The sequence below is a fragment of the Dendropsophus ebraccatus genome, chromosome 12 (genome assembly GCF_027789765.1).
Source record: "Dendropsophus ebraccatus isolate aDenEbr1 chromosome 12, aDenEbr1.pat, whole genome shotgun sequence".
In the NCBI taxonomy this organism is placed as follows: domain Eukaryota; kingdom Metazoa; phylum Chordata; class Amphibia; order Anura; family Hylidae; genus Dendropsophus; species Dendropsophus ebraccatus.
This window is the reverse complement of record NC_091465.1, coordinates 93,256,645-93,400,823: the sequence shown is the minus strand read 5'-3', so window position 1 is coordinate 93,400,823 and position 144,179 is coordinate 93,256,645. Positions and strand designations below refer to the sequence as shown.

At 49.8% G+C, this 144,179-nt stretch overlaps 1 protein-coding gene across 1 annotated transcript; it reads left to right on the top strand.

The window, feature by feature from the left end:
* Positions 1 to 39,399: 39,399 nt before the first annotated feature.
* HPN (hepsin) lies at positions 39,400 to 124,178 on the top strand. The gene is made up of 8 exons (XM_069946828.1): positions 39,400 to 39,467; positions 39,753 to 39,793; positions 41,434 to 41,599; positions 41,685 to 41,875; positions 50,322 to 50,417; positions 50,512 to 50,654; positions 50,729 to 50,893; positions 123,287 to 124,178. Exons 1-8 carry the CDS (start codon positions 39,400 to 39,402, stop codon positions 123,323 to 123,325), a joined length of 909 nt encoding a protein of 302 aa, XP_069802929.1. The 3' UTR covers positions 123,326 to 124,178.
* The last annotated feature ends 20,001 nt before the right edge of the window (positions 124,179 to 144,179 follow it).

Here is a 144,179-nt window from a genome sequence, read left to right as displayed (position 1 = left end):
TGCTTTCCTGTATATATTGGGTAGTTATAGCCCCCCCCATAATAATGAGTCAACTCTGCTTTCCTGTATATATTGGGTATAGCCCCCCCCCCATAAAATGAGGTCACTCTGCTTTCCTGTATATATTGGGGTAGTTATAGCCCCCCCCATAAGAATGAGGTCACTCTTCTTCCTGTATATATTGGGTAGTTATAGCCCCCCCCCAATAATAATGAGGTCACTCTGCGTTCCTGTATAATATTGGGGAGTTATAGTCCCCCCCCCCATAATAGAGGTCACTCTGCTGTCCGTATATATTGGGTAGTATATAGCCCCCCCCCATAATAATGAGGTCACTCTGCTTTCCTGTATATATTGGGTAGTTATAGCCCCCCCCCCATAATAATGAGGTCACTCTGCTTTCCTGTATATATTGGGTAGTTATAGCCCCCCCCATAATAATGAGGTCACTCTGCTTTCCTGTATATATTGGGTAGTTATAGCCCCCCCATAATAATGAGGTCACTCTGCTTTCCTGTATATATTGGGTAGTTATAGCCCCCCCCCCCATAATAATGAGGTCACTGCTTTCCTGTATATATGAGTAGTTATGGCCCCCCCCCCATAATAATGACATCACTCTGCTTTCCTGTATATATTGGGGTAGTTATAGCCCCCCCCCCCCATAATAATGAGGTCACTCTGCTTCCTGTATATATTGGAGTAGTTATGGCCCCCCCCCATAATAATGAGGTCACTCTGCTTTCCTGTATATATTGGGGTAGTTATAAGCCCCCCCCCCCCCATAATAATGACGGTCCCCCTGCTTTCCTGTATATATTGGGTAGTTATAGCCCCCCCCCCCCCCCCCATAATAATGAGGTCACTCTGCTTTCCTGTATATATTGGGTAGTTATAGCCCCCCCCATAATAATGATGTCACTCTGCTTTCCTGTATATATTGGGTATAGCCCCCCCCCATAAAAATGAGGTCACTCTGCTTTCCTGTATATATTGGGGTAGTTATAGCCCCCCCCATAATAATGAGGTCACTCTGCTTTCCTGTATATATTGGGGTAGTTATAGCCCCCCCCCATAATAATGAGGTCACTCTGCTTTCCTGTATATATTGGGTAGTTATAGTCCCCCCCCCATAATAATGAGGTCACTCTGCTTTCCTGTATATATTGGGTAGTTATAGCCCCCCCCCATAATAATGAGGTCACTCTGCTTTCCTGTATATATTGGGGTAGTTATAGCCCCCCCCCATAATAATGAGGTCACTCTGCTTTCCTGTATATATTGGGTAGTTATAGCCCCCCCCCATAATAATGAGGTCACTCTGCTTTCCTGTATATATTGGGTAGGTTATAGCCCCCCCCAATAATAATGAGGTCACTCTGCTTTCCTGTATATATTGGGTAGTTATAGCCCCCCCCCCATAATAATGAGGTCACTCTGCTTTCCTGTATATATTGGGTAGTTATAGCCCCCCCCCCATAATAATGAGGTCACTCTGCTTTCCTGTATATATTGGGTAGTTATAGCCCCCCCCCCATAATAATGAGGTCACTCTGCTTTCCTGTATATATTGAGTAGTTATGGCCCCCCCCCATAATAATGAGGTCACTCTGCTTTCCTGTATATATTGGGGTAGTTATAGCCCCCCCCCCATAATAATGAGGTCACTCTGCTTTCCTGTATATATTGGGGTAGTTATAGCCCCCCCATAATAATGAGGTCACTCTGCTTTCCTGTATATATTGGGTAGTTATAGCCCCCCCCCCCCATAATAATGAGGTCACTCTGCTTTCCTGTATATATTGGGGTAGTTATAGCCCCCCCCCCATAATAATGAGGTCACTCTGCTTTCCTGTATATATTGGGGTAGTTATAGCCCCCCCCCCCATAATAATGAGGTCACTCTGCTTTCCTGTATATATTGGGTAGTTATAGCCCCCACCCCATAATAATGAGGTCACTCTGCTTTCCTGTATATATTGGGGTAGTTATAGACCCCCCCCCCCATAATAATGAGGTCACTCTGCTTTCCTGTATATATTGGGGTATAGCCCCCCCCATAATAATGAGGTCACTCTGCTTTCCTGTATATATTTGGGTATAGCCCCCCCCCCCATAATAATGAGGTCACTCTGCTTTCCTGTATATATTGGGGTAGTTATAGTCCCCCCCCCATAATAATGAGGTCACTCTGCTTTCCTGTATATATTGGGGTAGTTATAGTCCCCCCCCCATAATAATGAGGTCAATCTGCTTTCCTGTATATATTGGGGTAGTTATAGCCCCCCCATAATAATGATGTCACTCTGCTTTCCTGTATATATTGGGGTAGTTATAGCCCCCCCCCATAATAATGAGGTCACTCTGCTTTCCTGTATATATTGGGGTAGTTATAGCCCCCCCCCATAATAATGAGGTCACTCTGCTTTCCTGTATATATTGGGTAGTTATAGCCCCCCCTCCCATAATAATGAGGTCACTCTGCTTTCCTGTATATATTGGGGTAGTTACAGCCCCCCCCATAATAATGAGGTCACTCTGCTTTCCTGTATATATTGGGGTAGTTATAGCCCCCCCCCCATAATAATGAGGTCACTCTGCTTTCCTGTATATATTGGGGTAGTAATAGCCCCCCCCCCCATAATAATGAGGTCACTCTGCTCTCCTGTATATATTGGGTAGTTATAGCCCCCCCCCCCCCTAATAATGAGGTCACTCTGCTTTCCTGTATATATTGGGTAGTTATAGCCCCCCCATAATAATGAGGTCACTCTGCTTTCCTGTATATATTGGGGTAGTTATAGCCCCCCCCCATAATAATGAGGTCACTCTGCTTTCCTGTATATATTGGGTAGTTATAGCCCCCCCCCCCCATAATAATGAGGTCACTCTGCTTTCCTGTATATATTGGGGTAGTTATAGCCCCCCCCATAATAATGAGGTCACTCTGCTTTCCTGTATATATTGGGTAGTTATAGCCCCCCCCCCATAATAATGAGGTCACTCTGCTTTCCTGTATATATTGGGTAGTTATAGCCCCCCCCATAATAATGAGGCCACTCTGCTTTCCTGTATATATTGGGTAGTTATAGCCCCCCCCCCCCACCATAATAATGAGGTCACTCTGCTTTCCTGTATATATTGGGGTAGTTATAGCCCCCCCATAATAATGAGGTTACTCTGCTTTCCTGTATATATTAGGTAGTTATAGCCCCCCCCATAATAATGAGGTCACTCTGCTTTCCTGTATATATTGAGTTTTTATGCCCCCCCCCCCCATAATATCGAGGTCACTCTGCTTTCCTGTATATATTGGAGTAGTTATGGCCCCCCCCATAATAATGAGGTCACTCTGCTTTCCTGTATATATTGGGTAGTTATAGCCCCCCCATAATAATGAGGTCACTCTGCTTTCCTGTATATTGGGTAGTTATAGCCCCCCCATAATAATGAGGTCACTCTGCTTTCCTGTATATATTAGGTAGTTATAGCCCCCCCCCATAATAATGAGGTCACTCTGCTTTCCTGTATATATTGGGTAGTTATAGCCCCCCCCATAATAATGAGGTCACTCTGCTTTCCTGTATATATTGGGGTAGTTATAGCCCCCCCCCCCATAATAATGGGGTCACTCTGCTTTCCTGTATATATTGGGTAGTTATAGCCCCCCCCCCCATAATAATGAGGTCACTCTGCTTTCCTGTATATATTGGGTAGTTATAGCCCCCCCCCCCATAATAATGAGGTCACTCTGCTTTCCTGTATATATTGGGGTAGTTATAGTCCCCCCCCCATAATAATGAGGTCACTCTGCTTTCCTGTATATATTAGGTAGTTATAGCCCCCCCCCCATAATAATGAGGTCACTCTGCTTTCCTGTATATATTGGGGTAGTTATAGCCCCCCCCCATAATAATGAGGTCACTCTGCTTTCCTGTATATATTGGGTAGTTATAGCCCCCCCCCCATAATAATGAGGTCACTCTGCTTTTCCTGTATATATTGGGTAGTTATAGCCCCCCCCCCCATAATAATGATGTCACTCTGCTTTCCTGTATATATTGGGTAGTTATAGCCCACCCCATAATAATGAGGTCACTCTGCTTACTGTATATATAGGGGTAGTTATAGCCCCCCCCCCCCATAATAATGAGGTCACTCCTGCTTTCCTGTATATATTGGGGTAGTTATAGCCCCCCCCCCCATAATAATGAGGTCACCTGCTTTCCTGTATATATTGGGTAGTTATAGCCCCCCCCATAATAATGAGGTCACTCTGCTTTCCTGTATATATTAGGTAGTTATAAGCCCCCCCCCATAATAATGAGGTCACTCTGCTTTCCTTGTATATTGGGGTAGTTATAGCCCCCCCCCATAATAATGAGGTCACTCTGCTTTCCTGTATAATGGGGTAGTTATAGCCCCCCCCCCATAATAATGAGGTCACTCTGCTTTCCTGTATATATTGGGGTATAGCCCCCCCCCATAATAATGAGGTCACTCTGCTTTCCTGTATATATTGGGGTATAGCCCCCCCCCCATAATAATGAGGTCACTCTGCTTTCCTGTATATATTGGGTAGTTATTGCCCCCCCCCCCCCCCGTAATAATGAGGTCACTCTGCTTTCCTGTATATATTGGGTAGTTATAGTCCCCCCCCCCCGTAATAATGAGGTCACTCTGCTTTCCTGTATATATTGGGGTAGTTATAGCCCCCCCCCCCCCGTAATAATGAGGTCACCCTGCTTTCCTGTATATATTGGGTAGTTATAGCCCCCCCATAATAATGATGTCACTCTGCTTTCCTGTATATATTGGGTAGTTATAGCCCCACCCCCCATAATAATGAGGGTCACTCTGCTTTCCTGTATATATTGGGGTAGTTATAGCCCCCCCCATAATAATGAGGTCACTCTGCTTTCCTGTATATATTGGGGTAGTTATAGCCCCCCCCATAATAATGACGTCCCACTGCTTTCCTGTATATATTTGGGTAGTTATAGCCCCCCCATAATAATGAGGTCACTCTGCTTTCCTGTATATATTGGGTAGTTATAGTCCCCCCCCCCATAATAATGAGGTCACTCTGCTTTCCTGTATATATTGGGGTATAGCCCCCCCCATAATAATGAGGTCACTCTGCTTTCCTGTATATATTGGGGTAGTTATAGTCCCCCCCCCCCCCCCCCCCGTAATAATGAGGTCACTCTGCTTTCCTGTATATATTGGGGTAGTTATATCCCCCCCCCCATAATAATGAGGTCACTCTGCTTTCCTGTATATATTGGGGTAGTTATAGCCCCCCCCCATAATAATGAGGTCACTCTGCTTTCCTGTATATATTGGGGTAGTTATAGCCCCCCCCCATAATAATGAGGTCACTCTGCTTTCCTGTATGAATTAGGTAGTTGTAGCCCCCCCCCATAATAATGAGGTCACTGCTTTCCTGTATATATTGGGGTATAGCCCCCCCCATAATAATGAGGTCACTCTGCTTTCCTGTATATATTGAGTAGTTATGGCCCCCCCCCCCATAATAATGACATCACTCTGCTTTCCTGTATATATTGGGGTAGTTATAGCCCCCCCCCCCCATAATAATGAGGTCACTCTGCTTTCCTGTATATATTGAGTAGTTATGGCCCCCCCCCATAATAATGAGGTCACTCTGCTTTCCTGTATATATTGGGGTAGTTATAGCCCCCCCCCATAATAATGACGTCCCCCTGCTTTCCTGTATATATTGGGTAGTTATAGCCCCCCCCATAATAATGATGTCACTCTGCTTTCCTGTATATATTGGGGTAGTTATAGTCCCCCCCCCCATAATAATGAGGTCACTCTGCTTTCCTGTATATATTGGGGTAGTTTTAGTCCCCCCCCCATAATAATGAGGTCACTCTGCTTTCCTGTATATATTGGGGTAGTTATAGCCCCCCCATAATAATGATGTCACTCTGCTTTCCTGTATATATTGGGGTAGTTATAGCCCCCCCCCCATAATAATGAGGTCACTCTGCTTTCCTGTATATATTGGGGTAGTTATAGCCCCCCCCCATAATAATGAGGTCACTCTGCTTTCCTGTATATATTGGGTAGTTATAGCCCCCCCTCCCATAATAATGAGGTCACTCTGCTTTCCTGTATATATTGGGGTAGTTACAGCCCCCCCATAATAATGATGTCACTCTGCTTTCCTGTATATATTGGGGTAGTTATAGCCCCCCCCCCCCATAATAATGAGGTCACTCTGCTTTCCTGTATATATTGGGGTAGTAATAGCCCCCCCCCCATAATAATGAGGTCACTCTGCTTTCCTGTATATATTGGGTAGTTATAGCCCCCCCCCCCCCAGTAATAATGAGGTCACTCTGCTTTCCTGTATATATTGGGTAGTTATAGTCCCCCCCCCCCCCCCTAATAATGTGGTCACTCTGCTTTCCTGTATATATTGGGGTAGTTATAGCCCCCCCCCATAATAATGAGGTCACTCTGCTTTCCTGTATATATTGGGTAGTTATAGCCCCCCCCCCCCCCATAATAATGAGGTCACTCTGCTTTCCTGTATATATTGGGTAGTTATAGCCCCCCCCCATAATAATGAGGTCACTCTGCTTTCCTGTATATATTGGGTAGTTATAGCCCCCCCCCCCCCGTAATAATGAGGTCACTCTGCTTTCCTGTATATATTGGGTAGTTATAGCCCCCCCCATAATAATGAGGTCACTCTGCTTTCCTGTATATATTGGGGTAGTTATAGCCCCCCCCCCCATAATAATGAGGTCACTCTGCTTTCCTGTATATATTGGGTAGTTATAGCCCCCCCCCCATAATAATGAGGTCACTCTGCTTTCCTGTATATATTGGGGTAGTTATAGCCCCCCCCATAATAATGAGGTCACTCTGCTTTCCTGTATATATTGGGGTAGTTATAGCCCCCCCCCCATAATAATGAGGTCACTCTGCTTTCCTGTATATATTGGGTAGTTATAGCCCCCCCCATAATAATGAGGCCACTCTGCTTTCCTGTATATATTGGGTAGTTATAGCCCCCCCCCCCACCATAATAATGAGGTCACTCTGCTTTCCTGTATATATTGGGGTAGTTATAGCCCCCCCCATAATATGAGGTTACTCTGCTTTCCTGTATATATTAGGTAGTTATAGCCCCCCCCATAATAATGAGGTCACTCTGCTTTCCTGTATATATTGAGTAGTTATGGCCCCCCCCCCCCATAATATCGAGGTCACTCTGCTTTCCTGTATATATTGAGTAGTTATGGCCCCCCCCCATAATAATGAGGTCACTCTGCTTTCCTGTATATATTGGGTAGTTATAGCCCCCCCCATAATAATGAGGTCACTCTGCTTTCCTGTATATTGGGTAGTTATAGCCCCCCCCCCCATAATAATGAGGTCACTCTGCTTTCCTGTATATATTAGGTAGTTATAGCCCCCCCCCCATAATAATGAAGGTCACTCTGCTTTCCTGTATATATTGGGTAGTTATAGCCCCCCCCCATAATAATGAGGTCACTCTGCTTTCCTGTATATATTGGGGTAGTTATAGCCCCCCCCCCATAATAATGAGGTCACTCTGCTTTCCTGTATATATTGGGTAGTTATAGCCCCCCCCCCCCCCATAATAATGAGGTCACTCTGCTTTCCTGTATATATTGGGTAGTTATAGCCCCCCCCCATAATAATGAGGTCACTCTGCTTTCCTGTATATATTGGGTAGTTATAGTCCCCCCCCATAATAATGAGGTCACTCTGCTTTCCTGTATATATTAGGTAGTTATAGCCCCCCCCCCCATAATAATGAGGTCACTCTGCTTTCCTGTATATATTGGGTAGTTATAGCCCCCCCCCCATAATAATGATGTCACTCTGCTTTCCTGTATATATTGGGTAGTTATAGCCCCCCCATAATAATGAGGTCACTCTGCTTTACTGTATATATTGGGTTAGTCATAGCCCCCCCCCCATAATAATGAGGTTCACTCTGCTTTCCTGTATATATTGGGGTAGTTATAGCCCCCCCCCCCATAATAATGAGGTCACTCTGCTTTCCTGTATATATTGGGTAGTTATAGCCCCCCCCCATAATAATGAGGTCACTCTGCTTTCCTGTATATATTAGGGTAGTATAGCCCCCCCCCATAATAATGAGGTCACTCTGCTTTCCTGTATATATTGGGGTAGTTATAGCCCCCCCCCCATAATAATGAGGTCACTCTGCTTTCCTGTATATATTGGGTAGTTATAGCCCCCCCCCATAATATGAGGTCACTCTGCTTTCCTGTATATATTGGGGTATAGCCCCCCCCCATATATGAGGTCACTCTGCTTTCCTGTATATATTGGGTAGTATAGCCCCCCCCCCCATAATAATGAGGTCACTCTGCTTTCCTGTATATATTGGGTAGTTATAGTCCCCCCCCCCCCCGTAATAATGAGGTCACTCTGCTTTCCTGTATATATTGGGGTAGTTATAGCCCCCCCCCCCCCGTAATAATGAGGTCACTCTGCTTTCCTGTATATATTGGGTAGTTATAGCCCCCCCATAATAATGAGGTCACTCTGCTTTCCTGTATATATTGGGTAGTTATAGCCCCCCCCCCCATAACTAATGAGGTCACTCTGCTTTCCTGTATATATTGGGTAGTTATAGCCCCCCCCCCCCATAATAATGAGGTCACTCTGCTTTCCTGTATATATTGGGTAGTTATAGCCCCCCCCATAATAATGAGGTCACTCTGCTTTCCTGTATATATTGGGTAGTTATAGCCCCCCCCCATAATAATGAGGTCACTCTGCTTTCCTGTATATATTGGGGTAGTTATAGCCCCCCCCCCATAATAATGATGTCACTCTGCTTTCCTGTATATATTGGGGTAGTTATAGCCCCCCCCCCATAATAATGAGGTCACTCTGCTTTCCTGTATATATTGGGGTAGTTATAAGCCCCCCCATAATAATGAGGTCACTCTGCTTTCCTGTATATATTGGGTAGTTATAGCCCCCCCCCCCATAATAATGAGGTCACTCTGCTTTCCTGTATATATTGGGTAGTTATAGCCCCCCCCCCCCATAATAATGAGGTCACTCTGCTTTCCTGTATATATTGGGTAGTTATAGCCCCCCCATAATAATGAGGTCACTCTGCTTTCCTGTATATATTGGGTAGTTATAGTCCCCCCCCCCATAATAATGAGGTCACTCTGCTTTCCTGTATATATTGGGGTATAGCCCCCTCCATAATAATGAGGTCACTCTGCTTTCCTGTATATATTGGGGTAGTTATAGTCCCCCCCCCACCCGTAATAATGAGGTCACTCTGCTTTCCTGTATATATTGGGGTAGTTATAGCCCCCCCCCATAATAATGAGGTTACTCTGCTTTCCTGTATATATTGGGGTAGTTATAGCCCCCCCCCCCATAATAATGAGGTCACTCTGCTTTCCTGTATATATTGGGGTAGTTATAGCCCCCCCCCCCATAATAATGAGGTCACTCTGCTTTCCTGTATATATTGAGTAGTTATGGCCCCCCCCCATAATAATGAGGTCACTCTGCTTTCCTGTATATATTGGGTAGTTATAGCCCCCCCATAATAATGAGGTCACTCTGCTTTCCTGTATATATTGGGGTAGTTATAGCCCCCCCCATAATAATGAGGTCACTCTGCTTTCCTGTATATATTGGGGTAGTTATAGCCCCCCCCCCATAATAATGATGTCACTCTGCTTTCCTGTATATATTGGGTAGTTATAGCCCCCCCCCCCCATAATAATGAGGTCACTCTGCTTTCCTGTATATATTGGGGTAGTTATAGCCCCCCCATAATAATGAGGTCACTCTGCTTTCCTGTATATATTGGGGTAGTTATAGCCCCCCCCCATAATAATGACGTCCCACTGCTTTCCTGTATATATTTGGGTAGTTATAGCCCCCCCCATAATAATGAGGTCACTCTGCTTTCCTGTATATATTGGGTAGTTATAGTCCCCCCCCCCCATAATAATGAGGTCACTCTGCTTTCCTGTATATATTGGGGTATAGCCCCCCCCCATAATAATGAGGTCACTCTGCTTTCCTGTATATATTGGGTTGTTATAGTCCCCCCCCCCCCCCCCCCGTAATAATGAGGTCACTCTGCTTTCCTGTATATATTGGGGTAGTTATAGCCCCCCCCCATAATAATGAGGTCACTCTGCTTTCCTGTATATATTGGGGTAGTTATAGCCCCCCCCCCCCCATAATAATGAGGTCACTCTGCTTTCCTGTATATATTGGGTAGTTATAGCCCCCCCCCCCCATAATAATGAGGTCACTCTGCTTTCCTGTATATATTAGGTAGTTATAGCCCCCCCCCATAATAATGAGGTCACTGCTTTCCTGTATATATTGAGTAGTTATGGCCCCCCCCCCCCATAATAATGACATCACTCTGCTTTCCTGTATATATTGGGGTAGTTATAGCCCCCCCCCCCCATAATAATGAGGTCACTCTGCTTTCCTGTATATATTGAGTAGTTATGGCCCCCCCCATAATAATGAGGTCACTCTGCTTTCCTGTATATATTGGGGTAGTTTTAGCCCCCCCCCCCATAATAATGACGTCCCCCTGCTTTCCTGTATATATTGGGTAGTTATAGCCCCCCCCCCCATAATAATGAGGTCACTCTGCTTTCCTGTATATATTGGGTAGTTATAGCCCCCCCCATAATAATGATGTCACTCTGCTTTCCTGTATATATTGGGGTATAGCCCCCCCCCCATAAAAATGAGGTCACTCTGCTTTCCTGTATATATTGGGGTAGTTATAGCCCCCCCCATAATAATGAGGTCACTCTGCTTTCCTGTATATATTGGGGTAGTTATAGCCCCCCCCCATAATAATGAGGTCACTCTGCTTTCCTGTATATATTGGGTAGTTATAGTCCCCCCCCCCCATAATAATGAGGTCACTCTGCTTTCCTGTATATATTGGGTAGTTATAGCCCCCCCCCATAATAATGAGGTCACTCTGCTTTCCTGTATATATTGGGGTAGTTATAGCCCCCCCCCCCCATAATAATGAGGTCACTCTGCTTTCCTGTATATATTGGGTAGTTATAGCCCCCCCATAATAATGAGGTCACTCTGCTTTCCTGTATATATTGGGTAGTTATAGCCCCCCATAATAATGAGGTCACTCTGCTTTCCTGTATATATTGGGTAGTTATAGCCCCCCCCCCATAATAATGAGGTCACTCTGCTTTCCTGTATATATTGGGTAGTTATAGCCCCCCCCCCCCATAATAATGAGGTCACTCTGCTTTCCTGTATATATTGGGTAGTTATAGCCCCCCCATAATAATGAGGTCACTCTGCTTTACTGTATATATTGGGGTAGTCAAGCCCCCCCCCCCATAATAATGAGGTCACTCTGCTTTCCTGTATATATTGGGTAGTTATAGCCCCCCCCCCCCCATAATAATGAGGTCACTCTGCTTTCCTGTATATATTGGGTAGTTATAGCCCCCCCATAATAATGAGGTCACTCTGCTTTACTGTATATATTGGGGTAGTCAAGCCCCCCCCCCATAATAATGAGGTCACTCTGCTTTCCTGTATATATTGGGTAGTTATAGCCCCCCCCCCATAATAATGATGTCACTCTGCTTTCCTGTATATATTGGGGTAGTTATAGCCCCCCCCCATAATAATGAGGTCACTCTGCTTTCCTGTATATATTGGGGTAGTTATAGCCCCCCCCCATAATAATGAGGTCACTCTGCTTTCCTGTATATATTGGGTAGTTATAGCCCCCCTCCCATAATAATGAGGTCACTCTGCTTTCCTGTATATATTGGGGTAGTTACAGCCCCCCCATAATAATGATGTCACTCTGCTTTCCTGTATATATTGGGGTTGTTATCGCCCCCCCCCCCATAATAATGAGGTCACTCTGCTTTCCTGTATATATTGGGGTAGTAATAGCCCCCCCCCCCATAATAATGAGGTCACTCTGCTCTCCTGTATATATTGGGTAGTTATAGCCCCCCCCCCCCCCGTAATAATGAGGTCACTCTGCTTTCCTGTATATATTGGGTAGTTATAGCCCCCCCATAATAATGAGGTCACTCTGCTTTCCTGTATATATTGGGGTAGTTATAGCCCCCCCCCATAATAATGAGGTCACTCTGCTTTCCTGTATATATTGGGTAGTTATAGCCCCCCCCCCCCATAATAATGAGGTCACTCTGCTTTCCTGTATATATTGGGGTAGTTATAGCCCCCCCATAATAATGAGGTCACTCTGCTTTCCTGTATATATTGGGTAGTTATAGCCCCCCCCCATAATAATGAGGTCACTCTGCTTTCCTGTATATATTGGGGTAGTTATAGCCCCCCCCATAATAATGAGGCCACTCTGCTTTCCTGTATATATTGGGTAGTTATAGCCCCCCCCCACCATAATAATGAGGTCACTCTGCTTTCCTGTATATATTGGGGTAGTTATAGCCCCCCCCATAATAATGAGGTTACTCTGCTTTCCTGTATATATTAGGTAGTTATAGCCCCCCCCCATAATAATGAGGTCACTCTGCTTTCCTGTATATATTGAGTAGTTATGCCCCCCCCCCCATAATATCGAGGTCACTCTGCTTTCCTGTATATATTGAGTAGTTATGGCCCCCCCCCATAATAATGAGGTCACTCTGCTTTCCTGTATATATTGGGTAGTTATAGCCCCCCCCATAATAATGAGGTCACTCTGCTTTCCTGTATATTGGGTAGTTATAGCCCCCCCCATAATAATGAGGTCACTCTGCTTTCCTGTATATATTAGGTAGTTATAGCCCCCCCCCCCATAATAATGAGGTCACTCTGCTTTCCTGTATATATTGGGTAGTTATAGCCCCCCCCCCATAATAATGAGGTCACTCTGCTTTCCTGTATATATTGGGGTAGTTATAGCCCCCCCCCCATAATAATGGGGTCACTCTGCTTTCCTGTATATATTGGGTAGTTATAGCCCCCCCCCCCATAATAATGAGGTCACTCTGCTTTCCTGTATATATTGGGTAGTTATAGCCCCCCCCCCATAATAATGAGGTCACTCTGCTTTCCTGTATATATTGGGTAGTTATAGTCCCCCCCCCCATAATAATGAGGTCACTCTGCTTTCCTGTATATATTAGGTAGTTATAGCCCCCCCCCCCATAATAATGAGGTCACTCTGCTTTCCTGTATATATTGGGGTAGTTATAGCCCCCCCCCCATAATAATGAGGTCACTCTGCTTTCCTGTATATATTGGGTAGTTATAGCCCCCCCCCCATAATAATGAGGTCACTCTGCTTTCCTGTATATATTGGGTAGTTATAGCCCCCCCCCCATAATAATGATGTCACTCTGCTTTCCTGTATATATTGGGTAGTTATAGCCCCCCCATAATAATGAGGTCACTCTGCTTTACTGTATATATTGGGGTAGTTATAGCCCCCCCCCCATAATAATGAGGTCACTCTGCTTTCCTGTATATATTGGGGTAGTTATAGCCCCCCCCCCATAATAATGAGGTCACTCTGCTTTCCTGTATATATTGGGTAGTTATAGCCCCCCCCCATAATAATGAGGTCACTCTGCTTTCCTGTATATATTAGGTAGTTATAGCCCCCCCCCATAATAATGAGGTCACTCTGCTTTCCTGTATATATTGGGGTAGTTATAGCCCCCCCCCATAATAATGAGGTCACTCTGCTTTCCTGTATATATTGGGGTAGTTATAGCCCCCCCCCCATAATAATGAGGTCACTCTGCTTTCCTGTATATATTGGGGTATAGCCCCCCCCCATAATAATGAGGTCACTGTGCTTTCCTGTATATATTGGGGTATAGCCCCCCCCCATAATAATGAGGTCACTCTGCTTTCCTGTATATATTGGGTAGTTATAGCCCCCCCCCCCCCCCCGTAATAATGAGGTCACTCTGCTTTCCTGTATATATTGGGTAGTTATAGTCCCCCCCCCCCCGTAATAATGAGGTCACTCTGCTTTCCTGTATATATTGGGGTAGTTATAGCCCCCCCCCCCCCGTAATAATGAGGTCACTCTGCTTTCCTGTATATATTGGGTAGTTATAGCCCCCCCCATAATAATGAGGTCACTCTGCTTTCCTGTATATATTGGGTAGTTATAGCCCCCACCCCCCATAATAATGAGGTCACTCTGCTTTCCTGTATATATTGGGGTAGTTATAGCCCCCCCCATAATAATGAGGTCACTCTGCTTTCCTGTATATATTGGGGTAGTTATAGCCCCCCCCCATAATAATGACGTCCCACTGCTTTCCTGTATATATTTGGGTAGTTATAGCCCCCCCATAATAATGAGGTCACTCTGCTTTCCTGTATATATTGGGTAGTTATAGTCCCCCCCCCCATAATAATGAGGTCACTCTGCTTTCCTGTATATATTGGGGTATAGCCCCCCCCCCATAATAATGAGGTCACTCTGCTTTCCTGTATATATTGGGGTAGTTATAGTCCCCGTCCCCCCCCCGTAATAATGAGGTCACTCTGCTTTCCTGTATATATTGGGGTAGTTATAGCCCCCCCCCCATAATAATGAGGTCACTCTGCTTTCCTGTATATATTGGGGTAGTTTATAGCCCCCCCCATAATAATGAGGTCACTCTGCTTTCCTGTATATATTGGGGTAGTTATAGCCCCCCCCCATAATAATGAGGTCACTCTGCTTTCCTGTATGAATTAGGTAGTTATAGCCCCCCCCCCATAATAATGAGGTCACTGCTTTCCTGTATATATTGGGGTATAGCCCCCCCCATAATAATGAGGTCACTCTGCTTTCCTGTATATATTGAGTAGTTATGGCCCCCCCCCCCCATAATAATGACATCACTCTGCTTTCCTGTATATATTGGGGTAGTTATAGCCCCCCCCCCCCATAATAATGAGGTCACTCTGCTTTCCTGTATATATTGAGTAGTTATGGCCCCCCCCATAATAATGAGGTCACTCTGCTTTCCTGTATATATTGGGGTAGTTATAGCCCCCCCCCCATAATAATGACGTCCCCCTGCTTTCCTGTATATATTGGGTAGTTATAGCCCCCCCCATAATAATGATGTCACTCTGCTTTCCTGTATATATTGGGGTAGTTATAGTCCCCCCCCCATAATAATGAGGTCACTCTGCTTTCCTGTATATATTGGGGTAGTTTTAGTCCCCCCCCCATAATAATGAGGTCACTCTGCTTTCCTGTATATATTGGGGTAGTTATAGCCCCCCATAATAATGATGTCACTCTGCTTTCCTGTATATATTGGGGTAGTTATAGCCCCCCCCCCATAATAATGAGGTCACTCTGCTTTCCTGTATATATTGGGGTAGTTATAGCCCCCCCCCATAATAATGAGGTCACTCTGCTTTCCTGTATATATTGGGTAGTTATAGCCCCCCCCCCCATAATAATGAGGTCACTCTGCTTTCCTGTATATATTGGGGTAGTTACAGCCCCCCCATAATAATGATGTCACTCTGCTTTCCTGTATATATTGGGGTAGTTATAGCCCCCCCCCCCCCATAATAATGAGGTCACTCTGCTTTCCTGTATATAGTGGGGTAGTAATAGCCCCCCCCCCCATAATAATGTGGTCACTCTGCTTTCCTGTATATATTGGGTTGTTTATAGCCCCCCCCCCCCCCCTTAATAATGAGGTCACTCTGCTTTCCTGTATATATTGGGTAGTTATAGTCCCCCCCCCCCCCGTAATAATGAGGTCACTCTGCTTTCCTGTATATATTGGGGTAGTTATAGCCCCCCCCCCATAATAATGAGGTCACTCTGCTTTCCTGTATATATTGGGTAGTTATAGCCCCCCCCCCCCCATAATAATGAGGTCACTCTGCTTTCCTGTATATATTGGGTAGTTATAGCCCCCCCCCATAATAATGAGGTCACTCTGCTTTCCTGTATATATTGGGTAGTTATAGCCCCCCCCCCCCCGTAATAATGAGGTCACTCTGCTTTCCTGTATATATTGGGTAGTTATAGCCCCCCCCATAATAATGAGGTCACTCTGCTTTCCTGTATATATTGGGGTAGTTATAGCCCCCCCCCCCATAATAATGAGGTCACTCTGCTTTCCTGTATATATTGGGTAGTTATAGCCCCCCCCCCCCATAATAATGAGGTCACTCTGCTTTCCTGTATATATTGGGGTAGTTATAGCCCCCCCATAATAATGAGGTCACTCTGCTTTCCTGTATATATTGGGTAGTTATAGCCCCCCCCCCCCATAATAATGAGGTCACTCTGCTTTCCTGTATATATTGGGGTAGTTATAGCCCCCCCCATAATAATGAGGCCACTCTGCTTTCCTGTATATATTGGGTAGTTATAGCCCCCCCCCCCACCATAATAATGAGGTCACTCTGCTTTCCTGTATATATTGGGGTAGTTATAGCCCCCCCCATAATAATGAGGTTACTCTGCTTTCCTGTATATATTAGGTAGTTATAGCCCCCCCCATAATAATGAGGTCACTCTGCTTTCCTGTATATATTGAGTAGTTATGGCCCCCCCCCCCCCCCATAATATCGAGGTCACTCTGCTTTCCTGTATATATTGAGTAGTTATGGCCCCCCCCCCCCATAATAATGAGGTCACTCTGCTTTCCTGTATATATTGGGGTAGTTATAGCCCCCCCCCCCCATAATAATGAGGTCACTCTGCTTTCCTGTATATATTGGGTAGTTATAGCCCCCCCCCCCCCATAATAATGAGGTCACTCTGCTTTCCTGTATATATTGGGTAGTTATAGCCCCCCCCCATAATAATGAGGTCACTCTGCTTTCCTGTATATATTGGGGTAGTTATAGTCCCCCCCCATAATAATGAGGTCACTCTGCTTTCCTGTATATATTAGGTAGTTATAGCCCCCCCCCCCATAATAATGAGGTCACTCTGCTTTCCTGTATATATTGGGTAGTTATAGCCCCCCCCCCCATAATAATGATGTCACTCTGCTTTCCTGTATATATTGGGTAGTTATAGCCCCCCCATAATAATGAGGTCACTCTGCTTTACTGTATATATTGGGGTAGTCAAGCCCCCCCCCCCATAATAATGAGGTCACTCTGCTTTCCTGTATATATTGGGGTAGTTATAGCCCCCCCCCCCATAATAATGAGGTCACTCTGCTTTCCTGTATATATTGGGTAGTTATAGCCCCCCCCCATAATAATGAGGTCACTCTGCTTTCCTGTATATATTAGGTAGTTATAGCCCCCCCCCCATAATAATGAGGTCACTCTGCTTTCCTGTATATATTGGGGTAGTTATAGCCCCCCCCCCATAATAATGAGGTCACTCTGCTTTCCTGTATATATTGGGGTAGTTATAGCCCCCCCCCCCATAATAATGAGGTCACTCTGCTTTCCTGTATATATTGGGGTAGTTATAGCCCCCCCCCCCCATAATAATGAGGTCACTCTGCTTTCCTGTATATATTAGGTAGTTATAGCCCCCCCACCATAATAATGAGGTCACTCTGCTTTCCTGTATATATTGGGGTAGTTATAGCCCCCCCCCCATAATAATGAGGTCACTCTGCTTTCCTGTATATATTAGGTAGTTATAGCCCCCCCCCCATAATAATGAGGTCACTCTGCTTTCCTGTATATATTGGGGTAGTTATAGCCCCCCCCCCATAATAATGAGGTCACTCTGCTTTCCTGTATATATTGGGGTAGTTATAGCCCCCCCCCCATAATAATGAGGTCACTCTGCTTTCCTGTATATATTGGGGTATAGCCCCCCCCCATAATAATGAGGTCACTCTGCTTTCCTGTATATATTGGGGTATAGCCCCCCCCCCCATAATAATGAGGTCACTCTGCTTTCCTGTATATATTGGGTAGTTATAGTCCCCCCCCCCCCCGTAATAATGAGGTCACTCTGCTTTCCTGTATATATTGGGGCAGTTATAGCCCCCCCCCCCCCCGTAATAATGAGGTCACTCTGCTTTCCTGTATATATTGGGTAGTTATAGCCCCCCATAATAATGAGGTCACTCTGCGTTCCTGTATATATTGGGTAGTTATAGCCCCCCCCCCCCATAACAATGAGGTCACTCTGCTTTCCTGTATATATTGGGTAGTTATAGCCCCCCCCCCCCATAATAATGAGGTCACTCTGCTTTCCTGTATATATTGGGTAGTTATAGCCCCCCCCATAATAATGAGGTCACTCTGCTTTCCTGTATATATTGGGTAGTTATAGCCCCCCCCATAATAATGAGGTCACTCTGCTTTCCTGTATATATTGGGGTAGTTATAGCCCCCCCCCCCCCATAATAATGATGTCACTCTGCTTTCCTGTATATATTGGGGTAGTTATAGCCCCCCCCCCCATAATAATGAGGTCACTCTGCTTTCCTGTATATATTGGGGTAGTTATAGCCCCCCATAATAATGAGGTCACTCTGCTTTCCTGTATATATTGGGTAGTTATAGCCCCCCCCCCCATAATAATGAGGTCACTCTGCTTTCCTGTATATATTGGGTAGTTATAGCCCCCCCCCCCATAATAATGAGGTCACTCTGCTTTCCTGTATATATTTGGGTAGTTATAGCCCCCCCATAATAATGAGGTCACTCTGCTTTCCTGTATATATTGGGTAGTTATAGTCCCCCCCCCCCCATAATAATGAGGTCACTCTGCTTTCCTGTATATATTGGGGTATAGCCCCCCCCATAATAATGAGGTCACTCTGCTTTCCTGTATATATTGGGGTAGTTATAGTCCCCCCCCCACCCTTAATAATGAGGTCACTCTGCTTTCCTGTATATATTGGGGTAGTTATAGCCCCCCCCCCATAATAATGAGGTTACTCTGCTTTCCTGTATATATTGGGGTAGTTATAGCCCCCCCCCCATAATAATGAGGTCACTCTGCTTTCCTGTATATATTGGGGTAGTTATAGCCCCCCCCCATAATAATGAGGTCACTCTGCTTTCCTGTATATATTAGGTAGTTATAGCCCCCCCCCCATAATAATGAGGTCACTGCTTTCCTGTATATATTGAGTAGTTATGGCCCCCCCCCCCATAATAATGACATCACTCTGCTTTCCTGTATATATTGGGTAGTTATAGCCCCCCCATAATAATGAGGTCACTCTGCTTTCCTGTATATATTGAGTAGTTATGGCCCCCCCCATAATAATGAGGTCACTCTGCTTTCCTGTATATATTGGGGTAGTTATAGCCCCCCCCCCCCCATAATAATGACGTCCCCCTGCTTTCCTGTATATATTGGGTAGTTATAGCCCCCCCCCATAATAATGAGGTCACTCTGCTTTCCTGTATATATTGGGGTATAGCCCCCCCCCCATAATAATGAGGTCACTCTGCTTTCCTGTATATATTGGGTAGTTATAGCCCCCCCCCCCATAATAATGAGGTCACTCTGCTTTCCTGTATATATTGGGTAGTTATAGCCCCCCCCCATAATAATGAGGTCACTCTGCTTTCCTGTATATATTAGGTAGTTATAGCCCCCCCCCCCATAATAATGAGGTCACTCTGCTTTCTTGTATATATTGGGGTAGTTATAGCCCCCCCCCCCCCCATAATAATGAGGTCACTCTGCTTTCCTGTATATATTGGGTAGTTATAGCCCCCCCCCCATAATAATGAGGTCACTCTGCTTTCCTGTATATATTGGGTAGTTATAGCCCCCCCCCCATAATAATGATGTCACTCTGCTTTCCTGTATATATTGGGTAGTTATAGCCCCCCCCCCATAATAATGAGGTCACTCTGCTTTCCTGTATATATTGGGTAGTTATAGCCCCCCCCCATAATAATGATGTCACTCTGCTTTCCTGTATATATTGGGTAGTTATAGCCCCCCCATAATAATGAGGTCACTCTGCTTTACTGTATATATTGGGGTAGTTATAGCCCCCCCCCCCCCATAATAATGAGGTCACTCTGCTTTCCTGTATATATTGGGGTAGTTATAGCCCCCCCCCATAATAATGAGGTCACTCTGCTTTCCTGTATATATTAGGTAGTTATAGCCCCCCCCCCCATAATAATGAGGTCACTCTGCTTTCTTGTATATATTGGGTAGTTATAGCCCCCCCCCCCCCATAATAATGAGGTCACTCTGCTTTCCTGTATATATTGGGTAGTTATAGCCCCCCCATAATAATGAGGTCACTCTGCTTTCCTGTATATATTGGGTAGTTATAGCCCCCCCCCATAATAATGAGGTCACTCTGCTTTCCTGTATATATTGGGGTAGTTATAGCCCCCCCCCATAATAATGAGGTCACTCTGCTTTCCTGTATATATTGGGGTATAGCCCCCCCCATAATAATGAGGTCACTCTGCTTTCCTTTATTTTTTGGGGTATAGCCCCCCCCCCATAATAATGAGGTCACTCTGCTTTCCTGTATATTTTGGGTTGTTATAGCCCCCCCCCCCCCCCCCGTAATAATGAGGTCACTCTGCTTTCCTGTATATATTGGGTAGTTATAGTCCCCCCCCCCCATAATAATGAGGTCACTCTGCTTTCCTGTATATATTGGGGTTGTTATACCCCCCCCCCCCCCCGTAATAATGAGGTCACTCTGCTTTCCTGTATATATTGGGTAGTTATAGCCCCCCCATAATAATGAGGTCACTCTGCTTTCCTGTATATTTTGGGTAGTTATAGCCCCCCCCCATAACAATGAGGTCACTCTGCTTTCCTGTATATATTGGGTAGTTATAGCCCCCCCCCCATAATAATGAGGTCACTCTGCTTTCCTGTATATATTGGGTAGTTATAGCCCCCCCCCATAATAATGAGGTCACTCTGCTTTCCTGTATATATTGGGTAGTTATAGCCCCCCCCCCCATAATAATGAGGTCACTCTGCTTTCCTGTATATATTGGGTAGTTATAGCCCCCCCCCCCCATAATAATGAGGTCACTCTGCTTTCCTGTATATATTGGGTAGTTATAGCCCCCCCCCATAATAATGAGGTCACTCTGCTTTCCTGTATATATTGGGTAGTTATAGCCCCCCCCCCACCATAATAATGAGGTCACTCTGCTTTCCTGTATATATTGGGGTAGTTATAGCCCCCCCCCCCATAATAATGAGGTCACTCTGCTTTCCTGTATATATTGGGTAGTTATAGCCCCCCCCCCCCCATAATAATGAGGTCACTCTGCTTTCCTGTATATATTGGGTAGTTATAGCCCCCCCCCCATAATAATGATGTCACTCTGCTTTCCTGTATATATTGGGTAGTTATAGCCCCCCCATAATAATGAGGTCACTCTGCTTTACTGTATATATTGGGGTAGTCAAGCCCCCCCCCCCATAATAATGAGGTCACTCTGCTTTCCTGTATATATTGGGGTAGTTATAGCCCCCCCCCCCCCATAATAATGAGGTCACTCTGCTTTCCTGTATATATTGGGTAGTTATAGCCCCCCCCCATAATAATGAGGTCACTCTGCTTTCCTGTATATATTAGGTAGTTATAGCCCCCCCCCCATAATAATGAGGTCACTCTGCTTTCCTGTATATATTGGGGTAGTTATAGCCCCCCCCCATAATAATGAGGTCACTCTGCTTTCCTGTATATATTGGGGTAGTTATAGCCCCCCCCCCATAATAATGAGGTCACTCTGCTTTCCTGTATATATTGGGGTATAGCCCCCCCCATAATAATGAGGTCACTCTGCTTTCCTGTATATATTGGGGTATAGCCCCCCCCCCATAATAATGAGGTCACTCTGCTTTCCTGTATATATTGGGTAGTTATAGTCCCCCCCCCCCCCCGTAATAATGAGGTCACTCTGCTTTCCTGTATATATTGGGGTAGTTATAGCCCCCCCCCCCGTAATAATGAGGTCACTCTGCTTTCCTGTATATATTGGGTAGTTATAGCCCCCCCATAATAATGAGGTCACTCTGCTTTCCTGTATATATTGGGTAGTTATAGCCCCCCCCCATAACAATGAGGTCACTCTGCTTTCCTGTATATATTGGGTAGTTATAGCCCCCCCCCCCATAATAATGAGGTCACTCTGCTTTCCTGTATATATTGGGTAGTTATAGCCCCCCCCATAATAATGAGGTCACTCTGCTTTCCTGTATATATTGGGTAGTTATAGCCCCCCCCATAATAATGAGGTCACTCTGCTTTCCTGTATATATTGGGGTAGTTATAGCCCCCCCCCCCATAATAATGATGTCACTCTGCTTTCCTGTATATATTGGGGTAGTTATAGCCCCCCCCCCCATAATAATGAGGTCACTCTGCTTTCCTGTATATATTGGGGTAGTTATAGCCCCCCCATAATAATGAGGTCACTCTGCTTTCCTGTATATATTGGGTAGTTATAGCCCCCCCCCCATAATAATGAGGTCACTCTGCTTTCCTGTATATATTGGGTAGTTATAGCCCCCCCCCCATAATAATGAGGTCACTCTGCTTTCCTGTATATATTTGGGTAGTTATAGCCCCCCCATAATAATGAGGTCACTCTGCTTTCCTGTATATATTGGGGTATAGCCCCCCCCATAATAATGAGGTCACTCTGCTTTCCTGTATATATTGGGGTAGTTATAGTCCCCCCCCCACCCGTAATAATGAGGTCACTCTGCTTTCCTGTATATATTGGGGTAGTTATAGCCCCCCCCCCCATAATAATGAGGTTACTCTGCTTTCCTGTATATATTGGGGTAGTTATAGCCCCCCCCCCATAATAATGAGGTCACTCTGCTTTCCTGTATATATTGGGGTAGTTATAGCCCCCCCCCCATAATAATGAGGTCAATCTGCTTTCCTGTATATATTAGGTAGTTATAGCCCCCCCCCCATAATAATGAGGTCACTGCTTTCCTGTATATATTGAGTAGTTATGGCCCCCCCCCCATAATAATGACATCACTCTGCTTTCCTGTATATATTGGGGTAGTTATAGCCCCCCCCCCCATAATAATGAGGTCACTCTGCTTTCCTGTATATATTGAGTAGTTATGGCCCCCCCCATAATAATGAGGTCACTCTGCTTTCCTGTATATATTGGGGTAGTTATAGCCCCCCCCCCCATAATAATGACGTCCCCCTGCTTTCCTGTATATATTGGGTAGTTATAGCCCCCCCCCATAATAATGAGGTCACTCTGCTTTCCTGTATATATTGGGGTATAGCCCCCCCCCCCATAATAATGAGGTCACTCTGCTTTCCTGTATATATTGGGTAGTTATAGCCCCCCCCCCCATAATAATGAGGTCACTCTGCTTTCCTGTATATATTGGGTAGTTATAGCCCCCCCCCATAATAATGAGGTCACTCTGCTTTCCTGTATATATTAGGTAGTTATAGCCCCCCCCCCTTAATAATGAGGTCACTCTGCTTTCTTGTATATATTGGGGTTGTTATAGCCCCCCCCCCCATAATAATGAGGTCACTCTGCTTTCCTGTATATATTGGGTAGTTATAGCCCCCCCCCCCCCATAATAATGAGGTCACTCTGCTTTCCTGTATATATTGGGTAGTTATAGCCCCCCCCCATAATAATGATGTCACTCTGCTTTCCTGTATATATTGGGTAGTTATAGCCCCCCCCCCCATAATAATGAGGTCACTCTGCTTTCCTGTATATATTGGGTAGTTATAGCCCCCCCCCATAATAATGATGTCACTCTGCTTTCCTGTATATATTGGGTAGTTATAGCCCCCCCATAATAATGAGGTCACTCTGCTTTACTGTATATATTGGGGTAGTTATAGCCCCCCCCCCCATAATAATGAGGTCACTCTGCTTTCCTGTATATATTGGGGTAGTTATAGCCCCCCCCATAATAATGAGGTCACTCTGCTTTCCTGTATATATTAGGTAGTTATAGCCCCCCCCCCCCCCCCCCATAATAATGAGGTCACTCTGCTTTCCTGTATATATTAGGTAGTTATAGCCCCCCCCCATAATAATGAGGTCACTCTGCTTTCTTGTATATATTGGGTAGTTATAGCCCCCCCCCCCCCCCCCCCATAATAATGATGTCACTCTGCTTTCCTGTATATATTGGGTAGTTATAGCCCCCCCATAATAATGAGGTCACTCTGCTTTACTGTATATATTGGGGTAGTTATAGCCCCCCCCCCCATAATAATGAGGTCACTCTGCTTTCCTGTATATATTGGGGTAGTTATAGCCCCCCCCATAATAATGAGGTCACTCTGCTTTCCTGTATATATTAGGTAGTTATAGCCCCCCCCCCCCATAATAATGAGGTCACTCTGCTTTCCTGTATATATTAGGTAGTTATAGCCCCCCCCATAATAATGAGGTCACTCTGCTTTCTTGTATATATTGGGTTGTTATTGCCCCCCCCCCCCCCATAATAATGAGGTCACTCTGCTTTCCTGTATATATTGGGTAGTTATAGCCCCCCCCCATAATAATGAGGTCACTCTGCTTTCCTGTATATATTGGGTAGTTATAGCCCCCCCCCATAATAATGAGGTCACTCTGCTTTCCTGTATATATTGGGGTAGTTATAGCCCCCCCCCATAATAATGAGGTCACTCTGCTTTCCTGTATATATTGGGGTATAGCCCCCCCCATAATAATGTGGTCTCTCTGCTTTCCTTTATATATTGGGGTATCGCCCCCCCCCCATAATAATGCGGTCACTCTGCTTTCCTGTATATATTGGGTAGTTATAGCCCCCCCCCCCCCCCCGTAATAATGAGGTCACTCTGCTTTCCTGTATATATTGGGTAGTTATAGTCCCCCCCCCCCGTAATAATGAGGTCACTCTGCTTTCCTGTATATATTGGGGTAGTTATAGCCCCCCCCCCCCCGTAATAATGAGGTCACTCTGCTTTCCTGTATATATTGGGTAGTTATAGCCCCCCCATAATAATGAGGTCACTCTGCTTTCCTGTATATATTGGGTAGTTATAGCCCCCCCCCCCCATAACAATGAGGTCACTCTGCTTTCCTGTATATATTGGGTAGTTATAGCCCCCCCCCCATAATAATGAGGTCACTCTGCTTTCCTGTATATATTGGGTAGTTATAGCCCCCCCCCATAATAATGAGGTCACTCTGCTTTCCTGTATATATTGGGTAGTTATAGCCCCCCCCCCCCATAATAATGAGGTCACTCTGCTTTCCTGTATATATTGGGGTAGTTATAGCCCCCCCCCCATAATAATGAGGTCACTCTGCTTTCCTGTATATATTGGGGTAGTTATAGCCCCCCCCCCATAATAATGAGGTCACTCTGCTTTCCTGTATATATTGGGGTAGTTATAGCCCCCCCCCCATAATAATGATGTCACTCTGCTTTCCTGTATATATTGGGTAGTTATAGCCCCCCCCCCCATAATAATGAGGTCACTCTGCTTTCCTGTATATATTGGGGTAGTTATAGCCCCCCCCATAATAATGAGGTCACTCTGCTTTCCTGTATATATTGGGGTAGTTATAGCCCCCCCCCATAATAATGACGTCCCACTGCTTTCCTGTATATATTTGGGTAGTTATAGCCCCCCATAATAATGAGGTCACTCTGCTTTCCTGTATATATTGGGTAGTTATAGTCCCCCCCCCCCCATAATAATGAGGTCACTCTGCTTTCCTGTATATATTGGGGTATAGCCCCCCCCCATAATAATGAGGTCACTCTGCTTTCCTGTATATATTGGGGTAGTTATAGTCCCCCCCCCCCCCGTAATAATGAGGTCACTCTGCTTTCCTGTATATATTGGGTAGTTATAGCCCCCCCCCCATAATAATGAGGTCACTCTGCTTTCCTGTATATATTGGGGTAGTTATATAGCCCCCCCCCATAATAATGAGGTCACTCTGCTTTCCTGTATATATTAGGTAGTTATAGCCCCCCCCCCCATAATAATGAGGTCACTGCTTTCCTGTATATATTGGGGTAGTTATAGCCCCCCCCCCCCATAATAATGAGGTCACTCTGCTTTCCTGTATATATTGAGTAGTTATGGCCCCCCCCATAATAATGAGGTCACTCTGCTTTCCTGTATATATTGGGGTAGTTATAGCCCCCCCCCCATAATAATGAGGTCCCCCTGCTTTCCTGTATATATTAGGTAGTTATAGCCCCCCCCCCCATAATAATGAGGTCACTGCTTTCCTGTATATATTGAGTAGTTATGGCCCCCCCCCCCATAATAATGACATCACTCTGCTTTCCTGTATATATTGGGGTAGTTATAGCCCCCCCCCCCCATAATAATGAGGTCACTCTGCTTTCCTGTATATATTGAGTAGTTATGGCCCCCCCCATAATAATGAGGTCACTCTGCTTTCCTGTATATATTGGGGTAGTTATAGCCCCCCCCCCATAATAATGAGGTCCCCCTGCTTTCCTGTATATATTGGGTAGTTATAGCCCCCCCCCATAATAATGAGGTCACTCTGCTTTCCTGTATATATTGGGTAGTTATAGCCCCCCCCCCCCATAATAATGAGGTCACTCTGCTTTCCTGTATATATTGGGGTAGTTATAGCCCCCCCCCATAATAATGAGGTCACTCTGCTTTCCTGTATATATTGGGGTAGTTATAGCCCCCCCCCCATAATAATGACGTCCCCCTGCTTTCCTGTATATATTGGGTAGTTATAGCCCCCCCCCCCATAATAATGAGGTCACTCTGCTTTCCTGTATATATTGGGTAGTTATAGCCCCCCCCATAATAATGAGGTCACTCTGCTTTCCTTTATATTTTGGGTAGTTATAGCCCCCCCCCCCCATAATAATGATGTCACTCTGCTTTCCTGTATATATTGGGGTATAGCCCCCCCCCCATAATAATGAGGTCACTCTGCTTTCCTGTATATATTGGGGTAGTTATAGCCCCCCCCCATAATAATGAGGTCACTCTGCTTTCCTGTATATATTGGGGTAGTTATAGCCCCCCCCCATAATAATGAGGTCACTCTGCTTTCCTGTATATATTGGGGTAGTTATAGCCCCCCCCCCCATAATAATGAGGTCACTCTGCTTTCCTGTATATATTGGGTAGTTATAGTCCCCCCCCCCCCATAATAATGAGGTCACTCTGCTTTCCTGTATATATTGGGTAGTTATAGCCCCCCCCCATAATAATGAGGTCACTCTGCTTTCCTGTATATATTGGGGTAGTTATAGCCCCCCCCCCCCCATAATAATGAGGTCACTCTGCTTTCCTGTATATATTGGGTAGTTATAGCCCCCCCATAATAATGAGGTCACTCTGCTTTCCTGTATATATTGGGTAGTTATAGCCCCCCCCCCCCCATAATAATGAGGTCACTCTGCTTTCCTGTATATATTGGGGTAGTTATAGCCCCCCCCCCATAATAATGAGGTCACTCTGCTTTCCTGTATATATTGGGTAGTTATAGCCCCCCCATAATAATGAGGTCACTCTGCTTTCCTGTATATTTTGGGTAGTTATAGCCCCCCCCCCCATAATAATGAGGTCACTCTGCTTTCCTGTATATATTGGGTAGTTATAGCCCCCCCCCCATAATAATGAGGTCACTCTGCTTTCCTGTATATATTGGGTAGTTATAGCCCCCCCCATAATAATGAGGTCACTCTGCTTTCCTGTATATATTGGGGTAGTTATAGCCCCCCCCCCATAATAATGAGGTCACTCTGCTTTCCTGTATATATTGGGGTAGTTATAGCCCCCCCATAATAATGATGTCACTCTTCCCTGGTGTGGCCCCCCCTCCTCTGGTGTACCCCCCCCTTTGGTGTGCCCCCCCCTTCCCTGGTGTGCCCCCCCTCTTGGTGTGGCCCCCCCTTCCCTGGTGTGCCCCCCCTCTTGGTGTGGCCCCCCCTCCCCTGGTGTGCCCCCCTTCTTGGTGTGGCCCCCCCTCCCCTGGTGTGCCCCCCCTCTTGGTGTGCCCCCCCTCTTGGTGTGCCCCCCCCCTCCCCTGGTGTGCCCCCCCTCTTGGTGTGGCCCCCCCTCCCCTGGTGTGCCCCCCCCTCTTGGTGTGCCCCCCCTTCTTGGTGTGCCCCCCCCCCTCCTCCTCCTCCCCCCCCCCCTGGTGTGCCCCCCCTCTTGGTGTGCCCCCCCCCCTCCCCTGGTGTGCCCCCCCTTGTGTGCCCCCCCCTCCCCTGTTGTGCTCCCCCCTTGTGTGCCCCCCCTCCCCTGGTGTGCCCCCCCTCCTCCTCCTCCCCCCTCCCCTGGTGTGCCCTCACTATTAAAGGAGAAGTCCGGCCAAAACTATTTTTTAATATGTTATTACTTACGGAAAGTTAGACAAATTTCTAATGTACATTAATTACCATTGACTTCTATATATAGTGCGCCCCTGCTGGACACTCCATTGTAATTACAATGGATGTGTATGTGTATGTAATACAGTATACAGTGTTTTTGATTGAATACATTTATGGAATACTTTGGGGAGCAAGTGTCAGTACATAGCAGTAACCCGCCGAACCGCTGCCTGCCTGCCGAACCCGCCGAACCGCCTATGTGATGGCTGACTCCCCGTCCGGCCAACGCTCTCCGATAACACATGCCGGCTCCCGGTGCTTCCTGGTGTCCCCGGCCGGCATGTGTTATCGGAGAGCGGCGCCGGACGGGGAGTCAGCCATCACATAGTCGGTGTAAAGTTTGGCCGGAGGAGGAGGGGGGAGCGTAGGGGGATGATAGCTGCACAGTGAGCGTCTCCCCTGCGCATGAGCGGCTGCGACGATATAACCCAGCTACTACTCTCCCATCACCATGAGAGTAGTAGTTGAGTCTAGTCCAGAGCGGCGGTCGTTCGGCAGCGGCGGACGTTCGGTAGCGGCGGACGTTCGGCGGGCAGCGGTTTGGCAGGTTACTGTTATGTACTGATTGATTACATTTATGGAATACTTTGGGGAGCAAGGACACTTGCTCCCCAAAGTATTCCATAAATGTATTCAATCAAAAACACTGTATACTGTATTACATTTACATACACATCCATTGTAATTACAATGGAGTGTCCAGCAGGGGCGCACTATATAAAGAAGTCAATGAGTACCATTGACTTCTATATATAGTGCGCCCCTGCTGGACACTCCATTGTAATTACACCCCCGGTTTGTGACGTCATCTCTTTTTAGAGAATCTGAAGTCTCCCTGATCTACTAAATTAAGGAAAATAGCCCTATATGTGCATTTCCCATAATTAATGTACATTAGAAATTTGTCTAACTTTCCGTAAGTAATAACATATTAAAAAATAGTTTTGGCCGGAGTTGTCCTTTAATCCTACTAATAGCTTGGACCCACATCTTGTCCCTGTCTGAAAAGTTACTTGTGGTTTTGCCATTCAAGCAGACTGAGTCTCCATAACTAACAGAATACGGACTCCTCTTTGCCTCAGTGTGTCCCTCCTGTATGTTTATTGGACAAAGCCTCTGGTAATCTGTTGTACTCTTCACATTCTCTGCTTTTGGCCACCTACCTGGAAGCTACTGACTTTCCTGCTTGAGGAGCCATTTCCCCTAACCTTACTAAGCATCTGATCCCATCTCCCCTCCCTGTGTAGCCTTGTCCTCAGGGATCTGAGCTGTCTGGCTGAATTGAGTCTGAAAAGACTCTGTAATTGTTCTCTCTTCGGTTTCACCATTCGGCCTCCTAGTCGGATTAGCTCAGAACTTTTTTCCCTTGATGAACTATTTAGTCTGTTGCTTCTTTGGAGTCTTCTAGGCGCTTGTGTGAATTAACTATATTCATCTGATTGCATGTTTTTTGCTGGTCACTGTCTGTTGGTGGTTGTAATACCTGAAAAATTGTCCAAATAGGGTATAAGTACATACTAGACACTACGACCTGTCCATTAGTCTGCAAGGAATTGGCTATTGGGACTTACTCTTCTCACGATTGCTATAATCGTTCCTTCTAATATTATTACACAGTATAAGAGCTTCTTGTACTGATACTGTTTCTGGATAGGGAAAAGGAAAGGGTTAAGCTGAAAGGTGGCAGGAGAAAAAGGAAAGGGAAAGAATCAGTAGTGAGGTGCTCCTCTGGAGAAGAGACATCTAGCCCTGAGAAGATGACAGTCAAGAAGGCAGTCAGTCCCAATAAAGACAGTTCAAAGGGATCTGGGCAGATGGATAAATACCTTGCCTCGCCAGCAATTAGCAAAAAAAGGTGGCAAACCCCTCTGGCCACACCCACGAGAGGAGGGCGGACCAAAGTGGTGGCTCGGACGTGAGTGAAGGTCCCTCTCTATCGGCCATCTTTGATGCTATTAATATATGTGTCTCTTCGGTGGAAGGGCTGTCTACTCGGATTGAGGGGGTGGGGGTGGAGGTTTCCCTGATTAGGGAAGACTTAAGGAAAGTCGGACAGATGTTCCGAAGCAGAATCCCGTATTTCTTCTACAGAAGACGAACCTGCAAAAATGAGGAAAGAGCTAGACGAACTACTGATCAGTAACAAAAGCCTAAACGATAAGGTGACTGATATGGAGGACAGGGCTAGAAGGTCCAATCTCCCACTGATCGGATTCCCCGAGGGGGTTGAGGGCCGAGACACAGGGAGGTTTATCCAGGAGTGGTCGGGAAAAGCAGTGGGCAATGGGAAACTGTCGTCATTCTATTGTGTTGAGCGTGCCCACCGGATCCCAATGAGGATACCCCCAATGAGGTAGGCCTAGAGCTATCATTCTGGAGCTTATGTGCTCACGGGACAGAGAAGTAATTCTTAGATCCGCGAGGGAAAGTGGTAAAGATGAAAGCTGGACATGTATGGGATCGAGAATTTCAGCCTATCCTGACTATGCCATAGAGATACAAAAGAAAAGGTCGAGTTTTTACGGTGTAAAAAAGAGACTTCAGGTCAATGGTGTCAAATACTCCTTGTTGTTCCCGGCCAAACCAGGGTAATATACCAAGATAAATCCCACTTCTTTGTTAAAACTGAGGAAGCATCTGAGTGGATGGATTCACAGGGCTTCATGGCATGATCAGTTAGCTGACCCCAGCGCTCACACATGATAATTTTGTTTAGTGGTGCCGGCAGGTGATGGGTGGTAAGCCAGGTTAACCCCTCCAACTCCACCCCCCATCCCGAACCCCCGAATAACACGCTCCACCCAACTGCCCCCCCCAACCCACTCTGTGACCCATTCCACGTAATGGGTCACAGAGTGGGTTGGGGTGGGGGGGGGGGTTGGGTGGAGCATGTTACACGGGGGTTCGGGATGGGGGGGTGGAATTGAAGGGGGGGGGGGTTGGGCCGTCGCTGCAGGGTCTGTTGTTTTTTTTGTTTTTTCTCTTTCTCCACATAGATGATGGAGCTTAGAATAATAACATGGAATCTGAGGGGGATGGGGGACCCAACTAAAAGGTGTGCCATCTTTGACCGAATAAGAAGGTATCTCCATGCGATAGTTTGTTGGAATCTCATAGCACGCCTGATACTGTGTCAAGAATTACTCGCTCTTGGGCTCCACAATCCTTCCACTCTAGTCTCTCTTCCTATTCATCTGGGGTCTCGGTATATATTCACAGGCAGGTCAACTATGAAATTAGGGGAAAAAAGATAGATGACCGGGGGCGATATGTCTTTCTTTATGGCCGCCTGGAGGGTGCAGATATTGTCACTGCCTTTGTCTATATACCGCCACCATTCTCATATGAAGTATTAGTAGCGTTGGTTAAGTTTATGCAAGATAAGGCTGGTATCCCGCTTATAGTCAATGGTGACTTTAATATGGTAATGAATCCTGTTTTGGACAGAGAATAAAGTCAGGGGCCATCGGTCGTCCAGACATCCCCCCCCCCCCGGCTAAATTTGCCCGGGAGGTCGGCTGGAATGACATTTGGAGGTACCTGTATGGTGATAGACGAGAATTCTCCTGCTTTAGTACTACACACCATACTGCATCTCACATAGATCTTTCTCTCTGTAATTCTTTTGCCTTGAGGATGGTTACTAAAATGTCTTATGAAGTAAAAACTCTGATCATTCTCCTATGGTAGTTGCAATTCGAGTACGAGAGGGAAGAATCCCGGGGGGGGTTTATATTTCGGTTGAATCCTCACTGGCTTTCAATAATAGATGATGACAGGAAAATAGACCGTGAAATACAGTTCTTCTGGCAAGTAAATAAGAACTCCGCGGGTATCCAGGTGGTTTGGGATTCGCTCAAGGCCTTTATTCGGGGTTTGTTGTGTAAGGAGATCTCCAGTAGTAAACGTAATTTTAGGTGTAAGGAGCAGGAACTCGAGCGTAGCGCACAACATTTAGCGCAGGCATATCAGGACAATCCTACAGACAAGATATTGGGCGACCTTAAGGCCGCTCAGGACAGTCTCTCTCAGCATATGTTGGAAAAGGCCCAGCAAAAATTATTTTTCTGTAGTCAAAGACGTTAGCAGATGTGGTTAAAGCACAGGGAAACAAGAGTAGTATTGATGAGATTAGGAAGGATAGCGGTGATCACACCACGGATAAACAGGAAATTAATAAAGCTTTTCTTCAATATTACGCAGAACTATATACTTCAACTGCTGGAGATTCTGAGGACTGCATAGACCTTTTTTTTGCTGATCTGGAGCATCCGACTCTTTCCCCGGATCTTTCGGAACAGCTAGATAGGGATATTTCCCTTGCTGAGCTACAGAAGGCCCTGGGTGAATCTGCGAATGGCTCTGCACCAGGCCCTGGTCCCTTTTGAATTCTTTAAAAAATACGCCAGTGTGGTTCTACCAATTTTTTTAGAAGTTATTAATGAATCCTGTGCCTCGGGTAAACTTCCAGACTTAATGAGAGAGGCAACTATAGTTACATTTCCAAAGAAGGCAAAAGATCCCCGCGAGATGGGTTCTTATCGCCCGATATCTTTGTTGAATTCCGATAGTAAGATTTTTTCCAAGGTTCTGGCGATAAGGCTAAAGGAGGTAATTAAGAAGCATATAACAATACCTGCAAAGTGCCTGCCGTCCTGACTTCCTTGCATTCTATGTTTGTGTCCAGCTATCATCTGCAGGTCATGGGGTCAATGAAGTGAGTAGTGTATAGTAGACAGTATAATTTATGGCCACTCCATAAAATCTGCCACCCCTACAAACAACTACAAAGCTGCCGCCCTGAGCAATGAACTCATCTCGCCTCATGGCAGAAGCGGCCCTGGTAGTTGCCCTTTCCTAGTCTCCTCCAACTCTTAGCAACTTCTCCCCCAGCACAGCTGCCCCCTCCCCATTGAGATGCAGCCAGTCCCTACCGTAGATCTGGTAACCGACAGAGAAGTCGTCCCAGTTCTCCATGAACCCAAAAACCTCTATCTTACACCAGCTCCTGAGCCACTTACTTACCTACCTAATCTCCCGCTGTCTCTCAGGTGTGGTTCGTGGTACAGGTAATATGGAGAATATAACCTTGGAGGTCTTTGTCTTAAGCTTTCTGCCTAATGCTGGGTTTACACGGAGCGATCGTTTGATTAACGATTTCTAAGTAACAATTTTTCTTTTACAACGATCAGCGTTTAGATAAAACAATATATATCGCACAGAAAATTCATTTTGCGATCGCTTAAGCCTATCTCGCACATAGGTAAAATCAGTGAACGACTGTTTACACGGAACGATCGGCAAATTTTTTGCGAACGGCGATTTAAGAACATGTTAAAACATCAAAATGAACGATTTCTCGCTCGTCGTTCGATTGTTTGCTGCGTTTACACATACGATTATCATTCAAATTCGATCGTTATCGTGCAAATTCGTACGATAATCGTTCCGTGTAAACCCAGCTTTAGGGTCCATTTACACAGAAAGATTATCTGACAAATTATCTGCCAAAGATTTGAAGCCCAGGAATGGATTTAAAAATTTGAGGAATCTCAGGCTTTCCTTTATGACCGTATCTCTGCTTATAGTCTGTTCCTGGCTTTGGCTTCAAATCTTTGGCAGATAATCTGTCAGGTAATCTTTCTGTGTAAATTGACCGTTAGTCCCTAAAATCGTTTTTAAGGACCCACCACCTACCTCTAACTTTATCATTGGTGCCAACGTGCACCATGACTGCTGGTCCTCACCAGCCCCTCCCAGTAACAAACTTTAATGTTACTGTTACTGTTAATGTTACAAACTTGAGTGCCAGATTGCCCTGTCTGTACCCTACTACCAGTACCTGTCTGTCCCCCTAATAACTGAGTCCCCCACTACCAGTACCTGCCTGGCCTGCCCTGCACTCCTATTTCCCACCTTACTCGAACAGACACCCCCCTGGTTTTCAGAGGCAGTGTCCTGCTGCAGCAATGCCCCCCTAAATCTACATCCCCCTCATCCGCCAACTTGGCAAGCTGGTTGGGGTGTGCCAGATCAGGACTGGCCTACCTTACAATCTTCTCTCTACCCCATTTTCGAACTGTCCCCAAACTAGCTGTCTCTTCCTCCTGCACCTCCATGCTATCACCCCATCCCCCATCTACCCCTTTGAGCGCTTGCTCAGTGAGCAGCAGACCCCTTTCTAGTTTGCTAATGCATCTCAATCTTTGCAGCCGCTCATTTACATCCAGAATCTGTGCTTCCAAACCAGCAACATGCACACATCTCACACGGTAGGCACCCTCACCCTCCATACATCTCCCACGGTAGGCACCATCACCCTCCATACATCTCACACGGTAGGCACCCTCACCCTCCATACATCTCACACGGTAGGCACCCTCACCCTCCATACATCTCACACGGTAGGCACCCTCACCCTCCATACATCTCACACAATGGTATGCACCCTCACCCCTCCATACATCTCTCACAATGGTATATACCTCCCCCCCATACATCTCCCACAATGGTATGCACCCTCACCCCCCCATACATCTCTTACAATGGTATATACCTCCCCCCCCATACATCTCCCACAATGGTATGCACCCTCATCCTCCATACATCTCTCACAACGATATCCACTCTCGATTCGTGGATCAAGGATTGCAAACATCATACAAGATGTACATTGGACCGCATTATCAAACATAGAACTCATATTTCAATGGGAATATAAGATAATAGCACACAACAAAAGCAAACAAATAAACAATGTGTTCTTTGCTAAAAAAACAGAATTTAATATCCCACACTTGAGATAAAAACTCGCTCACAAATAGCAATATAAAGATCTTAGCTGCTCTGTTTGCTGCTAGTGTCTCCTCTCTTGTGTATTATTGGTATACATGGATTATTTGTCTATCATATCTTCCTCCATAGAGTGGCCACCTCTATGGGTTTGGATAGGGTAGACAATCCCTCTTGATAACCAGGCTCCGGTGATAACCAATATAACATAATGATCCCTCTTCAGATAAGACAATGAACAATATACACAATCAATGAGGAAAGAGGCATCAGTGGTTTTCTTTATTCTTATACAGTGCAGAGTAGGGAGGGCGGTGGTACGGTGGGCGCGCACTACCTGCTCATGCCTGTTTTCTCATTGTATATCTTGTCTTCACTTTCTGCATTGGAGCACCCCTTCTGGTTATCCATCCACCTGCCATATCTTGTCTTCATTGCTGAATGCTTACCAACTTTGTCTCCTACTGCACATACAATGAACAATATACTGGGTATTTGTGATACAAACAAGATGACCCAGCACAAATAAGAAGATGCCAGAGTTAAGGGATAACAATGAACAATATCTTAAAACTTTGATAACAAACAGATACAAGGTCCCAAGTCAATATCAAAATGTTTGCTAAATAACTAGATACCAATCTATAGGTATAGCTCAATCTCTAAGTTAAATAACAAAGCTCTGGTGCCAACCGTGACCTATAAAGAGACACATGTAAACACAGCAGTGAAGCAACAGTAATACAAAATGGTTTCCAAGGTATAAGCTTCAAGTAGCCACAAATTAGTCCTAGCATTACCTTGGGGAGTGATCATTTGTGTGCCTCGCCCCCTTTATCTGCCCATAACACATTAATGTTCCCACCTTGCAAGCTACAAACCCCCAATTTCACTAGAATAAATAAACAGAGTTCCGTTTTTCTCTCTCTAAATATACACTTTGGTTTGGCGGGGATAACATCTAGTAATGTACACTAGTGTAAAAGAAAAGAAAAGGGCACCAAAACACCCACCCAGTTCCCCCCTCCCCCCCCAATAATAAAAATGTATTACATTCCCTATAAACCGTTACATAAAACAGACCAAAAACACAAATCCTATACATGTTTTGTATCGCCACGTCCACAACGACCCAGTCTATAAAACTATATCTTTAATTATACCGCACGACACACGCTGTAAAAAAATAATTAAAAAACAGTACCAGAATAGCTGTGTTTTATCAATCCCCTTTAGAAAATATGTTATAAAAGAGATCAAAAAGTCATATACATATAAAACTTGGTATCAATAGAAACTACAGATCTTACCACAAAAAATAAGCCCCAAACCAGCTCTGTCGCGCAAAAGATAAGAACGCTATGGATCTTGCAATGTGGCAAAAGTTTTTGTAGGTTTTTGATAGGAAGATAGTTTCTATTGCACCAAAGTGGTAATAGTTAAAAAAAAACCTACACAAATGTGGTATCGCCGTAACCGTAGTGACCCAGAGAATACATGTATTATGCTATTAGTGACCGCCCATACGGATTATTACGGCGATCACTAATGGGCTCTATTCTGCTGCCATCAGCTCTTTATGGCGATGGTGCAGAATAGTGCAGCGGCGCTGGTAAGAGCCGCAGCCCCCTCCTCTCAGCTACCGGAGGTCACTGAGGGACTGGGGCAGAATGTGGGGTCAGTCCCGGCCAGTCCCCGCACCAGCAATCACCGTTATTAACAGTATCCACAAGTGAGAGGAGATGAAAACATGTCCCCCCCCCCCCTGCCCCCCGGTTTAACCCTAGTGACCTGGTCACTGACCCTCCCCTCCCTGGGCGGCCATCTGATCCAAGATGGCCGCCACCATCACTGTGAACAGACTCGGTTCCCGTGCACGGCGCCGTTCTATGCACCGGAACCGGCCGGTGCTTAAGCACTGGAGGTAGGCTGGGCCGCCCCCAGTGGGAGGGAATTCCCTCCCCTGTATGATGCGGCTTCCGGTGCATAGAACGGCGCCGTGCGCGAGAACCGGGCCACGGTCCGAAAAACGGACCGTGGCACCGGCTTCCACGTGATGGCGCCGTTCGATCCGTCGTCTCAGATTAAAGAGGATGTACCTGGTGGTACATCCTCTTTAAGGTGTGTAGTTTCCAAAATGGGGTCATTTATGGAGGTTTCCAGTATACAAGCCTCCTAAATTTCCTAAAAAAAAAGAACTGATCCCCTGATCCCTAAAAAAAAATAAATTAGTTTTTGAAAATTTCATGAAAATGTGATAATTTGCTGATACATTTCTAAGCCCCGTAACAGCCTAAAAAAGTAAAATATATTTACAAAATGAAGCCAGAATCAAGAGGACACATTGTAAATGTGACTTAGTAACTCGTTTATGGGATATGACTTTCTTTTTTTAAAAGCAGAGAATTTCAAAGGTCGTAAAGTGCAAATTTTTCATATTTTGATTTTTTTCACAAAAAACACACAGTGACCAAATGTTTCCACTCACATAAAGTAACATATGTTACGAAAATACAATCTCAGAATCGCTAGCATACGTTAAAGCATCACTGAGCGCATAAAGTGGGATTTTGGAAAATGAGCCTGGTCATTAAGGTCCAAATAGGCTTGGTCACTAATGGGTTAAAAAGGCGTCACTCTTCAGGATATCCCAGTTATAATCAGCCCATCTTGTGCCTTTTATTTGTATGTTAAATTCAGATTTGCCACAGCTCTATGCCTTGCTATATGTACCAGGGTTTTTGGATAATTCTTAGGAATCTTTTGCTAACCTTTCCTATCCACAATTCCTATTAGAACTACAATTTCTTCTAATTCTTTTCTTCTGGCTAAATAGGATGTTGCCCCCATCCTTTCTGATTCCCCCTGTAACGATTAGCGTCTACTTCTAAGTTACATTACTAAGTGGTCCGTCCTAAATATTTTAAGCCAGATAGATGATCTCGTTTCTTCACCAGCCAGATCTATAGATTGAGTTTTGTGTGTTATACTTATGAAGCACTTACACCCTTGTTTACTGCATCTATAGACTCCTGCTGGTAATGCTGAGATTTTTTGTTTTGGGATTTTTTGGCGTTGTGGGATGGAAGGCGCAATTACATTTTTAAGAATTCTATTTTTTCATTTCCAGTCCAGACACTGAGTGACACACACAGAACTTACAGCTCAGTCTTCTCTCTTTTCCTCTCTGCCGGCCGATCTCCGCACTGTAATTAGGTTGAGGACCTTCCAATCATGATTGGTCCATCATTCCTCTCTCTGCAGGACACTGGCAGGTCCTGCTCTTTCTCTTGTTGTTCAGCACTTACCCTGCACTACAGTGAGCAGGCTGAACATCACAACATCAGGCTCCCCTCTCTCTCTGGGCCCCTGGGGCCTTGGCACTTGCCCGGGTAAGCCCAGTGCTGACACGGGGCCTGACTACTCTTATAACTCACATGGTAGCACAGGGTAATGTGTAAACCGGTCACCTGAGAAGCTGGTCCTTTACTGTAATAGCTATAAATGTGTAAACTAGTCACCCGGGGAGCTGGTTCTTTACTGTAACAGCTGTAAATGTGTAAGGTAATCATCCGATGAGCTGGTTCTTTACTGTAAGAGCTATAAATGTGTAAAGTAGTCACCTGGGGATCTGGTTCTTTACTGTAAGAGCTATATATGTGTACAATAGTCACCTGGGGTTCTTCACTGTAAAAGCTATAAATGTGTATGGGTCTCCAAACTGCAGCCCTCCAGCTGTTGCAAAACTAAAACTCCCATCATGCCTGGACAGCTAAAGCTTTGGATTTGGCTGTCCAGGCATGATGGGAAATGTAGTTTTGCAACAGCTGGAGGGCCGCAGTTTGGAGACCCATGGTATAAAGAGTAAGTAAGGGTAAGAGAAGAAACAGGTGAGGGTGTCACAAATGCTTTAGCTAATCTTGAATGTTGATTCTGTCAGATTGTTATTCAGATTAAGACAGACTGGTTTGATGGGCTTGTTGCCTTACTCAGGATCCACATAGGGAAATTACATTCTAAAGTTAGCCCCGCCCCCTCTCTTCACACCGCACCCCTTTTATTCACAACCCCTTCCCGCCCCCGTTCATTAGTAAACTTGGACATTTGTCTTCTGTACAAGGTAACATGAATATTAGAATTCTGGTTGCCTGCAGTGTCCACCAGGGTGGGCTCTCAGCATATGGACCTGTGAGGCTGGTAATAAAGGGGGTTCTGGGGCCACAGATCTAGGGAGGGGGGTTGGGGCCCTGCTTGGGGTCAGCATGTCGCACACTCAGATGGAAGTGAGTGGAGTCATGGTGGAGAAACAAGCACTACAGCACTCCCAGAGGTAGGGGCAGGATTTTCTCCCAATGTGTGCACAGGCGGCTGTTTCTCCATAGATGTTAAGGTAGCACATTATTAGATTCAGTATGTGGCTGCACGGTATACCTATTTTACTGTCGTAGTTTGTTTGTAGTGCATGAAAAAAAAATGAAATGAAAAATATCTATCTATCTACAGACAGTCAGCAGAGGTGCTGAGGACCCCTGACGAGGGTCCCATAATGGTCATATAGACTACAGAATGGATGATGCATAACAAGTGATGACACCTCTTTTCTTTTCCCCCACAGTGAGTGCCCCAGTGGTCAATTTCTCTCTGTTCAGTGTCAAGGTAAAGTCAGACAAGTTCCCTATATGTCAGTCTGTTCTTATATTCCTCTTATTACACTGCTACTAGATGATTGATGAAAGATTGCACCACTGTACCCAGCAGACCTCAGGGCACTGCACTAACCACACTATACGCAGGTGCACTTGTTATCTTACCGACACAAAAACTTAAGGCCCTATTACACAAAACGATTATCGGCCAATAATCATCATGTGTTATAAAAGACAACGATGTCAGCTGATCACAGTTCAACTCCCACAGCGACCAATCACAGCTCAGCTCTAACAGCAACCAATCACAGTTCAGCTCTCACAGCAACCAATCACAGCTCAGCTCCCACAGCAGCCAATCACAGCTCATCTCCCACAACAACCAATGGCAGCCCCGCTCCCACAGCAACCAATCACTGCCCCACTCCCACAGCAGCCAATCACAGCCCCACTCCCACAGCAGCCAATCACAGCCCCACTCCCACAGCAGCCAATCACAGCCCCACTCCCACAGCAGCCAATCACAGCTCATCTCCCACAACAACCAATGGCAGCCCCGCTCCCACAGCAACCAATCACTGCCCCACTCCCACAGCAGCCAATCACAGCCCCACTCCCACAGCAGCCAATCACAGCCCCACTCCCACAGCAACCAATCACTGCCCCACTCCCACAGCAGCCAATCACAGCCCCACTCCCACAGCAGCCAATCACAGCCCCGCTCCCACAGCAGCCAATGGCAGCCCCGCTCCCACAGCAACCAATCACTGCCCCACTCCCACAGCAGCCAATCACAGCCCCACTCCCACAGCAACCAATCACTGCCCCACTCCCACAGCAGCCAATCACAGCTCATCTCCCACAACAACCAATGGCAGCCCCGCTCCCACAGCAACCAATCACTGCCCCACTCCCACAGCAGCCAATCACAGCTCTCCGCTCTAGTAAAATGATAGAGGAGCTGTGATTGGCTGCTGTGGGCCTTAGTGTAGAGTTGGGCGCACAATAGTAAATACTTCTATTATTGGGTGTCCATGGCTTCTTGATGTGATGCAGGGAGAGGGAGCATGGCGGCAGCGTTTCCCACCATTTCCTCTGGCTGTGCAGCTGATGTCAGAAGTAATGGACGCTGAATCAAAGAAGTAATTATACACAACTATCGGCGAGTACTCCTCCCTTTTGCACACTGTTTGGATATGACTGATGAGCTATCCATAGGGTTATTACTGATGGGTGGAGAACCAACGCCAGCACCCCCACAATCATCTGTCCAGCCCCTGCGTTACATAGTGACCAATGCGGTAAGAACAGCTCCAGTCATTGCATAGTGGTGGTGCTGGGTAACTGCAGCTCACATAGGCGGCTCACTGTGTAGCCCAGGCAGCTGATGGTGTCAGCACCCCACGATCAGTGATTGATGGCCGATCCTGTACGTAGGCCATCAGTCATATAGTTCCAGAGAGTGTGAAAGTGATGACAAATTAAAACACTAAATATATTAGAAATGTGCAGGATAGTAGATAAGAAGTCATTTTCCAATATTAGTTGATTATCGGGGCCATTGTGTGGTGATCAGGGGGCTCTAATCCCATGGCAATGGCTACAGTCCCATGTGTGATCTGTGACCTGCTCTCTCATCTGCTTCCACAGACTGCGGACGGAGAAAGATGGCCGTGGACAGAATTGTGGGGGGACAAGATGCAGCCCTAGGTCAGTGGCCGTGGCAGGTCAGCCTCAGATATGATGGCACCCACCTTTGTGGGGGCTCCTTGATATCCAGTGAGTGGGTCCTCACTGCAGCACACTGCTTTCCAGAGTAAGTGAATAGACTGCAAAGAGGAGAGTGGAGACATGTGCACTGGGTGCGGTATATCATTCTGCTACTCTTGCTTCATCCTCAGGAGAAATCGTGTGGTGAGTCAATGGAGAGTGTATGCAGGGGGCGCATCACATCTCTCATCCCGAGAATATATGCACAGTGTGAAGAGTGTTATATATCACGCTGGATACTTACCCTTTCTATACACGGACAGTGAAGAAAACAGCAATGACATTGCCCTGGTGCATCTGCTCAGCCCGCTCACACTCACAGGTAGAGAACCTACACAAGTCTATCCATGTAACAAGAAATAACAGAGAAGTTGTAGAATTTTAGTGGCTATGGACACCGGCCACCAACGTATTGTTACTTGTTTCCTGCCTGCAAAATGAAGTAACTTCCTAAAACCTTCCAATTAAGAGATCTATACAGACGGCCTTAAAGTGTCACCATGGTTATAACTTTCAAGATCTAAATCAGCAGTAGATGTGAAATAAAGCAAGTTTGTAATATACATTCATTATTTTTTTTTGCTGTTATCATGCTGTATAACAAAGCTGAACTTACCAGAAATCCAGGTCCAGTTTCCTGAAGGCTGCTATATAACAGCTATACTTACTGTATCCAGGTCCTGTCTCCTGCTATATAACAGCTATACTTACTGTATCCAGGTCCTGTCTCCTGCTATATAACAGCTATACTTACTGTATCCAGGTCCAGTCTCCTGCTATATAACAGCTATACTTACTGTATCCAGGTCCTGTCTCCTGCTATATAACAGCTATACTTACTGTATCCAGGTCCAGTCTCCTGAAGGCAGCTATATAACAGCAGTACTTACTGTATCCAGGTCCAGTCTCCTGAAGGCTGCTATATAGCAGCTATACGTACTGTATCCAGGTCCAGTCTCCTGAAGGCAGCTATATACCAGCTATACTTACTGTATCCAGGTCCAGTCTCCTGAAGGCTGCTATATACCAGCTATACTTACTGTATCCAGGTCCAGTCTCCTGAAGGCAGCTATATAACAGCTATACTTACTGTATCCAGGTCCTGTCTCCTGCTATATAACAGCTATGCTTACTGTATCCAGGTCCAGTCTCCTGAAGGCTTCTATATACCAGCTATACTTACTGTATCCAGGTCCAGTCTCCTGAAGGCAGCTATATAACAGCTATACTTACTGTATCCAGGTCCAGTCTCCTGAAGGCAGCTATATAACAGCTATACTTACTGTATCCAGGTCCAGTCTCCTAAAAGCAGCTATATAACAGCTATACTTACTGTATCCAGGTCCAGTCTCCTGAAGGCAGCTATATAACAGCTATACTTACTGTATCCAGGTCCAGTCTCCTGAAGGCAGCTATATAACAGCTATGCTTACTGTATCCAGGTCCAGTCTCCTGAAGGCTGCTATATACCAGCTATACTTACTGTATCCAGGTCCAGTCTCCTGAAGGCGGCAACAGCTATACTTACTGTATCCAGGTCCAGTCTCCTGAAGGCAGCTATATAACAGCTATACTTACTGTATCCAGGTCCAGTCTCCTGAAGGCAGCTATATAACAGCTATACTTACTGTATCCAGGTCCAGTCTCCTAAAGGCAGCTATATAACAGCTATACTTACTGTATCCAGGTCCAGTCTCCTGAAGGCTGCTATATAACAGCTATACTTACTGTATCCAGGTCCAGTATCCTGAAGGCAGCTATAAAACAGCAGTACTTACTGTATCCATGTCAAGTCTCCTGAAGGCTGCTATATACCAGCTATACTTACTGTATCCAGGTCCTGTCTCCTGCTATATAACAGCTATACTTACTGTATCCAGGTCCAGTCTCCTGAAGGCGGCAACAGCTATACTTACTGTATCCAGGTCCAGTCTCCTGAAGGCAGCTATATAACAGCTATACTTACTGTATCCAGGTCCAGTCTCCTGAAGGCAGCTATATAACAGCTATACTTACTGTATCCAGGTCCAGTCTCCTAAAGGCAGCTATATAACAGCTATACTTACTGTATCCAGGTCCAGTCTCCTGAAGGCTGCTATATAACAGCTATACTTACTGTATCCAGGTCCAGTATCCTGAAGGCAGCTATAAAACAGCAGTACTTACTGTATCCAGGTCAAGTCTCCTGAAGGCTGCTATATACCAGCTATACTTACTGTATCCAGGTCCTGTCTCCTGCTATATAACAGCTATACTTACTGTATCCAGGTCCAGTCTCCTGAAGACAGCTATATAACAGCAGTACTTACTGTATCCAGGTCAAGTCTCCTGAAGGCTGCTATATAACAGCTATACTTACTGTATCCAGGTCCAGTCTCCTGAAGACAGCTATATAACAACTATACTTACTGTATCCATGTCCTGTCTCCTTCTATATAAGAGCTATACTTACTGTATCCAGGTCCAGTCTCCTGAAGGCTGCTCTATACCAGCTATACTTACTGTATCCAGGTCCAGTCTCTTGAAGGCGGCAACAGCTATACTTACTGTATCCAGCTCCAGTCTCCTGAAGGCAGCTATATAACAGCTATACTTACTGTATCCAGGTCCAGTCTCCTGAAGGCAGCTATATAACAGCTATACTTACTGTATCCAGGTCCAGTCTCCTGAAGGCAGCTATATATCAGCTATACTTACTGTATCCAGGTCCAGTCTCCTGAAGGCGGCAACAGCTATACTTACTGTATCCAGGTCCAGTCTCCTGAAGGCTGCTATATATCAGCTATACTTACTGTATCCAGGTCCAGTCTCCTGAAGGCTGCTATATAACAGCTATACTTACTGTATCCAGGTCCAGTCTCCTGAAGACAGCTATATAACAGCAGTACTTACTGTATCCAGGTCAAGTCTCCTGAAGGCTGCTATATAACAGCTATACTTACTGTATCCAGGTCCAGTCTCCTGAAGACAGCTATATAACAACTATACTTACTGTATCCATGTCCTGTCTCCTTCTATATAACAGCTATACTTACTGTATCCAGGTCCAGTCTCCTGAAGGCTGCTATATACCATCTATACTTACTGTATCCAGGTCCAGTCTCTTGAAGGCGGCAACAGCTATACTTACTGTATCCAGCTCCAGTCTCCTGAAGGCTGCTATATAACAGCTATATTTACTGTATCCAGGTGTAGTCTCCTGAAGGCTGCTATATAACAGCTATACTTACTGTATCCAGGTCCAGTCTCCTGAAGGCGGCAACAGCTATACTTACTGTATCCAGGTCCAGTCTCCTGAAGGCTGCTATATAACAGCTATACTTACTGTATCCAGGTCCAGTCTCCTGAAGGCTGCTATATAACAGCTATACTTACTGTATCCAGGTCCAGTCTCCTGATGCCAGATTTTCTGACTTTTGCTGGTTGAAAAAAACCAGCTATACTTACTGTATCCAGGTCCTGTCTCCTGCTATATAACAGCTATACTTACTGTATCCAGGGCCAGTTTCCTGAAGGCTGCTATATAACAGCTATACTTACTGTATCCAGGTCCAGTCTCCTGAAGGCTGCTATATAACAGCTATACTTACTGTATCCAGGTCCAGTCTCCTGAAGGCTGCTATATAACAGCTATACTTACTGTATCCAGGTCCAGTCTCCTGAAGGCTGCTATATAACAGCTATACTTACTGTATCCAGGTCCAGTCTCCTGAAGGCAGCTATATAACAGCTATACTTACTGTATCCAGGTCCAGTCTCCTGAAGGCTGCTATATAACAGCTATACTTACTGTATCCAGGTCAAGTCTCCTGAAGGCTGCTATATAACAGCTATACTTACTGTATCCAGGTCCAGTCTCCTGAAGACAGCTATATAACAACTATACTTACTGTATCCAGGTCCTGTCTCCTGCTATATAACAGCTATACTTACTGTATCCAGGTCAGTCTCCTGAAGGCTGCTATATACCAGCTATACTTACTGTATCCAGGTCCAGTTTTTTGAAGGCGGCAACAGCTATACTTACTGTATCCAGGTCCAGTCTCTTGAAGGCGGCAACAGCTATACTTACTGTATCCAGCTCCAGTCTCCTGAAAGCAGCCATATAACAGCTATACTTACTGTATCCAGGTCCAGTCTTCTGAAGGCAGCTATATAACAGCTATACTTACTGTATCCAGGTCCAGTCTCCTGAAGGCAGCTATATATCAGCTATACTTACTGTATCCAGGTCCAGTCTCCTGCTATATAACAGCTATACTTACTGTATCCAGGTCCAGTCTCCTGAAGGCAGCTATATAACAGCTATACTTACTGTATCCAGGTCCAGTCTCCTGAAGGCAGCTATATATCAGCTATACTTACTGTATCCAGGTCCAGTCTCTTGAAGGCGGCAACAGCTATACTTACTGTATCCAGGTCCAGTCTCCTGATGGCAGCTATATAACAGCTATACTTACTGTATCCAGGTCCAGTCTCCTGACTGCTATATAACAGCTATACTTACTGTATCCAGGTCCAGTCTCCTGATGGCAGCTATATAACAGCTATACTTACTGTATCCAGGTCCAGTCTCCTGAAGGCTGCTATATAACAGCTATACTTACTGTATCCAGGTCCAGTCTCCTGAAGGCAGCTATATAACAGCTATACTTATTGTATCCAGGTCCAGTCTCCTGAAGGCAGCTATATAACAGCTATACTTACTGTATCCAGCTCCAGTCTCCTGAAGGCAGCTATATAACAGCTATACTTACTGCATCCAGGTCCAGTCTCCTGAAGGCAGCTATTAACCGCTATACTTACTGTAACCAGGTCCAGTCTCCTGAAGGCAGCTATATAACAGCTATACTTACTGTATCCAGGTCCAGTCTCCTGAAGGCAGCTATATAACAGCTATACTTACTGTATCCAGGTCCAGTCTCCTGAAGGCAGCTATATAACAGCTATACTTACTGTATCCAGGTCCAGTCTCCTGAAGGCTGCTATATACCAGCTATACTTACTGTATCCAGGTCCATTCTCCTGAAGGCAGCTATATAACAGCTATACTTACTGTATCCAGGTCCAGTCTCCTGAAGGCAGCTACTAACCGCTATACTTACTGTATCCAGGTCCAGTATCCTGAAGGCGGCTATATAACAGCTATACTTACTGTATCCAGGTCCAGTCTCCTGGTGGCTGATATATAACAGCTATACTTACTGTATCCAGGTCCAGTCTCCTGAAGGCAGCTATATATCAGCTATACTTACTGTATCCAGGTCCAGTCTCCTGAAGGCGGCAACAGCTATACTTACTGTATCCAGGTCCAGTCTCCTGAAGGCTGCTATATATCAGCTATACTTACTGTATCCAGGTCCAGTCTCCTGAAGGCTGCTATATAACAGCTATACTTACTGTATCCAGGTCCAGTCTCCTGAAGACAGCTATATAACAGCAGTACTTACTGTATCCAGGTCAAGTCTCCTGAAGGCTGCTATATAACAGCTATACTTACTGTATCCAGGTCCAGTCTCCTGAAGACAGCTATATAACAACTATACTTACTGTATCCATGTCCTGTCTCCTTCTATATAACAGCTATATTTACTGTATCCAGGTCCAGTCTCCTGAAGGCTGCTATATACCATCTATACTTACTGTATCCAGGTCCAGTCTCTTGAAGGCGGCAACAGCTATACTTACTGTATCCAGCTCCAGTCTCCTGAAGGCAGCTATATAACAGCTATATTTACTGTATCCAGGTGTAGTCTCCTGAAGGCTGCTATATAACAGCTATACTTACTGTATCCAGGTTCAGTCTCCTGAAGGCGGCAACAGCTATACTTACTGTATCCAGGTCCAGTCTCCTGAAGGCTGCTATATATCAGCTATACTTACTGTATCCAGGTCCAGTCTCCTGAAGGCTGCTATATAACAGCTATACTTACTGTATCCAGGTCCAGTCTCCTGAAGGCTGCTATATAACAGCTATACTTACTGTATCCAGGTCCAGTCTCCTGATGCCAGATTTTCTGACTTTTGCTGGTTGAAAAAAACCAGCTATACTTACTGTATCCAGGTCCTGTCTCCTGCTATATAACAGCTATACTTACTGTATCCAGGGCCAGTTTCCTGAAGGCTGCTATATAACAGCTATACTTACTGTATCCAGGTCCAGTCTCCTGAAGGCTGCTATATAACAGCTATACTTACTGTATCCAGGTCCAGTCTCCTGAAGGCTGCTATATAACAGCTATACTTACTGTATCCAGGTCCAGTCTCCTGAAGGCTGCTATATAACAGCTATACTTACTGTATCCAGGTCCAGTCTCCTGAAGGCAGCTATATAACAGCTATACTTACTGTATCCAGGTCCAGTCTCCTGAAGGCTGCTATATAACAGCTATACTTACTGTATCCAGGTCAAGTCTCCTGAAGGCTGCTATATAACAGCTATACTTACTGTATCCAGGTCCAGTCTTCTGAAGACAGCTATATAACAGCAGTACTTACTGTATCCAGGTCAAGTCTCCTGAAGGCTGCTATATAACAGCTATACTTACTGTATCCAGGTCCAGTCTCCTGAAGACAGCTATATAACAACTATACTTACTGTATCCAGGTCCTGTCTCCTGCTATATAACAGCTATACTTACTGTATCCAGGTCAGTCTCCTGAAGGCTGCTATATACCAGCTATACTTACTGTATCCAGGTCCAGTTTTTTGAAGGCGGCAACAGCTATACTTACTGTATCCAGGTCCAGTCTCTTGAAGGCGGCAACAGCTATACTTACTGTATCCAGCCCCAGTCTCCTGAAAGCAGCCATATAACAGCTATACTTACTGTATCCAGGTCCAGTCTTCTGAAGGCAGCTATATAACAGCTATACTTACTGTATCCAGGTCCAGTCTCCTGAAGGCAGCTATATATCAGCTATACTTACTGTATCCAGGTCCAGTCTCCTGCTATATAACAGCTATACTTACTGTATCCAGGTCCAGTCTTCTGAAGGCTGCTATACACCAGCTATACTTACTGTATCCAGTTCCAGTCTCTTGAAGGCAGCAACAGCTATACTTACTGTATCCAGGTCCAGTCTCTTGAAGGCGGCTATATAACAGCTATACTTACTGTATCCAGCTCCAGTCTCCTGAAAGCAGCTATATAACAGCTATACTTACTGTATCCAGGTCCAGTCTTCTGAAGGCAGCTATATAACAGCTATACTTACTGTATCCAGGTCCAGTCTCCTGAAGGCAGCTATATAACAGCTATACTTACTGTATCCAGGTCCAGTCTCCTGAAGGCAGCTATATATCAGCTATACTTACTGTATCCAGGTCCAGTCTCTTGAAGGCGGCAACAGCTATACTTACTGTATCCAGGTCCAGTCTCCTGATGGCAGCTATATAACAGCTATACTTACTGTATCCAGGTCCAGTCTCCTGAAGGCTGCTATATAACAGCTATACTTACTGTATCCAGGTCCAGTCTCCTGAAGGCAGCTATATAACAGCTATACTTACTGTATCCAGGTCCAGTCTCCTGAAGGCTGCTATATACCAGCTATACTTACTGTATCCAGGTCCATTCTCCTGAAGGCAGCTATATAACAGCTATACTTACTGTATCCAGGTCCAGTCTCCTGAAGGCAGCTACTAACCGCTATACTTACTGTATCCAGGTCCAGTATCCTGAAGGCGGCTATATAACAGCTATACTTACTGTATCCAGGTCCAGTCTCCTGGTGGCTGATATATAACAGCTATACTTACTGTATCCAGGTCCAGTCTCGTGGTGGCAGATTTTCTGACTTGTGCTGGTTGAAAAAAAACAGACTAAACATAGGAGTTCCGGCCAGTACAGAGAGTCCTGGCTCAATGTGTCCGTCAATCATGACTGCCTTCTCTCTGCGAGCGCTCAGATGGCCTGGGATACCTAGGACTTCTCTTTTCTGACGGTTTCCTGTTTTTTTAGTAAAAAAAAGAGTCAGAAAAGAGGAATTGCCGTGTTTTCCATGATAACGAAAAAATAATAACGAATGTAAATAACAAACTTGCTTAATATCACATCTACTGCTGATTTAGATTTTGAAAGTTAAAATGACAGTGACACTTTAATAGGTTCCCCATGAGGAGGGGGAAGCAGACAGCTCTGGTGCTAATGTATCCCTCTGGGAACAAAGTGGTCGGGCACTAAGAATCCATCCTGCCCAATCTCCGATATTATTTATAGCTGGGGAGTCGGGAGGCCCCCACCCCCACCACCACAACTTTATACTGACAGCTGAAGGTGCTGCCATCAAATGTATGCAGCTCTTTAGAAATTTCCATTAGCTGTAGCTGCTACTCAAAAGAATGATTAGGAAACAGAGGAGAGGAGGTTTAAGAAAGTCTACTAGGAGGATCATATAGACTCACAACTGTAGAAACATAGGAGAGCAGATACAAGGCAGTCTACTAGAAGTATCATATATAGACTATGCACAAGAGTAGAGAGAGGAGATCAGGAGAGTATAATACAGAATGTATCTCAGGATCAGCAATGTAATTTTATGTACACAGTGACTCCACCAGCAGAATAGTGAGTGCAGCTCTGGAGTATAATACAGCATGTAACTTAGGGTCAGTACAGGATAAGTAATGTAATGTTTGTACATTGTGATTCCACTTTATGTACATGTTTTCTATATATAAATGATAAAATGGCAGTGTAGACTGTAGGGGACCCTTAGACACGTTACTTGCCATGTATAATGTTGTACCTTTGTGTATCTCCTAGAATATGTGCAGCCGGTTTGTCTCCCAGCACTGGGGCAGCAGATTGTAGATGGAAAGGTGTGCACAGTCACCGGCTGGGGTAATACCCAGTACTTTGGTGAGTTACATTTTGCCTATAAAGATCTGTTGCTGAGTTTTTAGTATCATATAGACTGTGGACTATGGAGTCAATGATTCACCTTTCTGTTCAGGTCAGCAGTCAGACATCCTGCAGGAAGCCTCGGTGCCTATAATAAGCAATGCTGTGTGTAATCAACCAGACTATTATAACAACCAGATCACAGGAAAGATGTTCTGCGCTGGCTACGCCGATGGGGGCATTGATGCTTGCCAGGTAGGAGACTTTCCAATTAGTCAAAGCAATAGATGATGATATGAATAGTAATATCCTGTACACATTGCACACAGGGGGACAGCGGAGGACCCTTTGTTTGTGAGGACACCATCTCCCGCATTTCCAGATGGCGCCTATGTGGAATTGTTAGTTGGGGAATAGGCTGTGCATTGCCAAACAAACCTGGAGTATATGCCAAAGTGGATCAATACCAAAGTTGGATTTACAGAGCCATGAAGGTGAGAAACCTGAGAGAGGAAAGAAGGGTTTAGTGATGAGAGAACAAATCATATTCTGTATGAAGTTTGTAATCAACTTGGAATCATTTTAATCCAAAGTTTTTGAGATTTGCTTCAAGTGAATAAACAGGAGCGAAGACAGGAGTCCTGGACTTCCTAAGCAATGAGGATCCTGAGAATGCACCCCCATTACTGTACACCCTGCACCCCCCTATTACTGTACACCCTGCACCTCCCATTACTGTACACCCTGCACCCCCATTACTGTGCACCCTGCACCCCCCATTACTGTACACCCTGCACCCCCCATTACTGTACACCCTGCACCCCCCATTACTGTGCACCCTGCACCCCCCATTACTGTACACCCTGCACCCCCCAATTACTGTACACCCTGCACCCCCCCCATTACTGTGCACCCTGCACCCCCCATTACTGTACACCCTGTACCCCCCATTACTGTGCACCCTGTACCCCCCCATTACTGTGCACCCTGTACCCCCCCCATTACTGTACACCCTGTACCCCCCCATTACTGTGCACCCTGTACCCCCCCATTACTGTACACCCTGCACCCCCCATTACTGTACACCCTGCACCCCCCATTACTGTGCACCCTGTACCCCCCCATTACTGTACACCCTGCACCCCCCCCCCATTACTGTACACCCTGCACCCCCCCATTACTGTGCACCCTGCACCCCCCATTACTGTACACCCTGCACCCACCATTACTGTACACCCTGTACCCCCCATTACTGTACACTCTGCACCCCCCATTACTGTGCACCCTGTACCCCCCCATTACTGTACACCCTGTACCCCCCATTACTGTGCACCCTGTACCCCCCCCATTACTGTACACCCTGCACCCACCATTACTGTACACCCTGTACCCCCCCATTACTGTACACTCTGCACCCCCCATTACTGTGCACCCTGTACCCCCCATTACTGTACACTCTGCACCCCCCATTACTGTGCACCCTGCACCCCCCATTACTGTACACCCTGCACCCCCCCCATTACTGTACAACCTGCACCCCCCCATTACTGTGCACCCTGCACCCCCCATTACTGTACACCCTGCACCCACCATTACTGTACACCCTGTACCCCCCATTACTGTACACTCTGCACCCCCCATTACTGTGCACCCTGTACCCCCCCATTACTGTGCACCCTGTACCCCCCCCATTACTGTACACCCTGCACCCCCCCATTACTGTGCACCCTGCACCCACCATTACTGTACACCCTGTACCCCCCATTACTGTACACTCTGCACCCCCCATTACTGTGCACCCTGTACCCCCCCATTACTGTGCACCCTGTACCCCCCCATTACTGTACACCCTGCACCCACCATTACTGTACACCCTGTACCCCCCCCATTACTGTACACTCTGCACCCCCCATTACTGTGCACCCTGTACCCCCCCATTACTGTACACTCTGCACCCCCCATTACTGTGCACCCTGCACCCCCCATTACTGTACACCCTGCACCACCATTACTGTACACTCTGCACCCCCATTACTGTACACCCTGCACCCCCCATTACTGTGCACCCTGCACCCCCCATTACTGTACACCCTGCACCCCCCATTACTGTGCACCCTGCACCCCCCATTACTGTACACCCTGCACCCCCCATTACTGTGCACCCTGCACCCCCCATTACTGTACACTCTGCACCCCCCATTACTGTGCACCCTGTACCCCCCCATTACTGTACACTCTGCACCCCCCATTACTGTGCACCCTGCACCCCCCATTACTGTACACCCTGCACCACCATTACTGTACACTCTGCACCCCCATTACTGTACACCCTGCACCCCCCATTACTGTGCACCCTGCACCCCCCATTACTGTACACCCTGCACCCCCCATTACTGTACACCCTGCACCCCCCATTACTGTACACCCTGCACCCCCATTACTGTACACCCTGCACCCCCCATTACTGTACACCCTGCACCCCCCATTACTGTGCACCCTGCACCCCCCCCCATTACTGTACACCCTGCACCCCCCATTACTGTGCATCCTGCACCCCCCATTACTGTAGACCCTGCACACCCCCCATTACTGTACACCCTGCACCCCCCATTACTGTGCAACCTGCACCCCCATTACTGTACACCCTGCACCCCCCATTACTGTACACCCTGCACCCCCCATTACTGTGCAACCTGCACCCCCATTACTGTACACCCTGCACCCCCCATTACTGTACACCCTGCACCCCCCATTACTGTGCAACCTGCACCCCCATTACTGTACACCCTGCACCCCCCATTACTGTACACTCTGCACCCCCCATTACTGTAGACCCTGCACACCCCCCATTACTGTACACCCTGTACCCCACCATTACTGTACACTCTGCACCCCCATTACTGTACACCCTGCACCCCCCATTACTGTACACCCTGCACCCCCCATTACTGTGCTCCCTGCACCCCCCATTACTCAGTAGTGAGTAGAAGTCGGTCAGGAACGGTCACAGAGTTGATGGGAAGCTGCTGCTTAGTTATTTAGCTCTGTGCTTAGGGTCACTGTCTGGTTGGAAGATGAAGCTTCGGCCCAGTCTGAGGTCCAGAGCTCTGGGAGAGTTTTTCATCTAGGAGATCCCTGTACTTGGCCGCATTCATCTTTACTTTGGTGAGAGAGGTAAAGAAGAACCCCGAGATCAGTGTGGCGGAGCTCCAGAGATGCAGGAGGGAGATGGGAGAAAGATCCACAACTATCACTGCAGCCTCCAGCAGTCGGGGCTTTATGGCAGAGTGACGAAAGCCGCCCCTCAGTGCAAGACAGAGAAAGCCGCAGCCACACATGGACGACGCCCAGACTGTGAGGAAGAAGAGTCTCTGGTCTGATGTGCGGGGAAACCAGACACTGCTCATCACCCGCCCAATACAATACCAACAGTGAGACATAGTGGTGGTGGCATCCTGCTATGGTGGAGACAGACAGTGAGACATGGTGGTGGTAGCATCCTGCTATGGGGGAGACAGACAGTGACACATGGTGGTGGCGGCATCCTGCTATGGGGAAGACAGTGACACATGGTAGTGGTAGCATCCTGCTATGGGGGAGACAGACAGTGAGACATGGTGGTGGCAGCATCCTGCTATGGGGGAGACAGACAGTGACACATGGTGGTTGCAGCATCCTGCTATGGGGGAGACAGACAGTGACACATGATGGTGGCAGCATCCTGCTATGGGGGAGACAGACAGTGACACATGGTGGTGGCAGCATCCTGCTATGGGGGAGACAGACAGTGAGACATGGTGGTGGTAGCATCCTGCTATGGGGGAGACAGACAGTGAGACATGGTGGTGGCAGCATCCTGCTATGGGGGAGACAGAGAGTGAGACATGGTGGTGGCAGCATCCTGCTATGGGGGAGACAGACAGTGAGACATGGTGGTCGCAGCATCCTGCTATGGGGGAGACAGACAGTGAGACATGGTGGTGGCAGCATCCTGCTATGGGGGAGACAGACAGTGAGACATGGTGGTCGCAGCATCCTGCTATGGGGGAGACAGACAGTGAGACATGGTGGTGGCAGCATCCTGCTATGGGGGAGACAGACAGTGACACATGGTGGTCGCAGCATCCTGCTATGGGGGAGACAGACAGTGACACATGGTGGTGGCAGCATCCTGCTATGGGGGAGACAGACAGTGAGACATGGTGGTGGCAGCATCCTGCTATGGGGAAGACAGACAGTGAGACATGGTGGTGGTAGCATCCTGCTATGGGGGAGACAGACAGTGAGACATAGTGGTGGTAGCATCCTGCTATGGAGGAGACAGACAGTGACACATGGTGGTGGCAGCATTCTGCTATGAGGGGGACAGACAGTGACACATGGTGGTGGCAGCATCCTGCTATGGGGGAGACAGACAGTGAGACATGGTGGTGGCAGCATCCTGCTATGGGGGAGACAGATAGCGACACATGGTGGTGGCAGCATCCTGCTATGGGGGAGACAGATAGCGACACATGGTGGTGGCAGCATCCTGCTATGGGGGAGACAGACAGTGAGACGTAGTGGTGGCGGCATCCTGCTATGGGGGAGACAGACAGTGAGACATGGTGGTGGTGGCAGCATCCGGCTATGGGGGAGACAGACAGTGACACATGGTGGTGGCAGCATCCTGCTATGGGGGAGACAGACAGTGACACATGGTGGTGGTGGTAGCATCCTGCTATGGGGGAGACAGACAGTGACACATGGTGGTGGTAGAATCCTGCTATGGGGGAGACAGACAGTGAGACATGGTGGTGGTGGCATCCTGCTATGGGGGAGACAGACAGTAAGACATGGTGGTGGCAGCATCCTGCTATGGGGGAGACAGATAGCGACACATGGTGGTGGTAGCATCCTGCTATGGGGGAGACAGACAGTGACACATGGTGGTGGTAGCATCCTGCTATGGGGGAGACAGACAGTGACACATTGTGGTTGCAGCATCCTGCTATGGGGGAGACAGACAGTGACACATGGTGGTGGCAGCATCCTGCTATCGGGGAGACAGATAGTTAGACATGGTGGTGGTAGCATCCTGCTATGGGGGAGACAGACAGTGAGACATGGTGGTGGTGGCAGCATCCGGCTATGGGGGAGACAGATAGCGACACATGGTGGTGGCATCATCCTGCTATGAGGGAGACAGACAGTGAGACATGGTGGTGGCAGCATCCTGCTATGGGGGAGACAGACAGCGACACATGGTGGTGGTAGCATCCTGCTATGGGGGAGACAGACAGTGAGACATGGTGGTGGTAGCATCCTGCTATGGGGGAGACAGATAGCGACACATGGTGGTGGCAGCATCCTGCTATGGGGGAGACAGACAGTGACACATGGTGGTGGCAGCATCCTGCTATGGGGGAGACAGACAGTGACACATGGTGGTGGCAGCATCCTGCTATGGGGAGGACAGACAGTGAGACATGGTGGTGGCAGCATCCTGCTATAAGGGGAGACAGACAGTGACACATGGTGGTGGTGGCAGCATCCTGCTATGGGGGAGACAGACAGTGACACATGGTGGTTGCAGCATCCTGCTATGGGGGAGACAGACAGTGACACATGGTGGTGGCAGCATCCTGCTATGGGGGAGACAGACAGTGAGACATGGTGGTGGTAGCATCCTGCTATGGGGGAGACAGACAGTGAGACATGGTGGTGGTAGCATCCTGCTATGGGGGGAGACAGACAGTGAGACATGGTGGTGGTAGCATCCTGCTATGGGGGAGACAGACAGCGACACATGGTGGTGGCAGCATCCTGCTATGAGGGAGACAGACAGTGAGACATGGTGGTGGCAGCATCCTGCTATGGGGGAGACAGACAGTGAGACATGGTGGTGGCAGCATCCTGCTATGGGGGAGACAGACAGCGACACATGGTGGTGGCAGCATCCTGCTATGGGGGAGACAGACAGTGAGACATGGTGGTGGTAGCATCCTGCTATGGGGGAGACAGACAGCGACACATGGTGGTGGCAGCATCCTGCTATGAGGGAGACAGACAGTGAGACATGGTGGTGGCAGCATCCTGCTATGGGGGAGACAGACAGTGAGACATGGTGGTGGCAGCATCCTGCTATGGGGGAGACAGACAGCGACACATGGTGGTGGCAGCATCCTGCTATGGGGAAGACAGACAGTGAGACATGGTGGTGGTAGCATCCTGCTATGGGGGAGACAGACAGTGACACATGGTGGTGGCAGCATCCTGCTATGGGGGAGACAGATAGCGACACATGGTGGTGGCAGCATCCTGCTATGGGGGAGACAGACAGTGACACATGGTGGTGGCAGCATCCTGCTATGGGGGAGACAGATAGCGACACATGGTGGTGGCAGCATCCTGCTATGGGGGAGACAGACAGTGACACATGGTGGTGGCAGCATCCTGCTATGGGGGAGACAGATAGCGACACATGGTGGTGGCAGCATCCTGCTATGGGGGAGACAGACTGACACATGGTGGTGGCAGCATCCTGCTATGGGGGAGACAGACAGTGAGACATGGTGGTGGTAGCATCCTGCTATGGGGGGAGACAGACAGTGAGACATGGTGGTAGGATCCTGCTATGGGGGAGACAGATAGCGACACATTGTGGTGGCAGCATCCTGCTATGGGGGAGACAGACAGTGAGACATGGTGGTGGCAGCATCCTGCTATGGGGAGACAGACAGTGACACATGGTGGTGGCAGCATCCTACTATGGGGGGAGACAGACAGTGAGACATGGTGGTGGTAGCATCCTGCTATGGGGGAGACAGACAGTGAGCACATGGTGGTGGTAGCATCCTGCTATGGGGGAGACAGATAGTGACGACATGGTGGTGGCAGCATCCTGCTATGGGGGAGACAGACAGTGACAGCATGGTAGTGGTAGCATCCTGCTATGGGGGGGAGAGAGACAGTGACACATGGTGGTGGCAGCATCCTGCTATGGGGGAGACAGACAGTGAGACATGGTGGTGGCAGCATCCTGCTATGGGGGAGACAGACAGTGACACATGGTAGTGGTAGCATCCTGCTATGGGGGGGAGAGAGACAGTGACACATGGTGGTGGCAGCATCCTGCTATGGGGGAGACAGACAGTGAGACATGGTGGTGGCAGCATCCTGCTATGGGGGAGACAGACAGTGAGACATGGTGGTGGCAGCATCCTGCTATGGGGGAGACAGACAGTGAGACATGGTGGTGGCAGCATCCTGCTATGGGGGAGACAGACAGTGACACATGGTGGTGGCAGCATCCTGCTATGGGGGAGACAGACAGTGACACATGGTGGTGGCAGCATCCTGCTATGGAGGAGACAGATAGCGACACATGGTGGTGGTGGCAGCATCCTGCTATGGGGGAGACAGACAGTGAGACATGGTGGTGGCAGCATCCTGCTATGGGGGAGACAGACAGTGACACATGGTGGTGGCAGCATCCTGCTATGGGGGAGACAGATAGCGACACATTGTGGTGGCAGCATCCTGCTATGGGGGAGACAGACAGTGAGACATGGTGGTGGCAGCATCCTGCTATGGGGAGACAGATAGTGAGACATGGTGGTGGTAGCATCCTGCTATGGGGGAGACAGACAGTGAGACATGGTGGTGGTAGCATCCTGCTATGGGGGGGAGAGAGACAGTGACACATGGTGGTGGCAGCATCCTGCTATGGGGGAGACAGACAGTGAGACATGGTGGTGGCAGCATCCTGCTATGGGGGAGACAGACAGTGAGACATGGTGGTGGCAGCATCCTGCTATGGGGGAGACAGACAGTGAGACATGGTGGTGGCAGCATCCTGCTATAGGGGAGACAGACAGTGACACATGGTGGTGGTAGCATCCTGCTATGGGGGGAGACAGACAGTGAGACATGGTGGTGGTAGCATCCTGCTATGGGGGAGACAGATAGCGACACATGGTGGTGGCAGCATCCTGCTATGGGGGAGACAGACAGTGAGACATGGTGGTGGCAGCATCCTGCTATAAGGGGAGACAGACAGTGACACATGGTGGTGGTGGCAGCATCCTGCTATGGGGGAGACAGACAGTGACACATGGTGGTTGCAGCATCCTGCTATGGGGGAGACAGACAGTGACACATGGTGGTGGCAGCATCCTGCTATGGGGGAGACAGACAGTGAGACATGGTGGTGGTAGCATCCTGCTATGGGGGAGACAGACAGTGAGACATGGTGGTGGTAGCATCCTGCTATGGGGGGAGACAGACAGTGAGACATGGTGGTGGTAGCATCCTGCTATGGGGGAGACAGACAGCGACACATGGTGGTGGCAGCATCCTGCTATGAGGGAGACAGACAGTGAGACATGGTGGTGGCAGCATCCTGCTATGGGGGAGACAGACAGTGAGACATGGTGGTGGCAGCATCCTGCTATGGGGGAGACAGATAGCGACACATGGTGGTGGCAGCATCCTGCTATGGGGGAGACAGACAGTGAGACATGGTGGTGGTAGCATCCTGCTATGGGGGAGACAGACAGTGACACATTGTGGTGGCAGCATCCTGCTATGAGGAGACAGACAGTGACACATGGTGGTGGCAGCATCCGCTATGGGAGACAGACAGTGAGACACATGGTGGTGGCAGCATCCTGCTATGGGGGAGACAGATAGCGACACATGGTGGTGGCTAGCATCCTGCTAGGGGGAGACAGACAGTGAGACATGGTGTTGGTAGCATCCGCTATGGGGGAGACAGACAGTGACACATGGTGGTGGCAGGCATCCCTGCTATGGGGGAGACAGACAGTGAGACATGGTGGTGGCAGCATCCTGCTATGGGGGAGACAGACAGTGAGACATGGTGGTGGCAGCATCCTGCTATGGGGGAGACAGACAGTGACACATGGTGGTGGCAGCATCCTGCTATGGGGAGACAGACAGTGACACATGGTGGTGGCAGCATCCTACTATGGGGAGACAGACTAGCGACACATGGTGGTGGCAGCATCCTGCTATGGGGGGAGACAGGACAGTGACACATGGTGGTGGCAGCATCCTGCTATGGGGGAGACAGACAGTGAGACATGGTGGTGGTAGCATCCTGCTATGGGGGGAGACAGACAGTGAGACATGGTGGTGGTAGCATCCTGCTATGGGGGAGACAGACAGTGACACATGGTGGTTGCAGCATCCTGCTATGGGGGAGACAGACAGTGACACATGGTGGTGGCAGCATCCTGCTATGGGGGAGACAGACAGTGAGACATGGTGGTGGTAGCATCCTGCTATGGGGGGAGACAGACAGTGAGACATGGTGGTGGTAGCATCCTGCTATGGGGGAGACAGACAGTGACACATGGTGGTGGCGGCATCCTGCTATGGGGGGAGACAGACAGTGACACATGGTGGTGGCAGCATCCTGCTATGGGGGGAGACAGACAGTGACACATGGTGGTGGCAGCATCCTGCTATGGGGGAGACAGATAGCGACACATGGTGGTGGCAGCATCCTGCTATGGGGGAGACAGACAGTGAGACGTAGTGGTGGCAGCATCCTACTATGGGGGAGACAGACAGTGAGACATGGTGGTGGCAGCATCCTGCTATGGGGAGACAGACAGTGACACATGGTGGTGGCAGCATCCTGCTATAGGGGAGACAGACAGTGACACATGGTGGTGGCAGCATCCTGCTATGGGGGAGACAGACAGTGAGACATGGTGGTGGCAGCATCCTGCTATGGGGGAGACAGACAGTGACACATGGTGGTGGCAGCATCCTGCTATGGGGGAGACAGACAGTGACACATGGTGGTGGTAGCATCCTGCTATGGGGGAGACATACAGTGAGACATGGTGGTGGTAGCATCCTGCTATGGGGGAGACAGACAGCGACACATGGTGGTGGCAGCATCCTGCTATGGGGGAGACAGACAGTGAGACATGGTGGTGGCGGCATCCTGCTATGGGGGAGACAGACAGTGACACATGGTGGTGGCAGCATTCTGCTATGGGGGAGACAGACAGTGAGACATGGTGGTGGCAGCATCCTGCTATGGGGGAGACAGAGAGTGAGACATGGTGGTGGCAGCATCCTGCTATGGGGGAGACAGACAGTGACACATGGTGGTGGCAGCATCCTGCTATGGGGGAGACAGACAGTGACACATGGTGGTGGCAGCATCCTGCTATGGGGGAGACAGACAGTGAGACATGGTGGTGGCAGCATCCTGCTATGGGGGAGACAGACAGTGAGACATGGTGGTGGTGGTAGCATCCTGCTATGGGGGAGACAGACAGTGACACATGGTGGTGGCAGCATCCTGCTATGGGGGAGACAGATAGCGACACATGGTGGTGGCAGCATCCTGCTATGGGGGAGACAGACAGTGAGACATGGTGGTGGTAGCATCCTGCTATGGGGGGAGACAGACAGTGAGACATGGTGGTGGTGGCAGCATCCTGCTATGGGGGAGACAGATAGCGACACATGGTGGTGGCAGCATCCTGCTATGGGGGAGACAGATAGCGACACATGGTGGTGGCAGCATCCTGCTATGGGGGAGACAGACAGTGAGACATGGTGGTGGTGGCAGCATCCTGCTATGGGGGAGACAGATAGCGACACATGGTGGTGGCGGCATCCTGCTATGGGGGAGACAGACAGTGAGACATGGTGGTGGTGGCAGCATCCTGCTATGGGGGAGACAGACAGTGAGACATGGTGGTGGCAGCATCCTGCTATGGGGGAGACAGACAGTGAGACATGGTGGTGGTAGCATCCTGCTATGGGGGAGACAGACAGTGACACATGCTGGTGGCAGCATCCTGCTATGGGGGAGACAGATAGCGACACATGGTAGTGGTAGCATCCTGCTATGGGGGAGACAGACAGTGAGACATGGTGGTGGCAGCATCCTGCTATGGGGGAGACAGACAGTGAGACATGGTGGTGGCAGCATCCTGCTATGGGGGAAGACAGACAGTGAGACATAGTGGTGGCAGCATCCTGCTATGGGGGAGACAGACAGTAAGACATGGTGGTGGCAGCATCCTGCTATGGGGGAGACAGACAGTGAGACATGGTGGTGGTGGCAGCATCCTGCTATGGGGGAGACAGACAGTGACACATGGTGGTGGCAGCATCCTGCTATGGGGGAGACAGACAGTGAGGACATGGTGGTGGTAGCATCCTGCTATGGGGGAGACAGACATGGAGACATGTGGTGGCAGCATCCTGCTATGGGGAGACAGACATTGAGACATGGTGAGTGGTCAGCATCCTGCTATGGGGGGAGACAGACAGTGACACATGGTGGTGGCAGCATCCTGCTATGGGGGAGACAGGACAGGCGACACATGGTGGTGGCAGCATCCTGCTATGGGGGAGACAGACAGTGAGACATGGTGGTGGTAGCATCCTGCTATGGGGGAGACAGACAGCGGGACACATTGGTGGTGGCATGCATCCTGCTATGGGGAGGACAGACAGTGACACATGGTGGTGGCAGCATCGCTGACTTATGGGGGAGACAGACAGTGAGACATGGTGGTGTAGCATCCTGCTATGGGGGAGACAGACAGTGACACATGGTGGTGGCAGCATCCTGCTATGGGGAGACAGACAGTGACGACATGGTGGTGGCAGCATCCTGCTATGGGGGAGACAGACAGTGAGACACATGGTGGTGGCAGCATCCTGCTATGGGGGAGACAAGACAGTGACACATGGTGGTGGCAGCATCCTGCTATGGGGGAGACAGACAGTGACACATGGTGGTGCAGCATCCTGCTATGGGGGAGACAGATAGTGACACATGGTGGTGGCAGCATCCTGCTATGGGGGAGACAGACAGTGACACATGGTGGTGGCAGCATCCTGCTATGGGGGGAGACAGACAGTGAGACATGGTGGTGGCAGCATCCTGCTATGGGGGAGACAGACAGTGAGACATGGTGGTGGCAGCATCCTGCTATGGGGGAGACAGACAGTGAGACATGGTGGTGGTAGCATCCTGCTATGGGGGAGACAGACAGTGAGACATAGTGGTGGCAGCATCCTGCTATGGGGGAGACAGACAGTGACACATGGTGGTGGCAGCATCCTGCTATGGGGGGGACAGACAGTGAGACATGGTGGTGGTAGCATCCTGCTATGGGGGAGACAGACAGTGACACATGGTGGTGGCAGCATCCTGCTATGGGGGAGACAGACAGTGACACATGGTGGTGGCAGCATCCTGCTATGGGGGAGACAGACAGTGAGACATAGTGGTGGTGGCAGCATCCTGCTATGGGGGAGACAGAGAGTGAGACATGGTGGTGGCAGCATCCTGCTATGGGGGAGACAGAGAGTGAGACATAGTGGTGGCAGCATACTGCTATGGGGGAGACAGATAGTGAGACATGGTGGTGGTAGCATCCTACTATGGGGGAGACAGTGACACATAGTGGTGGCAGCATCCTGCTATGGGGGAGACAGACAGTGACACATGGTGGTGGTAGCATCCTGCTATGGGGGAGACAGACAGTGAGACATGGTGGTGGCAGCATCCTGCTATGGGGGAGACAGACAGTGAGACATGGTGGTGGCAGCATCCTGCTATGGGGAGACAGACAGTGAACATGGTGGTGGCAGCATCTGCTATGGGGAGACAGACAGTGACACATGGTTGGTGGCAGCATCCTGCTATGGGGGAGACAGACAGTGACACATGGTGGTGGCAGCATCCTGCTATGGGGGAGACAGACAGTGAACAATGGTGGTTGGCAGCATCCTGCTATGGGGGAGACAGACAGTGAGACATGGTGGTGGTTGCAGCATCTGCTATGGGGGAGACAGACAGTGACACATGGTAGGTGGCAGCATCCTGCTATGGGGGAGACAGACAGTGAGACATGGTGGTGGCAGCATCCTGCTATGGGGGAGACAGACAGTGAGACATGGTGGTGGCAGCATCCTGCTATGGGGGAGACAGACAGTGACACATGGTGGTGGCAGCATCCTGCTATGGGGAGACAGACAGTGGACACTAGTGGTGGCAGCATCCTGCTATGGGGGAGACAGACAGTGAGACATGGTGGTGGCAGCATCCTGGCTATGGGGGAGACAGACAGTGAGACATGGTGGTGGTAGCATCCTGCTATGGGGGAGGACAGACAGGGACACATAGGGTGGCAGCATCCTACTATGGGGGAGACAGACCGTGAGACATGGTGGTGGCAGCATCTACTATGGGGGAGGACAGACAGTGGAACATGGTGGTGGCAGCATCTGCTATGGGGGAGGACAGACAGTGAGACATGGTGGTGGCAGCATCCTGCTGTGGGGGAGGACAGACACGTGACACATGGTGGTGGCAGCATATGCTATGGGGGAGACAGACAGTGAGACATGGTGGTGGCAGCATCATGCTATGGGGGAGACAGACAGTGGACATGGTGGTGGCAGCATCCTGTATGGGGGGAGACAGACAGTGAGACATGGTGGTGGCAGCATCCTACTATGGGGGAGACAGACAGTGAGACATGGTGGTGGCAGCATCCTGCTATGGGGGAGACAGACAGTGAGACATGGTGGTGGCAGCATCCTGCTATGGGGGAGACAGATAGCGACACATGGTGGTGGCAGCATCCTGCTATGGAGGAGACAGACAGTGAGACATGGTGGTGGCGGAATTCTGCTATGGGGGAGACAGATAGCGACACATGGTGGTGGCAGCATCCTGCTATGGGGGGAGACAGACAGTGACACATGGTGGTGGCAGCATCCTGCTATGGGGGGAGACAGACAGTGACACATGGTGGTGGCAGCATCCTGCTATGGGGGAGACAGACAGTGACACATGGTGGTGGCAGCATCCTGCTATGGGGGAGACAGATAGCGACACATGGTGGTGGCAGCATCCTGCTATGGGGGAGACAGACAGTGAGACATGGTGGTGGTAGCATCCTGCTATGGGGGAGACAGACAGTGACACATGGTGGTGGCAGCATCCTGCTATGGGGGAGACAGACAGTGAGACATGGTGGTGGCAGCATCCTGCTATGGGGGAGACAGACAGTGAGACGTAGTGGTGGCAGCATCCTGCTATGGGGGAGACAGACAGTGACACATGGTGGTGGCAGCATCCTGCTATGGGGGAGACAGACAGTGACACATGGTGGTGGCAGCATCCTGCTATGGGGGAGACAGACAGTGACACATGGTGGTGGCAGCATCCTGCTATGGGGGAGACAGATAGCGACACATGGTGGTGGCAGCATCCTGCTATGGGGGAGACAGACAGTGAGACGTAGTGGTGGCAGCATCCTACTATGGGGGAGACAGACAGTGAGACATGGTGGTTGCAGCATCCTGCTATGGGGGGGACAGACAGTGACACATGGTGGTGGTAGCATCCTGCTATGGGGGAGACAGACAGTGACACATGGTGGTGGCAGCATCCTGCTATGGGGGGAGACAGACAGTGAGACATGGTGGTGGCAGCATCCTGCTATGGGGGAGACAGACAGTGAGACATGGTGGTGGTGGCAGCATCCTGCTATGGGGGAGACAGACAGTGAGACATGGTGGTGGCAGCATCCTGCTATGGGGGAGACAGACAGTGACACATGGTGGTGGCAGCATCCTGCTATGGGGGAGACAGATAGCGACACATTGTGGTGGCAGCATCCTGCTATGGGGGAGACAGACAGTGAGACATGGTGGTGGCAGCATCCTGCTATGGGGAGACAGATAGTGAGACATGGTGGTGGTAGCATCCTGCTATGGGGGAGACAGACAGTGAGACATGGTGGTGGTAGCATCCTGCTATGGGGGGGAGAGAGACAGTGACACATGGTGGTGGCAGCATCCTGCTATGGGGGAGACAGACAGTGAGACATGGTGGTGGCAGCATCCTGCTATGGGGGAGACAGACAGTGAGACATGGTGGTGGCAGCATCCTGCTATGGGGGAGACAGACAGTGACACATGGTGGTGGCAGCATCCTGCTATGGGGGAGACAGACAGTGACACATGGTGGTGGCAGCATCCTACTATGGGGGAGACAGACAGTGAGACATGGTGGTGGTAGCATCCTGCTATGGGGGAGACAGACAGTGAGGACATGGTGGTGGTAGCATCCTGCTATGGGGGAGACAGATAGTGAGACATGGTGGTGGCAGCATCCTGCTATGGGGGAGACAGACAGTGACACATGGTGGTGGCAGCATCCTGCTATGGGGGAGACAGACTAGTGACACATGGTGGTGGCAGCATCCTGCTATGGGGAGACAGACAGTGAGACATGGTGGTGGCTAGCATCCTGCTATGGGGGAGACAGACAGTGACACATGGTAGGTGGCAGCATCCTGCTATGGGGGGGAGACAGACAGTGACACATGGTGGTGGGCAGCATCCTGCTATGGGGGAGACAGACAGTGACACATGGTGGTGGCAGCATCCTGCTATGGGGGAGACAGACAGTGAGACATGGTGGTGGCAGCATCCTGCTATGGGGGAGACAGACAGTGAGACATGGTGGTGGCAGCATCCTGCTATGGGGGAGACAGACAGTGACGCACATGGTGGTGGCTAGCATCCTGCTATGGGGGAGACAGACAGTGACACATGTGGTGCAGATCCTGCTATGTGGGAGACAGACCAGTGACACATGGTCCGGTTGCTAGCATCCTGCTATGGGGGAGACAGACAGTGAGACATGGTGGTGGCAGCATCCTGCTATGGGGGAGACAGACAGTGAGACATGGTGGTGGTGGCAGCATCTGCTATGGGGGAGACAGACACAGTGAGACAGTGGTGGTGGCAGCATCCTGCTATGGGGGAGACAGACAGTGACACATGGTGGTGGCAGCATCCTGCTATGGGGGAGACAGATAGCGACACATTGTGGTGGCAGCATCCTGCTATGGGGGAGACAGCAGTGAGACATGGTGGTGGCGCATCCTGCTATGGGGAGACAGACAGTGAGACATGGTGGTGGTAGCATCCTGCTATGGGGGAGACAGACAGTGAGACATGGTGGTGTAGCATCCTGCTATGGGGGGGAGACAGACAGTGAGCACATGTGGTGGCAGCATCCTGCTATGGGGGAGACAGGACAGTGAGACATGGTGGTGGCAGCATCCTGCTATGGGGGAGACAGACAGTGAGACATGGTGGTGGCAGCATCCTGCTATGGGGGAGACAGACAGTGAGACATGGTGGTGGCAGCATCCTGCTATAGGGGAGACAGACAGTGACACATGGTGGTGGTAGCATCCTGCTATGGGGGGAGACAGACAGTGAGACATGGTGGTGGTAGCATCCTGCTATGGGGGAGACAGATAGTGAGACATGGTGGTGGCAGCATCCTGCTATGGGGGAGACAGACAGTGAGACATGGTAGTGGTAGCATCCTGCTATGGGGGGGAGAGAGACAGTGACACATGGTGGTGGCAGCATCCTGCTATGGGGGAGACAGACAGTGAGACATGGTGGTGGCAGCATCCTGCTATGGGGGAGACAGACAGTGAGACATGGTGGTGGCAGCATCCTGCTATGGGGGAGACAGACAGTGAGACATGGTGGTGGCAGCATCCTGCTATGGGGGAGACAGACAGTGACACATGGTGGTGGCAGCATCCTACTATGGGGGAGACAGACAGTGAGACATGGTGGTGGTAGCATCCTGCTATGGGGGGAGACAGACAGTGAGACATGGTGGTGGTAGCATCCTGCTATGGGGGAGACAGATAGTGAGACATGGTGGTGGCAGCATCCTGCTATGGGGGAGACAGACAGTGAGACATGGTAGTGGTAGCGTCCTGCTATGGAGGAGACAGATAGCGACACATGGTGGTGGCAGCATCCTGCTATGGGGGAGACAGACAGTGAGACATAGTGGTGGCAGCATCCTGCTATGGGGGAGACAGACAGTGACACATGGTGGTGGCAGCATCCTGCTATGGGGGAGACAGACAGTGACACATGGTGGTGGTGGCATCCTGCTATGGGGGAGACAGACAGTGAGACATGGTGGTGGCAGCATCCTGCTATGGGGGAGACAGACAGTGAGACATGGTGGTGGCGGCATCCTGCTATGGGGGGAGACAGACAGTGAGACATGGTGGTGGTGGCATCCTGCTATGGGGGAGACAGACAGTGAGACATGGTGGTGGCAGCATCCTGCTATGGGGGAGACAGACAGTGACACATGGTGGTGGCAGCATCCTGCTATGGGGGAGACAGACAGTGAGACATGGTGGTGGTAGCATCCTGCTATGGGGGAGACAGACAGTGAGACGTAGTGGTGGCAGCATCCTGCTATGGGGGAGACAGACAGTGAGACATGGTGGTGGCAGCATCCTGCTATGGGGGAGACAGACAGTGAGACATGGTGGTGGCAGCATCCTGCTATGGGGGAGACAGATAGTGAGACATGGTGGTGGCAGCATCCTGCTATGGGGGAGACATGGTGGTGGCAGCATCCTGCTATGGGGGAGACAGATAGCGACACATGGTGGTGGTGGTAATATCCTGCTATGGGGGAGACAGACAGTGACACATGGTGGTGGCAGCATCCTGCTATGGGGAAGACAGACAGTGACACATGGTGGTGGTAGCATTCTGCTATGGGGGAGACAGATAGTTAGACATGGTGGTGGTAGCATCCTGCTATGGGGGAGACAGACAGTGAGACATGGTGGTGGCAGCATCCTGCTATGGGGAAGACAGACAGTGAGACATGGGGGTGGTAGCATCCTGCTATGGGGGAGACAAACAGTGACACATGGTGGTGGCAGCATCCTGCTATGGGGGAGACAAACAGCGACACATGGTGGTGGTAGCATCCTGCTATGGGGGAGACAGACAGTGAGACATAGTGGTGGTGGTCGCAGCATCCTGCTATGGGGGAGACAGACAGTGAGACATGGTGGTGGTGGCAGCATCCTGCTATGGGGGAGACAGACAGTGACACATGGTGGTGGCAGCATCCTGCTATGGGGGAGACAGACAGTGAGGCATGGTGGTGGTAGCATCCTGCTATGGGGGAGACAGACAGTGAGACATGGTGGTGGCAGCATCCTGCTATGGGGTAGACAGACAGTGACACATGGTGGTGGTAGCATCCTGCTGTGGGGGAGACAGACAGTGACACATGGTGGTGGTAGCATCCTGCTATGGGGGAGACAGACAGTGACACATGGTGGTGGCAGCATCCTGCTATGGGGGAGACAGATAGCGACACATGGTGGTGGCAGCATCCTGCTATGGGGGAGACAGACAGTGAGACATGGTGGTGGTAGCATCCTGCTATGGGGGAGACAGACAGTGAGACGTAGTGGTGGCAGCATCCTGCTATGGGGGAGACAGACAGCGACACATGGTGGTGGCAGCATCCTGCTATGGGGGAGACAGATAGCGACACATTGTGGTGGCAGCATCCTGCTATGGGGGAGACAGACAGTGAGACATGGTGGTGGCGGCATCCTGCTATGGGGAGACAGACAGTGAGACATGGTGGTGGTAGCATCCTGCTATGGGGGAGACAGACAGTGAGACATGGTGGTGGTAGCATCCTGCTATGGGGGGGAGAGAGACAGTGACACATGGTGGTGGCAGCATCCTGCTATGGGGGAGACAGACAGTGAGACATGGTGGTGGCAGCATCCTGCTATGGGGGAGACAGACAGTGACACATGGTGGTGGCAGCATCCTGCTATGGGGGAGACAGATAGCGACACATGGTGGTGGTAGCATCCTGCTATGGGGGAGACAGACAGTGACACATGGTGGTGGCAGCATCCTGCTATGGGGGAGACAGACAGTGAGACATGGTGGTGGCAGCATCCTGCTATGGGGGAGACAGACAGTGACACATGGTGGTGGCAGCATCCTGCTATGGGGGAGACAGACAGTGACACATGGTGGTAGTAGCATCCTGCTATGGGGGAGACAGACAGTGACACATGGTGGTGGCCGCTCTGCTATGGGGGAGACAAACAGTGACACATGGTGGTGGCAGCATCCTGCTATGGGGGAGACAGACAGTGAGACATGGTGGTGGCGGCATCCTGCTATGGGGAGACAGATAGTGAGACATGGTGGTGGTAGCATCCTGCTATGGGGGAGACAGACAGTGAGACATGGTGGTGGTAGCATCCTGCTATGGGGGGGAGAGAGACAGTGACACATGGTGGTGGCAGCATCCTGCTATGGGGGAGACAGACAGTGAGACATAGTGGTGGCAGCATCCTGCTATGGGGGAGACAGACAGTGAGACGTGGTGGTAGCATCCTGCTATGGGGGAGACAGACAGTGAGACATGGTGGTGGCAGCATCCTGCTATGGGGGAGACAGACAGTGACACATGGTGGTGGCAGCATCCTGCTATAGGGGAGACAGACAGTGACACATGGTGGTGGCAGCATCCTGCTATGGGGGAGACAGACAGTGAGACATGGTGGTGGCAGCATCCTGCTATGGGGGAGACAGACAGTGAGACATGGTGGTGGCAGCATCCTGCTATGGGGGAGACAGACAGTGACACATGGTGGTGGCAGCATCCTGCTATAGGGGAGACAGACAGTGACACATGGTGGTGGCAGCATCCTGCTATGGGGGAGACAGACAGTGAGACATGGTGGTGGCAGCATCCTGCTATGGGGGAGACAGACAGTGACACATGGTGGTGGCAGCATCCTGCTATGGGGGAGACAGACAGTGACACATGGTGGTGGCAGCATCCTGCTATGGGGGAGACAGACAGTGACACATGGTGGTGGCAGCATCCTGCTATGGGGAGACAGACAGTGAGACATGGTGGTGGTGGCAGCATCCTACTATGGGGGAGACAGACAGTGAGACATGGTGGTGGTAGCATCCTGCTATAGGGGAGACAGACAGTGAGACATGGTGGTGGCAGCATCCTGCTATGGGGGAGACAGACAGTGACACATGGTGGTCGCAGCATCCTGCTATAGGGGAGACAGACAGTGACACATGGTGGTGGCAGCATCCTGCTATGGGGGAGACAGACAGTGAGACATGGTGGTGGCAGCATCCTGCTATGGGGGAGACAGACAGTGACACATGGTGGTGGCAGCATCCTGCTATGGGGGAGACAGACAGTGACACATGGTGGTGGTAGCATCCTGCTATGGGGGAGACAGACAGTGACACATGGTGGTGGCAGCATCCTGCTATGGGGGAGACAGACAGTGACACATGGTGGTGGTGGTATCCTGCTATGGGGGAGACAGACAGTGACACATGGTGGTGGCCGCTCTGCTATGGGGGAGACAAACAGTGACACATGGTGGTGGCAGCATCCTGCTATGGGGGAGACAGACAGTGAGACATGGTGGTGGCGGCATCCTGCTATGGGGAGACAGATAGTGAGACATGGTGGTGGTAGCATCCTGCTATGGGGGAGACAGACAGTGACACATGGTGGTGGCCGCTCTGCTATGGGGGAGACAAACAGTGACACATGGTGGTGGCAGCATCCTGCTATGGGGGAAAGGACAATTGGTTGCAATTGAAGTAAAGATGAATGCGGCCAAGTACAGGGATCTCCTAGATGAAAAACTCTCCCAGAGCTCTGGACCTCAGACTGGGCCGAAGCTTCATCTTCCAACCAGACAGTGACCCTAAGCACAGAGCTAAATAACTAAGCAGCAGCTTCCCATCAACTCTGTGACCTTTCCTGACCGGCCCAGCCAGAGCCGACCTAAACCCAATGCAGCATCTCTGAAGAGATCTGAAAATGGCGTCCACCAACGTCCACCATCCAACCTGAGGGAACTGGAGAGAATCTGCCAGGAAGAATGGTGGAGGACCCCCAAATCCACGAGGGAAACACTTCATTCCCAAGAAGACTCCTGGCTGTAGTAGCTCCAAAGGGAGGAGGGGGCTTCTACTCACTACTGACTATAGGGAAGAGGGGGCTTCTACTCACTACTGAGCACAGGGAGGAGGGGGCTTCTACTCACTACTGACTACAGGGAGGAGGGGGCTTCTACTCACTACTGACCACAGGGAGGAGGGGGCTTCTACTCACTACTGACTACAGGGAGGAGGGGGCTTCTACTCACTACTGACCACAGGGAGGAGGGGGCTTCTACTCACTACTGACCACAGGGAGGAGGGGGCTTCTACTCACTACTGACTACAGGGAGGAGGGGGCTTCTACTCACTACTGAGCACAGGGAGGAGGGGGCTTCTACTCACTACCGACCACAGGGAGGAGGGGGCTTCTACTCACTACTGAGCACAGGGAGGAGGGGGCTTCTACTCACTACCGACCACAGGGAGGAGGGGGCTTCTACTCACTACTGAACACAGGGAGGAGGGGGCTTCTACTCACTACTGACCACAGGGAGGAGGGGGCTTCTACTCACTACCGACCACAGGGAGGAGGGGGCTTCTACTCACTACTGAACACAGGGAGGAGGGGGCTTCTACTCACTACTGACCACAGGGAGGAGGGGGCTTCTACTGAATACTGACCACAGGGAGGAGGGGGCTTCTACTCACTACTGACCACAGGGAGGAGGGGGCTTCTACTCACTACTGAGCACAGGGAGGAGGGGGCTTCTACTCACTACTGAGCACAGGGAGGAGGGGGCTTCTACTCACTACTGAGAACAGGGAGGAGGGGGCTTCTACTCACTACTGATTACAGGGAGGAGGGGGCTTCTACTCACTACTGAGCACAGGGAGGAGGGGGCTTCTACTCACTACTGACTACAGGGAGGAGGGGGCTTCTACTCACTACTGACTACAGGGAGGAGGGGGCTTCTACTCACTACTGAGCACAGGGAGGAGGGGGCTTCTACTCACTACTGAGCACAGGGAGGAGGGGGCTTCTACTCACTACTGAGCACAGGGAGGAGGGGGCTTCTACTCACTACTGACCATAGGGAAGAGGGGGCTTCTACTCACTACTGACCACAGGGAGGAGGGGGCTTCTACTCACTACTGACCATAGGGAGGAGGGGGCTTCTACTCACTACTGAGCACAGGGAGGAGGGGGCTTCTACTCACTACTGAGCACAGGGAGGAGGGGGCTTCTACTCACTACCGACCACAGGGAGGAGGGGGCTTCTACTCACTACCGACCACAGGGAGGAGGGGGCTTCTACTCACTACCGACCACAGGGAGGAGGGGGCTTCTACTCACTACTGACTACAGGGAGGAGGGGGCTTCTACTCACTACCGACCACAGGGAGGAGGGGGCTTCTACTCACTACCGACCACAGGGAGGAGGGGGCTTCTACTCACTACCGACCACAGGGAGGAGGGGGCTTCTACTCACTACCGACCACAGGGAGGAGGGGGCTTCTACTCACTACCGACCACAGGGAGGAGGGGGCTTCTACTCACTACCGACCACAGGGAGGAGGGGGCTTCTACTCACTACTGACCATAGGGAGGAGGGGGCTTCTACTCACTACCGAGCACAGGGAGGAGGGGGCTTCTACTCACTACTGAGCACAGGGAGGAGGGGGCTTCTACTCACTACTGACCACAGGGAGGAGGGGGCTTCTACTCACTACTGACCACAGGGAGGAGGGGGCTTCTACTCACTACTGACCACAGGGAGGAGGGGGCTACTACTGAATACTGATCATCAGGGGAAATTTCAGGTTTATTCGTTAAAAATAAATAAATAATAATAATAATTTTTATTTATATGGCGCCAACAGATTCCGCAGCGCTGTACAATTCTGGGGGTACATACATAGACAGAAATCAGACATTACAGAGATACATATAATTATCCAACCATGAGGAGTGAGGTCCCTGCTCGCATGCATCAGCTTACACACTATCAGGAGGGGGGGGGCAGTACAGCAGAGGGGCAAAGGGCATCATTGTTCTTATGGTCCGGCCATCTTTATAAATAGGGCAGTGCAGGTAAGGGGGGTAAACCTGTCACCAGCCAATGCCTGCATGCACAGGTCTAAGTGCTTAAATGCTTGGTGTGTGTATATGTATGTGTCTGTGTGTGTGTGGTGGAGGTGTCTGTGTGTATATGTATGTGTCTGTGTGTGTGTGTATGTGTGTGTATGTGTGTGTGGTGGAGGTGTCTGTGTGTGGGGGGGGGGGGGGATTTGGGGTTTTAGGGTAGCAGTCAAAATTAGGGACCCTGGTAAGCTGCTTGAACAGGTGAGTTTTGAGGGCCCGTTTGGAGACGGGAGTGAGAGGTGCGGATCAAGGTGGATGTTAGTCTCAAGTCATTAGAGGAGCGTAGGGCACGGGTAGGAGGGTAGACGGAGATGAGGGAGGAGATGTAGGGAGGTGCAGCACTGTGGAGAGCCTTGTGGGTGAGCAGGAGGAGTTTGTATTGTATCCTGTGTTTAATAGGGAGCCAATGTAGTGACTGGTACAGGGGGGAGGCATCTGTATAGTGACTGGCACAGAGGGGGGAGGCATCTGTATAGTGACTGGCACAGAGGGGGGAGGCATCTGTATAGTGACTGGCACAGAGGGGGGAGGCATCTGTATAGTGACTGGTACAGGGGGAGGTATCTGTATAGTGACTGGCACAGAGGGGGGAGGCATCTGTATAGTGACTGGCACAGAGGGGGGAGGCATCTGTATAGTGACTGGCACAGGGGGGAGGCATCTGTATAGTGACTGGTACAGAGGGGGGAGGCATCTGTATAGTGACTGGCACAGAGGGGGGAGGCATCTGTATAGTGACTGGCACAGAGGGGGGAGGCATCTGTATAGTGACTGGCACAGGGGGGAGGTATCTGTATAGTGACTGGCACAGAGGGGGGAGGCATCTGTATAGTGAATGGCACAGGGGGGAGGCATCTGTATAGTGACTGGCATAGGGGGAGGAATCTGTATAGTGACTGGTACAGAGGGGGGAGGCATCTGTATAGTGACTGGCACAGAGGGGGGAGGCATCTGTATAGTGACTGGCAGAGGGGGAGGAATCTGTATAGTGACTGGTACAGAGGGGGGAGGCATCTGTATAGTGACTGGCACAGGAGGGAGGCATCTGTATAGTGACTGGCACAGAGGGGGGGAGGCATCTGTATAGTGACTGGTACAGGGGGGAGGCATCTGTATAGTGACTGGCACAGGGGGAGGCATCTGTATAGTGACTGGCACAGAGGGGGGAGGCATCTGTATAGTGACTGACACAGAGGGGGGAGGCATCTGTGTAGTGACTGGCACAGGGGGGAGGCATCTGTATAGTGACTGGCACAGAGGGGGGGAGGCATCTGTATAGTGACTGGCACAGAGGGGGGAGGCATCTGTGTAGTGACTGGCACAGGAGGGAGGCATCTGTATAGTGACTGGTACAGGGGGAGGCATCTGTATAGTGACTGGCACAGAGGGGGGAGGCATCTGTATAGTGACTGGCACAGAGGGGGGAGGCATCTGTATAGTGACTGGCACAGGGGGGAGGCATCTGTATAGTGACTGGCACAGAGGGGGGGGAGGCATCTGTATAGTGACTGGCACAGAGGGGGGAGGCATCTGTGTAGTGACTGGCACAGGAGGGAGGCATCTGTATAGTGACTGGTACAGGGGGAGGCATCTGTATAGTGAATGTCACAGAGGGGGGAGGCATCTGTATAGTGACTGGCACAGGGGGGGGAGGCATCTGTATAGTGACTGGTACAGAGGGGGGAGGCATCTGTATAGTGACTGGTACAGAGGGGGGAGGCATCTGTATAGTGACTGGTACAGAGGGGGGAGGCATCTGTATAGTGACTGGCACAGGGGGGGAGGCATCTGTATAGTGACTGGCACAGAGGGGGGAGGCATCTGTATAGTGACTGGCACAGAGGGGGGAGGCATCTGTATAGTGACTGGCACAGAGGGGGGAGGCATCTGTATAGTGACTGGCACAGAGGGGGGAGGCATCTGTATAGTGACTGGTACAGAGGGGGGAGGCATCTGTATAGTGACTGGTACAGAGGGGGGAGGCATCTGTATAGTGACTGGCACAGGGGGAGGCATCTGTATAGTGACTGGCATAGGGGGGAGGCGTCGGGTGTAGTGACTGGCACAGGGGGGGGGAGGCATCTGTATAGTGACTGGCACAGGGGGGGGAGGCATCTGTATAGTGACTGGTACAGGGGGAGGCATCTGTATAGTGACTGGCACAGAGGGGGGAGGCATCTGTATAGTGACTGGCACAGAGGGGGGAGGCATCTGTATAGTGACTGGCAGAGAGGGGGGAGGCATCTGTATAGTGACTGGCACAGAGGGGGGAGGCATCTGTATAGTGACTGGTACAGAGGGGGGAGGCATCTGTATAGTGACTGGCACAGAGGGGGGAGGCATCTGTATAGTGACTGGCACAGAGGGGGGAGGCATCTGTATAGTGACTGGTACAGAGGGGGGAGGCATCTGTATAGTGACTGGTACAGAGGGGGGAGGCATCTGTATAGTGACTGGTACAGGGGGGAGGCATCTGTATAGTGACTGGCACAGGGGGGAGGCGTCGGGTGTAGTGACTGGCACAGGGGGGGGGCATCTGTATAGTGACTGGCACAGGGGGGAGGCATCTGTATAGTGACTAGCACAGGGGGGAGGCATCTGTATAGTGACTGGCACAGGGGGGAGGCATCTGTATAGTGACTGGCACAGGGGGGGGAGGCATCTGTATAGTGACTGGTACAGGGGGAGGCATCTGTATAGTGACTGGCACAGGGGGGAGGCATCTGTATAGTGACTGGTACAGGGGGAGGCATCTGTATAGTGACTGGTACAGAGGGGGGAGGCATCTGTATAGTGACTGGCACAGGGGGGGGAGGCATCTGTATAGTGACTGGCACAGGAGGGAGGCATCTGTATAGTGACTGACACAGGGGGGGAGGCATCTGTATAGTGACTGGTACAGAGGGGGGAGGCATCTGTATAGTGACTGGCACAGGGGGGGAGGCATCTGTATAGTGACTGGTACAGGGGGAGGCATCTGTATAGTGACTGGCACAGGGGGGAGGCATCTGTATAGTGACTGGCACAGGGGGGAGGCATCTGTATAGTGACTGGCACAGAGGGGGGAGGCATCTGTATAGTGACTGGTACAGGGGGAGGCATCTGTATAGTGACTGGCACAGGGGGGAGGCATCTGTATAGTGACTGGTACAGGGGGAGGCATCTGTATAGTGACTGGTACAGAGGGGGGAGGCATCTGTATAGTGACTGGCACAGGGGGGGGAGGCATCTGTATAGTGACTGGCACAGGAGGGAGGCATCTGTATAGTGACTGACACAGGGGGGGAGGCATCTGTATAGTGACTGGTACAGAGGGGGGAGGCATCTGTATAGTGACTGGCACAGGGGGGGGAGGCATCTGTATAGTGACTGGTACAGGGGGAGGCATCTGTATAGTGACTGGCACAGGGGGGGAGGCATCTGTATAGTGACTGGTACAGAGGGGGGAGGCATCTGTATAGTGACTGGCACAGGGGGGGGAGGCATCTGTATAGTGACTGGCACAGGGGGGAGGCATCTGTATAGTGACTGGTACAGGGGGAGGCATCTGTATAGTGACTGGCACAGGGGGGAGGCATCGGTATAGTGACTGGCACAGGGGGGGGAGGCATCTGTATAGTGACTGGTACAGAGGGGGGAGGCATCTGTATAGTGACTGGCACAGGGGGGAGGCATCTGTATAGTGACTGGTACAGGGGGAGGCATCTGTATAGTTACTGGCACAGGGGGGAGACATCTGTATAGTTACTGGCACAGGGGGGAGGCATCTGTATAGTGACTGGCACAGAGGGGGGAGGCATCTGTATAGTGACTGGCACAGAGGGGGGAGGCATCTGTATAGTGACTGGCACAGAGGGGGGAGGCATCTGTATAGTGACTGGCACAGAGGGGGGAGGCATCTGTATAGTGACTGGCACAGGGGGGAGGCATCGGTATAGTGACTGGCACAGGGGGGAGGCATCTGTATAGTGACTGGCATAGGGGGGAGGCATAGGTATAGTGACTGGTACAGGGGGGAGGTATCTGTATAGTGACTGGCACAGGGGGGAGACATCTGTATAGTTACTGGCACAGAGGGGGGAGGCATCTGTATAGTGACTGGTACAGGGGGGAGGCATCTGTATAGTGACTGGCACAGGGGGGAGGCATCTGTATAGTGACTGGCACAGAGGGGGGAGGCATCTGTATAGTGAATGGCATAGGGGGGAGGCGTCAGGTGTAGTGACTGGCATAGGGGGGAGGTATCTGTATAGTGACTGGCATAGGGGGGAGGCATCAGTATAGTGACTGGCACAGGGGGGAGGCATCTGTATAGTGACTGGCACAGAGGGGGGAGGCATCTGTATAGTGACTGGTACAGAGGGGGGAGGCATCGGTATAGTGACTGGCACAGAGGGGGGAGGCATCTGTATAGTGAATGGCATAGGGGGGAGGCATCTGTATAGTGACTGGCACAGAGGGGGGAGGCATCTGTATAGTGAATGGCACAGGGGGGAGGCGTCGGGTGTAGTGACTGGCATAGGGGGGAGGCATCTGTATAGTGACTGGCACAGAGGGGGGAGGCATCTGTATAGTGACTGGCATAGGGGGGAGGCATCTGTATAGTGACTAGCACAGGGGGGAGGCATCTGTATAGTGACTGGCACAGAGGGGGGAGGCATCTGTATAGTGACTGGCACAGAGGGGGGAGGCATCTGTATAGTGACTGGCACAGAGGGGGGAGGCATCTGTATAGTGACTGGCACAGGGGGGAGGCATCTGTATAGTGACTGGCACAGGGGGGAGGCATCTGTATAGTGACTGGCACAGAGGGGGGAGGCATCTGTATAGTGACTGGCACAGAGGGGGGAGGCATCTGTATAGTGAATGGCATAGGGGGGAGGCGTCGGGTGTAGTGACTGGCATAGGGGGGAGGCATCTGTATAGTGACTGGCATAGGGGGGAGGCATCGGTATAGTGACTGGCATAGGGGGGAGGCATCTGTATAGTGACTGGCACAGAGGGGGGAGGCATCTGTATAGTGAATGGCATAGGGGGGAGGCGTCGGGTGTAGTGACTGGCATAGGGGGGAGGCATCTGTATAGTGACTGGCATAGGGGGGAGGCATCTGTATAGTGACTGGCACAAAGGGGGGAGGCATCTGTATAGTGAATGGCATAGGGGGGAGGCGTCGGGTGTAGTGACTGGCATAGGGGGGAGGCATCTGTATAGTGACTGGCATAGGGGGGAGGCATCGGTATAGTGACTAGCACAGAGGGGGGAGGCATCTGTATAGTGACTGGCACAGGGGGGAGGTATCTGTATAGTGACTGGCACAGAGGGGGGAGGCATCAGTATAGTGACTGGCACAGAGGGGGAGGCATCTGTATAGTGACTGGCACAGGGGGAGGCATCTGTATAGTGACTGGCACAGGGGGGAGGCATCTGTATAGTGACTGGCACAGAGGGGGGAGGCATGTGTATAGTGACTGGCACAGAGGGGGGAGGCATCTGTATAGTGACTGGCACAGAGGGGGGAGGCATCTGTATAGTGACTGGCACAGGGGGGGAGGCATCTGTATAGTGACTGGCACAGAGGGGGGAGGCATCTGTATAGTGACTGGCATAGGGGGGAGGCATCTGTATAGTGACTGGCACAGAGGGGGGAGGCATCTGTATAGTGACTAGCACAGAGGGGGGAGGCATCTGTATAGTGACTGGCACAGAGGGCGGAAGAAAGCGGCAACACGCACAAAAAAGAACAAAAGTGGGGAGCGATCAACTTCAAAACCAGCTCTATTATGCAATCAAAAGGAAAGGTGAAGATAAACCAATGTTCACTCACTTCTCGGAGGGGAGATCGACCTACTCCCCTCCGTTGCCCAGGTAGCTTGTATTAGGAATGGCAGTATTCTGCTGCTTGAAGTCCTCCCGGAGTCTTCAATTGCGGCCTGTGTGTAACGGATGCCTGTAGTGATCCTCCCGGGTGAGTTCTCCCTACACCCGGATTAATGCTCACCGTGCTTGGAAATGAACTGTGAGTATTACTATAACAATTATGAAATTTTTATTCTGTCCGACGCGTATCAGAACTACAGGTTCCTTCCTCAGGGATGATAATACATATACTACACACACACATTTAAATATAGGAGGATGGTGTTAGGGGGCGAGGCCTGGCTGCCTGTCTGCATGGACACATAACCCCTCTGCTCCTGCCTGAACACTGCTAAAGCGACGAAAATAGCAACCACCGGACCCTCTCCCACACCTTACCGACTGCCTACAGCTTCCTAATGAGGTCAAGGAGAAGGAGACATACGGAGAGACCCGAGAAACTGATCCAGCTGCAATTCCCAGGAGAAGCTCCAGTCCTGCAAGATGGCGCTGACTCTGACCTGATGGAGGAGACTCCACTAACACAGCCCTCACATCACAGCTCTCCCTATCTGTCACCCACCAGCCTGCAGCGCTCCTGCTCTGACTCAGCTCTCAACAGATCCTCTCAGGAGACACCCGATCTTACTGGAGGTCTTTCTCCTCTCTCATGTCCTCAGGCACACGCCGTAATCAGGCAGCTGCTAGCTCACATGTTAGATCGTTATCTCCCAGTTCCTCCTCTCCCTCCAGCAGCCCAGTCATTATTTCCCAGTTCCTCCTCTCCCTCCAGCAGCCCAGTCATTATCTCCCAGTTCCTCCTCTCCCTCCAGCAGCCCAGTCAGATCGCTATCTCCCAGTTCCTCCTCTCCCTCCAGCAGCCCAGTCATTATCTCCCAGTTCCTCCTCTCCCTCCAGCAGCCCAGTCATTATCTCCCAGTTCCTCCTCTCCCTCCAGCAGCCCAGTCATTATTTCCCAGTTCCTCCTCTCCCTCCAGCAGCCCAGTCATTATCTCCCAGTTCCTCCTCTCCCTCCAGCAGCCCAGTCATTATCTCCCAGTTCCTCCTCTCCCTCCAGCAGCCCAGTCATTATCTCCCAGTTCCTCCTCTCCCTCCAGCAGCCCAGTCATTATCTCCCAGTTCCTCCTCTCCCTCCAGCAGCCCAGTCAGATCGCTATCTCCCAGTTCCTCCTCTCCCTCCAGCAGCCCAGTCATTATCTCCCTGTTCCTCCTCTCCCTCCAGCAGCCCAGTCATTATCTCCCAGTTCCTCCTCTCCCTCCAGCAGCCCAGTCATTATCTCCCAGTTCCTCCTCTCCCTCCAGCAGCCCAGTCAGATCGCTAGCTCCCAGTTCCTCCTCTCCCTCCAGCAGCCCAGTCATTATCTCCCTGTTCCTCCTCTCCCTCCAGCAGCCCAGTCATTATCTCCCAGTTCCTCCTCTCCCTCCAGCAGCCCAGTCATTATCTCCCAGTTCCTCCTCTCCCTCCAGCAGCCCAGTCATTATCTCCCAGTTCCTCCTCTCCCTCCAGCAGCCCAGTCATTATCTCCCAGTTCCTCCTCTCCCTCCAGCAGCCCAGTCATTATCTCCCAGTTCCTCCTCTCCCTCCAGCAGCCCAGTCAGACAGAAACAAAAACTCACTTCCTCAGGAGACAGGAGAGATCACAGATAACAACACAGACTCCTCAGCCTGACATGTTTGCTGCACAAACAAATCATTATCTGAGGCCACCATGAAGGAGATGTTAATGGCCCTGCGCCAATCCTGGCATGCTGACATGGCATCCTATATTGCTCCTGTTCAAACTGCAGTAGATGAACTAGGTGAGAAAATGGATCACTGTGAGACAAAAATAAGCACTCTTACCAAGTCACGCCATTCCCTAATAGATGCTCATAATGACCTTGAAAATGAGGTCAAAGCTTTGCGCACCAAGATGGCGGATATGGAAGACCGCAATAGAAGGAACAATGTAAAAGTTCGAGGAGTGCCCGAGTCAATCCCCCCGGCTGAACTATCTGCCTATGTTCAGTCTCTAATTAAAGCTGTACTACCCAATTGTTCCACTAGGGACTTGGAGATAGACAGAGCACATTGTGTGCCCAAACCCCAAAACTTGGGAGAGGACATTCCAAGAGATGTATTAGTAAGAGTACACTTTTACACTGTCAAAGAACGCCTCATGGACTTCTCCAGAAAAAATGCTACCTTACCATCCCCATTTCAGAAGATTAAACTCTTCACCGACCTCTCAGCAGCTACGCAGACAGCTTCTGCCTATCACTACAGCCCTGAGACAATACAAAATCCTTTACAGATGGGGTTTCCCTGTGAAAATACTTATCAGACGCAACAACTCCACCCATCTAATTGCCAACCTGGAAGATGGCTATTGTTTACTGCAAAAATGGAATATCCAACTTCCTTCGGCAGAGACAGCCTCCTCTCCTCGTCCATCCACAGTTCCGCAAGAATGGGAGAGAATCCCCAAGAAACCATGATCAAAGCGGTGTTCGTGCTAACACTACCTACCAACTCTGTAACAGGTTTTGGGTATGAACATTCCCCCCTCCACACCTAGTTGGCATCTGATTCTTTCTGCCAACACATTTCTTTTCTTAGTTTCCACATATGTGGTATCTGTGTTAATTTCTGTTTCTCTGTTACTCCTTTATTTGGTTGTTAAGTATGCACAAGATTCTAACTACAATTCTCCCTGGTGCCATATGAGGTTGGAATGCCCTCGCTGGGAGGCAACTCCACCCAACTACTATAACTATAACTACCTACTATACTTTTTCATCTTTATTTTTGAAACTTGATGGTTATTAAGTTTGTTAGTATGAATGTGAGAGGTCTTAACAGTCCCCACAAAAGGACATACTTATGGGATGAGGCTAGATCCTTGGCTTGTGATGTGTTATGCGCACAAGAGACTCATCTACTTGACAAGGATATCCCAAGAATACATCATCATTCATTTCCTAACATTTTTCACTCCACTAATAGCAAAAAAACTAGGGGAGTGATGATCGCAATTAAAAATACAGTTACATTTATACAACAAAAAATTATAGCCGATCCCAATGGCCGCTATATCATTTTATTGTGCTCACTAAAGGAAATGAAAGTCACTCTAGTAGCACTATATGCCCCCAACCAAAGGCAAATTAGCTTTGTAAACAAAATTGTACAAAAAGCTAAAAAGCTAAAATATGGCAACCTACTCCTCTGCGGAGACTTTAATTTAACTTCTAATCCTGAGGTTGATACCTCTTCCGCAGCCCGCTCCCACACCTCTTTGGGAGATACATGGCACAAAGAGGAGCTCTTTGATATCTGGAGAATACATCATTCTATGGAAAAAGATTTCTCATACCATTCAACTGTTCATAACTCATACTCCAGAATCGACATGTTTATAGTAGACAGGCGACTTCTCTCGCTCTCTAGAGCAACCTCCATTGAATTCATTAAGTGGTCGGATCACGCCCCTATTTCACTCACTATAGCTGAATCTTCTGCAGATGACCAGACTTTTCTCTGGCGCTGCAGCCCATTTTTACTATCTCGCCCCCAATATCATTCCGCCCTGCAAAAGGATCTAGAGGAATTCTTTAAAATAAACTCCCCCTCTACCACTGATCCTGCTTTGTTGTGGAATACACACAAGGCATACATCAGAGGATCGTTTATCAAATACGGTGCTCAAGCAAAGAGAGCGAGGGAAGCTGTGGTCACAAAAATTTTACAGGATATAGAGATATTAGAGAATGAAAATAAATCCTCACCTACTCAAGCCTTAGCTGAAAGGATAAGAAACCTAAGAATAGATTTTAGAAACGCTATGTTACTATCATACGAAAAACGCTTCCGAAAATTAAAAGCTACTTACTACTCACAGAGTAACAAATCAGGCAAACTAATGGCCGCACGAGTTAAAGCTCGCCACACTAGATCTCGTATCCCACACATCAAACAATCACATTCCAATGCCCTTCTTTATTCCCCTCTAGACATAGCTAATAGATTTAAGGACTACTATTCCTCATTATATAACCTTGAACAAGACCCATCTCTACCCCCCCCTTCAGAGAAAGCAATTCAACAATTCTTATCTAACTTACACCTCCCCTCACTTAGTCAACAACATCTCCAAACCCTAAATGCTTCTATTACCTCCACCGAAATTCTAAAAATTATTCACTCTCTCCCTCACGACAAGGCTCCAGGCCCAGATGGGTTCACCAATAGTTATTATAAGAAATTTTGCATTCTCTTAACTCCCTATCTAACCAACTTCTTCCAACAGGTGATGCAGTTGGGCCACTTCCCAGATGAAAACCTAAATGCCTTAATAGTCACAATACCAAAGCCAGGGAAACCCTCAGATATCCCACAAAACTTCCGACCAATTTCCCTTCTTAATTCAGATCTTAAAATATACTCAAAATTATTAGCATCCCGCCTAGCCCCAATCCTTCCAACATTAATTAATACTGACCAAGTAGGTTTCATTCAGGGCAGACAGGCATACGATAACTCCCGAAGAATTCTTAATATCATCTCTCATATAGAAAATTCCAAGCTCCCAGCCGTGGCGGTCTCCCTAGATGCCGAGAAGGCGTTCGACCGTGTGAACTGGTCCTACGCCTTCTCGGCTCTCAAAAAGTTTGGTTTTGCTGGTCCAATTTTTTCAGCCATCACTGCCCTATACTCATCTCCCTCAGCCCGGATATTCGCAAACGGTTCCCTCTCCGAATCAATTGGGATTTCCAACGGAACTCGCCAGGGCTGTCCCCTTTCCCCTCTAATTTTTGTTCTCTCAATCGAACCCCTAGCCCAAACACTGCGTAGCGACCCAACCATTTCTGGAATCCCCATAGGTAAAGCCTCTCACGTAATTTCACTCTACGCAGACGACATAATATTAACACTAACCAACCCAATCCCATCCCTAAGTAGATCAATGGAAATCATAGAACATTTCAGCTCAATCTCTTATTACCACCTTAACACACAAAAATCCCAACTACTACCCCTTAACATCCCCCCCATCTCCGAAACAATAATACGATCTCGCTTTAACTTAGAATGGTGCCCTAAGAGCATAACTTACCTTGGTATATCCCTTACTCCATCCTTCAAATCTTTATTTAAAGCCAACTACGAACCATTACTCCGCCAAATTAATTCTGATTCACAATCTCTTCTTAAATTTGAACTCTCATGGATGGGCAGAATAGCTGCCTTTAAGATGTTTGTACTGCCTAAAGCTCTCTATCTTTTCCGCACATTACCCATTTCCCTGCCTAATTCTTTCTTCACTAACCTACAAAAGATTGTTGGTAAATTGGTATGGGCCAATAACAAGGCAAGAGTAGCCTCAAATATTATGCAGAAACATAGATTTGTTGGCGGCCTGGGAGTTCCCAACCTTAAAAATACTATATTACAACGCTTGTATCCATACTTCGTAAGTGGTGGACTAATGACACCTCTTTCCCTTGGGTTGGCATAGAAGCCCACTATGCTCATCCCTCTTCACTTAAATCTCTCTTATTGCAACCCTTCTGGTCAGACACCCCATCTACTCCCCGACCCCCGATAATCAAAGCTTCTATATACGCATGGCGTCTATTCCATAAATTAAGTAGTAACTCATCACCCCTAGCCAAAGCAGACCTCCCTATGCAATTTATTCAAGATTCAATCCCAGACATAGATTTAAAAAGTTGGTCTGATAAAGGTATAACACAAGTAACCCACCTATATGCAGAAGGCCTCCTCAAGCCGTACACCCAACTAATGAAAGAATATAACTTACCAAGAACAGATCTTTTTAAGTATTTTCAAATCCGCCATAAATTAAAAGACTTGACCCCCTCTGGTCTGTTCTATGATTCTGCAATTTCCTCCTATTATTCTTCTGGTGGGAAAGGCCTAAAATATCTCTATGCCAAACTAGAATCAGTTGGACAATTTAATAAAACCCACCCACTGAAATCATGGGAACAAGAATTAAGCATAACTTTTCTAGATTCTGAGTGGCATAGCGCTTTCCGTTGTATCCACAAACATCTTGGATGCAGCTCGCATGTAGAGTCGGCAGTCAAGACAATCCTTCGTTGGTACTATACTCCAGCTAAACTAGCAACCATATACCCCAACGTTGAAGATTGCTGCTGGAGACTCTGCTCTGAGAGAGGTTCCCTTCTACATATTCTATGGTCGTGCCCAGTTATTATTTCATATTGGCAAAAATGCAGAGACCTCTTGCAATCAGTAATACCTATTCCCCTTTCCTGGTCCCCTCAATTTGCTTTACTGTTGATTCATATGGAGAGCCTACCACACCGTTTAGACCCTTTTGTTGTAAATTCCTGATTATATCAAAAATCGTACTGGTCAGGCATTGGAAAAACCCTGAATCTCCTAAACTGAACGAAGTTATTGACACCATCAATAATACCTTTATCTATGAACGTATCATTGCCTTGGGCTCGATGCGATACTCCAAATTTGTAGAGGAATGGTCTCCATGGATGAACTCCACTCATTGCATAAACCCTCCTCCATAGGTAGACTCAGATTTTACTATCTATACCCTCTCTAACGCATGACATATAATATTTCAACAATATCCTAATATTGTTGCGCCAGATGAGACCTTATTAACCGATGCTCAACAACAACTTCTTACTGCATACCACTGTTGGCTATACAGCCATTGTTTTGTTTTGGTTTTTTGTTTTCTGTTTTCACTGTAACTAATTTGTTCATTCAAAGAGATGTAACGAAATCTATTAACCACTGATTCTATGAAAGAACTATTCTAAATCTAAGAGATGTACCACATCTTTGTATGTAAACTTGTAAACTGAAATTTATGTTACAGTAAGATTGTACCTCTCTGCTCAATATTCTCAAACTGTTTATACCAAAAAATTTCTTCAATAAAAACTATTAAAACTAAATATAGGAGGATACCCTCCCTTTTGAGATGTCATTTCCACTTTCACTTTGTTAGAAAACCCTTCCCTTGTTAACCCTCTCCTTTCCAAATGGGCTAAATGAAACAATAGAACGAGTATGAAAGGAGAGGGTTAACAAGGGAAGGGTTTTCTAACAAAGTGAAAGTGGAAGTGACATCTCAAAAGGGAGGGTATCCTCCTATATTTAAATGTGTGTGTGTAGTATATGTATTATCATCCCTGAGGAAGGAACCTGTAGTTCTGATACGCGTCGGACAGAATAAAAATTTCATAATTGTTATAGTAATACTCACAGTTCATTTCCAAGCACGGTGTGCATTAATCCGGGTGTAGGGAGAACTCACCCGGGAGGATCACTACAGGCATCCGTTACACACAGGCCGCAATTGAAGACTCCGGGAGGACTTCAAGCAGCAGAATACTGCCATTCCTAATACAAGCTACCTGGGCAACGGAGGGGAGTAGGTCGATCTCCCCTCCGAGAAGTGAGTGAACATTGGTTTATCTTCACCTTTCCTTTTGATTGCATAATAGAGCTGGTTTTGAAGTTGATCGCTCCCCACTTTTGTTCTTTTTTGTGCGTGTTTCCGCTTTCTTCTGCTTATATGAGCCGGAGCTCCTATCACCGTCCGGAGGGTGCAGCGATCCCGGCGGAAACTACCAGATCCATGTATATGGCCGTTGTATCTTTGTGAGTGGTGTCTGCACCACTCACCAATTGTAAGTGTGTTTTTTTTTTTTTTGTTCCGTTTTCATTGTCAAGGAACCAGCCGCTCCGCAGTATTTTTTCCTCTTTTTATCTGGCACAGGGGGGAGGCATCGGTATAGTGACTGGTACAGGGGGGAGGCATCGGTATAGCGACTGGCACAGGGGGGGAGGCATCGGTATAGTGACTGGTACAGAGGGGGGAGGCATCGGTATAGTGACTGGCACAGGGGGGGAGGCATCGGTATAGCGACTGGCACAGGGGGGGAGGCATCGGTATAGTGACTGGTACAGAGGGGGGAGGCATCGGTATAGTGACTGGTACAGGGGGGAGGCATCGGTATAGTGACTGGTACAGGGGGAAGGCATCTGTGACTGGCACAGGAGGCATATAGTGACTGGCACAGGAGGAGGAGACATCTGTATAGTGACTGGCACAGGAGGAGGAGACATCTGTATAGTGACTGGCACAGGGGGGAGGCATCGATATAGTGACTGGTACAAGAGGGAGGCATCTGTATAGTGACTGGCACAGAGGGGGAGGCATCTGTATAGTGACTGGCACAGAGGGGGAGGCATCTGTATAGCGACTGGCAGAGGGGGAGGAATCTGTATAGTGACTGGCACAGGGGGGAGGCATCTGTATAGTGACTGGCACAGGGGGGGAGGCATCTGTATAGCGGCTGGTACAGGGGGGAGGTATCTGTATAGCGGCTGGCACAGGAGGGGAGGCATCTGTATAGCGGCTGGTACAGGGGGAGGCATCTGTATAGTGACTGGCATAGGGGGGAGGCATCTGTATAGTGACTGGCACAGGGGGGAGGCATCTGTATAGTGACTGGCACAGAGGGGGAGGCATCTGTATAGTGACTGGCACAGAGGGGGAGGCATCTGTATAGCGACTGGCAGAGGGGGAGGCATCTGTATAGTGACTGGCACAGAGGGGGGAGGCATCTGTATAGTGACTGGTACAGAGGGGGGAGGCATCTGTATAGTGACTAGCACAGAGGGGGGAGGCATCTGTATAGTGACTGGCACAGGGGGGAGGCATCTGTATAGTGACTGGTACAGGGGGAGGTATCTGTATAGTGACTGGCACAGGGGGGAGGCATCTGTATAGTGACTGGCACAGAGGGGGGAGGCATCTGTATAGTGACTGGTACAGGGGGGAGGCATCTGTATAGTGACTGGCACAGGGGGGAGGCATCTGTATAGTGACTGGCACAGGGGGGAGGCATCTGTATAGTGACTGGCACAGGGGGGAGGTATCTGTATAGTTACTGGCACAGGGGGGAGGTATCTGTATAGCGGCTGGTACAGGGGGGAGGTATCTGTATAGCGGCTGGTACAGGGGGGAGGTATCTGTATAGCGGCTGGACACGGAGATGAGCCTGGCCGCTGTATTGAGAATGGACTGGAGAGAGGAGAGTGTAGAGGAAGGAAGGCCGATTAGTAAGGAATTGCAGTAGTCTAGACGGGAAGGAATCAGAGCGACAATGAGAGTTTTAGCGGATTTGACCGTAAGAAAGAGACGGATTTTAGAGATGTTTTTTAGATGCAGATTACAGAAATGTAAAAGAGATTTAATATGAGGAGTGGAGGAGAGATCCGAGTCACACATAACCCCAAGGCAGCAGGCTTGTTGTGTAGGGGTTATGGAGCTTGTTGTGTAAGGGTTATGGAGCTTGTTGTGTAGGGGCTATGGAGCTTGTTGTGTAGGGGTTATGGAGCTTGTTGTGTAGGGGTTATGGAGCTTGTTGTGTAGGGGCTATGGAGCTTGTTGTGTAGGGGCTATGGAGCTTGTTGTGTAGGGGCTATGGAGCTTGTTGTGTAGGGGCTATGGAGCTTGTTGTGTAGAGGCTATGGAGCTTGTTGTGTAGGGGTTATGGAGCTTGTTGTGTAGGGGCCATGGAGCTTGTTGTGTAGGGGCCATAGAGCTTGTTGTGTAGGGGCTATGGAGCTTGTTGTGTAGGGGCTATGGAGCTTGTTGTGTAAGGGTTATGGAGCTTGTTGTGTAGGGGCTATGGAGCTTGTTGTCCAGGGGTTATGGAGCTTGATGTGTAGGGGCTATGGAGCTTGTTGTGTAGGGGCTATGGAGCTTGTTGTGTAGGGGCTATGAAGCTTGTTGTGTAGGGGCTATGGAGCTTGTTGTCCAGGGGCTATGGAGCTTGTTGTGTAGGGCAGGGGTTATGGAGCTTGTTGTGTAGGGGCTATGGAGCTTGTTGTGTAGGGGCTATGGAGCTTGTTGTGTAGGGGCTATGGACCTTGTTGTGTAGGGGTTATGGAGCTTGTTGTGTAGGGGTCATGGAGTTTGTTGTGTAGAGGCTATGGAGCTTGTTGTGTAGGGGCTATGGAGCTTGTTGTCCAGGGGTTATGGAGCTTGTTGTGTAGGGTTATGGAGCTTGTTGTGTAGGGGTTATGAAGCTTGTTGTGTAGGGGCTATGGAGCTTGTTGTGTAGGGGCTATGGAGCTTGTTGTGTAGGGGCTATGGAGCTTGTTGTCCAGGGGTTATGGAGCTTGATGTGTAGGGGCTATGGAGCTTGTTGTGTAGGGGTTATGGAGCTTGTTGTGTAGGGGCTATGGAGCTTGTTGTGTAGGGGCTATGGAGCTTGTTGTGTAGGGGCTATGGAGCTTGTTGTGTAGGGGCTATGGAGCTTGTTGTGTAGGGGTTATGGAGCTTGTTGTGTAGGGGTCATGGAGCTTGTTGTGTAGAGGCTATGGAGCTTGTTGTGTAGGGGCTATGGAGCTTGTTGTGTAGGGGCTATGGAGCTTGTTGTGTAGGGGCTATGGAGCTTGTTGTGTAAGGGTTATGGAGCTTGTTGTGTAGGGGCTATGGAGCTTGTTGTGTAGGGGCTATGGAGCTTGTTGTGTAGGGGCTATGGAGCTTGTTGTGTAGGGGCTATGGAGCTTGTTGTGTAAGGGTTATGGAGCTTGTTGTGTAGGGGCTATGGAGCTTGTTGTCCAGGGGTTATGGAGCTTGTTGTGTAGGGGTTATGGAGCTTGTTGTGTAGGGGTTATGAAGCTTGTTGTGTAGGGGCTATGGAGCTTGTTGTGTAAGGGTTATGGAGCTTGTTGTGTAGGGGCTATGGAGCTTGTTGTCCATGGGTTATGGAGCTTGATGTGTAGGGGCTATGGAGCTTGTTGTGTAGGGGTTATGGAGCTTGTTGTGTAGGGGCTATGGAGCTTGTTGTGTAGGGGTTATGGAGCTTGTTGTGTAGGGGCTATGGAGCTTGTTGTGTAGGGGCTATGGAGCTTGTTGTGTAGAGGCTATGGAGCTTGTTGTGTAGGGCAGGGTTTATGGAGCTTGTTGTGTAGGGGCTATGGAGCTTGTTGTGTAGGGGCTATGGAGCTTGTTGTGTAGGGGCTATGGAGCTTGTTGTGTAGGGGCTATGGAGCTTGTTGTGTAGGGGTTATGGAGCTTGTTGTGTAGGGGCTATGGAGCTTGTTGTGTAGGGGCTATGGAGCTTGTTGTGTAGAGGCTATGGAGCTTGTTGTGTAGGGCAGGGTTTATGGAGCTTGTTGTGTAGGGGCTATGGAGCTTGTTGTGTACGGGCTATGGAGCTTGTTGTGTAGAGGCTATGGAGCTTGTTGTGTAGGGGCTATGGAGCTTGTTGTGTAGGGCAGGGTTTATGGAGCTTGTTGTGTAGGGGCTATGGAGCTTGTTGTGTAGGGGCTATGGAGCTTGTTGTGTAGAGGCTATGGAGCTTGTTGTGTAGAGGCTATGAAGCTTGTTGTGTAGGGCAGGGGTACTCAACAACTTTTAGTGTAGGTCACTTACCGGGGTCTATAGTCAGGTGAACGTCCGAGCTGAACATCAGTAGGAAACGTGTTTTGTTACTTTTCACAAACGTTGTTGAACTATTAACATACAGAATTGCTGCTTATTAGCGGGAAAACTGGCATTTTCTCTCTCACCAGCCTTTTAAAATTAGGTACAAAGGGGGTGACTGCCCAGGAGTATATAGCCCCCCTGTAGTATATAGCCCCCCTGTGCACGCTCCTCCTGTAGTATATAGCCCCCCTGTGCTCTCTCCCCCTGTGTATAGCCCCCCCTGTGCTCTCTCCCCCTGTATATAGCCCCACCTGTGCTCTCTCCCCCTGTATATAGCCCCACCTGTGCTCTCTCCCAGTATATAGCCCCCTGTGCTCTCCCCCCCTGTATAAAGCCCCCCTGTGCTTTCTCCCCCTGTATATAGCCCCCCTGTGCTCTCTCCCCCTGTATATAGCCCCCCCTCTGCTCTCTCCCCCTGTATATAGCCCCCCTGTGCTCTCTCCCCCTGTGTATAGCCCCCCAGTGCTGTCTCCCCCTGTATACAGGCCCCCTGTGCTCTCTCCCTCTGTATGTAGCCCCCCCTGGGCTCTCTCTTTCTGTATGTAGCCCCCCCTGGGCTCTCTCCCTCTGTATATAGCCGCCCCCCCCCCCCCCCGTGCGCTCTCCCCCTGTATATAGCCCCCCTCCCATATAGCATAAAAAAACCAAACCACGTATACTCACCTAAGTCCTGCGCGTCCTCTCCTCTTCCTCCTGTGCTGCACTGCAGCGGTCACTAGAGGCCGAATTCCCCGCCGGCGCAGGAACGTCACTCGGCGCCGACACAAGAGGGGGAGCGCGGCCTCTAGTGCCCGCTTCGGCCAGTGAGAGGTGACTGACAGGGAGGGAGCCAATGGCTTCCTCTCTGTCAGTGCTGCTGCCGCTCGGTATCTATGAGCGCTCGTTATGAGCGCTCATACATACTTAGGCTCGGTTCACACGTTGTAAGAGTGCGGCTGTATTTGCGGCTGTAATTGTGCGGCGGTATTTTTGGTGGTTCGTGTGTATGGTTGGAAGTATAGGATATGCGGCTGCACAGTGCACACTATGTATGAATCTACGGCCCTATCGTAAACGGACCCGTAAAAAATGAACAAGACCATTGTTTGCGGCTGAACATGCGGCCGAGGATTGACAGGCGGTCCGTACGGAGTACTTCAAAAATAGCCGGCAATGATGCCGAATGCCGATGCCTCTAATAGTTAATATATTAAATTAATCAAACACATTTTCTTTGTAATCAAGACACTTTCGTTGGTCAATAATTTATTTCTAACGAATCCATCATTTTGCAATTAAATATACTGTTAAAAAAAATAGATATATAAATAAATGTATATTTATATATATATTTATTTTTTGACAGTATATTGAATTGCACAATGATGGATTCGTTAGAAATAAATTATTGACCAACGAAACTGAATTTATTTCAACGAAAATGTGTTTTCTTAATTAAATATTAATTAGTACAGGAAGCTCCATAAGCCGTTAATTCATATGCCGGTAATAGAGCTTTCTGTACTAATCATCACTTTACTTTAATGAAAACATCAAATGTTTCTTCTAATTCTGTTATCACAATAGCATTATTAGAAGAAACATTTAGAATTATATGTGCGCTCAGCTGATTGGCTGATCGGCTGAGCGCACATATAATGAGCCGGTCCGCAGTACAGTGACTTCATTGTGCTGCGGACCAGCGAAGAGGACACATCGGGGTGAGTATACAGCTCTCCCCAATCCCTCCCCAGCACTGCACCCCTCCCAGCAAGGAAGGGGGGTCACTTAACCCCTTCCTTGCTGGGATGGGTGCAGTCTGACATCAGTCTGGCCCTCAGGGGGTTAAGGGGGATGCAATACATCCTCCCTTAACCCCTTGGGGGTCAGACTGTAAGCAGCGATCTGTAAAGATGCTGCATACTGTAAGGAGCACAACACCGCTCACAATGATGGGTGTTGTGCTCCTGTTTGTGTGTTTTTTGTGTGTTTCTCCCTTTTTGTTTTTCAGATATCGGTATCCTGGGGATTACGTCGGATTCTGTGGACTACGTCGATGACCAGCGGTTGTTCTTTGAATTTTTTTTAATAAAATGGTCAATGAGGGGTGTGGGGGTGTTTTTATTTGAATAAAAAAATTTGTAAACTTGTGTCTTGTCTTCATTTCTTTACTTTATAGACTTAGTAGTGGAAGCCGTCTAATAGACAGAATCCATTACTAAGTCGGGGCCTAGTGTTAGCCGGTATAAAATGACTAACACTAACCCCCCATTATTACCCCAGTACCCAATGCCACCAGGGGTACTGGGAAGAGCCGGGTGCCAGTGGTCCCGGAGCGTCAATATTGGCGCTCCTGGACCGGGCGGCAGCAGGCTGGTAAGATTTAGGCTGGGGAGGGCCTAAACCAATGGCTCTTCCCACCCTGGTGTTACCAGGCTGCTGTCGTTTGGTTTTTAACCCGGCTGGTTATAAAAATAGGGGGGACCCTATGCGTTTTTTTTAAATTATTTATTTATTTAAAAAAAAAACGCATAGGGTCCCCCCTATTTTTATAACCAGCCGGGTTAAAAACCAAACGACAGCAGCCTGGTAACACCAGGGTGGGAAGAGCCATTGTTTTAGGCCCTCCCCAGCCTAAATCTTACCAGCCTGCTGCCGCCCGGTCCAGGAGCGCCAATTTTGACGCTCCGGGACCACTGGCACCCGGCTCTTCCCAGTACCCCTGGTGGCATTGGGTACTGGGGTAATAATAGGGGGTTAGTGTTAGCCATTTTATACCGGCTAACACTAGGCCCCGACTTAGTAATGGATTCCGTCTATTAGACGGCTTCCACTACTAAGTCTATAAAGTAAAGAAATAAAGACAAGACACAAGTTTACAAATTTTTTTATTCAAATAAAAACACCCCCACACCCCTCATTGACCATTTTATTAAAAAAAAACATTAAAAAAACGCTGGTCATCGACGTAGTCCATGGAATCCGACGTAATCCACAGGATACCGATATCTGAAAAACAAAAAGGGAGAAACACACAAAAAACACACAAACAGGAGCACAACACCCATCATTGTGAGCGGTGTTGTGCTCCTTACAGTATGCAGCATCTTTACAGATCGCTGCTTACAGTCTGACCCCCAAGGGGTTAAGGGAGGATGTATTGCATCCCCCTTAACCCCTTGGGGGCCAGACTGATGTCAGACTGCACCCATCCCAGCAAGGAAGGGGTTAAGTGACCCCCCTTCCTTGCTGGGAGGGGTGCAGTGCCGGGGAGGGGGTGTGGAGAGCTCTATACTCACCCCGATGTGTCCTCTTCGCTGGTCCGCAGCACAATGAAGTCACTGTACTGCGGACCGGCTCATTATATGTGCGCTGAGCCGATCAGCCAATCAGCTGAGCGCACATATAATTCTAAATGTTTCTTCTAATAATGCTATTGTGATAACATAATTAGAAGAAACATTTGATGTTTTCATTAAAGTAAAGTGATGATTAGTACAGAATGCTCTATTGCCGGCAATATGAATTAACGGCTTATGGAGCTTCCTGTACTAATTAATATTTAATTAAGAAAACACATTTTCGTTTAAATAAATTCAGTTTCGTTGGTCAATAATTTAATTCTAACGAATCCATAATTGTGCAATTAAATATACTGTCAAAAAATAAATATATATATATAAATATACATTTATTTATATATATATTTATTTTAACAGTATATTTAATTGCAAAATGATGGAATCGTTTACATTTAATTATTGAACAATAAAAGGGACTTTATTACAAAGAAAATGTGTTTTATTAATTCAATATATTAACCATGAGAGACATCGGCTATAGTGCAGAGGATCGCAAACCCCGGTAATAGCAATTCATGTAAACTGTTTCCCTGCTTTCCCAGATGCATCCGGAGGTGTTTCCATCACTTTCTTAAGATTTTATTTGTTATTTTTAGTTGAACCAGATTTCCAAGTAAATGACCGTATGTTTTGAGCCGCATGTCTATTTTTTCCCACGGCAGTAGTTTCACCCGCACATTTACAGCTGCATAAAAAATACAGCCGCACAGTTACAGCGTGTGAACCCAGCCTTACTGTGCAGGGAGCAGCGCCACAGCCAGGATCTGGACAGCTGGCCGGCGCGGTCCGGGTTCAGACCGCGGTCCACCAGTTGAGGACCCCTGGTGTAGGGGTTATGGAGCTTGTTGTCCAGGGGTTATGGAGCTTGTTGTCCAGGGGTTATGGAGCTTGTTGTGTCGGGGTCATGGAGCTTGTTGTGTAGGGGTCATGCAGTGTCCCAGAACAGCCCCTCTTATGTTCACACTTGTATTATAACCAGTTCTGTTCTGGAAAGCTATGGTCCACTGCAAACTGCATGTATTGTGTCACCCCTGCAGTATTCAGGTCTGCTATTCCATTCATTTATTGTATGTATATTCAGGTATCAGTGCCTAATGGTATTATGTCGCCCCCCCCAGTGTTCAAGTATGGTACTTCTCATGTATATTTCTCTGTATATGCCTAATGGTGTGATGATGCAATGGCTGGATGTCACGTGACTGTGCCCCTGCTTCCATGGTAACTCCAATGGTCATGGAGCTTTGGCTGGGGTTACCATGTGACTTCCTGTTCTACCTCAGTCTATTCCCTACCACAGAGGGGATAGGTTGTGTGTCTGTCCTCTCTCCCTGCTAAGAGAGAGGCCTGCGTGTGCTCTGCTGCTCCAGTCCACTGGCTGTGTTCCTGTCTCAAGTCTCAAGATTCTCATCTGGGTGTCGATTCTTCAGTCGTTCCTCTCATCATCTTCTCTAATCATCAACAGCAAGTATTTCATTCAAGTCTCATTCCACCCAGCATCTCATCTTCAGTATCACTACTACTCCCATCATCCAGCACGCTACTCTCACAGCCTATTGCAGCATCACCCATTACTCTGCCTTATTCCCGGTTGCATCCGGAGAGACTGTTGCTACTAGTTACCACCGTTACAATAAATATACAACTACCGTTGTTTCCGAACCTTGGCATTGGTGTGATAATTGGTGCCCTGACTAAGGACAACGAGGAATCGCACGCCCAGTATTCCCGCATGGTCAGGAGTCCAGTTTCCAGCTGTGTTACCCTCGTGCCTACACCGTGACAAAGCTATACCCTGCAGCTGCACCGGTTCCTGCCTGTTAGCACCATCTACACTGCGGAGTGGCCCCTAGGGGCCTGGGGTGTCGCATTTGGCGTCACAAACAGGATACAAACTGTGCCAACTGTCAGCATTCTCAAGGTACACTATCGATCCCCAGAAAGACATTGCCATATCACCATGGGGGTAATCGAGGCGCTCAGGGCCCTAGACTGTACACAAGATGGCCGCTGTCTTCTTCAATTTCTAACTGCGCCATACCCAGGAGAGGAGGGGGTTAACCGCCATGCTGCCAAAGCGCGGGAATCGCCTGGCACCATAGACTTTACATGGACTGCTCCTGATTGGCTGCCTGCCCCAGATGACGTCACTGTTGCTGGGCAGGAACTTCAGCCTCTCTGCTCCGCCTCCTCCCAGGTCCTTAAGACCACGCCAGTGCGCAGCAAGATGGCGTCCTGTGAGGAGTATAACTCCGCGGCTGCTGTACTTCCTCTACCGGAGCTTCCCACGATTCTGCCAGAACTCGATCCAGCCTGCTTGCTAGCCCTGCTGCCCTTGGAGAGTGACAGCAGCTGGGGTTCCGTCCGGTCCGGAGACGGGCATCCAAGCCGGGCCTCCACAGCAAGCTCCCCTGACAGAGGTGAGGAGACTTCTTCTGGACTCAGCGGTGTCTCCAGCCCCGAGCATTCCGGCTCCTCCCGCTACACTTTCTCTACCGGACCATCGCTTTCCTCCGACTATGACCGGATCGTAGACGGGTCCTTGACAGCGCCTCCAGACTCGGAGCTCGGGGGTAAGACTCTCTCTAAGGGCCCCATCTCCCCGGGCCTGTGGCGACCCCCTGGCCGGGATTCTCCACCTCTCCCGCGATGGGTATTTGGCCGGGAGCGTAGGGTCATGCAGTTGGTGGACGAGATTCAGCGGGCTCTTGCTCTTTTACCCCCTGCCACTAAAGCTGCACCCGCTATGGCTACCACGACGCCTGCAGCAGCTACCACCGCCCGGCAGTTCACAGCAACCCCTACTGCCGGTGATACCTTTCTCACCCAGCCCGGCCTAGCGCCGGAACCACCTCCATCTGTGCCTTATCCAGATTATGCTCCGCTGTGGGGTCACCCATATACCCCCTATCTGGAATCTCATGTTGCATCTGAGCGGTTGTTCACCCGCAAGCTGAAAAAACCCCGACCCGGTGCTGCCCCCCTAGAAAGGAGGAGAGGAACCGTGACCAAATTTGACAAGCGACGGGGGTACGGCCTGGTCATGGATTTGTACACCGGGTTATTAGTGCTGGTGAATAGACGAGCTGTAATGCGGGACTACCAACCCGCCTATCTCAATAACCTTGTTCCTGGAGAAGTGATTGAGTATACCCTGGTGGGATCCCCAAAGGGTCCATGGGCTGCAGCAGTTACCCGGCCTAAGAATCCGGTACAGCGGCCCTTCCTACCTACTCCCTCAGAGAACTGGAATGAAGATTGGCAGGATTTTAAACGTCTCGGTTCTATCACTGCTGCTTCCAGGGCTCCAGGTTCAGCTACCACCGCAGCCTGCTCTACTGCTCCTGCTGCTGTGGCTAAAGCCGCTTGCTCCACCACTACAGTCACTTACCATGTGGCGCCAGTCATCTCTCAGTGACCCCTAGCGTTGTGGTAACCACCGCGTCCGCTGATGCCTCGGCTCCAGCGTCCCTATACTTCTATTATCCGTGGGAGGAGAAAAAGCAGAGGAAGGAGAAGGGGCCTAATGAGGTTCCTCCCGCCTCTTCACAATAATTCGCTATAGAGACCAAAGTCCTTAAACTGTTCCTGTTTTGTTTGTTGTTCCTGTGTGATTAAGAAGTCCTATGCAACGTTCAAGGTTAGTGTCTGGTCCTCCTGACCAAGTTTCCTTATTATCACCCAGCTATGTGCTGATGGACACTCATTGACCAAACTGTTCTCTAGTGCCTGTCCCAGAGCCTTTACATGGACGATGGTCTAATTGCCTAAAGAGACTTTACCACACAGAGACACTTACCCAGTTCTTCCTAAAGCATTTTCCATGATTGTGTGATTTTCAGAAGTTTATTATTGCACTTCAGTGGTCAAAAGTCTATTTTCTTGTTAGAGTCTTATATATATTTCCTACCTCTGAGTAAGTGGAAAAGTCATTTAGATAGTCTCAGAGTAAAGTGTGTCTTTTGAAAAAGTATTTCTTCTCACAGTGTATATTTTTATGTCAAAGTCAGACAGTTTCCTCCTCCTCTGAGTAAGAAGTCAGTACGTATCTATAGCCTCAGAGAAAGTCTGTTTTCTAAAGAGTGTATTTCCTAAAGGGTTTTCTATTTTGCCTCACTTGTATTATTGTGTCATCCATTGAAAAGATTATTTGAGCCAGTGTTCTTCAAGACCTCATAGTGTTTGTTGTCCTCTGTTTCCCTTCCTTGTGTCTCCATTTTTTGTTTATCCTTGTCTTGTCCCAACACAGTAGTTGCTGCACATAGTCCCACTCCACACTTACACTTGTCCATACATACTGCACCTTGGATACCTTTTCGTGTGCAAGGCCTCTTGAGCAATTGAGTTGTATGACTGTTTGGTGTGTACGGAAGCTTCCAGATGTATGCTTGCTTTTGTTATTTTATTCTTTTCTCTTCCAGGTGTCCAAGTCACTTCACACAGACACCCAAGGCAGTACACAGGTCTTCACGCTTCTCCTTCCAGTAGGGTAACGTATTTAATTGAAAACCTACTGTCAAACTGACTGGAATATTGAGGGTCACCCGCCAGCAGTTAAGTAGTCCTGACTTCCATGTCAGATGGTCCATGTGCTAACTACCTGTAACCAGAGTACGTTAGGCACCCCTAGGTGAAGTCCTACCACTAGGGGATTTATTTCTCTTCATATTTTCTCTTGTCACCTGTGCCTTGAGCGTGGGAAACACACTCCTACATACTCACTCACACTAACATTCCTTCCTCTTGTCTTGTTGTCCTGGTCCTCTGTTCATTCGGCCACATCTACCTCAGCTTGTGGTTCGCCGAGGTCGGCTCATTTCTAGTAGGGAGGAATGCAGTGTCCCAGAACAGCCCCTCTTGTTCACACTTGTATTATAACCAGTTCTGTTCTGGAAAGCTATGGTCCACTGCAAACTGCGTGTATTGCGTCACCCCTGCAGTATTCAGGTCTGCTAGTCCATTCATTTATTGCATGTATATTCAGTTATCAGTGCCTAATGGTATTATGTCCCCCCCCCCCAGTGTTCAAGGATGGTACTTCTCATGTATATTTCTCTGTATATGCCTAATGGTGTGATGATGCAATGGCTGGATGTCACGTGACTGTGCCCCTGCTTCCATGGTAACTCCAATGGTCATCGAGCTTTGTCTGGGGTTACCATGTGACGTCCTTTTCTACCTCAGTCTATTCCCTACCACAGAGGGGATAGGTTGTGTGTTTGTCCTCTCTCCCTGCTAAGAGAGAGGCCTGCGTGTGCTCTGCTGCTCCAGTCCACTGGCTGTGTTCCTGTCTCAAGTCTCAAGATTCTCATCTGGGTGTCGATTCTTCAGTCATTCTTCAGTTCCTCTCATCATCATCTTCTCAAATCATCAACAGCAAGTATTTCATTCATGTCTCATTCCACCCAGCATCTTATCCTCAGTATCACTACTACTCCCATCATTGAGCACGCTACTCTCACAGCCTATTGCAGCATCACCCATTACTCTGCCTTATACCCGGTTGCATCCGGAGAGACTGTTACTACTAGTTACCACCGTTACAATAAATATACAACTACCGTTGTTTCTGAACCCTGGCATTGGTGTGATAATTGGTGCCCTGACTAAGGACAACGAGGAATCGCATGCCCAGTATTCCCGCAGGGTCAGGAGCCCGGTTTCCAGCTGTATCACCCTCGTGCCTACACCGTGACAACCCTCTAGCTAGCAGCTGCCCCGGTTCCTGCCTGTTAGCACCATCTACACTGCGGAGTGGCCCCTAGGGCGTCGCAGTCATGGAGCTTGTTGTCCAGGGGTCATGGAGCTTTTTGTGTAGGGGTTATGGTCGCACCACAGACAGAGATGGAGATGTCAGGTGGGGGGGCGGTTAGCAGAGGGAGGGAAGACAAGAAGCTCAGTCTTAGCAAGGTTTAGTTTTAGGAATAGGGAGGACATAGTATTAGGGCCCTATTCCACCGGACGTTTATCGTTTGCATAATCGTTAACGATTAACGATCTCAAACGACCCCTATTGCGAAAGACTTGAAAACGTTTACTCATTTCCATGGAACGATAATCATTACTTATGACTGTAATTGCGATAGTTTTTCTTCGCTATTTATTCGCTATTGCGTTCGTATCTATTGTGAACGACCGAACAACGTCTTATTCAATGCGAACGATTTGCGAACGTTTTGCGAACGAGCAACGATAGAAATAGGTACAGGTCTTATAAAGCGATCAATGATTTCTCGTTCGGTCGTTAATCGTTAACTGCATTTCAAACGAATGATTATCGTTTAGATTCGAACGATTTAACGATAATCTGAACGATAATTGTCCGGTGGAATAGGGCCCTTAGATACGGCAGACAGAAAGTTACTGGTGTTCTGTAGGAGAGCGGGGGTGATATCACGGGAGGAGGTATACAGCAGGGGGTGATATCACGGGAGGAGGTATACAGCTGGGTATCATCAGCATAGAGATGGTACTGAAAACCAAACATGATGATTTGTCCGATGGGTAAAATGTAAAGTGAGAAAAGGAGAGAGAGAGAGAGAGAGAGAGAGAGAGAGGACCCAGGACTGATCCATGAGGAACCCCGACTGTAAGGGGAAGCGAAGATGAGGTGGAGCCAGAAAGTAATACGCTAAAGGAGCGGTCAGAGAGATAGGAGGAAAACCAGGAGAGATAGAGGGGAGCATGGAGAGGAGGAGCTGGGGGGCTACAGTGTCACATACAGATAGAGCGGAGCATGGAGAGGAGGAGCTGGGGGGCTACAGTGTCACATACTACAGATAGAGCGGAGCATGGAGAGGAGGAGCTGGGGGGCTACAGTGTCACATACTACAGATAGAGCGGAGCATGGAGAGGAGGAGCTGGGGGGCTACAGTGTCACATACAGAGAGGGGAGCATGGAGAGGAGGAGCTGGGGGGCTACAGTGTCACATACAGATAGAGCGGAGCATGGAGAGGAGGAGATGGGGGGCTACAGTGTCACATACAGATAGAGCGGAGCATAGAGAGGAGGAGCTGGGGGGCTACAGTGTCACATACAGATAGAGCGGAGCATGGAGAGGGGGAGCTGGGGGGCTACAGTGTCACATACAGATAGAGCGGAGCATGGAGAGGAGGAGCTGGGGGGGCTACAGTGTCACATACAGATAGAGCGGAGCATGGAGAGGAGGAGCTGGGGGGCTACAGTGTCACATACAGATAGAGCGGAGCATGGAGAGGAGGAGCTGGGGGGCTACAGTGTCACATACTACAGATAGAGCGGAGCATAGAGAGGAGGAGCTGGGGGGCTACAGTGTCACATACAGATAGAGGGGAGCATGGAGAGGAGGAGCTGGGGGGCTACAGTGTCACATACTACAGATAGAGCGGAGCATGGAGAGGAGGGGCTGGGGGGCTACAGTGTCACATACTACAGATAGAGCGGAGCATGGAGAGGAGGAGCTGGGGGGCTGCAGTGTCACATACAGATAGAGCGGAGCATGGAGAGGAGGAGCTGGGGGGCTACAGTGTCACATACTACAGATAGAGCGGAGCATGGAGAGGAGGAGCTGGGGGGCTACAGTGTCACATACAGATAGAGCGGAGCATGGAGAGGAGGAGCTGGGGGGCTACAGTGTCACATACTACAGATAGAGCGGAGCATGGAGAGGAGGAGCTGGGGGGCTACAGTGTCACATACAGATAGAGCGGAGCATGGAGAGGAGGAGCTGGGGGGCTACAGTGTCACATACTACAGATAGAGCGGAGCATGGAGAGGAGGAGCTGGGGGGCTACAGTGTCACATACAGATAGAGCGGAGCATGGAGAGGAGGAGCTGGGGGGCTACAGTGTCACATACTACAGATAGAGCGGAGCATGGAGAGGAGGAGCTGGGGGGCTACAGTGTCACATACAGATAGAGCGGAGCATGGAGAGGAGGAGCTGGGGGGCTACAGTGTCACATACTACAGACAGAGCGGAGCATGGAGAGGAGGAGCTGGGGGCTACAGTGTCACATACTACAGATAGAGCGGAGCATGGAGAGGAGGAGCTGGGGGGCTACAGTGTCACATACAGATAGAACGGAGCATGGAGAGGAGGAGCTGGGGGGGCTACAGTGTCACATACTACAGATAGAGCGGAGCATGGAGAGGAGGAGCTGGGGGGCTACAGTGTCACATACAGATAGAGCGGAGCATGGAGAGGAGGAGCTGGGGGGCTACAGTGTCACATACTACAGACAGAGAGGAGCATGGAGAGGAGGAGCTGGGGGGCTACAGTGTCACATACTACAGATAGAGCGGAGCATGGAGAAGAGGAGCTAGGGGGCTACAGTGTCACATACAGATAGAGCGGAGCATGGAGAGGAGGAGCTGGGGGGCTACAGTGTCACATACAGATAGAGCGGAGCATGGAGAGGAGGAGCTGGGGGGCTACAGTGTCACATACTACAGATAGAGCGGAGCATGGAGAGGAGGAGCTGGGGGGCTACAGTGTCACATACTACAGATAGAGCGGAGCATGGAGAGGAGGAGCTGGGGGGCTACAGTGTCACATACAGATAGAGCGGAGCATGGAGAGGGGGAGCTAGGGGGCTACAGTGTCACATACAGATAGAGCGGAGTATGGAGAGGAGGAGCTGGGGGGCTACAGTGTCACATACTACAGATAGAGCGGAGCATGGAGAGGAGGAGCTGGGGGGCTACAACATCACATATAGATAGAGCGGAGCATGGAGAGGGGGAGCTGGGGGGCTACAGTGTCACATACAGATAGAGCGGAGCATGGAGAGGGGGAGCTGGGGGGCTACAGTGTCACATACTACAGATAGAGCGGAGCATGGAGAGGAGGAGCTGGGGGGCTACAGTGTCACATACAGATAGAGCGGAGTATGGAGAGGAGGAGCTGGGGGGCTACAACATCACATATAGATAGAGCGGAGCATGGAGAGGGGGAGCTGGGGGGCTACAGTGTCACATACAGATAGAGCGGAGCATGGAGAGGGGGAGCTGGGGGGCTACAGTGTCACATACTACAGATAGAGCGGAGCATGGAGAGGAGGAGCTGGGGGGCTACAGTGTCACATACAGATAGAGCGGAGCATGGAGAGGGGGAGCTGGGGGGCTACAGTGTCACATACAGATAGAGCGGAGCATGGAGAGGGGGAGCTGGGGGGGCTACAGTGTCACATACAGATAGAGCGGAGCATGGAGAGGAGGAGCTGGGGGGCTACAGTGTCACATACTACAGATAGAGCGGAGCATGGAGAAGAGGAGCTGGGGGGCTACAGTGTCACATACTACAGATAGAGCGGAGCATGGAGAAGAGGAGCTGGGGGGCTACAGTGTCACATACAGATAGAGCGGAGCATGGAGAGGAAGAGCTGGGGGGCTACAGTGTCACATACTACAGATAGAGCGGAGCATGGAGAGGAGGAGCTGGGGGGCTACAGTGTCACATACAGATAGAGCGGAGCATGGAGAGGAGGAGCTGGGGGGCTACAGTGTCACATACTACAGACAGAGCGGAGCATGGAGAGGAGGAGCTGGGGGGCTACAGTGTCACATACTACAGATAGAGCGGAGCATGGAGAGGAGGAGCTGGGGGGCTACAGTGTCACATACAGATAGAGCGGAGCATGGAGAGGAGGAGCTGGGGGGCTACAGTGTCACATACAGATAGAGCGGAGCATGGAGAGGGGGAGCTGGGGGGCTACAGTGTCACATACAGATAGAGCGGAGCATGGAGGGGAGGAGCTGGGGGCTACAGTGTCACATACAGATAGAGCGGAGCATGGAGAGGAGGAGCTGGGGGCTACAGTGTCACATACAGATAGAGCGGAGCATGGAGAGGAGGAGCTGGGGGGCTACAGTGTCACATACTACAGATAGAGCGGAGCATAGAGAGGAGGAGCTGGGGGGCTACAGTGTCACATACAGATAGAGCGGAGCATGGAGGGGAGGAGCTGGGGGCTACAGTGTCACATACAGATAGAGCGGAGCATGGAGAGGAGGAGCTGGGGGGCTACAGTGTCACATACTACAGATAGAGCGGAGCATGGAGAGGGGGAGCTGGGGGGCTACAGTGTCACATACTACAGATAGAGCGGAGCATGGAGAGGAGGAGCTGGGGGGCTACAGTGTCACATACAGATAGAGCGGAGCATGGAGAGGAGGAGCTGGGGGGCTACAGTGTCACATACAGATAGAGCGGAGCATGGAGAGGAGGAGATGGGGGGCTACAGTGTCACATACTACAGATAGAGCGGAGCATGGAGAGGAGGAGCTGGGGGGCTACAGTGTCACATACTACAGATAGAGCGGAGCATGGAGAGGAGGAGCTGGGGGGCTACAGTGTCACATACAGATAGAGCGGAGCATGGAGAGGAGGAGCTGGGGGGCTACAGTGTCACATACTACAGATAGAGCGGAGCATGGAGAGGAGGAGCTGGGGGCTACAGTGTCACATACTACAGACAGAGCGGAGCATGGAGAGGAGGAGCTGGGGGGCTACAGTGTCACATACTACAGATAGATCCAGGAGAATGAGCAGACAATGGTCACCATTAGATTTGGCGGAGAGGAGATCATTAGAGACGTTAGTCAGGGCAGTTTCTGTAGAGCGGTGAGAATGGAAACCAGACTGAAGGGGTCAAGTAGAGAGTATTTAGAGAGGTAGCGGGTTAGGCGGGAATAGACCAGACGTTCCAAGAGTTTAGAGATAAAAGGGAGATTAGAGACAGGTGGATAGTTGGCAGCACAGGACGGGTACAGGGAGGGTTTATTCAGTAATGGAGAGATAATGGAGTGTTTGAAAGTCGAGGGGAAGACGCCAGAGGAGAAGGAGAGGGGGAAGATTTTAGTAAGGTAAGTAGTGGCAACAGGAGAGAGAGACTGGACAAGGTGTGAGGGAATAGGGTCACTAGGGCAGGTGGTGGGCGAGAGGAGAGGAGTCTGGAGACTTCCTCCTCTGTCACTGGCTCAAAGGCTGAGAGGGATGAGGAGGAACAGTGAGAGGGAAGAGGAGGAACAGTGAGAGGGATGAGGATGAACAGTGAGAGGGATGAGGAGGAACAGTGAGAGGGAAGAGGAGGAACAGTGAGAGGGAAGAGGAGGAACAGTGAGAGGGAATAGGAGGAACAGTGAGAGGGAAGAGGAGGAACAGTGAGAGGGAAGAGGAGGAACAGTGAGAGGGAATAGGAGGAACAGTGAGAGGGAAGAGGAGGAACAGTGAGAGGGAATAGGAGGAACAGTGAGAGGGAAGAGGAGGAACAGTGAGAGGGAATAGGAAGAACAGTAAGAGGGAATAGGATTACTTGACTTTGGTATTGTAGAGCCCAGTCAGCCCGGGCACCACCCCACCAAAGACCTGTATCCCCCTGTGCGATGTCCTGGCCCCTAGGGGCCACTCCGCAGTATAGATGGTGCTAACAGGCAGGAACCGGGGCAGCTGTAGGGCATAGGGTTGTCACGGTGTAGGCACGAGGGTGATACAGCTGGAAACCGGGCTCCTGACCCTGCGGGAATACTGGGCATACGATTCTTCGTTGTCCTTAGTCAGGGCACCAATTATCACACTAATGCCAAGGTTCAGAAACAACGGTAGTTGTATATTTATTGTAACGGTGGTAACTAGTAGCAACAGTCTCTCCGGATACAACCGGGAATAAGACAGAGTAATGGGTGATGCTGCAATAGGCTGTGAGAGTAGCGTGCTGAATGATGGGAGTAGTAGTGATACTGAGGATAAGATGCTGGGTGGAATGAGACTTGAATGAAATACTTGCTGTTGATGGTTAGAGAAGATGATGAGAGGAATGACTGAAGAATCGACACCCAGATGAGAATCTTGAGACTTGAGACACGAACACAGCCAGTGGACTGGAGCAGCAGAGCACACGCAGGCCTCTCTTTTAGCAGGGAGAGAGGACAGACACACTTGTCTCCCTGAAGGTGGAGGACAAGACTACGACTGAACAGGAACAGCAGAGCAACACACCCTATCCCCTCTGGGGTAGGAGATAGACTGAGGTAGCACAGGAAGTCACATGGTATCCCCCAGCCAAAGCTCGATGGCCATTGGGGGTACCATGGAAACAGGGGCAGTCACGTGACATCCAGCCATTGCATCATCACACCATTAGGCATATACAGTGAAATATACCTGAGAAGTATCATACTTGAACACTGTGGTGGCGACATAATACCATTAGGCACTGATAACTGAATATACATACAATAAATGAATGGAATAGCAGACCTGAATACTGCAGGGGGGTGACACAATACACGCAGTTTGCAGTGGACCATAGCTTTCCAGAACAGAACTGGTTATAATAAAAGTGTGAGAATAAGAGGGCCTGTTCTGGGACACTGCATACCTCCCTACTAGAAATTAGCCGACCTCGGCGAACCACAAGTTGAGGTAGATGTGGCCGAATGAACATAAAGGACCAAGACAACAAGACAAGAGGAAGGAATGTGAGTGTAAATGAGTACAAAGGTGTGTGTTTCCCACGCTCAAGGCACAGGTGACAAAGTGACAAGAGAGAAAACCCTGGTGGCAGGACTTCACCTAGGGGTGCCTAACGTACTCTGGTTACAGGTAGTTACATGGAAGTCAGGACTACTCAACTGCTGGTGGGCAACCCTCAATATTCCAGACAGTTTGGACAGTAGGTTTCCAATGAAATTCGTTAGCCTACTGGAGAGAAAACTGTGAAGACCTGTGTACTGCCTTGGGTGTCTGTGTGAAGTGTCTTGGACACCTGAAAGACAAAAGAACAAAATAATAAAAGCAAACATACATGGGGAGCTCCCTTTCATACCAGTCAATCATACAATGCAATTACTCAATAGGCCAGACACACTAAAAGGTATCCAAGGTGCAATGTGTATGGACAAATGTGTATGTGGAGGAGGACTATGTGTAGCAACTACTGTGTTGGGACAAGACAGAGGTGAACAGACACTGGAAACAAAAGGAAGGGAAATACAAAAGACAACAAAAAGTGCGAGGTCTGGAAAAAAAATTGGCTCAATATCTGGAGAAATCTGGTGAAAAACTTGCTTGACTACTCTTTCCAGTTACAAATATAGTGGAAGCAATAATACTATGTATGGAGAAAATAGAAGATCCTTCTGAAAAATACACCTTTAGAAAATACACTTTTAGAAAATAGACTTTCTCTGAGGCTATAGATATGTAGACTGACTTCTTTACTCAGAGGAGGAGGAAAAATATCTGACTTTGACATGAAAATATACTCTGTGAGAAGAAATACCTTTTCAAAAGACACACTTTACTCTGAGACTATCTAAATGACTTTTCTACTTACTCAGAGGAAGGAAATATATATAAGACTCTGATATGAAAATAACCTTTTAGCTACTGAAGTGCAATAATGAAATACAATAATAAATCTCTGACAATCACACAATCATGAAAAGTGCTTTAGGAAGAACTGGGTAAGTGTCTCTGTGTGGTAGAGTCTCTTTTAGGCAATTGAAACCATCGTCCATGTAAAGGCTCTGGGACAGGCACTAGAGAACAGTTTGGTCAATGTGAGTGTCCATCAGCACATAGCTGGTTAGTACAGGGAGCTTGGTCAGGAGGACCAGGTGCGAACCTTAAACGTTGCAAACTTCACACTGCAAACAAAACTGAAAAGGAAAACAGTTCAAGCCTCATGGGCTCAGTTCCAACCTGGAGCCTAATAGGAGGCAGAGAGGCCCCCAGCAGACTTATTCTGCTTCTGCCACGGGTAGCGGAAGCAGGGAGGCCCTGGAGCAGAAGTATCGCTAGAGGTAGTAGTGACCACTATACTAGGGGTGACGGTGGTGATGGGGGAAATAATGGGAGCCACATGGTATGTGACTGTAGTGGTTGAACAGGCGGCTTTAGCCACAGCAGTGGGAGCAGTGGAGGTGGCTTCAGTAGTAGTGGAATCCGCAGCTCTGGAGGTAGCTTTTAGAGAGCCTAGAGGCTTAAAGTCTTGCCAGTCCTAATCCCAATCATCCGAAGGAATTGGCAGAAAAGGCCTCTGTACAGCCTTCTTAGGCCTGGTAACAGCAGCCGCCCAGGGACCTTTCGGGGACCCCACAAGAGTATACTCCACAATCTCCCCGGGGGTGAGGTTATTCAGATAACCCGGCTGATATTCTCTCATGACAGCCCGGCGGTTAACCAGTACGAGGAGACCGTGTAGGAGTCCATCACCAAGTAAGGGAGGCGTCTCGGGCCCTGGTAGTCACCAGGGGCTCGTAAAACAGGAAGCCTCGAGGTTTCTTCCCCCGCTAGGGACAGGGATAGGGGGCCCCGGGGCCTCACTACTCACACTCAGGTCGCAGTCTGGTGAAGTGGATCCTCCGGTGGAGAAGGCCAGGACGGATTCACTAGAACGGCCGGGACCCAAGGAGAGACTCCTTGGCCCGGTCAGTACGGAGCGGAGTGGAGGTCCGGGTGGAACCTGCATCCTCTGACTCTGAGGAGCCCCAGCTGGAGTCACTGCCCGGAGGGAGCGGTGCTAGGAAACAGACCGGGTCCAGCTCTGGTAGGTATTCGGGCCACTCGGGCACTACTGGAGCAGCGACAGCAGAGATGCACTCCTCGGGGGTCGCCATCTTGTCACGCTCTGGTGCGGCCTTGAGGACCTGGGAGGAGGCGGAGCGCAGGGGCTGAAGTTCCGGCCCTGTAGTCTGCCCGGCAACAGTGACGTCATCTGGCACAGGCAGACAATCACGAGCAGTCAATGCAAAGTCTATGGCGCCGGGCGATTCCCGCGCTTTGGCAGCAAGGTGGTTAACCCCCTTCTCTCCGGGGTATGGCGCAGTTAGAAACTGAAGAAGATGGTGGCCATCTTGTGTACCGTCTAGGGCCCTGAGCGCTTCGATTATCCCCATGGTGATACGGCAAAGTCTTTTGGGGGATTGTAGTGCTCCTCTGGGGAATAGTTGGAGCGGGCACAACGCAGTTTGTATCCTATTCGTGACGCCAAAAATGTGATGCCCTGGCCCCTAGGGGCCACTTCGCAGTGTAGATGGTGCTAACAGGCAGGAACCGGGGCAGCTGTAGGGCATAAGGTTTGTCACGGTGAAGGCACGAGGGTGATACAGCTGGAAACCGGGCTCCTGACCATGCGGGGATACTGGGCATGCGATTCTTCGTTGTCCTTAGTCAGGGCACCAATTATCACACCAATGCCAGGGTTCAGAAACAACGGTAGTTGTATATTTATTGTAACGGTGGTAACTAGTAGCAACAGTCTCTCCGGATGCAACCGGGAATAAGACAAACTTGGATAAGGCAGAGTAATGGGTGATGCTGCAATAGGCTGTGAGAGTAGCGTGCTGAATGATGGGAGTAGTAGTGATACTGAGGATAAGATGCTGGGTGGAATCAGACTTGAATGAAATACTTGCTGTTGATGATTAGAGAAGATGATGAGAGGAACGACTGAAGAATCGACACCCAGATGAGAATCTTGAGACTTGAGACACGAACACAGCCAGTGGACTGGAGCAGCAGAGCACACGCAGGTCTCTCTCTTAGCAGGGAGAGAGGACAGACACACTTGTCTCCCTGAAGGTAGAGGACAAGACTACGACTGAACAGGAACAGCAGAGCAACACACCCTATCCCCTCTGGGGTAGGAGATAGACTGAGGTAGCACAGGAAGTCACATGGTATCCCCCAGCCAAAGCTCGATGGCCATTGGGGGTACCATGGAAACAGGGGCAGTCACGTGACATCCAGCCATTGCATCATCACACCATTAGGCATATACAGTGAAATATACATGAGAAGTACCATACTTGAACACTGTGGGGGCAACATAATACCATTAGGGACTGATAACTGAATATACATACAATAAATGAATGGAATAGCAGACCTGAATACTGCAGGGGGGTGACACAATACACGCAGTTTGCAGTGGACCATAGCTTTCCAGAACAGAACTGGTTATAATAAAAGTGTGAGAATAAGAGGGCCTGTTCTGGGACACTGCACCTGAACCTCCTTTTTCACCCCCCCCCCCTTACATCCCACTCTAGTAAATAAACGTAGAGTCACCGTTTGGAAAAAATTATGGCCACAGCAGCCAATATTTATTAACAAACAATGAATAATTGAATAAAATTGCAATAAAAGTTTATTAATTTACTAACTAAAACTTTTAGAGGAGGTCCTTGAAGCTACACAAGGTCTGACGCCCACTTAACTAACCGTGGTAGTTTTTTATCTTGTTATTGCCTCCAGTTGCCCAGCCTAACTCGGAGACACCATCCACCTGTGGCAATCATGCCACCCATTGCTTTCTGGTGCTACACCCCAGTGAGTGCCCAAAATTTGCGCCAGACCACCAGAACTGATTATGACTATTGAGGAGGAGGGTCATACCCCACGGTGATCCCCCCGTCCCCCCACCAATTTGACTTCCAACCACAAGGACCTCCCCTGCCACTACGAGCTGACCTTGACCACCTCAAGTCTGCGAGGCCCCCCCACAGCCGCAAAGCTCTCTCAATACCCCCTTGAATTGCCAAGGCCCACATATCAGTACCGATTGCGTTCAAATGCACGCCATCCCTCAACCAAAACTCCTCCTGCCCTCCTTCCAACTCACAATGCCGCACTGACACCCCCCCCCATTGCGCACCACAAAACCCGAAACGGTCCTGTTGACTTTTATCCAAGCTTTATTAAGCTTGGCCACGGACCACATGAACCTCGGCACCATCTCCGACCAGACCACTATCATGTTCGGGAAACGCAACCACAGCTGGAACAAATCGTTGCGAATGTCCCTGACCAGCTAAAATATCCGGAGCCCTATCTAGCCCCACAAAGCGCTGAAACTCGCATAACACCCTGCTCCACACCAGCCCGCTAAACCCCAACCACCGAACAATCACTACCTCCCTCTTGAAGCCGAGCTGTCTGCCATTAGGGCGCACGTCCGCCCTATGCGCACCTCGGACCACATAGGAGTGATCCATACTAGGCAAGGGGCTGCTCCTGAAATGACACACGACAAACATTCACCACACTAGTAAATATTAAAAAGCTCAGTAACAACCCCAGCCACACAACCCCCTCCCCCTCAGTCACCCCCGAAACTCACACCTATTGGGGCCTAACATAAGATTTATAACGAGATGATTCCCACCTCCCTATCTGCTTCAGTAAATCCGCCCCCAAACCCCAACCAGCTGCCTCAGTAGCCGCCCCAATCCGAAAGGAATGTGGCGCAAACCGAGATCAGTCCAGACCAATAGCCTCCAAACAACGGCGGAAAACTGCCGTAAATTGGTATCTGGACAAAAACGACCCATCCACATGGCGTGATAACTCGCCCGAAACAAATGGGCTAAGCTTCAGAAAGCCATCCATACACCGGACAGGACACACATCTGAACCCGACACCGACCCAAGTACTACTCGTTTACCCCGTCCCTCCTGATCTGTCTTTGCCCGTCTAATCCAGAATTCCACCCTGTCCTGTGACAACCGCACTTCTTCCCTCAGCAACCCCCCCACTTTTGTACCACTAGGAGCCACTAACTCCCCAATCCGCATGGCCCCAAAGAAAGCCAGGGAAAAAGCTAACCTAAATAACACCGCCTCGTAACTGATAACTGATAACCGACTGGCCTACGCGTATCCCTCTGCACCCAACCTCGTCTAAAACCCTTACCCGCTTGCCCTATCACAAAATCCTTCGTAATATCCGGCAGCCTGTGAACCTTGAACCCAAAAGCTAAACCCGCTAAAATTCTATTCAACTTGGCCACGACCAGCCCTTATCTGACATATCCCCCACCCAGCAAAACAGTGCTACGCGCTGTCCTTCCTCAGATCCAACCCCCTCCCCCCCAAACCAGCACACCATTCAGACCACAAATGCCAAGCTGACTCGTAGGAGTCCCACGTACCAGCGGCCAAGGAACCCCAGATCAACTGCTCTGCCGCTCACAGTCCAGGTCCCACAGATGCTCCGGACACTCCAGGCCCTTCTCCTTCACCTCCGGTGCCAGCTGTCGCAACTGGTCGAACTGCGAGCGAGAAAGAGAATCAGCAATTGAATTCAGGACTCCTGGCACATACCACGCTACCACTCACGAATTCAACTCCAAGCATTCCAAGACCAAACACCGTAGCAACCTGACCACCGGAGGAGACGAAGCTGTTAAGCTGTTAATGGCCATCACCACCCCCATGTTGTCACAATGAAAACGTACTTTACAATTCCTGAACTCCCACCCTCCCCCCACAAGAACACTGAAACCACTATCGGGAAAAGCTCCAGAAAGGCCAAATTCCTCAGCAATCCCCTCCCCTTCCAAGATGTCGGCCAACGCTCCGCACACCATTCGCCCTGGCAGTAGGCCCCAAACCCCCCACTACCAGCTGCATCTGTGAATAGATCAAAATCGTCATTTCCATCACCTCCCTTAACATCAATGACCTACCATTGTACTGTTCCAAAAAGCTCCCCCACACCTCCAAATCCTCCCTATGGTCACGGGTTAACCGAACAAAATGATGAGGGGCCCGGATGCCGGATGTTGCGGCGGCCAACCTCCTGCAGAAGATCCGCCCCATTGGGATCATTCGGCAGGCATCCATATAGCAAAAAAAGACGCCTTTTCCCCTATAACGCTCGCCAAAATGGCAAACGCTTGGAGCCAATTGTTAAAAGTCTGGGGAATCAAACGCCATCTCCGTTTTTCCTCATCCTCTTTCTTGCTATTGTCCTTCTTTGTCTTATCCAAATTAAATTTTTTCAATGGAAGGAGCGAGAATATCTCTACATATTCGTCCTTCCATATCTTTTCTCTCACTTCCTTTTTTAAATGGTAACCCAAGGGACCCTCGAAACAAACATACACCTCCCCCCGGGCCCTGTCGTCCAATCTGACCTGATCTGCCTCTTTCTCCTTCTCCGTCTGCACCGAGACCGTAACTCCACCCTGCCCCATTGATGCAATACCTTGCCCTCCCATGATTGTACTCTCAACGCGGGTACCAACAGAACCCGACTGTTGTTGCACCCACGCATTTTTTGGGGACCCGCCTCCCCCAAAACCCATTCCAGAATCGCATCGAGCCAGGAGCTGCCTGACACTGCCTAGCAATTCGCTAATGCTGTCCCCCTGTCCGCTCACCCCTAAACCCCCGCCCAATGTGGCCTGTGAACCCCCCATGGGCCTATTCTCACTTTCCTGTGACATTAGTATAGGTGGGAAAGGAAAAGACAAGGACAAACACTCACCGGGCTGCGCGGGTGCTGTGTGCCCACCAGCCAGAAATGGCGAATCCACCTGATGATCCCGGAACTCAGATACCGTGGAGTCATCCATTCCTCTGGGGGGCAATCCTGCGTCATAAGGTGTATAGCTGGAGGGGCGGCCGCGACCAGTGACCACCGCGGGGGCCGGAAGGCTGTCAGCAGCAATATCGAGCAGGCCTGAGGCTGCCACGTCCAGCACCCCACTCGGGACATCTTGGGGCCTAGTGACCACTGACCTAGGCCGGGCTATCTGCTGCCACGCAGCCTCACTGAAGGCCGACTGGATCATCGCCGGGCCTCGCTACCGCATTACCGCTGGTGTGAGGAGAGGAGGAGTGGGCGGGTCCCACCCCCGCGACCGAGGGAGGCCTGCGCCCCACCGAGGAAGAAGCATCACGTCAGGTACTAGAGTCTGTCTTGCTGCGGAGGCCCGCGGTCCGACTGGCTCATCGCTGGACACCGCCGCCATCGGGTTGCACTGGATGTTGAGGGAGCACGGGTAGGCCCCGCCCCCAGGCCGGGGGAGGACCTACGCCGCACCGCTGTACTGGGCCGCCTGTAGGGATTCCTCTCAGGTCGAGCCCTTCTGCTAGACGCAGTAGGCCTTGGGACTCGGCCTGGAGGGTCCCTGGAGGGGCTCCGTGGGCGACGTCCAGTACCGGATCCCGGCGGCTCCGGGCTGAGACGCACCGGAGGTCGGGTTCGCCTGGGGGCACACCGCACGGAAGGCGGAGGAGCGGGCTCACTCGCCGGGGGAGCGGCAGCAAGTAACTCCCGCAGTCTCACCTCCATCCATGACGCATCAGAGGTGCTGGCAGCAGCGCGGAGCTGCTCCAGGAGGTCCGCAACTCTGGTCATCCTGGTGAGGTGAGGAGTTCGCTGGCAGCCTGACCGCACTGCTCGCTGTCCTGGCGCCGAATGCTGCCCGCCCGCGCTTACGCCGCCCACGTAAACTCCTCCCCCTTTACAGCCTACGTGCAGGACCGCCTACAAACCCAGTCATGCGGCTCCTGCGGCTCTGTTCCTGCCCTCCTATTACCTGGGGACTGGGAGATGATCTCCTAGCGGATTGTGTCTGTGTAGTAGGATGCTAGGTCTTCAGCGCAGAGGTTAGTGATGGGTGTGTGAACTCTGGGTGTAAGGAGAGAGTTGAGGGTATCAGAGATGTTATGGGATAGAGAAGAGATGAGAGAGGTGTAGTAGGATTGCTTAGCAGAGTGAGGAGCAGAGTAGTAGCTTCTAAGGACGGACTTATAATGGAGAAGGTCGGCTGTTGTCTTGGATTTCCTCCATAGACGTTCCGCGCACCTAGAACACCGTCTAAGAAAAGGAGTTCTGGATGTGTGCCAGGGTTGTGGCCGTCTGTGTCGGGCTGTTTGGGGTATAGGGGGTGCAAGTTTGTCCAGGGTGGTTTTGAGGGTGTTGTGGTATTGTTTGGCAGCCAAATTAGGACAGGAGAGGGAAGAGGTGGGGGGCAATGATGACTGTACGGTATCTAGCAGTTGTTGGGTGTCTATAGCACGTAAGTTCCTATATGTGAGTGAGGTCGGGGTGTCAAGAGGAGGACGAGAATTTGTTATCATAAAAGAGAGGAAGTTGTGGTCAGAGAGGTCAGTGGTAAAGTTAGTAAAGAGGGAAACTGGGCAGAGTCTGGAGAAGAGCAGGTCCAGGGTATTCCCACCCTTGTGGGTTGGGGAGTCAGAATGCTGGGAGAGGCCAAGGGAGAAGGTTAGAGAGAAACTGAGCGGCTGATGGGGAGATTGGGGTGTTAATTGGGGTGTTAAAAATCGCCCATGATTAGAGCCGGAATATCGGAAGATAGAAAGTAAGGAAGCCAGGTAGAGAAGTGATCAAGAAACTTAGTGGGTGAACCAGGGGGGCGGTAGATGACTGCGACTCTCAGGGAAAATGGACGGAAAAGTCGTACGGTGTCAACTTCAAAAGAGGAGAATGAGGGGGAGGGGACGGGGGGAATGAGAGGGACAGGGAATGAGAGGGAGGGGACGGGGAGAATGAGAGGGAGGGGACAGGGGAATGACCTGGTAAGTGCAGTCTGGGGAGAGAAGTACACCCACTCCCCCACCATGTCTGTTATCAGGTCTAGGGGTATGGGAAAGGTGTAGGCCACCATGGATCAGAGCGGCGGGGGAGGCCGTGTCTGACTTGTAGCCAGGTTTTCCGTAAGAGCCATTTAGTGATGAACATATCATGAACTTGTGTCAGTTTGTTACAGACAGACCGGGCGTTCCAGAGAGCACAGTTACTGGAGATGGGATCCGGCAAGCAATGGATCCTGACCAAGTTATGAGGGTTTCTGTAGGAGGTCGGTGAAGAGAAGCTGATAGTGATAGAGGGACGACCAGGGTTAGGAGAAATGTCTCCTGCTGCAGGAAGGAGGAGAATTGTGAGAGATAGTAGATGTTTTAGTGACTTATGAGGACGGTTTCTGTGCTGCACCTTGGAGAAACAAAGGTGATGGGGGTTCAGGAAGGTAAAGAGTGAGTGTGAACAGTACATGGGTGACGGAAGGAGAGAGCGTGCGCAGTACATAGGTGACGGAAGGAGCGAGCGTGCGCAGTACTTGGATGACGGAAGGAGAGAGCGTGCGCAGTACATGGGTGACGGAAGGAGCGAGCGTGCGCAGTACAGAGGTGACGGAAGGAGCGACGTGCGCAGTACATGGGTGACGGAAGGAGAGAACGTGCGCAGTACATGGGTGACGGAAGGAGAGAGCGTGTGCGCAGTACATGGGTGACGGAAGGAGAGAGCGTGCGCAGTACATGGGTGACGGAAGGAGAGAGCGTGTGCGCAGTACATGGGTGACGGAAGGAGAGAGCGTGCGCGCAGTACATGGGTGACGGAAGGAGAGAGCGTGCGCAGTACATGGGTGACGGAAGGAGCGAGCGTGCGCAGTACATGGGTGACGGAAGGAGCGAGCGTGCGCAGTACATGGGTGACGGAAGGAGCGAGCGTGCGCAGTACATGGGTGACGGAAGGAGAGAGGGGCTGATGTGGACACAGGGGGATAGGTGTGTAGACATAGGATTAGCAGGTATAGAGAGATAAACAGCATGATGAGAGTAGTAAGAATATATTAAGTGGTAGATAGGTCTATGGAATACATGTGCAGTACATGGGTGACGGAAGGAGCGAGCGTGCGCAGTGCATGGGTGACGGAAGGAGCGAGCGTGCGCAGTGCATGGGTGACGGAAGGAGCGAGCGTGCGCAGTGCATGGGTGACGGAAGGAGCGAGCGTGCGCAGTGCATGGGTGACGGAAGGAGCGAGCGTGCGCAGTGCATGGGTGACGGAAGGAGCGAGCGTGCGCAGTGCATGGGTGACGGAAGGAGCGAGCGTGCGCAGTGCATGGGTGACGGAAGGAGCGAGCGTGCGCAGTGCATGGGTGACGGAAGGAGCGAGCGTGCGCAGTGCATGGGTGACGGAAGGAGCGAGCGTGCGCAGTGCATGGGTGACGGAAGGAGCGAGCGTGCGCAGTGCATGGGTGACGGAAGGAGCGAGCGTGCGCAGTGCATGGGTGACGGAAGGAGCGAGCGTGCGCAGTGCATGGGTGACGGAAGGAGCGAGCGTGCGCAGTGCATGGGTGACGGAAGGAGCGAGCGTGCGCAGTGCATGGGTGACGGAAGGAGCGAGCGTGCGCAGTGCATGGGTGACGGAAGGAGCGAGCGTGCGCAGTGCATGGGTGACGGAAGGAGCGAGCGTGCGCAGTGCATGGGTGACGGAAGGAGCGAGCGTGCGCAGTGCATGGGTGACGGAAGGAGCGAGCGTGCGCAGTGCATGGGTGACGGAAGGAGCGAGCGTGCGCAGTACAGAGGTGACGGAAGGAGCGACGTGCACAGTACATGGGTGACGGAAGGAGAGAGCGTGCGCAGTACATGGGTGACGGAAGGAGAGAGCGTGCGCAGTACATGGGTGACGGAAGGAGAGAGGGGCTGATGTGGACAGAGTCCACAGGGGGATGGGTGGGGGATAGGTGTGTAGACATAAGATTAGCAGGTATAGAGAGATAGAAAGCATGATATAAGTGGTTAGTCTATGGTCTATGGTATACAGGTGCAGTACTCACTGGTCTATGGTCTATGGAATACAGGTGCAGTACTCACTGGTTTTTCCTCAGAGGTTTCTTTCTGGTCTCATTCTAAAGTGGTCACTTACGATGGAGCGGACGATGGAGTATTCAGACCAGTGTGCCCACTCTTATAGTTCTATGTCTATGATTAACGGACTCAGAAAGGCTGAAGTCAGGCCCAGGTGTCACTATGGGAGGGGGGATTAGTGGTGAGAGGGCGGCTATCAGAGGGCACAGGGCTACTGGGAGGTTACACACAAGGCCAAATGAGGGGTCATAAACATCAGAGAAGCCATACTAGACACAGAACAGATACAGAACAGCAAAGCAGGATATGATGAGGCCGATAGTAACTCAATGGCTGATATCCCAAATACACAGAGCAGATACAAATGGCAGAGTCTGTTAGGATGGGAGGAGAAGTAGTGCAGTGGCTGACATATTTCCATAAATATCTACAGGATGGGGGTGCAGGGTGTACAGTAATGGGGGGGGGGGGGGTGCAGAGTGTACAGTAATGGGGGGTGCAGGGTGTACAGTAATGGGGGGTGCAGGGTGTACAGTAATGGGGGGTGCAGGGTGCACAGTAATGGGGGGGTACAGGGTGTACAGTAATGGGGGTGCAGAATGTACAGTAATGGGGGGTGCAGGGTGCACAGTAATGGGGGGGGTGCAGAGTGTACAGTAATGGGGGGTGCAGGGTGCACAGTAATGGGGGGTGCAGGGTGCACAGTAATGGGGGGTGCAGGGTGTACAGTAATGGGGGGGGGGTGCAGAGTGTACAGTAATGGGGGGTGCAGGGTGCACAGTAATGGGGGGTGCAGGGTGTACAGTAATGGGGGGTGCAGGGTGTACAGTAATGGAGGGTGCAGGGTGTACAGTAATGGGGGGGTGCAGAGTGTACAGTAATGGGGGTGCAGAATGTACAGTAATGGGGGGTGCAGGGTGCACAGTAATGGGGGGGGGTGCAGAGTGTACAGTAATAGGGGGTGCAGGGTGCACAGTAATGGGGGGTGCAGGGTGCACAGTAATGGGGGGTGCAGGGTGCACAGTAATGGGGGGTGCAGGGTGTACAGTAATGGGGGGTGCAGGGTGCACAGTAATGGGGGGTGCAGGGTGTACAGTAATGGGGGTGCAGGGTGCACAGTAATGGGGGGTGCAGGGTGTACAGTAATGGGGGGTGCAGGGTGCACAGTAATGGGGGGTGCAGGGTGCACAGTAATGGGGGGGTGCAGGGTGCACAGTAATGGGGGTGCAGGGTGCACAGTAATGGGGGGGTGCAGAGTGTACAGTAATGGGGGGTGCAGGGTGCACAGTAATGGGGGTGCAGGGTGTACAGTAATGGGGGTGCAGAGTGTACAGTAATGGGGGTGCAGGGTGCACAGTAATGGGGGGGGTGCACAGTAATGGGGGGGTGCAGGGTGTACAGTAATGGGGGGGTACAGGGTGTACAGTAATGGGGGGGTGCAGGGTGCACAGTAATGGGGGGTGCAGGGTGTACAGTAATGGGGGGTGCAGGGTGTACAGTAATGGGGGGGTACAGGGTGTACAGTAATGGGGGGGTACAGGGTGCACAGTAATGGGGGGTGCAGAGTGTACAGTAATGGGGGTGCAGGGTGTACAGTAATGGGGGGGTGCAGGGTGTACAGTAATGGGGGGGTACAGGGTGTACAGTAATGGGGGGGTGCAGGGTGTACAGTAATGGGGGGTGCAGGGTGCACAGTAATGGGGGGTGCAGGGTGTACAGTAATGGGGGGTGCAGGGTGTACAGTAATGGGGGGGTACAGGGTGTACAGTAATGGGGGGGTACAGGGTGCACAGTAATGGGGGTGCAGGGTGCACAGTAATGGGGGGTGCAGGGTGTACAGTAATGGGGGGTGCAGGGTGTACAGTAATGGGGGGGGTGCAGGGTGCACAGTAATGGGGGTGCAGAGTGTACAGTAATGGGGGGTGCAGGGTGCACAGTAATGGGGGGGGTGCAGGGTGTACAGTAATGGGGGGTGCAGGGTGTACAGTAATGGGGGGTGCAGGGTGTACAGTAATGGGGGGTGCAGGGTGCACAGTAAACGGATCCCCCGCCCCCAGCAGCAGACATGACAGGAGAGCATGATGTGCTCTCCTATCATTGCATCTACTACTCACCTATTCCGCCGCGCTGACTGGCTACAAGCACTCACTGGAAGTAGTCGGGACTACACTGCTAGGAGAAGGCGAACATGTATGCCAGTCAGCACGGCGGAATAGGTGAGTAGTAGATGCAATGATAGGAGAGCACATCATGCTCTCCTGTCATGTCTGCTGCTGGGGGCGGGGGGTTGATCCGTGCCGTGATCTGGACTAGGACATGTCCTATTTTTTTGCAGTGCGGTTCATGTGAATGGCCACATTCACTTCAATGGGCCCTAAAATTGTGCGTGGTTGCGGATCCGCAACAATTTCATGGGACATGTGAATAAGGCCTTAGTGATAGTAAAGTGGTAGTGCAGTGATGTGAGGTGGTACTAGTGTTAGTGGTGATGGTACCAGTAGTTGTGGTACTAGTGTTAGTGGTGCTGGTATTAGTAGTGGTGCAGTGGGTTAAAGGTACTATTGGTGGTGTTGGTGGTAGTGGTATTAGTGGTGGTGGAGTGGTGATGTTAGTGGTGATGGTAATAGTGTTTGTGGTGATGGTACTAGAGTTAGTGGTGGTGGTGGTGATGGTACCAGTGGTAGTGGTGATGGTACTAATGTTAGTGGTGGTGATGATGGTACTAGTGTTAGTGGTGGTGATGATGATGGTACTAGTGTTAGTGGGGGTGGTGATGGTATTAGTAGTGGTGCAGTAGGTTAATGGTACTAGTGGTGGTAGTGTTAGTGGCATTAGTGGTGGTGGAGTAGGTTAATGGTACTAGTGGTGGTAGTGTTAGTGGCATTAGTGGTGGTGGAGTGGTGATGGTACTAGAGTTAGTGGTGATGGTACTAGAGTTAGTGGTGGTGGTGGTGATGGTACCAGTGTTAGTGGTGATGGTACTAATGTTAGTGGTGGTGATGATGGTACTAGTGTTAGTGGGGGTGGTGATGGTATTAGTAGTGGTGCAGTAGGTTAATGGTACTAGTGGTGGTAGTGTTAGTGGCATTAGTGGTGGTGGAGTGGTGATGGTACTAGAGTTAGTGGTGATGGTACTAGAGTTAGTGGTGGTGGTGGTGATGGTACCAGTGTTAGTGGTGATGGTACTAATGTTAGTGGTGGTGATGATGGTACTAGTGTTAGTGGGGGTGGTGATGGTATTAGTAGTGGTGCAGTAGGTTAATGGTACTAGTGGTGGTAGTGTTAGTGGCATTAGTGGTGGTGGAGTGGTGATGGTACCAGTGTTAGTGGTGATGGTACTAATGTTAGTGGTGGTGATGATGGTACTAGTGTTAGTGGGGGTGGTGATGGTATTAGTAGTGGTGCAGTAGGTTAATGGTACTAGTGGTGGTAGTGTTAGTGGCATTAGTGGTGGTGGAGTGGTGATGGTACTAGAGTTAGTGGTGATGGTACTAGAGTTAGTGGTGGTGGTGGTGATGGTACCAGTGTTAGTGGTGATGGTACTAATGTTAGTGGTGGTGATGATGGTACTAGTGTTAGTGGGGGTGGTGATGGTATTAGTAGTGGTGCAGTAGGTTAATGGTACTAGTGGTGGTAGTGTTAGTGGCATTAGTGGTGGTGGAGTGGTGATGGTACCAGTGTTAGTGGTGATGGTACTAATGTTAGTGGTGGTGATGATGGTACTAGTGTTAGTGGGGGTGGTGATGGTATTAGTAGTGGTGCAGTAGGTTAATGGTACTAGTGGTGGTAGTGTTAGTGGCATTAGTGGTGGTGGAGTGGTGATGGTACTAGAGTTAGTGGTGATGGTACCAGTGTTAGTGGTGATGGTACTAGTGTTAGTGGTGATGGTACTAGAGTTAGTGGTGATGGTACTAGAGTTAGTGGTGATGGTACCAGTGTTAGTGGTGATGGTACCAGTGTTAGTGGTGATGGTACCAGTGGTGGTGGTGGTGGTGATAATGGTACTAATGAGGGTATAAAACTTAAAAATAAAAGAGCTTATTTGTTTGTAAATCTTGCTATCTTTGGAGTAATGATGGCAGATGTTCTATGACCACTATTTGAGGTACCAGCTCACTTCTTTGGTTGAAGGAGTATTTCCATTCTGCATTATCTGCTTCCTGGTCACCTCGGGCTGCTGCAAACAGACCGAAGGGGGCTGGGAAGTTGTGATTATGACAAATGGCATGACCCCTTTAAGGACATCATTGGGCAATTTCAGTTTGCTGTCATCTTATGGCAATGGGTTGAGTAACTATTTGTCCATTCCATGTTACAGTAGCCATACACCTTCAATATCTGTGGGCCAAATGTCTGTCCCCTCCAAGTAACTCTCATGGTGACAAAAGTATTGGGCAATGGGGTTCAAGATATTAGATCCTTCTTCCTCCAACATCATTTTTCTTTGGAGACTGGTCACATCCCAATATAGATAACATAGCTGTCACTGCGACCAAACTTAGAGGGGTTGGCTGACTCGGCTCAGACATATGTGGCCTTTAAAGGTGAACTCCAGGTAGAGGTTAAAAAAAATGAAACTTCTGCAGAAGCATAACGCATTACTTTGCTGTCTATCCCAGTTTTGAAACGACCAAAAATCCATTTGTTTGAGGGGTTTTTGCTTTGTATTGTGTTTCTGTCCTTCCTGGTTTAGCATTTCCCAGAATGCAATGCTTTCCCTCATGTGATCATCACAGCCCCCACCCATTACAATCAGTAAAATTAGTGCAGCAGCTGCTTCTGGCCGGTCAGAGATGGTGAATCACTCAGGGGATTGGGGCATCCAGCCCCGCCTCCTGTGACATCACACACTGCCCCCTGTCTGCATCATCAGCAAACACACACAATGTGAGACAGAGGCATGGAAGATTTGTCTCCTAAGGGGGGGGGGGGAGAGCAGAGGGAACAGGAGACAATGTGGATTGGCACAGGGGCCATATTTCTTCACTTCCTGGATTTCTCTCAGCTACCAGTGTGACAGAACCGCACAGATACGGTAATACATTATACAGACATATCTATATAACTGTACAGATACGGTAATACATTGTACAGACACATCTATATAACTGTACAGATACGGTAATACATTGTACAGACACATCTATATAACTGTACAGATACGGTAATACATTGTACAGACACATCTATATAACTGTACAGATACGGTAATACATTGTATAGACACATCTATATAACTGTACAGATACGGTAATGCATTGTATAGACACATCTATATAACTGTACAGATACGGTAATGCATTGTATAGACACATCTATATAACTGTACAGATACGGTAATACATTGTACAGACACATCTATATAACTGTACAGATACGGTAATACATTGTACAGACACATCTATATAACTGTACAGATACGGTAATACATTGTACAGACACATCTATATAACTGTACAGATACGGTAATACATTGTATAGACACATCTATAGAACCGCACAGATACGGTAATACATTGTATAGACACATCTATATAACTGTACAGATACGGTAATACATTGTATAGACACATCTATATAACTGTACAGATACGGTAATACATTGTATACACATCTATATATATAACTGTACAGATACGGTAATACATTGTATAGACACATCTATATCACTTTTAATGTACTTTTAATAGAAAACAAGTTTTTCTTATCTGGAGTTCCCCTTTAAGGATTTCAGCATTCAGATCAGTGAGCCAGCCATTATAACCTGTTAATATTTTCTTACAAATTATTATTTTGTTTTCTTTCCCAAAATTCAGACCAAATCAGAAACCACTGGAATCCTTGAGATGCATTGAAGACAGAAGTAGTTGTGCAGAGATGATTCTGGACTTGCCTAAAGATGACCCTTTTTTACAGCATCGGAAAAACTTTTAGCGAGAGCCTTGTAGGCCTCCATGTCTATTATCTGATATACTGTGGTCCAATTAGGATCTTACTTCATAAGCTGCTACAATGTTACTCAATTAGTTACAAAGAACTCAGGTGATTGATTTCCTGTCCTGTCTGTCATAAAGCACGCCCACACTTTACACATGGCGCTAAGAGAAGCTCAGTACTAGAATAATGTTACTTTCAGTTATGTTGGATACTTTCTATAGAATTAGTCATCTTCAGTTGACCTTCTTGAAGGACTTTGTGCTTTCTATGAAAACTTTGTGTACATGTAAGGGGGATCAATAACTAACAGAATTCTGTCAAGACAACTGCTTGGAGAGCTCAGCAATAAGGAAGCTGTGAGTGATGGACGGGCTTGCATCGTACTGGACCAGGACTTCTTCATTGGCCCGCCGCTAATTGAACTGATTGGATTAAGTGATTGTCAGGGAGATTGTCCCTGGGGTAGTTGCCTGTGTCATATTCATCTAGGGTAAGCCAAGGCCAAAACTCAACCGTTCGCCAGGAGCTGCTTCTTGAAGATTTAGAGTTTGTATAATGTTCAATCCAATCTTTCCATACGACCAATACCCCAGGTTTTTTAATAGGACCATGTTCCTAGAAAACTGTTTCCCAACATCAGGAGATCTTTCCGATTAGTTTAGAGGAGATCGACAGAAATGATTGGCGACAATGAAGACTTCCAGACAGAATCCCTGTGAGCCTCCTTAATGTGCAGGATTTCAGAAACAAGTAGGATCTGGGGCCCATTGGCCATTGTCTATTTGGATCATGGTAGGAAGCAGCGGACGGAGATGTGGAATAGCTCTTGGTTTGCTTGGACATCATCGTTTAGGGTAAAGCTGCGACTGGAGGAGCCAGGACTGTGGCTTTCCTGCTCCTATGTTTGTATAGTGCGCTTATTGTATATTTCATGCAGATATTGGCAGCCGACGACCCCTTGTGCTTCTAGACTATTCTATGATTGTGGACTATTATCAGGATCTCCATATCCCTGAATACATCTATGGGAGCTGAGCTTAAAGTGTCCCTTTTGTTATAACTTTAAATTTAAATCAACAGTAGATGTGAGATAAAGCAAGTTTGCCATAGACATTCGTCATTTTTTTATTTACTTATCATGGAAGACGGCACTTCCTGTGTTTACGATTATTCTCCCTAGATATCAGGGATCAGCTGATTGGCGGGGTCAGAACGCCATCATTGTCTAGTAGATTGGAAATATGTATGGGCTGCAGGTGGTAGCCTTGTGTGTGCACTGGTCATTGGTGGTCCAGTGCTTCGGGGAGCCCATACTTCTTCCGGTGCCCCCCACCCTAGTGACCACCACTGCCCTGCAATCCCCCCTGCTCCTCCTGAGTAATCGACCATACATACGGCCATCTGTCATTGTACATAGGAGCTGGATAAAGGTGTCAGTCCAACACTGAAAGGGACTAGTGAGGTGATTGGAGTCCTCTTGGGAGTCCTGTACTATGGCTGTATGGATGCTCCAATGGCCAATTCCAAACTGCATTTTGGTGCTTTGGCCTCAGGACGGGCGGCGGGAAGCAGAACCAGAAGCCGGGCAGCGGACTGATCTAACGGCCTACTAATCTTGGGCCTAAGGTTTGCGTAACCCCACCAGGTTAGTCTGGTTCACGTTGAAGTAATTCTCCTAGTTATGAAGCATAAAAGAGGTCGACACTCCGGCCTCCTGCAGCCAGATAGGGAGCAGGGATATGCTCAGCGCTGCTGCTATAAGACCAGTCCTTCTACTCCAACAATGGGAAGTAGAAAAGGAAAAACTGCCCTTACAACTTCTTTATTGTCTATGCATGTGCGGACGTTGCTGCACCCAGCTGGTGTCTGCTCTGCCACGTCCGCACATGCATAGAAAATAAAGAAGTTCTCTTCCATGCCGGTGAGGGCAGTTTTTCCTTTTCTACTTCCCATAATTCTCCTACTTATATTGTCCATGCTACACTATATATATGTGGTTCATCTGACCTGTGCAAGTGGCAACTCCTGTGTGTGTGTGTGGGGGGGGGGGGAGGGGGCACGGTATGGGACACTACTGTGTGTGTGTGTGTAGGGGGCTACTGTATGGGACACTACTGTGTGTGGGGTCTACTGTATGGGACACTACTGTGTGTGTGGGGTCTACTGTATGGGACACTACTGTGTGTGTGTGGGGGGGTCTACTGTATGGGACACTACTGTGTGTGTGTGTGGGGTCTACTGTATGGGACACTACTGTGTGTGTGTGTGGGGGGGCTGGCTACTGTATGGGACACTACTGTGTGTGTGTGGGGGGGGCTACTGTATGGGACACTACTGTGTGTGGGGTCTACTGTATGGGACACTACTGTGTGTGTGGGGTCTACTGTATGGGACACTACTGTGTGTGTGGGGGGGGGGTCTACTGTATGGGACACTACTGTGTGTGTGTGTGGGGGGTCTACTGTATGGGACACTACTGTGTGTGTGTGTGGGGGGTCTACTGTATGGGACACTACTGTGTGTGTGTGGGGGGGTCTACTGTATGGGACACTACTGTGTGTGTGTGTGGGGGGCTACTGTATGGGACACTACTGTGTGTGTGTGGGGGGGGTCTACTGTATGGGACACTACTGTGTGTGTGTGTGTGGGGGGCTACTGTATGGGACACTACTGTGTGTGTGTGGGGGGGGTCTACTGTATGGGACACTACTGTGTGTGTGTGGGGGGGTCTACTGTATGGGACACTACTGTGTGTGTGGGGGGCAGTGTATGGGACACTACTGTGTGTGTGTGGGAGGGGGCTACTGTATGGGGCACTACTGTGTGTGTGTGTTTGTGTGGGGTCTACTGTATGGGACACTACTGTGTGTGTGTGGGGGGGGCTGGTTACTGTATGGGACACTACTGTGTGTGTGGGGGGGTACTGTATGGGACACTACTGTGTGTGTGTGTGTGTGTTTGTGTGGGGTCTACTGTATGGGACACTACTGTGTGGGGGGGGGCTACTGTATGGGACACTACTGTGTGTGGGGGGGCTGGCTACTGTATGGGACACTACTGTGTGTGGGGGGGGTCTACTGTATGGGACACTACTTTGTGTGTGTGTGGGGACTGTATGGGACACTACTGTGTGTGTATGTTTGTGTGGGGTCTACTGTATGGGACACTACTGTGTGTGTGTGTGTGTGTGTGTGTGTGTAGGGGGGGTCTACTGTATGGGACACTATTGTGTGTGTGTGGGGTCTACTGTATGGGACACTATTGTGTGTGTGGGGGGGGGCACTGTATGGGACACTACTATGTGTGTGTGTGTGGGGGGGCACTGTATGGGACAATACTGTGTGTGGGGGGTGTACTGTATGGCACACTACTGTGTGTGTGTGTGTGTGTGTGTAGGGGGGGTCTACTGTATGGGACACTATTGTGTGTGTGTGTGGGGGGGCTACTGTATGGGACACTACTATGTGTGTGTGGGGGGTCTACTGTATGGGACACTACTGTGTGTGTGTGTGTGTGTGTGTAGGGGGGGTCTACTGTATGGGACACTATTGTGTGTTTGTGTGGGGTCTACTGTATGGGACACTACTGTGTGTGTAGGGGGTCTACTATATGGTACACTACTGTGTGTGTGTGGGGGTCTACTGTATGGGACACTACTGTGTGTGTGTGGGGGGGACTGTATGGGACACTACTGTGTGTGTGTGGGGTGTACTGTATGGGACACTACTGTGTGTGTTTGTGGGTGGGTACTGTATGGGACACTACTGTGTGTGTGTGGGGGGTGTACTGTATGGGACACTACTGTGTGTGGGGGGGGGGGCTACTGTATGGGACACTACTGTGTGTGGGGGGGAGCTACTGTATGGGACACTACTGTGTGTGTGTGTGGGGGGGCTGGTTGCTGTATGGGACACTACTGTGTGTGGGGGGGGCTGGTTACTGTATGGGACACTACTGTGTGTGTGGGGGGGCTGGTTACTGTATGGGACACTACTGTGTGTGTGGGGGGGGCTGGTTGCTGTATGGGACACTACTGTGTGTGTGGGGGGGGCTGGTTGCTGTATGGGACACTACTGTGTGTGGGGGGGCTGGTTACTGTATGGGACACTACTGTGTGGGGGGGCTGGTTACTGTATGGGACACTACTGTGTGTGTGGGGGGGGCTGGTTGCTGTATGGGACACTACTGTGTGTGGGGGGGCTGGTTACTGTATGGGACACTACTGTGTGGGGGGGGGCTGGTTACTGTATGGGACACTACTGTGTGTGGGGGGGCTGGTTGCTGTATGGGACACTACTGTGTGTGTGTGGGGGGGCTGGTTGCTGTATGGGACACTACTGTGTGTGTGTGTGGGGGGCTGGTTGCTGTATGGGACACTACTGTGTGGGGGGGGCTGGTTACTGTATGGGACACTACTGTGTGGGGGGGGCTGGTTGCTGTATGGGACACTACTGTGTGTGGGGGGGGGCTGGTTACTGTATGGGACACTACTGTGTGTGTGGTGGGGGCTGGTTACTGTATGGGACACTACTGTGTGTGTGTGGGGGGGCTGGTTACTGTATGGGACACTACTGTGTGTGCGGGGGGGCTGGTTACTGTATGGGGCAGTACTGTGTGTGTGTGGGGGGGGGCTGGTTACTGTATGGGGCAGTACTGTGTGTGTGTGTGGGGGGGGGCTGGTTACTGTATGGGGCACTACTGTGTGTGGGGGGGGGGGTGGTTACTGTATGGGGCACTACTGTGTGTGGGGGGGGGGCTGGTTGCTGTATGGGACACTACTGTGTGTGGGGGGGGGCTGGTTACTGTATGGGACACTATTGTGTGGGGAGGGCTGGTTACTGTATGGGACACTACTGTGTGTGGGGGGGGCTGGTTGCTGTATGGGACACTACTGTGTGTGGGGGGGGCTGGTTGCTGTATGGGACACTACTGTGTGGGGGGGGGATGGTTGCTGTATGGGACACTACTGTGTGTGTGTGTGGGGGGGCTGGTTGCTGTATGGGACACTACTGTGTGTGGGGGGGGCTGGTTACTGTATGGGACACTACTGTGTGTGTGGGGGGGCTGGTTACTGTATGGGACACTACTGTGTGGGGGGGGCTGGTTACTGTATGGGACACTACTGTGTGTGGGGGGGCTGGTTGCTGTATGGGACACTACTGTGTGTGTGTGGGGGGGCTGGTTGCTGTATGGGACACTACTGTGTGTGTGTGTGGGGGGCTGGTTGCTGTATGGGACACTACTGTGTGGGGGGGGCTGGTTACTGTATGGGACACTACTGTGTGGGGGGGGGCTGGTTGCTGTATGGGACACTACTGTGTGTGGGGGGGGGGCTGGTTACTGTATGGGACACTACTGTGTGTGTGGTGGGGGCTGGTTACTGTATGGGACACTACTGTGTGTGTGTGGGGGGGCTGGTTACTGTATGGGACACTACTGTGTGTGCGGGGGGGCTGGTTACTGTATGGGGCAGTACTGTGTGTGTGGGGGGGGGGGGGGGGTTACTGTATGGGGCAGTACTGTGTGTGTGTGTGGGGGGGGGGGGGTTACTGTATGGGGCACCACTGTGTGTGGGGGGGGGGCTGGTTACTGTATGGGGCACTACTGTGTGTGGGGGGGGGGCTGGTTGCTGTATGGGACACTACTGTGTGTGGGGGGGGGCTGGTTACTGTATGGGACACTATTGTGTGGGGAGGGCTGGTTACTGTATGGGACACTATTGTGTGGGGGGGGCTGGTTACTGTATGGGGCACTACTGTGTGTGTGGGGGGGCTGGTTACTGTATGGGTCACTACTGTGTGTGTGGGGGGGGGGCTGGTTGCTGTATGGGGCACTACTGTGTGTGTGTGGGGGGGGCTGGTTACTGTATGGGACACTACTGTGTGTGGGGGGGCTGGTTACTGTATGGGACACTACTGTGTGTGTGGGGGGGGCTGGTTGCTGTATGGGACACTACTGTGTGTGGGGGGGCTGGTTGCTGTATGGGACACTACTGTGTGTGTGTGGGGGGGCTGGTTGCTGTATGGGACACTACTGTGTGTGTGTGGGGGGGGCTGGTTGCTGTATGGGACACTACTGTGTGGGGGGGGCTGGTTACTGTATGGGACACTACTGTGTGGGGGGGGCTGGTTGCTGTATGGGACACTACTGTGTGTGGGGGGGGGGGTGGTTACTGTATGGGACACTACTGTGTGTGTGGTGGGGGCTGGTTACTGTATGGGACACTACTGTGTGTGTGTGGGGGGGGTGGTTACTGTATGGGACACTACTGTGTGTGCGGGGGGGCTGGTTACTGTATGGGGCAGTACTGTGTGTGTGGGGGGGGGGGGGCTGGTTACTGTATGGGGCAGTACTGTGTGTGTGTGTGGGGGGGGGCTGGTTACTGTATGGGGCACCACTGTGTGTGGGGGGGGGGGTGGTTACTGTATGGGGCACTACTGTGTGTGGGGGGTGGGGGCTGGTTGCTGTATGGGACACTACTGTGTGTGGGGGGGGGCTGGTTACTGTATGGGACACTATTGTGTGGGGGGGGGCTGGTTACTGTATGGGGCACTACTGTGTGTGTGGGGGGGCTGGTTACTGTATGGGTCACTACTGTGTGTGTGGGGGGGGGGGGGGTTGCTGTATGGGACACTACTGTGTGTGTGTGGGGGGGGCTGGTTACTGTATGGGACACTACTGTGTGTGGGGGGGGCTGGTTACTGTATGGGACACTACTGTGTGTGTGGGGGGGGCTGGTTGCTGTATGGGACACTACTGTGTGTGGGGGGGGCTGGTTACTGTATGGGACACTACTGTGTGTGGGGGGGCTGGTTACTGTATGGGACACTACTGTGTGTGGGGGGGGGGGGGCTGGTTGCTGTATGGGACACTACTGTGTGTGGGGGGGGCTGGTTACTGTATGGGACACTACTGTGTGTGTGGGGGGGGCTGGTTACTGTATGGGACACTACTGTGTGTGTGGGGGGGGGCTGGTTACTGTATGGGACACTACTGTGTGTGGGGGGGGGGCTGGTTACTGTATGGGACACTACTGTGTGTGTGGGGGGGGCTGGTTACTGTATGGGGCACTACTGTGTGTGTGTGGGGGGGGCTGGTTACTGTATGGGGCACTACTGTGTGTGTGTGTGGGGGGGGCTGGTTACTGTATGGGACACTACTGTGTGTGGGGGGGGGCTGGTTACTGTATGGGGCACTACTGTGTGTGGGGGGTGGGGGCTGGTTGCTGTATGGGGCACTACTGTGTGTGTGGGGGGGCTGGTTACTGTATGGGACACTACTGTGTGTGTGGGGGGGGGGCTGGTTACTGTATGGGGCACTACTGTGTGTGGGGGGTGGGGGCTGGTTGCTGTATGGGGCACTACTGTGTGTGGGGGGTGGGGGCTGGTTGCTGTATGGGGCACTACTGTGTGTGTGTGGGGGGGCTGGTTACTGTATGGGGCACTACTGTGTGGGGGGGGGGGGGCTGGTTGCTGTACGGGGCACTATGATTTACCATATCATTTTTGTATTGTATAGCGCTGGGTGATGCACACCGCTCTAACAGTATTAGAGACGCCACTATGAAAGGGCCAGAAATGCTGCTCGCACGCTCGGCCCACGACTTTGTCCAGGTTTTTCATTTTGTCCAGTGTGTATTTGAGCCTACGGTCTTCTACATTTCTCTTCTACACGTTACAGAAATGTCGCTTCCTTTGCAGATTTTCTGGCTATAGGATAGAAAACTGGTATAAATTCTAGCAGAAATCCACAGCAGATTGTGGTGACATCACAGAAGTTCACACAACGTATTTATTCAAATAATAACGGCCGTTGTTGCAGATTGTGACATCAGCCATTATTAAATGAAAAAATACATTGCATTGATTTCAATGGAATCGTGGCCGGAGTGTATATACATAGTATACGCTCTGGCCGGGATTCCTTGCTGACAGGTCAGTTTTGTGCGGCCGCTATTACATTGTCGTCTATGGTGATTTACAATGCGGGCACACCCAATTAAAAGGAAATAAGTTCATCCTGCCGGGATGAACTTTACTGACAGCGGCCGTTCTGTGACACGGCCATGTCACAGAATGGCCGGTGTCATACATAGTGTGAACCCGGCCTAAAAGTGTATTAAAGGGGTCATCTGGAAATAAAAACAAACCCTAAAAGGGGGTCCTTACTGTCATTCCATATGGTCCCCATTGTCTTTCAACCAAACCGTGTTTAGTAGTCGGTGCGGATATCCCATAATGCAATATGTAATTCAGTGATGTCAGTATCTGTCCTGAGCCTCTGATAAATCTACAGTCTTAGAGAATATTACATTCACTGCCATGTCTTTTATTCACAAGGTGTCCTTACTGGGATGTGGGACCCTGGTGGTGCCCCCTGCAGTGCGCAGACCATAGACACTGCTCACTCAGGTCCTGCCCTTCCTTTCCTGTCATTATGTCACAATTTTAAAGCAGATCTATCATTTATAAAACCTTCTAAAGGAAGGAGCCGGAGTGCTGATCATAGCTCGGTGTTCCTTCACTTCTCCTCATAGAGACAACTGCTTGTGTACAGACCCTTGGGTAGTCCCATAGACCGTACTCCCCCCTCCACGGCTATGCTAAGCACCTCTACCCCTTCCTTTACTGACCTGTGGGGGTTGTAGCATGCGGTTGACACTTGGGAGCAGGAGGATTTACTGTCCAAACTGTTGACTGCTTTAAATTGGTACAGTGGGAAAAAAGTGTTTGATACACCGCCGACCACCTACACAGAATGGAGAGGGGGGATACATTTTTTTGGTCGGTAGCGTCACCTGTGAGCGACAGAATCTATAGAACATTCCAGATAATTAATTTGTGGGATTTATAAATAATTATTCACCATTTTATTCCATGAAATAAGTATTTGATACAATAGAAGAGAAGTTCCGATTTGGTGCAGAAACCTTTGTGTGCAGTTACAGAGGTCGGACGTTTCCTGGGGGTCCTGACCAGGTTTGCAGACCCTGCAGCAGGGATTGTGTCCCCCTCCCCCATACACATCTTCTCCACATCTTTTATGTTTCAGGGCTGTCGCTGGGGTCAGGTGTGGAGGCTGGCAGACGCTCCAGGACCCTGAAATGCTTCTTACAGAGCTGCTCCTTAGTTGTCCCGGCAGTGTGTCTCCTCCTTAGTTGTCCCGGCAGTGTGTCTCCTCCTTAGTTGTCCCGGCTGGGGGTCTCCTCCTTAGTTGTCCCGGCTGGGGGTCTCCTCCTTAGTTGTCCCGGCTGGGGGTCTCCTCCTTAGTTGTCCCGGCTGGGGGTCTCCTCCTTAGTTGTCCCGGCTGGGGGTCTCCTCCTTAGTTGTCCCGGCTGGGGGTCTCCTCCTTAGTTGTCCCGGCTGTGGATCTCCTCCTTAGTTGTCCCGGCTGTGGGTCTCCTCCTTAGTTGTCCCGGCTGTGTGTCTCCTCCTTAGTTGTCCCGGCTGTGTGTCTCCTCCTTAGTTGTCCCGGCTGTGTGTCTCCTCCTTAGTTGTCCCGGCTGTGTGTCTCCTCCTTAGTTGTCCCGGCTGTGTGTCTCCTCCTTAGTTGTCCCGGCTGGGGGTTTACTCCTTAGTTGTCCCGGCTGTGTGTCTACTCCTTAGTTGTCCCGGCTGTGTGTCTCCTCCTTAGTTGTCCCGGCTGTGTGTCTCCTCCTTAGTTGTCCCGGCTGTGTGTCTCCTCCTTAGTTGTCCCGGCTGTGTGTCTCCTCCTTAGTTGTCCCGGCTGTGTGTCTCCTCCTTAGTTGTCCCGGCTGTGTGTTTCCTCCTTAGTTGTCCCGGCTGTGTGTCTCCTCCTTAGTTGTACCGGCTGTGTGTCTCCTCCTTAGTTGTACCGGCTGTGTGTCTCCTCCTTAGTTGTCCCGGCTGGGGGTTTACTCCTTAGTTGTCCCGGCTGTGTGTCTCCTCCTTAGTTGTCCCGGCTGTGGGTCTCCTCCTTAGTTGTCCCAGCTGTGTGTTTCCTCCTTAGTTGTCCCGGCTGGGGGTCTTCTCCTTAGTTGTCCCGTCTGTGTTTTTCCTCCTTAGTTGTCCCGGCTGTGGGTCTCCTCCTTAGTTGTCCCGGCTGTGGGTTTCCTCCTTAGTTGTCCCGGCTGTGTGTCTCCTCCTTAGTTGTCTCGGCTGTGGGTCTCCTCCTTAGTTGTCTCGGCTGTGGGTCTCCTCCTTAGTTGTCCCGGCTGGGGGTTTCCTCCTCCTTAGTTGTCCCGGCTAGGGGTTTCCTCCTTAGTTGTCCCGGCTGGGGGTCTCCTTCTTAGTTGTCCTGTGTGTTTCCTCCTTAGTTGTCCTGTGTGTTTCCTCCTTAGTTGTCCCGGCTGTGTGTTTCCTCCTCCTTAGTTGTCCCGGCTGTGGGTTTCCTCCTTAGTTGTCCCGGCTGTGTGTCTCCTCCTTAGTTGTCCCGGCTGTGTGTCTCCTCCTTAGTTGTCCCGGCTGGGGGTTTACTCCTTAGTTGTCCCGGCTGGGGGTTTACTCCTTAGTTGTCCCGGCTGTGTGTCTCCTCCTTAGTGGTCCCGGCTGTGTGTCTCCTCCTTAGTTGTCCCGGCTGTGTGTCTCCTCCTTAGTTGTCCCAACTGTGGGTTTCCTCCTTAACGTTCTTTCACACTATCCATGTGCGATCCGGATGAGGATCGCGGCATGGATACCCTAGCCGCCACTCAGCACGGATACCCCCCCGTCCGTCACCCAGCCGCAGAGATGACAGGAGAGCATGATGTGCATGATGTTCTCCTGTCATCTCTGCGGCTGGGTGTGTGTGTGGGGGGATTTGTGCTGCGATCTGCACTACAACATGTCCTATTTTTTGTGGAGCGGGTTGCGGCACGGATTATGTGAATGGCCACATTCACTACAATGGGCCCTAAAATTGTCCGTGGACCACGGAGAATTTCACGGGACGTGTGAATAAGGCCTTAGTAGTCCCAGCTGTGTGTTTCCTCCTGCTCATTGTTCTGTGTAAGAGGTGGTATACACCATATAGCAGCACTTACACACAGACTCTATACGACTACTTCCAAAAGTTGCTTGCCTGTGATATGTAGTGCAGCTCTCTCAGTCTTGACTGTGCAGTGTCGATAAAATGGTGAGGTATAAGGGGCGAGGGCGTGGGGTTCCAAGCGATGCCGTTGCTGGAGGCCGTGGTTCAGGGCAGGGTGACACAGCAGCACCCGTTGAGGAGGTAGCAGTGGCACCGCAGACATCCACTCCCTAGCTTCCTCTCGCAACTTACAGGGTCTCATGGTACACAACTATTGAAACTGCTGCAGTGTGAACAGGAGCTGACGTGGATAGCGGATAATGTAACTTATCCACCACCCAGTCTTCCCAGCAGTCCGCCCACGCTACCCAAGGGAGGGGAACCCTTGCTCCATTAGCTCCGCCTCCTTCCCCACAGCCTGGCCCCTCTATCCACCACCAGCTCCGCCTCCTTCCCCACAGCCTGGCCCCTCCATCCCCACAGCCTGGCCCCTCCATCCACCACCACCACCAGGCTCCCAGGAACTCTTTTCTGGACCCTTCCCTGAGTCTGAGCAACCGGAGCAGTCGATCTGTCCTGATGCCCAAACTATGCAGCTCAGGCAGTCAGTGGATGATGAGAGTGGGGACTTGTAAGCGGGGTTGGAAGAGGCGTCTGATGATGACGATGAGACCCGGTTGTCAGACAGTGAGGTTGTTGTCATGGATGTAACTCAAAGTGAGGAGGAGAGTGAGGAGCTGGTGGATGAGGACGAGGTGACTGACCCGAGCTGGGTGGATAAGCCTAGTGAAGACCGTGCTTCTGAGGGGGGGCAAGATCACCCACAGGACCGGTTGGAAGAGGAAGAGGGCAGAGGGAGAAGCAGGGGCAGAGCGAGTAGATCAGCAACTGTTTCATGGAGTCAAACTTCTATGGCCAGGGCTAGATGTTCCCAAGTCTGGAGGAAGAAAGTGCGGATGACCGACGGACTGTAGTGTGCAACGTGTGCCACGCCAGGATCAGCAGGGGAGCCACCACTACCAGCCTAACCACTACCAGCATGCGCAGGCACATGAGTGCTAAACACCCCACTCTGTGGAACCAAGGCCGTTCAGTGACTGCAAGTCGCACCCCTGCTCCTTCCCCTGTGTCAGGTGCTGCTCTGTCAGTCCCCCCGCCCAGGCCCCAGGCACGAGCGCCTCCCACCCTACACGCACCCCTTCACCTCCACTCTGCTCTGCTCCACACCCTCCAGCAAAGTGTCCAAGCGCAGCGTTCACCTGTCCCTGCAACCAGGGCTGTGGAGTCGGAGTGAGAAAAAAATGTACCGACTCCGACTCCAGCGTTAAAAAAAATCTTTAGAAAATGTAGAATTGAATTTTGATATGAATTTTACAAGTTTTGCTCATGAAAATATATTATGAGCAACATTGTAATAGGACACTGGCCCCATTACATAAGGGTGGTCGGGGGATATATCAGTAATAGGACACTGGCCCCATTACATAAGGGTGGTCGGGGAATATATCAGTAATAGGACACTGGCCCCATTACATAAGGGTGGTCGGGGATATATATCAGTAATAGGACACTGGCCCTATTACATGAGGGTGGTCGGGGAATATATCAGTAATAGGACACTGGCCTTATTTCATAAGGGTGGTCGGGGAATATATCAGTAATAGGACACTGGCCCTATTACATAAGGGTGGTCGGGGAATATATCATGTAATAGGGCCAGTGTCCTATTACTGATATATTCCCCGACCACCCTTATGTAATAGGGCCAGTGTCCTATTACTAAGGGTGGTCGGGGAATATATCAGTAATAGGACACTGGCCCTATTACATAAGGGTGGTCGGGGAATATATCAGTAATAGAACACTGGCCCGGAACTGGAATCGGAGGGCTGAGTCATTCCAAGTGGAGAGGACGCTCCACTGTCTGAACTCAGAACAATATTCTTCTACGGGTCGCCTGCCCTGCCTTAAGCCTGTCAGCTGACGCTCAGCATTGGCGGCACTGTCAGGGTCATCATATAGTAAACCCAAAGCCCCAAAAAACTGGTCAACTGAGAGTAATTCTGGTGAAGCAGGTGGTAAGGAAAATGCCCACTCTTGAGGTGCCCCTTGGAGAAGGGATATGATAATGCCGACCCTCTGAGACTCGTCTCCCGATGAGCGGGGGCGTAATCTAAAGAACAGCTTGCACCCCTCCTTGAACACACGGAACCTCCTCCTGTCCCCCGAGAACTTATCCGGCTCAGGAGGTGGCGGAGGGGTAACCGTGATTTGTCGGGGTGCCGTCTCCTGATCCTGAAAACTTACAGCAAGCTCCTGCACCATGGTGTTAAGCCGCTGCATTTGGTCCACGATGTTCGACATGGCGGTCCTATTGTCCATGTGGCAATGGCAGTATATATGGCTGGCTAATATGTCAGACTAACACAGACACAACCAGACAGTGGGCCCTATCTGAACCACCCACTGTCCCTGCCTAATTGCCTCAGCCGACCCTAGGCGGTCGCGGACAACCACGGAGACGTTCCCTGCGCTATATACGTGATACACAAAACAATACGGACAGACGAACACAATAAGGAATAGTAAACCAGGCCGGGTCAAACCACACAGGCAATGTAGTACAAAATCAGTAATCCAAAAGAGTAGTCACAAGTCAGGCAGGAGGTCAGAAAAACGAGTAGCAGTAGGAGGGATAGGACGGGGAGCGCAGGAATATACAAGGGAGAGCTGGGACCAGGAATACACCTAATTAGCCAGCGCTGGGACTCAGTCTGTGCTTAGCTTTATGCTGACCAAGAGCCCGGTCTGGATCCTCATTGGACCGGCGCTCTGATCTTCCAGGTACAGACAGGCAGAGAAACCTGTCAATCACAGCAACAACACAGGTGTAACATCAAGACCAGGAGCTTCTCAGCTTAACTCCTGCATAGCCAGAAGCTGAGAAGCAATCGGGTGTGGCACACAAAGGCAAAACACCAGGTCCAGTTCACACAGGCTACTGCAGATTCCTGACAGTACCCCCCCTCTTATGAGGGGCCTCAGGACCCTTATTGAACGGACCTGGCTTAGACGAATTACGTGCATGAAATTGTCGAACCAGACGTGGGGCATGCATGTCTTTCCCAGAAGCCCACGTCCGTTCTTCTGGGCCAAAACCCTTCCAGTGGACCAAGTACTGCAAAGACCCTTGTACCCAGCGAGAATTTAGAATTTTTTCTACCTCATACTCCAACTCCCCCTGGATGACCAAGGGAGCAGGAGGAGAAGACGGCGCAACCGGAGGAACATACTTTTTCAGAGTGCTTTATGGAACACATTATGTATGCGAAATGATGCGGGGAGTTTTAATCTAAAGGTAACAGGGTTAATCACTTCCACAATAGTGTATGGTCCAACATATTTAGGTGCCAGTTTACCGGATTGTACCTTTAACCTCAGATTTCTCGTAGACAACCAGACCTTTTCCCCTACTATGTATTGATGGCCAGGAATGCGTCTTTTATTAGCATGTTTTTTGTATTGCTCTTGGGCTTTAACCAAGCTCTTATGAGCTTGGGCCCAAACTGTGCACAGTTTACAGAATATGGCTTCAGCTGAAGGGTTAACTGATTCAGCGGCATGAGTAGAGGAATACCTAGGATTAAAACCAAAATTACAAAAGAATGGCGACATACCAAGTGAGCGCTGTTCATGATTATTTAAGGCAAATTCAGCTAGAGATATAAAGTCTCTGCATTTGTCCTGGGCATCAGTCACAAAACACCTCAGAAATTGCTCTAGGGACTGGTTAATTCTCTCGGTCTGACCCTTCGTCTGCGGATGGAAGGCAGACGAGAAAGATAACGAGATACCCAACTTTTCACAGAATTCTCTCCAAAACTTCGCCACAAACTGAACACCCCTATCGGAAACAACATTCTCCGGGATGCCATGCAAACGTAGAATATGATTAATAAATAGCGTAGCTAAAGTACGAGCATTTGGTAGTTTAGACAGAGGAATAAAATGGCACATCTTGGAAAATCTATCCACAACTACCCAAATGACAGTTTTTCCCCTGGACAGGGGCAGGTCAGTAATGAAATCCATCGATATATGTGTCCATGGTCTCGTAGGCACCGGTAGCGGATGTAATAATCCTTCAGGCGGCCTTCGAGGGACCTTGGACCTAGCACAAGTCTCACATGCCTCAACAAAAGCTTTCACATCTCGGGCCCAGGAAGGCCACCAGTAGTGGCGCGAGAGCAAGAACCTGGTTCCTGCCACCCCTGGGTGTCCAGCCAACACAGAGCTATGAATCTCCTCCAAGACCCGGAGACGAAGATCCGGAGGTACAAACAAGCAGGAGTCCGGAGTATTTCGGGGTGCCAAGGACTGAGACTCAGCGATCTGGGTCACCAGGTCCTGTTGTAGGACAGACACCACCACACCGGGTTTTAAAATCGTATCGGGCTGGTTCATGGTAGAATTTTCTTTTTTAAAAGGTTTTATTTTTACAATTTTAAGGAATAACAATCCAATAACATAGCACGTTTCACACAACCAACTAGAGGCTGTCCATAGACCCGGGGTCGCACAATGTACATGTAGGCATTACAGCTTTGCACAGATGGTATGTACGAGATTGAAAGAGAAAACGTAACCTGTTAGCCGACAGTCCGTATGTATAACAGGATATTCAAGGCCAGGACTAAGTTCTGTCCTTCGTAGCAGCCCAATCAGCTGAGTTTAGCAGGAATGGAGCGACCCAACTCCTAAGCCTCACTACTAACAGACCAAACCACACCTCACAAACACATTCATTCATCATCCACACACTGCAACCTACCCGCCCCCCCCATCCCAACCCCCGCGGGGGAACTGGTCCCTCCAATCAAACCTGCACCAGGGAAGCAGTATCAGGTACCGCCAGCCACTGCAACCAGATCTTATCGAATTTTTTTGGGCAGTTCCTCTTTTGATACAGCACCCTATATAAGGGAACATAGGAATTCACTAGCGTTTTCCATTGCGAGAGCGACGGGGTTTCAGGAGACTTCCATGCCATAATCACCACCTTCCTGGCACAAAATAACAAAATCCGGAAAAAAAGACGCCGGTACATACCAAAAACCACGGTATCTATAACACCCAGTAAACATACCTGGGGAGATAGAATCCTAGGAAACTCAAAATGTTGGTGTAAAAACAATAGCACCGAGGACCAGAAAGGTAGCACCTTAGGGCATGAAAACACAGAGTGTAAGAAAGTTCCCGTGTCACTCTGGCAACGGAAACAGTTGTCATCAGATGCCATTCCCAACAGTTTCAAGCGGGCCGGGGTGTAATAGACCCGGTGCAAAAATCTGAACTGTATCAGAATATCTCGGGCACTCACAACAGAGGACAGAAAGTAATCCGTAACATCCTCCCAGTCATCAGCCGTGAGTTCAGGGATATCCGCTAGCCATTTAGTATATGCTTTATCATATGGTTTCTGGCTCACAGACTGAAGAAGGGCGTAGATATTAGTCAGGGGTTTATCCAGATCCTCCGTTCGCAACAAGGTCTCCAGAGTAGACTCCGCTAGGGAGACAGTACTTGTCCCAAACTCAGCCCGCACCAACTGTCCCAACTGCAAGTATCTAAATGGATGGATTGGAGGGCAGTTCAGCGATGTTTGCAGATCCCGAGCCGACAGGAGCCCAGACGACCCAGAGAATAGTTGTCCCAGATATTTTAATCCCCTATCTGTCCAATATCTCATCGCCGGGTGTCCGGCAAAGCGCGGCAAATGGGGATTCAACCACAGAGGAGTTTTTTGTGACAACCAAGAGGTAGCATCAGTCAATTTCCTCTGGGACTGAGCCCACGCCACCACCACCGCCCTCACCGGAAGCAGGGGAGCATCACCCGGCTTTTTATATCTGTACAGCGAATTCGCCAGTCCTTCATATGAACCCGCTAGAGCCCCATACAGTGACGTGGCTGCGTTGCTATAGTCCAAGTCCAGCCACCAATGGGCATAAACCAACTGGGAGGCAAGATAATAAGCATAGAAATTAGGAGCAGCCAGTCCACCGCACTCCTTGGGTGCCTGTAGGGTAAGGAGGCTGAAGCGGGGGGACTGTCCCTGCCAGTAGAAGGCCCGCAAGACACTATCCAGTTGTTTGAAGTAAGAGAGCAACAGGGGGGTGGGGCAATTATGAAATAGATAGGTGAATTTAGGGAGGTAGATCATTTTAACAATATTGATTCGCCCGAGAAGCGAGAGGGGGAGAGGCGCCCACAGCTTCAGCTTAGTCTCGGTATGGGCTAGCAGGGGATCTAAATTCAACTTTTTATAATCCGAGACGTCTTGGGAGACTACCACTCCCAAATACTTAAATTGTTGGACAACAGTGATGGGGACAGGGTAAGCCCGAGGCGACGACACTGAACCTGGAAGGGGGAAGAGGAGCGATTTATCCCAGTTCACACACAACCCAGAGCAAGCCCCGAACTGTTGCAATAGAGACAACAATGCAGTGAGGGACGGACCATCATCCGCCAGATAGAGGAGGACATCGTCCGCATACAAGGAGATTTTCTCCACCAAGGAGCCACGAGGGATCCCTCTGATAGAGACTAGTTGTCTAACCGCCACAGCCAGGGGCTCTATGGCCAGTGCGAACAGGAATGGGGACAACGGGCAGCCCTGCCCATGGTAGAATTTTCTATGTCAAAACTACGAGACAGGGCGTCAGCCTTGACATTTTTGGAACCAGGCCGGTACATGATCTCAAAGTTAAACCTTGAGAAAAACAGGGCCCACCTGGCTTGACGTGGGGTGAGACGTTTAGCACTTTCTAAGTACATCAAGTTCTTATGGTCAGTAAGCACGACCACCTTATTTTTGGCACCCTCCAGGAAGTGTCTCCACTCATCAAACGCCAACTTGATAGCCAATAATTCTCTATTGCCAATATCATAATTACATTCGGCCTGGGAGAACTTCCTGGAGAAGTAGGCAACAGGACGAAGGTTGGTAAAAGTGCTAGATCCCTGGGATAACACTGCTCCCACACCCACCTCAGATGCGTCCACCTCCACTATGAAGGGGCGCTCAAAATCAGGCTGAGCCAGCACTGGAGCTTCTGTAAAACATCGCCGAAGTTTATCGAATGCCATGATTGCTTCTGGGGACCAGTTAACTAAGTCCGCCCCCTTCCTAGTCAAATCCGTAAGGGGTTTGGCTACCAGTGAGAAGTCTTTAATAAATTTTCAATAGTAAATTGCAAATCCCAAGAACCTTTGCAGGGCCTTCAGGTTATTGGGTCACTCCCAGTTTTCAATGGCAGTAAATTTAAGGGGGTCCATACCAAACGAATTAGGGGTAATGTAGTAACCAAGAAACGAGACTTCCTGGATACCAAACTGGCATTTCGATAACTTGGCATACAGATTATTCTGCCTCAGAAGGTCCATTACTGTACGTACATGTAATATGTGAGAAGCCCAATCAGGTGAAAAAAATCAGAATATCATTCAAATAGACAACAAGGAATCGTCCCAAATGTTCACGAAATACATCGTTCACAAAGTGTTGGAAGACCGCCGGAGCATTACATAACCCAAAGGGCATAACAAGATACTCGAAATGGCCCTCTGGGGTATTAAAGGCGGTCTTCCACTCATCCCCCTCCCGGATCCTTATAAGATTATAAGCTCCACGTAGATCCACCTTAGAAAACCATTTGGCACCAACAATTTGGTTAAACAAATCCGGAATGAGGGGTAACAGGTGTTGATTTTTAACCGTAATTTTGTTCAACTCCCGGTAGTCAATGCAAGGCCGAAGCCCACCGTCTTTTTTGCCGACAAAAAAAGAAGCCCGCCCCCAAAGGAGAGGAGGAAGGACGAATATGGCCTTTACGTAAACTATCCCTTATGTACTCTCGCATGGCCTCCCTCTCAGGGCATGATAAATTAAAAATACGACCTCTAGGATATTTTACACCAGGAATTAAATCGATAGGACAATCATACGGTCTATGAGGAGGCAATACTTCTACTGCCTTTTCATCGAACACATCCGCGTAGTCAGACAGGAATTCTGGAATCTCTCCCTCCCCAGGGGAACATTCTGCCAGAGACACCGGGATACAATGGGAACTACATTCAGGACCCCACCGAGTAAATTCCCTACTAGACCAATCAAAAACAGGGTTATGCAGTTTCAGCCAAGGCAATCCCAGAATCACATCTGATGACAAATTATGCATAAGGAGAAAATCAAGATGTTCCACATGAACAGATCCCACCTTGACTTCCAAGCGTGGGGTTATGTATCGTACGTCCCCTGGGCAAAAGGAGCCGAGTCCGCCCCAGTAACATTCACTGGGCACCTGAGCCGGAGGGGACATACCTCTAAACCGGAAAAAAACATGGGGTTAACAAAGTTCGCTGACGACCCAGAATCGATCTGGGCGTAACCTGAAACACTTCTATTCCCTATTACCAAAGAAATAGGTAACAACAATTTATTCTTGAAGGTTACCTGTGCGCCTGAGAGACCCCCTCGATAGTCTCTCAGGCGCTGAAGTTTTCCGGCGGTGATCCGGGCCTGGACGGACACTGCCGCACCCGATGTCCTGCCTTCCCACAATACAGACATAGGTTGTTCTGTAACCGATGTGTTCGTCTGGCCTTGGCGTCAGTAGAGTCCACCTGCATCGGTTCTTCTGGTGTGGGCGTAACAGGAGGGGAAGGTTTAGGGTAGGAGCCTGGAGTCACTGGGGTATCTCTCTCTCTCTGCCTGTCTCTCAGACGTCGGTCAACCCTGATGGCTAACGTCATACTCTCCTCGAGTGAGTCAGGAGTGGGGTAAGCTACCAGCATGTCCTTTAGTCGGTCACTTAACCCTCCCCGGAACTGGAATCGGAGGGCTGAGTCATTCCAAGTGGAGAGGACGCTCCACTGTCTGAACTCAGAACAATATTCTTCTACGGGTCGCCTGCCCTGCCTTAAGCCTGTCAGCTGACGCTCAGCATTGGCGGCACTGTCAGGGTCATCATATAGTAAACCCAAAGCCCCAAAAAACTGGTCAACTGAGAGTAATTCTGGTGAAGCAGGTGGTAAGGAAAATGCCCACTCTTGAGGTGCCCCTTGGAGAAGGGATATGATAATGCCGACCCTCTGAGACTCGTCTCCCGATGAGCGGGGGCGTAATCTAAAGAACAGCTTGCACCCCTCCTTGAACACACGGAACCTCCTCCTGTCCCCCGAGAACTTATCCGGGAGCTGAACGGGTGGCTCAGGAGGTGGCGGAGGGGTAACCGTGATTTGTCGGGGTGCCGTCTCCTGATCCTGAACCCTTACAGCAAGCTCCTGCACCATGGTGTTAAGCCGCTGCATTTGGTCCACGATGTTCGACATGGCGGTCCTATTGTCCATGGGGCAATGGCAGTATATATGGCTGGCTAATATGTCAGACTAACACAGACACAACCAGACAGTGGGCCCTATCTGAACCACCCACTGTCCCTGCCTAATTGCCTCAGCCGACCCTAGGCGGTCGCGGACAACCACGGAGACGTTCCCTGCGCTATATACGTGATACACAAAACAATACGGACAGACGAACACAATAAGAAATAGTAAACCAGGCCGGGTCAAACCACACGGGCAACGTAGTACAAAATCAGTAATCCAAAAGAGTAGTCACAAGTCAGGCAGGAGGTCAGAAAAACGAGTCGAGCAGTAGGAGGGATAGGACGGGGAGTGCAGGAATATACAAGGGAGAGCTGGGACCAGGAATACACCTAATTAGCCAGCGCTGGG

Excerpts from the sequence above, each read along its gene's own strand:
- HPN (XM_069946828.1), top strand. The coding sequence starts at position 39,400 with ATGTCGCACACTCAGATGGAAGTGAGTGGAGTCATGGTGGAGAAACAA. Across the intron at positions 39,468-39,752 it reads GCACTACAGCACTCCCAGAG|TGAGTGCCCCAGTGGTCAAT; the intron begins GTAGGGGCAGGA and ends TTTCCCCCACAG. Across the intron at positions 50,655-50,728 it reads GGGGCATTGATGCTTGCCAG|GGGGACAGCGGAGGACCCTT; the intron begins GTAGGAGACTTT and ends CATTGCACACAG.